The sequence below is a fragment of the Erigeron canadensis genome, chromosome 9 (genome assembly GCF_010389155.1).
Source record: "Erigeron canadensis isolate Cc75 chromosome 9, C_canadensis_v1, whole genome shotgun sequence".
Lineage (NCBI taxonomy): Eukaryota > Viridiplantae > Streptophyta > Magnoliopsida > Asterales > Asteraceae > Erigeron > Erigeron canadensis.
This window is the reverse complement of record NC_057769.1, coordinates 5,687,334-5,815,272: the sequence shown is the minus strand read 5'-3', so window position 1 is coordinate 5,815,272 and position 127,939 is coordinate 5,687,334. Positions and strand designations below refer to the sequence as shown.

General features: G+C 33.2%; 10 protein-coding genes, 1 long non-coding RNA gene and 1 pseudogene across 15 annotated transcripts in view; 9 read left to right on the top strand and 3 right to left on the bottom strand.

Annotated features, from left to right (window-relative positions):
* The first annotated feature begins 19,689 nt into the window (after positions 1 to 19,689).
* On the top strand, positions 19,690 to 22,936 carry LOC122582654 (probable serine/threonine-protein kinase PBL25). Its single transcript, XM_043755076.1, has 5 exons — positions 19,690 to 19,840; positions 20,481 to 20,722; positions 21,217 to 21,406; positions 21,630 to 22,021; positions 22,359 to 22,936. Exons 1-5 carry the CDS (start codon positions 19,717 to 19,719, stop codon positions 22,713 to 22,715), a joined length of 1,305 nt encoding a protein of 434 aa, XP_043611011.1. The 5' UTR covers positions 19,690 to 19,716; the 3' UTR covers positions 22,716 to 22,936.
* A 7,997-nt stretch (positions 22,937 to 30,933) lies between these two features.
* On the top strand, positions 30,934 to 39,607 carry LOC122581102 (transcriptional corepressor LEUNIG_HOMOLOG-like). Of its 2 annotated transcripts, none has more exons than XM_043753253.1 (20): positions 30,934 to 31,024; positions 31,275 to 31,354; positions 31,476 to 31,524; positions 31,648 to 31,714; positions 32,468 to 32,565; positions 32,764 to 32,873; positions 33,006 to 33,301; positions 33,401 to 33,476; positions 33,580 to 33,691; positions 34,131 to 34,180; positions 34,261 to 34,515; positions 35,455 to 35,535; positions 35,710 to 35,931; positions 36,551 to 36,680; positions 36,757 to 36,863; positions 37,190 to 37,339; positions 37,449 to 37,604; positions 37,813 to 37,932; positions 38,040 to 38,237; positions 39,185 to 39,607. In XM_043753253.1, the coding sequence occupies exons 4-20, from the start codon at positions 31,683 to 31,685 to the stop codon at positions 39,326 to 39,328; spliced, it is 2,337 nt and encodes a 778-aa protein (XP_043609188.1). In that variant the 5' UTR covers positions 30,934 to 31,024; positions 31,275 to 31,354; positions 31,476 to 31,524; positions 31,648 to 31,682; the 3' UTR covers positions 39,329 to 39,607. The 2 variants fall into 2 exon arrangements, with proteins under 2 accessions (XP_043609188.1, XP_043609187.1); XM_043753252.1 differs by having other exon boundaries at positions 31,639 to 31,714.
* Positions 39,608 to 40,351: 744 nt separating this feature from the next.
* Positions 40,352 to 48,188, top strand: LOC122581103 (putative receptor-like protein kinase At5g39000). The gene is made up of 12 exons (XM_043753254.1): positions 40,352 to 41,351; positions 42,576 to 42,696; positions 44,553 to 44,623; positions 44,716 to 44,777; positions 44,882 to 44,975; positions 45,197 to 45,326; positions 45,403 to 45,509; positions 45,886 to 46,035; positions 46,145 to 46,300; positions 46,517 to 46,636; positions 46,744 to 46,941; positions 47,899 to 48,188. Exons 1-11 carry the CDS (start codon positions 40,452 to 40,454, stop codon positions 46,828 to 46,830), a joined length of 1,998 nt encoding a protein of 665 aa, XP_043609189.1. The 5' UTR covers positions 40,352 to 40,451; the 3' UTR covers positions 46,831 to 46,941; positions 47,899 to 48,188.
* A 3,978-nt stretch (positions 48,189 to 52,166) lies between these two features.
* Positions 52,167 to 52,869, bottom strand: LOC122581104. The gene is made up of 3 exons (XR_006320971.1): positions 52,654 to 52,869; positions 52,407 to 52,463; positions 52,167 to 52,288 (listed from the first exon to the last, which is right to left on the bottom strand). It is a non-coding gene; the product is annotated as an uncharacterized LOC122581104 (long non-coding RNA).
* A 6,892-nt stretch (positions 52,870 to 59,761) lies between these two features.
* LOC122583089 lies at positions 59,762 to 63,888 on the top strand (annotated as a pseudogene).
* A 2,200-nt stretch (positions 63,889 to 66,088) lies between these two features.
* LOC122581101 lies at positions 66,089 to 80,293 on the top strand. Of its 2 annotated transcripts, none has more exons than XM_043753251.1 (19): positions 66,089 to 67,194; positions 67,301 to 67,327; positions 76,557 to 76,658; positions 76,752 to 76,784; positions 76,868 to 76,967; positions 77,066 to 77,175; positions 77,279 to 77,431; positions 77,514 to 77,669; positions 77,767 to 77,883; positions 78,139 to 78,285; positions 78,378 to 78,497; positions 78,581 to 78,613; positions 78,692 to 78,782; positions 78,881 to 78,990; positions 79,096 to 79,242; positions 79,329 to 79,484; positions 79,560 to 79,676; positions 79,762 to 79,968; positions 80,058 to 80,293. In XM_043753251.1, exons 1-19 carry the CDS (start codon positions 66,286 to 66,288, stop codon positions 80,199 to 80,201), a joined length of 2,979 nt encoding a protein of 992 aa, XP_043609186.1. In that variant the 5' UTR covers positions 66,089 to 66,285; the 3' UTR covers positions 80,202 to 80,293. The 2 variants fall into 2 exon arrangements, with proteins under 2 accessions (XP_043609186.1, XP_043609185.1); XM_043753250.1 differs by having other exon boundaries at positions 77,060 to 77,175.
* An 897-nt stretch (positions 80,294 to 81,190) lies between these two features.
* Positions 81,191 to 87,548, top strand: LOC122583984 (putative receptor-like protein kinase At5g39000). Of its 2 annotated transcripts, none has more exons than XM_043756353.1 (12): positions 81,191 to 82,241; positions 82,873 to 82,914; positions 83,100 to 83,286; positions 83,813 to 83,919; positions 84,192 to 84,234; positions 84,864 to 84,955; positions 85,405 to 85,453; positions 85,544 to 85,614; positions 85,783 to 85,902; positions 86,826 to 86,914; positions 87,209 to 87,254; positions 87,321 to 87,548. In XM_043756353.1, the coding sequence occupies exons 1-12, from the start codon at positions 81,342 to 81,344 to the stop codon at positions 87,411 to 87,413; spliced, it is 1,839 nt and encodes a 612-aa protein (XP_043612288.1). In that variant the 5' UTR covers positions 81,191 to 81,341; the 3' UTR covers positions 87,414 to 87,548. The 2 variants fall into 2 exon arrangements, with proteins under 2 accessions (XP_043612288.1, XP_043612287.1); XM_043756352.1 differs by having other exon boundaries at positions 81,192 to 82,241; positions 83,810 to 83,919.
* Positions 87,549 to 88,885: 1,337 nt separating this feature from the next.
* Positions 88,886 to 93,346, top strand: LOC122581886 (E3 ubiquitin-protein ligase PRT1). Of its 2 annotated transcripts, none has more exons than XM_043754202.1 (7): positions 88,886 to 89,028; positions 90,180 to 90,208; positions 90,297 to 90,476; positions 90,630 to 90,848; positions 91,303 to 91,506; positions 91,974 to 92,083; positions 92,740 to 93,346. In XM_043754202.1, exons 1-7 carry the CDS (start codon positions 88,961 to 88,963, stop codon positions 93,112 to 93,114), a joined length of 1,185 nt encoding a protein of 394 aa, XP_043610137.1. In that variant the 5' UTR covers positions 88,886 to 88,960; the 3' UTR covers positions 93,115 to 93,346. The 2 variants fall into 2 exon arrangements, with proteins under 2 accessions (XP_043610137.1, XP_043610136.1); XM_043754201.1 differs by having other exon boundaries at positions 90,597 to 90,848.
* Positions 93,347 to 96,060: 2,714 nt separating this feature from the next.
* On the top strand, positions 96,061 to 101,122 carry LOC122582953 (cyclin-dependent kinase inhibitor 3-like). The gene is made up of 3 exons (XM_043755387.1): positions 96,061 to 96,486; positions 99,659 to 99,847; positions 100,786 to 101,122. Exons 1-3 carry the CDS (start codon positions 96,140 to 96,142, stop codon positions 100,856 to 100,858), a joined length of 609 nt encoding a protein of 202 aa, XP_043611322.1. The 5' UTR covers positions 96,061 to 96,139; the 3' UTR covers positions 100,859 to 101,122.
* Positions 101,123 to 109,224: 8,102 nt separating this feature from the next.
* On the bottom strand, positions 109,225 to 116,164 carry LOC122582800. The gene is made up of 5 exons (XM_043755237.1): positions 115,975 to 116,164; positions 115,752 to 115,864; positions 113,137 to 113,234; positions 112,716 to 112,898; positions 109,225 to 109,587 (listed from the first exon to the last, which is right to left on the bottom strand). Exons 1-4 carry the CDS (start codon positions 116,147 to 116,149, stop codon positions 112,754 to 112,756), a joined length of 531 nt encoding a protein of 176 aa, XP_043611172.1. The 5' UTR covers positions 116,150 to 116,164; the 3' UTR covers positions 109,225 to 109,587; positions 112,716 to 112,753.
* A 2,079-nt stretch (positions 116,165 to 118,243) lies between these two features.
* LOC122582040 (putative GPI-anchor transamidase) lies at positions 118,244 to 125,137 on the bottom strand. The gene is made up of 11 exons (XM_043754385.1): positions 124,884 to 125,137; positions 123,530 to 123,571; positions 123,266 to 123,410; positions 122,934 to 123,163; positions 121,799 to 121,856; positions 120,800 to 120,877; positions 120,609 to 120,697; positions 120,444 to 120,525; positions 119,414 to 119,605; positions 118,834 to 118,988; positions 118,244 to 118,540 (listed from the first exon to the last, which is right to left on the bottom strand). Exons 1-10 carry the CDS (start codon positions 125,060 to 125,062, stop codon positions 118,836 to 118,838), a joined length of 1,248 nt encoding a protein of 415 aa, XP_043610320.1. The 5' UTR covers positions 125,063 to 125,137; the 3' UTR covers positions 118,244 to 118,540; positions 118,834 to 118,835.
* A 1,205-nt stretch (positions 125,138 to 126,342) lies between these two features.
* LOC122581359 (60S ribosomal protein L13a-4-like) overlaps positions 126,343 to 127,939 on the top strand; it is a 2,684-nt gene continuing 1,087 nt past the window's right edge. Inside the window, exons 1-3 of the mRNA XM_043753579.1 lie at positions 126,343 to 126,679; positions 127,640 to 127,756; positions 127,870 to 127,939. The exon at positions 127,870 to 127,939 is cut by the window's right edge and continues 18 nt beyond it. Coding sequence (XP_043609514.1) covers positions 126,408 to 126,679; positions 127,640 to 127,756; positions 127,870 to 127,939 — 459 coding nt within the window. The 5' untranslated portion in view covers positions 126,343 to 126,407. The remainder of the gene's footprint in view (positions 126,680 to 127,639; positions 127,757 to 127,869) is intronic.

Here is a 127,939-nt window from a genome sequence, read left to right as displayed (position 1 = left end):
TTGATTTTCTGGTACAATATAAACTAATGAGAATATACTCCAAAACCATATAGTGATTGAGAGAGTATCTTTTACTAGTATCTTGTAAGCTTGTTTAAAGGAGTTATCTGATCTGTGTCGTCTAGAGCTTTTGTATTGGCTGGATTTCACTCGATTACATCCATAATTTTCAAGAAAAAGTGGCGTTTAATGGTCATAATGTCTCATATATCATTAACCTGTAACTAGTTCCTGTTGCAACACATTAGCGCCACATTAGTTCCTGTTGAAACACATTAGCGCCACACCTGAATAGCCTATCAATAGTCTGAAACCACCATTAAACCTGATAAAAATATCTCAATGAAAGTCCCCAATTTTTTAACTCAGTTGACACAATAATGAATGACATCAATCCCTCATGATGAGGCGATGAGCCAACCGTACTGGTGTTGGCTCTTTATCAGAATAATAATGAGCGGACAATGAACGGGTAATATGGGCATTGGAACCCATCTTATCTTATATATGTCTGTGAAAATGTAAAAGGCCTAATTCATAGTTATGATAACAAACCCAGTACATTCATTGTTTGACATTTGGTACTCATTGGTAGAATTATTTTTTTCCATCATAATATTTCTCTTTATTATGCTGCATTTCAAATAATGATTAGAGTAGGTTAATTATTAAGTTTATGAAGTAGAAATTCCTCGTACATAATAAATTTCGAACTCTGTTTTGTTATGATACGAAGTATTATGAATTCCAAATAATCAATAAAAAGAAAAAAAAAATCATTTTTGCTTTTATATCTTTTATAGATAAATAACGCAAGAAAGCAAATGAAGCTAACTGAACTGACAGATGCATCCCTGGTTTTTCCCACATGTCTTGGGTTCGACTCTTAGGAGTGACAAGTCTGTGGGTTTTTTCCCTGGATCACCTGTAACGGCTTATGGTCTACATCTCGTAGTCTAGAGTACGTGTAGAGTTTCATCATTATATGGTGAGGTATCTCGTAGTCTAGAGTACGTGTAGGGTTTCACCATTATATGGTGAGGTGTTCCCTGATGTCGAATACTGACTAACTGTTACAAAAAATAACGCAAGAGAAAAGTCTGAAAGTGGGAATGGCCGGAACGGAATTGAAGAAAATTGGGATTGTCTACTAATGCTAAGGATTTTATGCTTTGGTACTAATTCTTTGCATTTTGATTCCTTTGAAGACTTGCTCACATCTATAAATGGGAATTTTATTCGATTAGACGTATGGAGAAGGATACATGAATTGATTATCATCATTTAATAAAAAAGCAATTTGGTTCTAAGCATATGGAATCTTGAGTTCATTTCTTAATTTCAAAATAAACAGAGCTTTTGATTATGGGGTGTTTGTGATTGAGTTTTGAGCTGATTATCTGATTATTGCGTTTATATAAAGCAAATAATCGATAAATGTGTTTGGCAAAATAAGTGATTATCTGCGTTTAATTAGAGAGAAAACGCAATTTTGAAAAAACAGGTAGGGATATGCTTCTTCAAAACGCAATTTTTAAACGCATAAACGCAAACACAAACACCCCTATAACAAAAAGGAATTGATATTAGTACCAAAATACTATCACATTTTGTGTATATAATATAGAAAATGATAAATCCTCATAAAGATTAGTCTAGCTAAAAATCTTCCTAATTCATTAAGAATATAACATGTGGTATCCACTAATTATCTTTTCTAATTTTGTCCCTTGATTTTTCTACATGTTATCATCTCATGGTTAGGAAGATTATTAGACTATTTAGTTAGGATGATTAATTATTTCTCATTTAATATTTGTACTGTAATGATACTTGTATGTGGTAAGAATATCAACAAAAATGGTACAAATATCACTCTCTTAACAAAAGAGCAAATTGCACGATGTAATTATATTTTTTTTCGCAAGCAAAAGGGTAATATCAAGTTTACGACAATGTGAAACAAAATTACAAATAATAGCAAATTTGCCTCTTTAAAAAAAACATAACTGGATGAGCATTTTAAACTTTAGTAGAAATGATGATTAATTGGCAAATTGACAGAAGTTAATAAAACATTTAGGCCCGTGTTTTTTTGTTTGTTTAATAATTAAGTGTTGAGTGAATAATTAACCATCAAAGATGGATTAATATTTGGAGCGACTTAATCGATATTATAAGATTGTAGGTTTAAAACCGGGTGTGAACAAAATAATTATCAAGCTAAAGACAAAGTTTATTAATGTTTTGATATTGTCTAAACGATAAATAACCGACTTAATAGATTAACCATTTTTTCTTTATCAAACCTATAAAATTCCAATCAAACAACTTTAATGTTAAATCCAAAATCTCCAATGATTAAATAATTATTATATAAAAAAAGTTTCGGTTTGATTACACCCTTTTTACCTACACGCAACACACATTTCTTCACTATTGACTCATAGATGTGAATCGTTCACATAAATATTAAGTATATTAGAGTTATGCCCGCACGATACGGCGGTGATGTCGGCGACATATTGTGGTGGCGTATAGCGGTAGCGGTGATGGAGGCGGCGGTGATAACGGTGGTGGCGTGTAGCGGTAGCGGTGATGGAGGCGGCGGTGATGGGTGGTGGTGGTGCGCGGCAGTAGTGGTGGTGGCGGCGACAATGATTGGTGGTGGTGGCGGCGTGTTAGAGGAGATGGTGATGAGTAGTGTAGGTTATTGGTGTAATATAGTTTTGTTTAATTGTTGTAATTTAAAATCAATACTGAAATTTAAGTTAAATGTTGAATCTGCTTTATATTATTATTATTATTATTATTTTGAACAGCATCTGCATTATAATATAGTATTGATATAATTACAGAGTATAGATGTTGGTCGGTGGATTCAAACTTTTTTGCCCTTAGAAGTAATTAACACGTAATTTATGTATAAGAGGTCAAGTTAAATGTTGTTTCGGCTCCTTGTCGTGTTTAATTGAAATTTGATGGTATATGGGACGTAATAGTGAAAATGAAATTATCAACAATTGAGATAGGATTTGTGATGATATGTTTACTTTTATATGTAGGAAAGAAATCTTTATGGTACCGGCCACGAGTCTCACAAGTCCACATCTTTAGCCTATCCTCTTCCACATGCTCATACTTACATATGCATGAAATTGATCGTTATTTATGTGTAACAAATCACACACGTATATATATATATATATATATACACACACTAGCTAATTACCCCGGGTTTAACCCGGGTTAACTTATAAACGCTTTACAAATTAACTTAATTATATTTGGGTAGTTTTAAAATATATTATCATGTTAAAATGTATAATAACAACGTTAAATAAATTGAAAGGTTATGATAAGTTATTATGTAGATAACGAAACTAAAGGGAAACAGAACATGTGCAGCTGTGGACACATGTTGAAACACATACGGATGGTAAAAACAAAAAATTAAAACCTATCCAAAAAGACACTATAGTTTTCTGCCTATTATAACGAAAAATTAAGGTGATTAAAAACTTACATGATAGTGTGAACATTTAATAAAAATTTATACTAATGAGATATATTTATAAAAAGAAGGATATTTTAAAATTAATATGATGATGTCGTAATTAATTAAAAAGATGCATGAAAGTACATAATTTTTAAAAGTCTTATGTCATCACAATTCTTTTTTTATTTATATAATATAATATAATAATTTTAAAAAGATTATTAACTAAATATGACATTATAAATAGAATAAAAACATTTTAAAAAAATTTGTAGACATGACACATCATAATTGTTTCTAAAAATAGTTTAAAAAACAATTCTTCTTTATTATATATAAAGATATATATATTGAAAAGTTATTTTAAGAACCTTTTTTTTGCGAGAACCCTTAAGGAGTTTTCAAATCAAGCCCAATCGATGATTATTTTTTACATGAAAATTGTTTTTTGATTATTTTCTGAATAACTTATGTGTAATTTTTAAGTTTATAATTGTGTAGAGACATGGATTATCATTCGTTATACAATTATATGGAGATTTGGATTCTTGATCACTTGTGCACGAATATTACTATGATTACATGTGATCGACTTGCATACATGTGATCATAGCAATATTCGTGCACATGTGATCAAGAATCCAAATCTCCACATAATTGTATAACAGATGATAATCCATGCCTCCACACAATTATAAACTTCAAAATTACACATAAGTTATTCAGAAAACAGTCAAAAAATTTTTTTATGTAAAGAACAATCATCGGTTGGGCTTGATTTGAAAAGTTCTCAAAAGTTCTCTAAAAAAAGGGTTCTCAAAATAACTTTACCCTATATATATATATATATATATATATGAGTATCCGCATCAGTTCAGGATATCCTTTTAACAAACATCCTAATTAACATACTACGTCAGCTTTTCATCCATCCTTCCCACAAACACTTTTTACCCACAACAATAATATATACATCCTTCTTACAAACAACCAAATAAATTCCAAAGTAACTTTTGTCTTTTACCTTTATCTCTCCTCATTCTTCCCCATCCTTCTCTATAAACAATAATGAATGGACATCCTCCATGTCACCACCCACATCAATAGTCTTTCTACAAACACCCTCCATGTCACCACAAAATTCCTATGGACATCCTTGTTGTGAATGGTTTAACACCTTGGAAACATGCATGTAGGGCCGGTCTTAAGGATGGACAAAGTGGGCGACGGGCCGAGACCCGTTTTTTTAGGGAGCCCGATTTTTTTTTAATGTTATATATATATAGGTTTTAGGTAGAATAAAACAAGTATTAAAGTAAAACAGATAAAACAATATATTTCTCTTCACTCAAAATCACCATAGATAATAAAAATCATCGTGCATTAATTGCTTTGTGAATCTTCATACATCAATTTAATCATGATCTAAATTGTCTTATTTGTTTTACTTTAATATTTGTTTTACAATACATAACCCCTATATATATAATATAAAATTAAAACTTTTACCATCTTATAAAGGGAGAAAAAAGTCAAAGCAGTCATAATAATCGAAGTCAAGCGGTGCTCTCATTCTGTCAATGTGATCACAAAATTGTCTTTGTCCCCACCTTTCTTTTAATTTGTAGGTGATACTTTTCTCTTTGTTTTTATTTTATGGAAATAACGATTAATTGCAAACTTTTAGTTTATGACTATGCATTTTTTTTTAGTTTCTTGAAGAATAACTTTTGCTATGTTTATTGATATACCATTTATCGTCGTTTTTAAAGATTAGTTTATATACGATAAACTCGTTGTTCAAAAAATATATATAGACATAATTTATTGCGCTTAGCCTATGGGCCCTTTTTTAACGCTCGGCCAACAACTATAAATCTTCGGGGCCAACCCTGCATGCATGTAGGACCTATAAATGTGACCCACATATAATATTCAATCTAAGACAATGTAGACTCATATAAGTCACCCCATTACCGGATATAATTAAGGTGATCAAAATTCTACGTTCTACATTAGCGTCATTTTTATTTCTGGCTCCTTCTATACAAGAAAAAAAAGCCAACAATTACTCAATACCGTCTTCATCAACATGATATATGAAAGGTGATATGTAAATATTTTTACTCCTACATAGAGGTTGAGATTGTTGCTTCCAAAAAATCTCTAGACGAGCCAGTGCAGTCTTTGTGGAATTATGGACCTCAGCAGAAGAAAAAAAGGGTCTGAAAGATAGATGCAACAATTATAAATATATAAACTAAGATATAAAAACGACGTTAAGTGTTATATCAATAAACTTAGCAAAAGTTATTGTTCAAAAAATTAAGAAAACAAGGCATAATCATACTATTGAAATAACATATCGTTTTTTTAGAACAAATTGGTAATAGTTAGCCGATGATTCGTGTAGTTCTACTAGCATTCTTCATAGCAAGTTGGTTATCAACTCTTCATAATCTATTATCATACAATTGATCGTAGATTCACAGGCTTTAGCAGATGGCATACAACAGCACATGTCCAGTTTTTTTTTTATTTTTTGAAGAAGAGTAATATCATTTTTTTATCCATAAAAAATATGTAAGTGGGCTTTTTCTTTTTTGGTTAAGTACAATGTTATAACTTATGGATAATTGTTATAAAAAAAAGAACATATATATTGTTTTATATATATACATTGAAAAAGATTAAAAAATCGCCCCCCCTAAAAATTTGGACCTCGGTCGGCCAGCCACCTTGTCCCATGTCTAAGCCGTCCTTGACTGTAACGAGCAAGGATTTAACTTTTAAACTCTGTTTCCAAAGGCTAGTTTCTTCTACAAGACATTATTTAGTTTGGAAGCGAAAGTATACATAACTCGGTTTTCATTCATGATGTAATTACAAGAATTTCCTTATTCTAACCCATAAATATTAAAATCAATATAATTTTGTATATGTTGTCTAGTGGACTATAGACTATCAAGATTATATGTCAAATTCATTTAGATACAGTTTTCCGGGCATTAAAGAAAAGAAAAGAAAAAACATTGTATTAGTCGACCAAGAAAAACAGTTTTCTTTACACCAACCATTTTGACACATTATTCCCAAAAAAATGCACCAAGAAGGCAAGAATATGGTTCCAAAAGCTTACCTCATTTTATTGACATTTAGGTTCTTGATAGATTTGTAGGCCATTTGTTCATTGATCTCTTCGACATTGCTCACCTAATTCAAAACCACTACAAAAGAAGTATAAACTACACAAACGTGGTTTTCTATGAAAAATAATCGTGTCCGAAATTTCATACAGATTATTTGGACATAACATTCATTAACAAAAAGGAGAAAATACAGTCATTTTTTATAAAGAAAAATGAATTATTTAATAGTACTTATATATGCACCAAATCAAACATTTTAAGAAATTTCAGCAACTAACTCTCAAACATTGAAAGTTTGAATGTATGGCACATGATCGACCTTCCTATATATTTTTATCAAAATCTATTTACGCAATTAGTTCTTTATCTTCTAAAATATTAATACTATCTTATTTAGGTAAATTATATATACGTCAATTACTTACATCACTCGTTGACGCCAACACCATTTATTGCCGCCACCACACATGCATTATGTGGTTATCCCTCTAATTTACGATCAATAATTAGCGTGAGAAATGTCAAACCTTTGAAGGCGAAATATCCACATTATTTTCCTTCATATGTGATGTGTCCTTGCATTTCTTCCAATCAAATAGTATCAAATCAACTATTGTTTGAGACATTTCATTTAACAAATAGTTAAATAATACTAGTAAAGAGCCGAAGAGATTTTATTTTATTATTTGGTGGATATTAGAGCGTCTTGGGAAGCATCAAGCATGGAAAAGATTTTGAAATACCGTTTAACATTTTCCTATATGATAACTATGTTTAATATTCATCTTTTCTAAATAATCTAAACAACTGAGACCTCGTCATATCCCATTTTACATATAGAGAAGATTTCTAATTAACTACATATTATTATTCGTCTTAAAAAATATATATAAATTAATTGAATACTGACTATTGATATATTTAATTGTGTCTGTGTTCTAATAATAAAAATCTCAAAGGTCCACCCTATTGACTTTTTGACACTGAAAATGTTGTAGATATCTATCATCCATGTAGGAAAGAAAAAATTGTAACATGAGGGAGGTGATTTCTTGTCTGCCCAGAAATCGGGCAAATGGGCTTTGATCAAGCTAGGATGTTCTGTTTATTTTTTCTTCATGGTCCCATTTTAATGTTTGTTGTTCTGTTTCTCCCTTTGTCCTATTTTAAAATTAATTATCATCGTGACATCATTGATGATTTAATTCATATTGACTTGAATACGCGGTAGAGATTATATATATAGAACCATGTATATCAATCCAATTTGGGATCCGATTTACGTAGAAATTTCGATACGGTCGATTCTGATTTACCAATACAATTTCGAAGTAAATTACATTTTGTAATGTATGAAAGTTAGATTGGTTGTAATGAGAAAATATGGAAAGTTGTATGTAGGTTTAATTGTCAAAAGGTTCCAATATTCATACAAGGAACGAAACTTACAGAATACACACCCTTGAATTATTGAAAACATACAAATTAAACACTATTTAAGACTTCATCATCAACATTTAGTATTGCTTCTAAAAAAAATCGGATACCATCATGGTTTACAGATGTTTTAGCTATGTCCTACAGAATTTAAGGTTATGTTAAGAAATATACAAGATTAATTCCCTTGAATTTATATGCATATATGAAGAGTTGTCAATACCCAATTTGAATACGGAAAAATTAAGTTTGGGTTAAAGATTTTCAACCTGTCAATCCACCAATAAGACTTTTTATATATAAGTCGGGTTCGAGACTTCGAGTTGGGTCTTTGGGTTATTAGATCGACTCGCAACCCAAAAACTATCATTAATACCGACTCATTTGACTCACTTCGCCCAATAAATAAATCATTTAACTTGCCAACCCGTCAACCTACTTGAGAAACAAGACAAGTTACCCACTTGAACCAAAACAACTCATTCGAACCTTTGACCCGAAAACAAGCCATTTGACGCACTTGACCCAACACCAACTCATTTGGCATGCCAAACCACTTGACCAAAAATAACCCACTATAATTAATCAGGTTGACTCAGGGTATAGTCTTCGATTGTAACTTCTTACCTCAAACTTTTCATGAATCGGGTTGGGATCATAGATTTTTAACCCGTCAACATCAAACGGGTTGACCCGAGTAACAATCTTTGATACATGTGATACAATATATTGACTAATTAAGAACTTGCTTTCATGGAGATATACCCCCTATTAGGGAATCGATCTTTTTTATTTGGTATTTGTTTATGTTTTTCGACTTTCGCAGGCAAAAGAAGACATAAAAGCTTTGTTTAGGAACCATTCATTAAAAGGAGAGTTGTGACTCATAGATGACATTTTAGTGTGAATTACAAATATGACCTTTAAGTATACTACGTACTATTTTTCCACCCTCACTAGCTAACTACATGTTTTCGTATAATAATTATAGTACTCGTAAGATTTATTCAGTCTACACGGCAAATAGATGGGGAGGTCCCATGCAACACCCATAATGGGAGACAAACGAGGCAATATATATACTATTGTTTCCTCTCGATCTAGCTAAATATTTTTAATTGTTTAAGCTTTAGGTAATATTAGTAGCTAATAGTGAGATAAAAAAAAATCATAAAATATGTGCAAACTTTCATACTCAAAGTTTTTATAGAGGATTTCGTATATGCGACACAAATTTACGGTGATTTTACACCAAGGCTTTGACATAATGTGCATATACGTATAGATATAGACATATATACCTATCAAAAAGTTGGCATGTGTCATTCTATAATTCTTTCTTATGAAGGGATTGTTTAGCACTAAATATATGAAATCATACATATATAGTACGAGTAATCTAATTGTGGGTATATCTCAAAGAAAGAACAAGATGCTTTGCTTTGTGTGTGCTTAATTAGTATGATACACATACGGTTTCATCGAAAATAGATGACCACCATATATTTAAGATCGCCCACTCTAAAGATACAAAATATATTTATAATGATTCATTTTATAGAAAAAAAACAGCAACTATATGTAGTTAATCCTAGCTAACCTTGAAAGTTATATAAAAGTACTTTAACATTTAGAAAAAAAAATAAAAATTAATTGGATGGAACCCCAGATCCATGTAGCATTTGGTATCTACTAATGTACCTTTTAATAAATAAATAAATCAAATTCAATAATTCTGAAAAACTTTTATATTGATAACAAAATGAAAAAGAATTAAAAGTCAAAAAGAGGGATTTCTTGGGCAAGCCTCCAAGCAAGAAAAAAGGCCACAAAAACCTCCTCCTTCATATACACCACCACACTTTCTCTCTCACTCCTTTTCATTCTTAATCTTTCTTTATTTATTATATGCTCTTTTTCTTTATTTCTTTTCAGACCCATTTGCCCATATGAGTGCACATTTCAGCTTTTTCTATTGGACAAATTTACCCCGCCTCTTACGTGAGAATTCCATGATAATCTAGATAACATTTTCTTTAACAAGTTAAGAGGGAGGGTAGGGTTTAACCAGTAGCGGAGCCAATTAAGTTTTATATTTTGGATGAGCCAAAATTAAAGGTATAAATGAGTCAAGCCTATTCAAAAACTATTCAAATCCAATTTGTAAAATGATTGTATAAAACCGATTCTAAATGAGTTCGAGCTGAATTCAAGCTTAGTTAGTAACTTGTTTATTAATTGAGCCCAAGCTCAAACTTTAAATATGTAACTCAATTAAGCTTGCTAACGTAAACTAGCTTTTATATATATATATATATATATATAGGGGTGAGTTATTTTGAGAATTCTTAAAAAAAAAAGAAAACTCAGGAACCAATCTGGACCACACATTCTTTCCTTCTTTCTCTCTCTTCATTTAAATAATAAAATTCACCCAAATCATTCAAAATGTTCTAACTCACAAACCGTAAATCGTTAGACGAAACAAAAAACATGGGTAGTCTTAAAATTTCGTCCTCTTTCATTAGAGATCCAATTCGGTATACTTTTGACGACTTTTTAATTTTCGTTTTTTTTGTAATTACACATAACTTACACATGGGTAGGTGGAACTTACACATGTGTAGGTTGAACAAAAATTATGATTCGGAACGGGCTTCGCCCTTAAGGATATTCATAAACCAAAGCTAGTAGGGGTGATAGGTCATAGAGAGTGATAGGTCATAGGGTGATAGGTCATAGAGGGTGATAGGTCATAGGGGGTGACCAGTGAGGGGTGATCTACCTAACGGGCTCCGCCCTTAGCCGCTATGGCTCCGCCATGGACTGACGGGCTCCGTCCTTGGCCACCATGGCTCTGCCATAAATTGATGGGCTCCGCCCTTGACCTTCATTGTTGTGTACATATGTTCATTTACTAATTTACATGTGAAAACAATGATCCTACACATGTGTAGGATGAACGTGATGGGAAAAAAAATGAAAATTAAAAAGTCGTCAAAATTATATCGAATTGGATCTCTAATGAAAGAGGATGAAATTATAAGACTACCCATGTTTTTTGTTTCATCTAACGATTTACGGTTTGTGAGATAAAACATTTTAAATTCTTTGGGTGAATTTTCTTATTTAATGGAGGAGAGAGAAAATATAAAAAAATGAGTGGTCCAGATTAGTTCCTGATTTTTTTTTTTAGGAGTTCTCAAACTAACTTTCCTCTATGTATATATATATATATATTTTTTGTTGCTCTACGAAATCAAAAATCAAAATCTGATTTTGGGTGGGCTTTGGCCCGTCGACATATGTGGCTTCGCCAACTGGGTTTAATAGTAGAAAAAAGATTATCACCAACGCAGTTTAGAAAAAACAACTAGCAACGCCTAACATGTTCTTTCAAAATCCGATTTTAAAACATATAATATGCTTTGAAATGCATAATCCCAAACACTCCTAGCTATTAGTTAAAAAAAAAAAAAAATTTCATCAACGCAATTTTGAAAAAACAAATAATAACACATAACACATTCTTTACAAACTTGTTTTAAAACACATTATATGTTTTAAAATGCATAATCTCAAACACTCCTAATAGTTGATCGCCAGAATACGTCCTAAGTTCAAGTTATAAACTAACTTACAAGATTTTTACGAATCACTTTTAAGTTCATGACACAATAGGTCCAATTTGACCCTTTTGGAATCACAGTAAAGAGTATGAAACAAGTTATGTGCTTTCACACATATAATTAACATGAGCATATAGAGCTAGATATTGATTCTTATAATTGGTTTATAAAGATTTTACACTAGCTCCTTTTCCCCATAAGCTAGAAATATACATTATATATCTAACGTATATAAACAATTGAAGCTTTTGGTTGCCATTTTGTATTCATACTCTAAAGGAGAAAGCAGTTGTTTTGGAGAAAGGGAAAGGGATAACAAGACTTTCATAGTTGCAAACATTTTCACTTTTCTTTATTTGGCTAAATCACCAAACTTTCTTAAGAAGACTGTTTTTTTATTGTCTCATAAATTTAAGCACTGGAAATCGCAAGTTCATCTCCTCAACTTCTTGTAGATTTGTTATACATATTATTTGAATTCGAATCTTTTCATAAAGAATTTCTTGGAAGAAATAAAAATAGCCTACATTTCTTGAAAGAGATCGAAAGACTACTATATATGTACGATGCATGCATGGATATACATTGATTGTGTGTTTAACTAATTAAAATTATAAATTATATATATAATATATATGTATATGCGTATAGTTAAATGTTCTTCGAAACTAAAATTTATGTGAAAAATAAAAAAACTGGTCAAACGTACTATGATGTAAAACTTAACACAATGTGTTTATAGTTGCCCACTACCACCGCTATCATCTCCGGTCACAGTCTCTCTCTCTCTCTCTCTACTCCTCCGATGATGATGTCATGGCAGTAACAACAGCTCGCCTGAACCGTATCAAACCACCAAACTATCTGTTGGATCGCCGCTCATCAAATCTTCACTATTCTCATGCATATGCGTCAGTTTTCCAACTCTTTATAAATGCCTTGAGGTCGGCGACCAAGAAGGGCGAAACTCCCCTGAACGGTGCAGCCATTCGGTTAAGGGCTTCGCCCACACTGTATCACAATTATCGACAATGGTGGTGGTGGTCAGCTATAAACACATTGTATTAAGTTTTAAATTATAGTATGTTTGGCCAGTGTTTTGGTTTTCAAACAAATATTAGTTTTCAAATGATAACAACCCTCGTTGTATATATGCATAATTTAAAACTATTATGTGTATTTATGTATGCTCATAATGTACGTATATGTTGCTATTTAATCTGTCAATTATTGATATGTAATTAATAATTAAAAACTATCAGTTGATAATGAATCACAATAGTCTTTCATTAATTAAGTTGTTCTTATTTAAAAAGCTATGTCATACATTCAACTAATGACAAAATATTATATTAGACTGATTTTATCAAAAATCCATTTTCTGTATAAAATAAAGAAAAAATAATAGAAAGAGGACAAGTATATATAAGTATAAAGTTTGCATGTTGAAATCTTCATGAAATTAAAGACTCTAGGGATAGCCAAGTAATTTACTCCAACCACCACCTAGCTTTGGCATATCTTCTTTTTCTAGTACTTCGTTTGAATGCTTTAATTAGTAGTAGTTGTTTACCTTTCCTCCTCAAATGTGTATTCAATTTCAAAATTTCTTTTCCATCCACTTTTCTTAACACACACACACACTCTCTCTTTCTCTCTCTCTCTCATATTTGGGTGGTGCTCAAGATTTAGTCATAGGGTGTATGCAATTGGTTAATGGATATTGATTTCTTGTGGTCTTTTGGGGGGTGGTGTCTTATTTTATTACCAGAAACAATCAAGTGTTGCATGGCTAAATTGAGATCCTCATCACATATCTCTCAATTTTCAAACCCTAGTTTTTGTGTTGCACTTTTAATTTTCATTTTCTTGATCACTCTCCTTCTTTCCTCGACTTCCATGGCAGATGCATCACTTCCACAAGAGCAAACCACTTCTATCTCTCATGATGAATCATCAAAATCATCCACAACTACCATGGATTTTCATCCGAAAAGAACCCATGATCATCAATCACATTCAAAGCCTAAAAGATCTTTTGAAGCAGGTGCACATGAAGTTCCAAGTGGACCAAACCCTATTTCAAATAGGTAATTAGATGGATCATTTGTCAGATTAATGATCAAATTGGTTAGTATACCTATGAAAGAATTTCAAGAAATGGTGGCGATGGTGGTAAAGACGATACAGATAAAAAGCTAGCTTTTTCCTTAATGGTGTTATGAAAGGTATATGATTATATTTAGCGGTTTGTTTTGGATTCACTCTTGTGTTTTTTTTTATCCTCATCTACTTCATCTTCACCTTTATCAATCACGGAGACTTTTGTGTTTATTTAGAGAAAAATGTATAGCAAGAGACAACTTTTTTATATTATTTTTATATATTTATGTATATGTACTCTCCTTTTCTATATGTATGTCTATGTATCAAGAAGAAGATGATTAGATGAAGATGATGATAGTATGATACTAGCTAGTGCTTCTTTTTCTACTTAAGTTTCTTAGAGAGATGGGGGTATTCATATACTAATATTTTTGAATTTTATGTGATTGGTTTTGTGTTTAAGTGGTGTTTATGTGTTCTTGCTTAATAAACTTCTTGTTTGGTGAACTAATTAAAGATTATGAATGATTAATTACATGAGGTGGAAGGTACTAGGATATCGTTGAGATGAAAATGATCGATGATCAAAAAATCGATCGAGGAGATATATAATCTTGCTATCACAATATTTTGAGGTAACAAGTAATTATGACAACAATATGCATATAGTTTTAGGGTTTTTTTTTTAATTTGTTGATGATGAGGATAATCATTTTAGACATGTTTGTGTTATTTGGATTGTAGTTGTAATGAATGAGTAAAACTCATGATTATATAAGAAGATCTAGACATGAACATTATTACTATATTTTTCATGAATGAAATGAGAAACTAGCTAGGGCGTGAGATATACTATATTAGAGGTTTCAATGATTAGAAGAGGATCTTAGGTGGTTGTAGGAAAAGGGTAATATTGTCAAGCCACGGCATAACTTGTGGAAAAGAGAGTTGTGTCATGGCTTAAAAGGGTAGTTTTCAAGTTTATTGACTAATACTTTTTGGTCTTTGCAAAACACACAAAATCCAATAAAGCTTAATTTACTACTCACAAGCATACACAATCATCATGGCTACATGATTTGCTAATCACAAATATATTTGATATCTGAATTATTGTCAGGTATAGATTTAATTATATAGTTTTTAGCCGAAGTAAGATCTTCTGCAAAGTTTTTTTATTTTATTTAATTGCGCCAATGACATTAAATTTTATAAATGAGTGGAGCCAACAAACCTTTGGCCACAAACAGTAGATACATCTTCAACATTGTTAAAAAAATCACAAATCAAGAAAAACAAGAGCCATTAAAAGCACGCTAATGTCCCCAAGACAAAGCAAACGCATTATTAATTGGACCGGTTCTTGATTCAAAGAAATGAAAATCACCCGATTTCTTCGAAAATAATGCAGTTGGCTGTTGCTCTTTTAGAATTGAACATCGTAAGCTAGGTGGTTTGGGTCAGTTCTTTATATTTTTAGATCGAGTCGCGCCGGTATGTATTGGTTTGTTGAGTTATTTTACTTTTTATGCTACTGAACATCCAATGTATTTTCAATTCAATTATTGCTTTTGTAAACACACATATATATATATATATACACGCGTTATCAATAACTATTGTTAATTTATAGCTCATTAAACATTTAAGGCTTTAAGTCCCATTTAGGGAGAGAGATAGAGATTTGAAAACCTATACATTGATCAAGTAAAAAAATAAAATAAAAATTCAAAGAATAATGCTGATATATTGCTATTAATGTTTCAAAGTGATTGTTTTTTGTTAACGAAAATGTTATATGATATACGTTAACATCATGGTGTTGTATTTACACCAATTTTTACCCATGTTAAACAGTGCCCTTTGAATTTAAGGTTTGTGAGGAGACATTGTATAGCTAGATATAAGCATCACATAAGTTATCCTCTTTGTTAAATTAATTAATTACTCCGTACTATTTTGTTTTGCATCACCTTTATTTTTTCTCTTTTTTATTCGTGGGTGTGATGTAAGTAAGACCATCTTTTTACATATGCTTAATTAGTGACAACAAGATAATGGTGTTTGGCTGTTTGCCAGCTTTTAAATATTATATGCTACTTCAACATTCACATTTTGGTATATATACTGCGTATCATGTTATAGATTTTTACATGTAGAAACTAGAAAAGTTGGTCATATATTCGCTTAGTTAGTTGTGTGATTTAATTTAAATTTTACAAGATTAACTAATTCTCACATATTTATTTTTGTATTTTAGTTCATTCATTTCCTTAATTTCATATCTCTATTGAATATTCGGAAAAGAAAACTTAGTCCATTCATATATAGGCCGGGCACTCACTAAATTAGAACAACAACTAAACTACTAAACTACTAAAGTCTAAAGATATGCTATTATCGGCCCAGTCATAAAAATCTTAAGGTATTGGGCTCTAGTTATATGCAAATGCAAGCCCAGGTCTACAATTTTTATTCCAAAAACAGAGTTTATGACCAACAATCAAACTTAGTGTTATAATGTCACAAACATGTCTTTTTCATACATCGTAAATCGAAATAAATAAACAATATCATCGTGTTTTTGAGGTGGGTTGAGATTTTGAGTTAACCCCCGTCTTATAATTTTGGATTTCGATTTTGAGAAACATATATACAAATATAAAGTATTATGCAAATTATGGCTGAGATTTTTAGGCATTACCTTTTGAAGGGGTTGTCTTGGGACCATACCCATAGATAGCATAAGTTGAAAAATAAAAATAAAAAATTCTGTGATTCACAACAAGTATAAGTTATATCCTATGATTGCACCGAAACTCCAAACATATAGGCGTATCCGTTTCGAAAACTCCATGGGAACGGAAACTCGCACGAACGTTTCCTTAAAGTTTCCATTATTGCATATATACCGAAACGTTTCTGTGAAGCTTCCATATCATATAGAATTAATATTAAGGTTTCAATGAGCTTTTTCTATTCCAAAAACGATCGCTATCTTGTGATTATGCATACCCCTAAACACAAACCAACTACATTATACATTTGAGATCACCATCAGGCTTTTTCTATTCTAAAATTGATTAACAAAAATTTAATCCGTAAATCACCGATCACCATCAAACATATTTTATAAAATTATACATATATAATTATACATAATCTCTCAAATCTCAAGTCTCTCTATATAAAATCAATATATTTGTATTTTTTTTATTGTCGTATCTTTTCCGTACCCGTATCCTAAATTTTTTGGTTTTGCCGTTCCTCGTCCCATATCGTTCTTGTGCCCATTTGCCGTCCGTTTTGGTGCTACATTTATATCTCAAAGAACATTGTAAAAATTGCAACGAGATAACTTAAGGAGAACATAAAATAAACAAATTCGTGCATGTCGGGAATCAAACCATAGTCCATTTTTGTTTAATTTTCCCACTTTCTGATGAGTGAGATCCATATGGAATCTTCAAATTCAGTCTTGAAATGTATAATTTAAAGTTGGATTTAGTATGCATTGATGATGATGATATCATTCTTCCGATAAAAAGATAAGACTCATGATAGAAGTGTCAAATATTTAATCTTTTATTTTATTTTTTATATATATAATGTTAACTCTAACTCTAACTCAATTAGGTATCTTCTTTTCCTAATTGAACAACTAAATTAGGAAAATAAATATGAAATTAAGGAAATGAATGAACTAACATACAAAAAAAAAAATATGTGAGAATTAATTAATCTTGTAAAGTTTAAATTAAATCACAGAACTAACTAAGCGAATATATGACCAACTTTTCTAGTTTCTACATGTAAAAATCTATATAACATGATACGGAGTATATATACCAAAATGTGAATAAAGTGGTCCATGAAAATGCTCCTTTCTTTCCTAATCTCATATTTGAAGAAATTAGATCCATCTTTTTTTTATGGATCTTTAACAGGTCAAAATTGGTGGCGATAGATTGGTTAAAGTGGTGTAATTTCAATAATTTGATATAATTATTAACTTTGTATTGTAATGTTCTAGCACTTGCTAGTATGTGAAATGAAAATTCCACCTTTATTGTTAAAAAAAAGAAGATATTTTCTTTTCCTGTTTTTGTTCCTACCCGTGGCCTTTGATTTTGACGATGATATAAATATAGGGTTATTTATGAGCTTCTTCATGATTTCACATATAGTTTGTGAATATTATTTTTTTAATGAAATTTAATTATTGGTAGTTTTTTGAGATACACTTTAATCCCTAATAATAATGATACAATAATAAAAGGAAATGACGGTTGATCAAGAAATTTATTACATTAGGTATGAAAGCATACACTACAACTTTATATATAGGGTGGGAAAACAATCTAATTGAAAAAGAAGTTTTGATAACAAAGCTGAAAAGATAAAAGAAAAAAAAAATGGTGAACTTGGGCTTGGGCATGGATATGCATTCAACCAGAGCCCAGTTTCTTTAAATTCATTCATGGGCTTCGGGAAAAAGTCATATCATGTGAATTTTGTAACCATCACATGTTTTTTGAGAGAATAAAATATGTCAAGAAAAACTAGAACGGAATGTGTTCTTTTTATTTTTCGAAGATTCTAAGTGATGGACGTAATAAAATTCCTTCTCTACAAAGGATTGAGATTCTATGAAATGAAAAAAAGGTTTACATTTAAATGTAATGAGATTTCTTTAATCTTTAAATATCTAAACACACTAAAAAATGAAATTTAATTCTAATTCCATCATAATTTTATCAAAATATGTGAACTAAATGAGAACTTAATTTTCTTGTGAGTCTAAATATATAGGATTGGCAGTTTGTCACTGTTTGGACATGTTGTATTAACAGTAAAAAATGGAAACTGATTTGCATTAAGATTTTGATAAATTAACCCAATTGTACAAGGTTTTAATATATTATACAAGTATCTAATATCTAATGCATAACTTTATTAGATTAAATAAATTAAATTATACCAATAGTATTTAATGCATAACTTTATTAGATTAATTATTATAAATTATACTACTATCATTTCCCGTTAAAGTTAGTAGATGTCGCTTTGACTAGATCCATATAACTTTGTCTTTGTCGATCAACTTTCATTGTTTGTCATTACTCATTAATCAATATATTAAAGCAAGAAATTAAAATACCTACTATATCTCCCAATCATTATATGCTCCAACAATTGAAATTAGATGCCAGAGTGTAGCTACATGAACGTTTGGTTTTTCATATAAACCAGAGTGTTATTAAATATTGACGTGACGTGACACGAAAAAAGAAAAAAAAAACGAAACAGATGTTACTTAAACTTTAAACTTAAAACATTTATCTCACTTTTATGCATATTGCCAATTCTGTAAATGGAATATAAATGCCCATTATATCACTTTTATATTCTAAGAGCGTAGAACTTTTATATTCTAAGTTCTAACCAAATGCCACCCAAACTAGTCTATAGTTTTTGCCTTTGACTTAATATGTATGAAAAAGCTAGCAAAAAATAATACATGCAAAATGGTTCCCACGTTTTGCTCTTCCCCTTCAAATCCTCCATTGCTAGCTTTAATTCTTTCCACATCCTATGGGATCTTCTCTCTTCCTCTATCTTTCTTCGATCATCCCAAATTTTCTTTCTAATTCAATAATTTTTGTGATTTTTGCTTTATGATATATACCAACGAATCTTTGAATCTTCTTTCAATCTATGCGCGTAATGTGATCAAAATAAATATTTGATCATTCTCCAGCATTGTGACGCAAAAGTTTTACATTTTCCTCAAAGGATTGATATATAGAAAGATTACGGAATCTTGATTATATATATACAGCGTTGTTTTAATTTTGGGTTTAGAGAATATTCAAATTGCTAACTTGACAAAAACATGAGATGTTTTCCGTGTTTTTCGTCAAAAGAAAATAGACGATCAAGGAGATATGCAAGTCGTAGAGGGAGAAGCCCGCTTGTACACAATTCTCCTCCCTGCGAACCTCCTCCTCCTCCTCCTGGTAAGATTTTGTTTTCAAGAGAAATGTGTAGATTCCATCAATGATTTTGAAAGAAAGAAAGTTTTTTAATGTGCATTTACTATTCTATTTATAACGATTAATTTTTTTTAATTTCCATCGCCCTTTTTCTATAATGATGATCATCACCTAATCCTTGTACAAGAATAAGGAAATGATAGATGAACCCGTAAACCTTTTTGGTTTATAATTTGTTAAGAAGATTAATATATGAGTTTTGTTAATCACAGTCTAAAGTAATAATCCCATAATATATGATTGCATCCATAAAATAGAAATTTTAAGAGATTGCTGATTTATTTATAAAATCACTTTTTCCATGTAGTAACATACTACTATTTGAAGTTTTCAATACCAAAATCACTTTGCTAGTGTTATAGTTTTGGAGATAATATCTAACACATTATAAGATCAATAATGTTACAAAAAGTATTGGCGGGTCAAGTTAACCCAGCCCGTTTTCGGTCAAGCTAGCCCAGCCCGTTTTCTTTTTAGCTAACTTTTTTTACTTTAATCCATTTGACCCATTGACAGTTAAATACTATAACAAATCTTGACCCATTTTCATGTAGATGATTTTAGTTTATTTATAGTACTTTTCGTTATTAAATTCTTTGCGTAGAGAATCAAAGAAGGGTTCCTTCAGAAGTCAAGACTCATAAACCTGCTACCCCTAACAGAACAGGCAATGAGGCTACCAATAATCAGGCTGCCGTAAAAACAGCAGATGGCAGCAATATTGCAGCTCAAACTTTCACTTTCCGAGAGCTAGCTACCGCTACAAGGAACTTCCGACAAGATTCACTCATTGGTGAAGGTGGATTCGGGCGAGTTTACAAGGGAAAACTCCCTAAAACGGGCCAGGTGAATATGTAAAAACATAGGCGGCAATATAGTTTAGGTAACAGGTTTGGGTGAAGTGGGTAGTTTTAGACCGGGTACCAACACTAGAAGTGGCAATTTTCAAAGCCATCATGAAATGGGTTACTTTAGAGTTCAGCTTATTTAACTTATTGGGCCAAATGGCTGTATTGAAAACTTTTAATCGAAAAATGGGTAGAACAGTTTTTGGACTTTTTTTTATAATAAATCAATTTAGGATCAAGTAAACACTTAAACATACTTTATACTTATGTTTTCCAAAAGTTTTAATCCATCTCCAACATATTTATGTTTTCACTCATTTGATCCATTAACAGTAAATATTACACGAACTGCCTGTTTTCCATAATTTTATTGAAACTGTCCTGCATATACAAAAACACATACACCAAAAAAAAAAAAAAAATTTTTACCCCTTGTTATTATTCAGTTTACTATTTGTTATAACAAAATAACATAAAATACTTGTGTTTCAGCTTGTGGCTGTGAAGCAACTGGATCGCAACGGGTTGCAAGGAAATCGTGAATTTTTAGTAGAGGTTTTGATGTTGAGCCTTCTTCATCATCAAAATTTGGTGAGTCTTATAGGATATTGTGCAGATGGTGATCAAAGACTTCTTGTGTACGAATACATGCCTGCAGGTTCACTGGAAGATCATCTACTCGGTAATTTTTGCTTCTACTCTATTAATACTCCTGTATTTCATTTCCTTAGAACGGTAGACTAGAAATTTGAGTGATATAATCTATGAAATGGGCTACATTTATATTTTCGGATAAGATTGTTACTAAGTTCATTTTACTCAATGTAAGTTAAGTAGATGCATACACTCCCACCCGCATTCTTTTATTTAACTGTATTTGATGGAGTTAACATTGAAATTTGCAGATCTTCCGCGAGGGAAAGCACCACTACCTTGGTTCACAAGGATGAAAATTGCATTAGACGCTGCAAAAGGTCTAGAATACTTGCACGATAAAGCTAGCCCGCCTGTTATTTACCGTGATTTGAAGTCTTCTAACATCTTACTTGATCAAGATTTCAATGCCAAGCTGTCAGATTTTGGGCTAGCCAAGCTTGGCCCTGTAGGGGACAATTCACATGTGTCAACAAGAGTGATGGGCACATACGGATATTGTGCACCTGAGTACCAAAGAACGGGTCAACTAACTGTGAAATCCGATGTTTACAGCTTTGGAGTCGTCTTGTTGGAGCTCATCACTGGGAGAAGAGCCATTGATCCAAATATGAGAATTAACGAGCAAAATCTTGTTTCATGGGTAATTACTAATTTACTCTTTGGTTTTGCTCTTTTATTTGTTCCTATTTATTTACATTAAGAAGCCATAGACTCATGGCTTAAACCCCATCCATTAAATTTACTCTTAAGACTTTTTAGATTGGAATTATATACGTATATATAATGGTTTGTATCAGGTTTACCGATAAAACGATGAAACAGATAAATTTTAAAAGGTTTGAGGAAAAACATGTCAGTCAGGTGACCCACTTGGCCCAACCTCAAGATTTACTGTTATAATGCGTGAAGTAGCTAGTCCAAGCCGCTATGGTAAAATCCTTTGCAGCTAATTTGATGTGAAGTTTGTTGTTTAACAGGCAGACCCAATATTCAAGAACCCCCAACGGTTCACAGAACTAGCTGACCCATTATTAAAAGGAGATCACCCTGACAAAGGTTTGAACCAAGCAATAGCAGTTGCAGCCATGTGTCTCAATGAGGATTCATCGGTTCGACCATTGATGAGTGACGTGGTTACAGCTCTTAGTTTCCTTGGAGATGGAAACGACACGATAGAACTAATAGATTCTCCCTCTGAACCATCCCTATCTCGACTTCCCTCTATCAATAAACAGGACAAGGCGTCTACTAGTGATAGAGAAAGAGCAGTGGCAGAAGCCATGGAATGGGGTGCACGTTCTAGGACCGGTGTAATGTCAAGATCAATGCGGTAGATCCATCCACTTTATAATGAACTGTTTTAAGAGCAATTGTCAAAACGGCTTGATCCAATGCTTCAATACAGTTTTGAATACACGAATTAACGAGAAAATAGATCATTCGATCATGAAAACCATTGCTACCCATGTGAGTTATAGACTGTTTTTCGAGTCAGTTTTGAGTGTAAATATGTGATTGTGTTTTGAACTGAGTTTGGTGTATGATCATCTTTCAAAGATGTTGAGAAATGCATTATATTTTTTCGGAGTATCTTTTTGTTTAAAGGCTAACAAACAATTTATTAGAGCTCTAGCAAGGAACTAGGCCATAAAAACTTACATAGCGTTTATGTTGATATTATAATACAAATAAGAGAAATAGAACAGATAAAACTAGAGTAAATGTGCTACAATTGAGAATTGACTCCATTGATCCACACATAAATACCAATACATCTGAATATATATAAGGTTTCACACTTTTGACCCGACTACCTTATTAATTGGCTTATTTAGGTCAATCAAAAGTCTAGCTGCCCTCGAGCAATTGTCACAGAAGACTATTGAAAGATATTTATTAAATTGAGAGGGAAGCATTATACGTACATGTTGTATTGATTCGTTATAGGGATAATGGCACAGGAGTGTAACCAACTATGACCAAAAGGTTATGTAATGTAACCAATTACCCGACTAGTTATGTAATGTAACCAACTTTGTTTTTTGGGTTATGCAATGTAAGCAACCGGATATAAAACAAGTTGCCGGTTACCACTTTTATTTTTATGGGATAATGACACCGAAGTGTAACCAACTATGACCAAAAGGTTATGTAATGTAATCAACTACTCGACTAGCTATGTATAACCACCTTTGTTTGTTGGGTTATGTAATGTAAGCAACCGGATGAGAAATAAGTTGTCAATTACCACTTTCATTTTTATTATTTTTTTATTAAAAAATGGGCCAGGTGCCAATATATATATATATACACACCCCTTTTCTCTATCAAATACACCACATTGATCATGGTGGCGACGGTTTTGATTTTGAAGATTCCGGCAATAAGCAACCTCTCTATACTATCAGTTTAAGTTTGAAGATTTGTGGATTTTATTGAGAAAAAAAATTTGTGTGTAAATGGCTAGATTAATAGATGGATATTTATCGAGTAGATAGTGAATGACAACAGTGAAAAATAACACCAGATTCCGGCAACAGTGAAGAACATCAGCAGATTCTCATATTTGTCTACGCCGTGGTGAAACCATTTGTCTACGACGACGAAAGAGAAATTTATGTAGATATAGATATAGATATATAGTGATAGATAGAAGAAGATATATTGATTGATGATGATATGATAAATCAGGTGGGTTACTATATTTGGGTTCAAATTCTCATTTTGGGTTGTGTTGCATAGTCCGTGTGATGAAATGAATAAATAAAAGAAGCAAAAGAAATGAATAATTCAATAAGTTTATTTTGTTAGTGAAATTACAAAGGTGATTACACTATATAGCTAGTCGAGTAGTTCACTACATTACATAACCTTTTGGTCATAGTTGGTTACACTCCGATGCCATTATCCCTAACTTTATTTTTTGCTTAACCGGATGAAAACTTAAAGTAGCCGGTAACTTACATGACATAACAAAAAAAAATAAAGGTGGTTACACTACATAACTATTCAAGTAGTTGGTTACATTACATAACCTTTTGGTCATAGTTGGTTACACTCCGGTGCCATTATCCCTTCATTCTATTGATGTATTCTATATTTCTATCCTTAGCTGGTTTTCTTAGTATGTTTTTAATAAGGCTAAGTGGCTAACAAAATTTTGTTTTGTCTAAGTAAACAATACCCGGATGAAAAATTGAAAACCGAAGAGAGCATTGCTAATAATTTTATTCCAGTTTTTTCTTAAATCTTTTGTGAAGATGATGCTATTTGATCATTGGTTACCACGTGCATGTGTTGTAGTGGGTTTCAAGAGTATACACTTCTAATGGGATGACAACACGAAATATGGATTCTTTAAATTGATATGTCTTTATCATGAAAAAGTTTTTAGTTTGACATCTCTTGGTCATGTTTATAAGAAGTCTAACTATGGAAACTTCAAATGATAAATGCATTTATGTATAGTTCGTGTCAAAATGAAGACATGATTGGTACACTCGTCGTACTTATTTTTAAATGGTAAGTTGGATTTGTGATTCAAAATACGTCTTTCTAAAAAATAAGTCTTTTCACAAAAAAACAATTTCTAAATGTTGAGAAACTGAACACAAGATTTACTTTTGGGGAAAATACATAAAAAAAAGTTACTTTTTTACTCAAAATCCCTAATAAAAGGAACCTATTTAGTTTTCGTTTATAAAAATAATTTCATTTCTGAAAATGTCTCAATAAAAGTAATACCGTTAGTTTTTAACGTCGGATCTCCGTTAATTGCCACATCAACTTGCCATGTCATTAAACAAAAACTAACGTGAACATATAACTTTCAGATATATGTATCGTCATCATCATCACTATACCCTATACCCAAATCACCAAATTTTGTTATTAAAGTTCTTCTATCTTTACTAGAAAATCCAAAACCATGAACAAATAATATCACAATACGTTATATATTGACAGACACACATATAACCTTATTTATATATATATATATATCAACATCCATCATCAAGAGCATATCTTGTTCATATAACCATCATGTACATCAATCTATACTTTTCCTCAAAAATTTACAATATATATATATATACGAGCATGGTACCCGTGCGTTGCGGCGGATATCATTGAAAGAGTTTCGATTGTTGTAATCTTAAAGTCTTTTAATATCGTTAATTACGACCTCCTCTTGATTTTTGAATCTTTGGATCTCGTTAATTACGACTTTTGCTTCATCAGGATCCATATGAATAGACGTTGTACCATCATAATTGCCGACTCTATATGAATGTGTTGCGTGTATTTTAGGGTATAGAAAAGACAAATATTAATGTTTAATGACTTAATGTGTCTGCTTTTGATAAATGTATTTTTATTTATTGGGAGAGGGAAGACTAAAGGGATGAGAAAGGGCAAAAACGTAAAATCACATGTTTCAAATCTTGTAAACATCCAACATGGGTGGGTAATTATTAATAGGGAGTATAGATATATACATGTGTGTGTGTGCGCGCAAATCCATGTAAATCTCATAACCCCACTGCAAATCAAAACTACAACCATCCCTTGACTTAGTCAACGAAGAATACCCTAATCTATATATTATCAAATCAAGCATACTAATCCTAATAGCATATCGTTTTTTATGGCCCCAAATCTCGAATACACACCATCATCATCACCACCAGTTGGTGATATCGGTGTTCCATCGAGTGGCGATACAGGTTAGTCGGAAATCTATGTGGCCGGGAGGCTCGTTTTCCCGGCAATGGTGGTTTGCAATGTGGGAAAGTGAGTGTGTTTCAAGCAAAAGTAATGAAAAGAATAGATCCGAATGAGGGTATATGTTTCAGAAGTGTATGGATCTGAAGTATATATGTTTTAGAATGGATCTCATCACATCTCAATATGAATACGGGTAAAGATTTAAAAATCGATCAAGAAGAGTGTTAATGATAAACAACTAAAAATCAAGGCTTGGGGATTGAACCATAATGTAAGGCTAAAAGGAGTGAGACATATTTAGGGGTGGGGGGATATCCGTCATGTGGTGCCACATAAGCAAGAAAATTTTGGTGGGAAAAAGGGGGGAGTGAGACATATTTAGGGTGGGGGGATAAATGCCATGTGGCGTCCATGTTTCACCTAACATTTTTTTTTATAACTTTTTACATATTATTTTTAACTTTTTTACTTCAAAACATATAATACATCCATATTAAACAAACATTCCACATAATTTAAAAATAAAGTTCATTACATAACAATTTTTAACAACTTAAACAAACTAAAATTAAACATAATAAAGTTCAATACTTAAACAACTTAAACAAACTAAAATTAAACATAACAAAGTCCAATACTTAAACAAATTAAACAAACTAACGATTATTAGAACCCATTTGTTGGATCAATTGGAACAACATCGCGTTTGATAGCATATTAGGATCGTTGACGTCTTGTTGATTTTGATTAGGACGGACATAACGATTATTATTATTATTAAAAGGGTTATTATTATTAAAGTTATTATTATTATTAGGAAACATTGTTAAAAATTTAAAGAAAAGTGAAGAAGAAAAGAAAGAAAGAAAGAAAGAGACAAGAACAATTGTGTGGTGTAGTGTGTATATATATATGGTAAATAATTTTGAAAGGTAAACAAATTTTTTTTTATAAATAAACTAGTCGTTCCAACGGCTCACTTTCTTGGAGGAAACAAAGTTTGGGGCGTGAGATTTTTTCCGCCCAAAAGGGCTTAGGGGCTTAAATGTTTAAGAGGGGTGGTGTTCATGGCAAGAAAAAGGGCAAGATTCCCCCCACTCCGTTTAATCTAAGCGGCTGTGTGGAAAAGGAATTGCTATATTTAGATTCACTATATTACGAGTATAATAAAAGCTTGGGGCTTGGGGAATGAATCAAATGTAAGCGGCTGTTTGAATTTAGATTCTCTTTATCATAAATTTTTTTGTTATGAAACATTAATTTTTATTATTATTATTTTTTTAATTTCTCACATTAATTCTTTTTTCTCAGTCAAAGGTTCATGTCAGCAACTTTTAATGACATGGCAAGTCGACATGACATTTAATGGAAATTCGGCGTTAAAAACAAACGATATTACCTCTATTGAGAAATTTTAAAAAATAAAATCCTTTTAATAGACGAAACCTAAATAGGTTTCCCTTATTAAGAATTTTGAGTAAAAAAGTAACCTTTTTATGTATTTTGCCCTTTATTTTTACGCATTTACTTGTAACTTCTTAACAATAAATACTTATACTAATCACCTTTAAAGAAACACTTACACTAATCCATACATAAGTTTTATACGTAACAACCTAACACTAATTCATACATACAATTTATAGGAATTAAAAAACTAAATTAAATCAAATAAACCCATTATAATTGTTATTATTATAACCTATTTAAAGATGTTTAGGGTGAACAGTACTTTTATGTGATTGGTGTAAGAAAAAAATTACGCCCGTTAAATATGTAAGTATGGTAATATTAGAAATAATAATCATGGTAGAAGGGTTGGTCTCAGTGCTTGCCTGTTACACAAATTTTTCGTATTGGCGGGGGTTTAAGCCTCTTTATTAACATCATTTTTTAATTTTTACCAACATTACACAAATTTTTTCCAACATGCTATAAATAGTGCTTAGATAGTTAGATATCTAGGAACCGAAAAAGAGACTGGGCCCAATGGGCTTTTTTGTTTTCATTATGAAGTAGAAAATTTTGGCGGGGTCTTAATTCCTTTGTTGAAATGGTTCGTTATTTTAGTATATATGCCGTGAATTTCTGACAGCTTAATAGAAATAATTTTGTCGTTAATATGTTTGTTTAAAAGTATGCAAGAAAATAAAACGTAACCCGTAGTAGAAACCTGAACGGGATGTGATATGGCAAAAATATTAATATATTAATTCAGATATCAGGTGGATGCGATATAGCAAAATGCAAGTAGTGGTACGGAGTGTATCACAATAAGGTTGAATGACAATTAGAAAGTTTGAAAAAAACAAAAGAAGTAACCTATAATAAAGAATCCGAAAAGGAAAAACAAAACTAAAAAAGAAAAAGACGTGACAAAATCCGAACAGGATGCAATGTGGCAAAATCCAAACTATAGGAAACGTGCGATGTGTCACTTTATAGCCAATGCGACGTGTCAAGTTTTAATAAGCATGGTGACTATTGATAACCATGCCAAAAAAAACGAAAGAAAAAACTCAAAATGGGATCCGTAATGTCAGAATCTAAATAGTGATGCGGGGTATATGATGAACCAATAAAAGAGATCATATAAGAAAAAAAAATGTATCAAAAAACCAAGAAAAACCAAAAGATAAATAACCTTAACGAAAATAGAAATAACAAAGGAAAAATTAAATATTGTGTAAAAGTTTCCTATATATTAATTCAGAACACAAAAGCCAAAAAACTATGATGAACACCAAGATAAAACCCCAAACGGGATCCAAAATGACAAAATCTAAATAGTGATGGGGGGTATACGATGAATCAATAGAAAGAAAACACAAAAGCAAAAAAACTATGTAATAAACCAACAAAAACCGAAAGAAAAAAAACCTTAACGGGATCCGATATAGCAAAATCCGAAAAAACGCGGGGTATAGGTGGACCAATAGAAAGAAAACACAAAAGCAAAAAAAACTATGTAGGAAACCAAGAAAAACCGAACAAAAAATAACCTTAACGGAATCCGATATGACGAAATCCGGAGAAAACGCGGGATACAGGCGAGACCAATAGAACAGCGCCACGTGGCACGTGGCACTGTTCATAAGCCTCGCCATTAATGATATAGTAATTCTTTATCAGGGAAAGTATATGTGAATCTAACTAACTATGCACGAATATCTATAGTGTGAAAAAAATTAAAGTTATGTTAATTGTATAAAATAACTTTTAAATCTTTTCTATTGTATATAATCGGATATACGTGACAACTATATAAGTTGTCACTTATAAGTTTTTGATTGGTTGGATACATAAAATAGACAAAATTGAAAGTTATTTCATACAATAAACACAATTTTAGTTTTTTCACATTATAGACATTCTTTCATAGTTAATTATATTCACAAATACTAATACCTTCTTTATTATTTCATACAAAAATAAATAGAGCAGAATATTACCATTTATTATTAAATTATAATATACATTAATATTTGAAATTAGAAAACATAGAATTTTAAGTACGTTTTAATGGAGTAGTTAATGGATAACATATAGAGTTTTATGTTATGCATTTTTTTTTCCTACAACCAGAATTCACAAGAATGTTATTAACCATCAAAAAAACAATAATATTCATGAATTGTAATAAGCGATCAATGAAATTATTTTCTATTGTTAATTTGAAAATATTGGTTCCACATTATATTTCCTCTCAAATATTCATTTCATTTAGAGATGACATATCGTGTCTGACACGATACGATAAGACACGAACATGATAGGTTAAACACGAATACGACACGATAGCTAATCGTGTCAGTTTTTCCAAATATGAACACGACACGGATTTTAACCGGTTACACGATAAAGGACCTTTTAAGAGACCTGTTAAGGGACTTATTAAAAGGTACACGATAAGGAATCTGATAATGTATTTTATCGTGTCTTAACATGTCTTATCGTGTTAAGACACGAAACACGAAAAAACCAAGTTGTGTCGTATCGTGCAACATGTTCGTGTCAGAAATTGCGAGCTCTAATTTCAATACATTTCTTTTCCACAAATCATTACATAAACAATAACCTCACGAGAAGGGATTCTCCAAAGTTGTTTTCAACTTGATAGATCAAGTTGGAAACATCTTGGTCGTTTGATGAAAATCAAGAATTAAAAATGAACTTTGAATCTTAACCTTTGATTTTAATCATAAATTCAAGATTTGGAATCCTCTCCCTAAACTCATACATTTAAACACACATCATATCTTCTAATGTATTGAGAATGATGTATTTAATTAAAAAGTGTTAAATACTATTAAACAATTTGCTTAGTACAAAAGGGTGGATGTTCAAAAAAAAAACAACAAAAGGGTGGAAAACAATGCCACTTAAATTCAGCACAACCCAATTTAATAACCCCCGCCTTTTTAAAATATAAAAATATTAATGATTGACAGCTATCTATCTAGCTCACTATCTCTATTTAACAACTTCTTTCGTCACACCCACCTCATTTACCCCTCCCAATACCAAACCTCATTCCATACCTAATTTCTCTTTCTCACCCAAACCTCTTAAAAACTTATCCGAACCTCATTTCCTCTTTCCAAACCTCTTCTCTAAAAAGTTTCTGTAATTCCGTCTGTCACTCATAACCATTTTATATTCTTTTTTCTTCTTCTTTAACATTAACATCAACAGTATGTTACCAATTAAATAAATAATTATTTTTATACATATAACTGTATGTATATCAATATATATATCTATATATAGTTTAAATTATAAATATATATATCATGTGGAAGTTCTGTTGTTGAATTTCAGGTGAACCTGGATCTTGATCAGTCTAATTACACTCTGATTGATCTCAAAAGTTCCTTTCAATTCTCTTCTCAAGTCAATTCAGTTGCCTATACAGGTTTCATCTATTTCTTAGTTTTTATATATTTACACTCACACATATACATATACATATATATATAATTTATATACCTCATATATTACTACTAGCTAGCAATCAGTTTTTTAGTGAATTGAACTAATACTGACTGTTAATTATGAGTCTATGTGTTGAATCCTTATATATAACTAGTTAATTATAATTATATATGATATGATATAGTATATCTATATGTATATATTATTGACTGTTGATCATGAAAATTCAGGTCTGAATCATTTTTTATATTTAATACACTAGTCCGATTGAAGTTGAATTTTGCTTCATATTGTTCGGATTATAACTAAGGTTAGTGATTAATTAATTAATATTATTTATTAGTTCTAGTGTAGAATTTTTAATTTTTTGTTTTTTAAACTTTATTTTGTAGAATTAGCTGATATATGGTTTGTTAAATGTGAATTTAAAGGTTTGTGAGTTTGATCAACAATGCTGGATTCAATTCTAATAAACTTCTGGTATAATTCTGCTGCTTTTTTCTTGAAATCTTATCTATATATAATGATAATTATTTCAATTTTAATTTAAATTCTGGTTTCTGATTTTTAAATTTTTTATAATAAATGTGGAAGTGATTTCAGAGAATTATTGTGACTGGAGATTTGTGAATTAAATCATGGCACAGAGTAGTTGGGAAGCTGATAAAATGTAAGGACATTTCTCCAATTTTTTGTATTTTTAGATAATTTTCATTTCAGGAATTAGTATTTTTATTATTATATCCTACAGTAATTTTTCAATTTTAACTGTTTTATATTTTTATATGTGAATTTATCTTTGAATTTTATTATTACATGTTGATTTGGTTGAACAGTCCATTAAAGATACATAAATTTATGGCATTATAATTATGTGTGCAGTACACACTCTTAAATATTTTTATTGCATTTGTAAAGTAGAATAGTAGTAGGTTGTACTACTATTTTAATATATAATGGTCCTTGGTTGCTTAAAATGTATTGTGTGATCTCTGATAATCTTTCCTGGATAGGATTTTGAGTGCAGTTCTGATTTTGGAAGTTCAAGACTGTTATTTCTTGAGCTATAATTGGCATAATTGTTTTATATTATTTACCTCAGCTCCAATGTCTTCTTTAATGTACTTATAGTTATACATATGTATTTAAATTTATTGCAAAGTAAATATTTAGTCTGTTTGACACTCAAAAGCCGAAAGAGATACCACTTGTATTATCGTAATTGCAACTTCTAACTGTTATTTTTGATTCTGGATAACTTTAGATAAAATGGCTTGGTGATTAGCACCAATTTAGATTGCAAGAACTTTATGTATTTACCTAGATAGAACTAAAATTTGGAATGTGTGGCTATGATTTTGTTTACTTGCGGTCGCTATTTGATGATCTAATTTTAATCATGAATTCACCTTTTCTTTGCTAGGCTGGATGTGTACATCCATGACTACTTGTTGAAACGGAAGTTGCATGCATCTGCAAAAGCTTTTATGTCTGAAGGGAAGGTTGCTACAGATCCTGTAGGTATGTTGTCATGGGTTCAATTTCTTGGCTTCATATGTTGGTTTGCACTGTGTGCAGTAATTAGTTCAGATCTCGTTCTCAAATTCATATTTTTGGAAGCGATTTGATGTTTGTTAATCTTGGAATATGAATCAAATGACGAGTAACTGGTACTGATTTATGTGCTTGATTTTAAGTGCTAATCTGATCAATGTACAGCTATTGATGCACCGGGGGGCTTTCTCTTTGAATGGTGGTCTGTCTTCTGGGACATTTTTATTGCAAGGACTAACGAGAAACATTCTGAGGCAGCTGTAGCTTACATTGAGGTGTTCCTTGGATTTTATCATGCTTCATATTATGTATTACTTTATTTAAATGGTTAATGATGTTTATGTTTCTTATTATGTTTTCCTATCATTTTTATGTTTCTCATTCTTCTCGTTTTGTAACAATTCCAGACACAACAAATGAAAGCAAAAGAACACCAACAACAGCTTCAAATGCAGCAGATGCATCTTTTACAACAAAGAAATGCTCAATTGCAAAGGAGGGATCCTAATCATCCTCCTCTAGGTGGTCCTGTTAATGCTATGAACACTGATGGAATGATGGGAAAACCATCACCCAGTACACTGGGTATGAAAATGTATGACGAACCCATGAAGTCTTCTCATTCTATGGATTCCGAAACTTCTCCTGCTCTTCTTGATGCTAGTAGGATGGCCCTTCTCAAGTCAGCCACGGATCATCAAGGGTACTATTAGTTCTCTACAACCAGTTGGCAGTTGCCTATTTTATTTTCTTCCCCTCTCATATTTTGGCCAGATGATTATGTTCTTTGTTGGTCATATAGACAACTAGTACAAGGGAATTCTCCAAATATGTCAACCAGTTTGCAGCAAATTCAGGGAAGGTCTCAGCTAAACTCGGTATGTTCTTATACAAGTTATATGTAGAATTTTGTTTAGACATTTATGTATTTATTTCTTGCCTTTTTCATGTTTAGGCTGATGAGATATTTATGAATCTTAGGAAATTAAACAGGAAGTCAATATGGGTAACACACAGAAATCCTTGCCCACAGATCCTTCATCAATTTATGGACAGGCTATTTTGCAGTCGAAGTCTGGATTGGGTAATACAGGTAATTGTTCAATAAAGTCATGACAACTTACAATTTAATGAATTTATGAGTCTGTCTTTTGAAAAGACTTTTCCTGGTTTCATTTCAACTTACCACGGCTCTTCATCATTTTGCCCTGTCCAATACCCTTTTTTCTGTGCTTAATGACTTAACTTGAACCACTTTCACTTTAGCATCTCTATTTGGTCGGTTACCAAACCTGAGGTCTTTGGGGAATAGCTAAGTACTATTTAGTTTGTTAACATACAATTATATATCTCTAATAAGAGGAAACAAATGATGAATAGTAAAGCAAGCTGGCAGGTAGCTGCGCAGCTTATAATACAGGGAAGTGTCAAATAGTTATGATAAATAATGCAATGTATAGAAATATTATTGCGATGATATGTTATTCGCTCTTGATTTTATTTTTTTTTCTGCTGCAATGGTATCTTTTCAGGATTGAATCAAGGTGTTACTGGTCTTCCCTTGAAGGGCTGGCCTCTGACCGTAAGTTTTTTTAGTCATTCTCAAATTTCTAGTGATATTTCGCTAACCTAATTGACCTTGGGTGTTTGCATAAAATGCAGGGAATTGAACAACTTCGCCCGGGCTTAGGTTTGCAAGTGCATAAACCTAATATGCAGAACCCAAATCAGTTCTATCTGGCATCACAACAACAGCAGGTATTGGCACATGCCCAGGCACAAGCCAACCTGGGAGCATCACCCAATTATGGATTTGCCGGATTACCTAGAAGTAATTTAGTCATGAAGGATGGTCAAGCCACTAGAAACGAGGGATCTGTTTCTGTTGGCTCCCCTGGACAAATGAATTCACCCAAGGTTTAGTTCTCATCTCAGGACCTATGGATTATTGACAAAACTAGGTTTTATATGTTGTGATTTTATGTTTCTATGTATGGGAAAATGACGGCGCTTGCTTTAAGTGTCTGTCTGTCACTGAAAAACAAGAGAGGAAAAAAGCATCTGAAGTATTATGTTGTTCAGAATTTTCATACAATATGAAAGTCATAATTGGATGGTGATCAGGTTTCTATGGTCTCGTCTCTCGTAACATTTATGAATAGAGTTATAGTTTTCCCAAACATGTAAAATACCTTGCAGAGCTGTCCGTTAACTACTCTGTCTGCTGTAAGCCTAGACTTTATATATTATTTGATCAAAAAGTATGATGCTTGCCTTCGTCAATGTTTATTATTTATCAGTCACTAAGTTCTTTGCAGTAATAAATGCTCTATGGTTTTCACCATGACAATATTTATGAGTTTCGACTAGTTTCCATATGCTTTTTTCATACCATGAATCTCTGTGTTGGTTAGAGGCGATAGTTTCGACATAATTATTTGTGAACAAGTCAAGTTAGATCTTGTTTATACCTAATCGGTCAAAGGGTTGCACAAAGTGAATTTGAACGTATGCAAACTACTAATGGCTGTATTAGAAAACTTAGATAATTGTTAGAGTGGATCTTTTGTAGCTTATCTATATTTAAGATATGGGCAAAAAGTTATTGGGTCAACCCAACCTGTATACTTGTGAACAAATCGCTTATGCTTATAATTTAATACAGTATGTTTTTATATAATGAAATGGGAACAAGTTTTTGGGTAAATCCAGTACATAAAATTGTACCCGTTACCCGGACTGCCTAGTTTTCCATCTCTAGTTTTGACGTGATCTTCCATGATTACAGATGTCATCTATTTATTTTGCTAGTTCAAAGCATTAAGGCTTAATTTTGACCAAATTTGTTTTGAACAGATGAAGATGCCACAAATGCAACAATCGTCTTCACAACACGACCAGTTGCAGCAACAGCAACTCCAGATGCAACAGCAACAGGTTGTGCTTCAAGTTTATCTCTTAAGAATTTAAAAAATCTATATCTCCTGGAGAGAGAAATTATATTATGATAGTGAACCACGTAAACAATATGGCTAGTTAGATTTATTATTGTAGTCTCTTACAACGTCGTGGTTCATTTAATTACTCCGTTGTCTTCAAATTTCTGAGCAGAACAATAGAAAAAGAAAACAACATTCTTCATCTGGACCAGCTAACAGTACAGGTACAGGGAATACAGCGGGACCCTCACCAAGCTCTCCAGCATCAACTCATACACCTGGTGATGGGGTAACCACAGCTAGTAGTCTACAGCACGTAAACAATGTTCAGAAAAGCATGATGATGTATGGTGCAGATGGAACAGGTGGCATCGCTTCGTCAACTAATCAGCTGGTAGGCTTGTTTCTTTTTCCACATATAGCTTTAAATCTAGATGCTAGCAATAACTATTGAATTATTGATAGAACAATCATTTGTCTACTGTGCTCAACTTGATTCCTTATTCACTTGCTGGATACCTGGTTTCCCTTGGTGTACCTGTTTGTACATCGTGTATACATAAGTACCGGAGGTTGTACTTTTGACACATCTAGTTATGAATGGGTTGCATCGGGAACTTGGGTATTGTTTTATCTCTAATGGGTCAAAGGGACAAACTCACGAAAGGTAGCTAAAAAAAGACCGAAGGGTTGAACAACTCGAAAGTTGCCTAGAATGTATATCTAAAGCATTAGACATAGTGACACGCTGAACCATTTTGTTCATAATACCGTTGAGATAATACAAGTTCTGTAACATATATCTGGCACAGTAATTAATAATTATATAATACGAAATCAAATAAATTAGATCAGTGTAAAAAGTTAACCCTTTTTACTCTTAATATTTTTGACCCATTACCAACTCCATCTCATTTTCTGACCTTAAATATACATATTTGGGTTTAGAATCTGGTTATGAACCTTTCACATGAAATCCTCCATGATCCTCAACCTTTTTCTTCGTAGTGCAGGATGACATCGAGCACTTCGGAGATGTTGGTCCCCTGGACGATAATGTCGAATCTTTTCTACAACATGATGCAGGAGATTATAGCACATTAAAGCAGACGATTACAGAGCACAAGACTGGGTCTTCTAAGGGTACTTAATAATAAAACTTTGTGTTTCAGTAAAAGGACCGTTTCTGAGCCAGTCTTAATTAAAAACTACCTCACAGGTTTTTCTTTTGGTGAGGTCGGATGTATACGGACAAGAAATAAGGTCACATGCTGCCATTTTTCTTCTGATGGGAAGCTGTTAGCTAGTGCGGGCCATGACAAAAAGGTAAGAGCTAGGAGTGGCAATTTCAGCCCTTCTATGTGAAATGTATTGATTTTAGCTTTCTTTTAATACTAAATTACTAATAGGTCAAACTGGTGAGTTTAAAAACTTGACATAAAGGAAAACAGGTCAAATGGGTTGCATAAATCTTTTCTAAAACATATATGCATGAGATTTTTTCAAATATTAGTATGATGTGGTTTCTAATTTTTGTCGATCTGCCACCCATAATGTCTTGTTTAGTTTTTAACTTCTTATTCATGGTTTCTGTGTAATCTGTCAAATTTATCAAGCATCAAGTGAATGCAATCATTAATTTCTTTGTTCAGGCTGTGTTGTGGAACATGGATACCTTACAAACTGAGAGCACCCCTGAAGAACATCAATATGTAATTACTGATATTCGGTTTCGTCCAAATTCAACTCAGCTAGCAACTGCATCCTTTGATAAGTCTGTGCGGATATGGGATGCAGCTAATGTAATCTTTCTTTTCTTTCAAGTTTTGTGTAATGTACATTCTAAATGATGGCTTTGAGGTCTGATGTGTTGGGTTCTAAACTGCATTATATTGTTATATTATGTTGCAGCCAAGCTATTGTTTGCATGCTCATACTGGGCATACGGCACATGTTATGTCACTAGATTTTCATCCCAAGAAGAATGACCTTTTCTGTTTCTGTGATAGTAACAATGAAATCCGATATTGGAATCTCAGCCCTTTCCAGTGCACTCACATCTCTAAGGTTGGTGTGCAATTCCATGTAGTTTCCCTTTCGTGTTTGTACAGAAGGTTTTGGGATCTCTGAACAAGTGGGTTAAATAAAAGATTAGCTAAAGGAGATGTGTGTCACCCAAAGTGTACTTGATGCATAAAACCTCCCATGTCATTTTATCTAGAAAGTTATAAGATTGTTATCGAAATAATTTTAATCACTGCTCTTATAAGTGTAGCAAGGAGGAAGTGCACAAGTGCGATTCCAGCCTGTAACCGGACATTTACTGGCGGCAGCATCTGACAAAGTTGTCTCAATTTTCGATGTTGAAAACGATAGGCAAACACATTCCTTTCAGGTATCTAGATGAAACCCACAGCAACTTCATTGAATAAGTGTTTATGGCCGTACTCGTCATTATTTCACGAGTTCATTTACAATTCCTAAACATAACTTGATTATCAGGCACATTCAGGAGTGGTTAACTACGTGTGTTGGGACTTAAACGGTGACTATCTGGCTTCTGTTAGCGAGGAATCTGTGAAAGTGTGGTCGTTAGCTTCAGGGGAATGCGTTCATGAGCTCGCTTCCAATGGAAACCAGTTCCACTCTTGTGTTTTCCATCCAAGCTATTCTACACTTTTGGTTATTGGTGGTACTCGTGTAAGTAAACTTTAATTTTGTAAATTTTTAGCTTTCGAGTTGACAAATGAATTAATCCTCTCATTTAGCTCGTTTAAGAAATATGACACTGTTGCTGTCAAAGTTGTAGCGGGTTGGTCGTCTCATTGAGGATGCAGTAGAGACAAATATATTTTGTTTCAAGAATAAGGATTAGTTATTTTGTATCGAATAATGTAGAATAGAGGTGGCAAAGCAGGTGGGTTGGGTAACGGCTTAAGTTGGGTGTTACTAGATGTAGCCATCTGAACCCAGTTACTTATGAATTGTCTCATTATTCATTCCGATTGTCTTTTATATCTAGGGTAGAAAATATTAGAAAGGAAATGGGTCACATGGTTAAACACTTAAACATGTTGAAAGTCTGTTAAAAAAAAACATGTTGAAAATCACGCAAAGCTTTTTGGTGCATAAATCTTCCTATATAATTGTTATAGAATTAGAATTCTATTTAAAAAACTTATTTCTTTTCTAACCATATTTAAACACTAGTTATTTCTAAAAGAATTATAACTTTGTATGAAAAGTGCTTTGCGTTTACACGAGCCATACAAAATCGCCATATTTGACCTTTTGCCTAACCTACCAAGCTGATTTGCCACCTCTTAGACCAGGTCAAAACATGCTGGATTGCCTTGAACGCCTCCCAACACACTCTTTTACGAGTATGTCATAGATATTTAGTCTATTTTTTTTTATTTAAAAGTCTTAGGTAACTTTTGAGCTGTTTCCTAAAATGAAACCATTGAGGATGATTTTATTACCTGCTTGACCATTTATAAATGAATCTGACCCAATTTCACCAAGGTTTTGTTTGACATTCGTTTTATTGAAAGGTTTTTCCTTCTAAAAGATCGGTTGTTATTACATTTCAACCCGTGATTAACTAATTAATATTATCCGTTGTTGCTTTTACTTCATCTTCTCAGTCATTGGAGTTGTGGAACATGACGGAGAACAAACGCATGACAGTTCAAGCTCATGACACCATAATAGCTGCTTTGGCACAGTCGCCTGTTACTGGAATGGTTGCCTCTGCAAGTCACGACAGTTCTGTTAAATTATGGAAATAAACACATAAGGATGTGCCCATTTGTCCACTAAAGGGCGGGCTATACTGACTATACACGCCAAATCAAGGTGCTAAAACCCTGTCATTATGCAGTTATGTTTAAGCCATATATAGCAGTCTATGTTTTATAATTTATTTTCCACAATGGATAGATTATAGTCGAGTTAGGAGTAAGGTCAAGTGTAGTATGTATAGGTTTAGTACGAGTAAGTGTTTTCTGGTTTGTAATAAATTTACCATTTGGGTTTCCAGAGTTGTTTTATTAGTTCATAGTATTTCAGTGGAGCTCTAATTTTGTGCATTTATAAACCATCGTGAATGGGTGAAAATCCCCGAATCGTTAAAAACCAAACAACACCATCAATATGTTGGCCAAATCCAGTAAATTTGACCTGAAATAGTATCTGGTAAGTTTGGATGTTGCATGTATACATATAAGTCCATCCACATGCCTATATTCCAGAATTGATACCAACATGTATCTATTTGAGTATTCTTAAGATACCAAACAATGGCTTTCAAATTGATTGTTTTCCATGGGATATGAGTATATGACAACCAGGAAAACTTAATAAGCAACCAAGTTTGAATAACTTTTTGGCAAAATTTCTGCACTATATTCATAAATAATGTGTCAGAAATCAAATAGAAATATTGGGAAAAAAAAATTCACCTTATCATGTTTATAATCACAAACTCACGATTACATAAAGAAAAAAAATTAAAAAAAAAAAAAACTGGCAACATATATTAAAAGAGTAAAAGATAGTCGATAGTTAGGGGTGACCATGGGTCGATTTGGGTCAGTTGTGGCTTAAAAATAAAACCCGATCCGTTTAGTTTTTAGAATACGTATTGTTATATTGGGAGCTTGAAGAAAAGAATCTGATGTAGCAACTAGAAACGTCCAAGGAAAAGAGTGATAAAGATTTCCCTTTTCTCTAGTGGAAGAAACGCGTTTTGATTTCATATGAATATAGAGTATATGTACTTGCTTGATTCCTCTCATTCATGAAGATCAAAATCTCTATTGAAGAAAAACAACATTTAACTAAAATAGCAGCTATTTCATTCCCTCCTCTCTGAAAGTTCTAGTATTTTTCTTTACCATAAAGTAAATAAAAATGTCCTTACTTGAAGAGTCAGAGAGGCTACGTATACCCTTTGGTGATATTAGAGAAGCCACTAAAAACTTTACTACACTTATTGGAAAGGGTGGATATGGCTTGGTTTACAAAGGACACCTCCTACTTTCCGGTAAACTTACCCCTGTAGCTGTTAAGCGACTACAAGTTAACCTTTCGGGTCAAGGGTTTAAGGAGTTCTTAACAGAAATTCAATTGCTCACTCGTTATAAACACCCAAACCTCATCTCCCTCATTGGTTTTTGCTATGAAGGTGAAGAAAAAATCTTGATTTATGAGTATGCAGAACATGGAAGCCTAGACAAGTACTTAAGTACCGTAGAAAAAAGGCGTGCACTAACATGGAAGCGACGGCTCAATATATGCGTCAATGCAGCCCGCGGTTTGAATTATCTTCATAACCAGGTTGCAGTAAATGAAAGAGTTATCCATAGGGACATCAAAAGTGCTAATGTTTTGTTAGATCAAGATTGGAAAGCAATGATATCAGATTTCGGGCTTTCAAAATTAGGTCGTGCTAATGAGAAAGACACTTATCTCATTACTAACGCTTCCGGAACATATGGCTATTGTGATCCGATATATACAAGGTCAGGGATCCTTACAAAAGAATCAGATGTCTATTCTTTTGGGGTGGTTTTGTTTGAAGTCTTATGCGGGAGGTTGTGTGTGATAGATGTACACAATGAACACCGATTTCTACCTCAATTAGCCCAAAGCTACTACAAAAAGGGTAAAATAAATGAGATTATGGATCCAGAATTGCAGAATCAGCTTGACTCGGATTCCTTAAAAACGTTTTCAGAGATTGCATTCAAATGCATAAAAAGTACTCGTAAGCAACGACCCTCAATGCGTTGGGTGTTAAAAAAACTTCAGGTATTGTTGCGTGCGTGTACTCTACATTACATTAACTAATTTTTTTAAAACTTTTCTGAATACATATAGAAAAAGTCAATATGAAGTGGAACCCTGCATATACAAATTTTTAATATATTTTGTATTGTGAAATGTTCATTTGAAACTAAAATTTGTGTGAAAACCAGAAAACTGGTCAAGCACACTGTGATTTGAGTCTTGTGTTTATAATTGTCCACCACTACCACCATCTATCTCTTCTCCTCCTCCTCCAGCGACCGCCATGGCAGTAAGGGCAATACCAGTACCGAATCAAACCATCACAGTATCTCTTCGATCACCGCCTATTAAATTCACACCATTTCCATATGTGTCCGGCTTCCAACCTCTTTATAAATGTCTCGTGGTAGGCTACCGAGAAGGGCGAAGCACCCTTAAACGCCGCTGTCGTTCGATCAAGGGCTTCGCCCGTACCGTATCACAATTTCCGACAATGGTGGTGGGCAACTATAAACACATTGGGTTAAGATTCAAATCATAGTGTGTTCGGCCAGTTTTCTGATTTTCACACAAATTTTAATTTTCAAATAATACCAACCCATTTGTATTATACATAAATGATTGGGTCCCGCATTTTTTATATATTAAAGTATTATTTTGTGACGGGTTTCACACCTATAATTGAGTTGTATTCCATTGAGTACAAGTTTTAGCTTAACTCTTTTTTTTACACAACTATCACAAGCCACCAGATAAAACCGATGGTTGGTGAATTACCGGTGAAGCTGAGGTGTTGTGACCCCCAACTTTTAACCTTTAGTCTTGTATCCTCACTAGATAATTTGAAGGACATCTAGTTGTTGCATGGTGCGGAACACAATTCTAGTGATTAATGACCATATGGAACATCAAATAATGTATTGCTAATATATGACATCACTCCTTTTTACGGGAAATGATTCCTTCAAATTCTTTAACATGACTTGTTATGTTAAAAAAAATTAAACTATTGGATTAAAATCAAATTTATCAAAAGTCTAAGATTTAAAGATAGATCTATCTTTAAATTATCTTTAAATCTTAGACTTTTGATTTTAATCCAAAGTTCAACATACTCCTCTTTTCAATAGATTATTTTGCATTTCTAAAATGAGCACCATCTCTATAGAATGATTAAGAGCCACGCACCATCTCTATAGCATTTTCTCCTAAAGATATTAGCATTCTAATTGTTATATCTTTCAGGATAATTTGGTGGAATCATCCTCAAAGCCAAGTATTTCATCAGGTCCAGCACTCAATGTGGCTCCTTTATTATCCGGTACCATGAATAACGAGGTCCAAGTTGGTGGTGTTACTTTTGAAGGTCAGTATATCACGCATATCTTTAGAGACAAATCAGGCAACCTTGTTTGTTTTTCACTTGAACTGCAAGCCAATGTTCACATGATTTTAATGTTCAATCTATTAGAATAAACATGATTTGATTCAAGGGAAAATACTCACCAGATAATCATATGAAACCTGTAAGGGCATTAAACATAGTTTCCATTGATTTCGGGTTCCAAAAACAAGGCGATTGAGTAATAATGGGATGAGTAATTCGGCTGTAGGTTGATGCACTAATTTAGAGAGGAGAGACGCACGAAGATTAGGATATTGTATGTGCTGGGATTAACCTCAACTTAGGGTTAATGACTCTCTATATATAAGGAGAGTATTTACACTTTCAACCCCTTTGGCGTTTAATGTGTGCACCATGCGTCCTAAACAAACTTTTTAAGGGAAGAAGCTCAAAGTGGACCAGAGTGGGGATAATGAGAGATATAGATATAAAAATGGGACCGGGAAATATTCCAAAAAGCTTTTCTTATAGGGATGGGGAGTCTTGAGAGAAGGCCTGGGTGATGTGTCACCGAGTTGGCAAGAAGTTCCAAGAAGCTCCCTCTTATAGTGACTCACCTAATGATACACTTTCCTAATCAATGAGGGACCACTTTTTCCTTATAAACAATGACCCTTTATTATTATTATTATTATTATTATTATTATTATTATTATTATTATTATTATTATTATTATTATCTAAACTATAGGCTTACGTCTAGAATAAATGTGATTAAGATTTATGATATATGATTCCATGGGCGCCTATCTTGGTATTTTAGTCCTTGAATTAGTAATGCAAGTTCATTTTTAAATAGCACCATGAATATATGTATATCCTGAATAATAATTACATAGAAATGCTCATATATGTTGATTGTCATCCTTCGCATCACTTATCGTTGATCAAAGCTTTGTAGGATCAATTAATAAATGGGATTAGTTTCCTCGAGTGTAAGAAACTTCGAACGAATGTCTATAGTAGGAAATAACTAAAGTTGTGTGTATTGTATGTAAACATCTTTGAAATAATGTTTATTGTATGTAAGAATTTCGTTTCAACCAATTAAAATCTGACAAATGGCACCTGTATATGGTTGCCACGTATGTTTTCTTACATACAATAAACATTTTTTCGAGTTGCTTACATACAATACACATAACTTTAGTTTTTTCCTGCTATAGACATTCGGTCAAAGATAGTTACATTTCAGGAAACTAATCCCTTAATAAATATAGTTAATAGAATAAGAATAAGAAAGCTTGTATCTAGTTACCGTGGAATGAGACTGCAATTATTGAGATCATTAGAAATAGCATCAAGCTGAGACTTATGGGGTTAAAAGTGTGTAAAACACATCAAGTGGTCGAGGAATACAAAAGGTGGGGCATAAAACCAAACTTTGTGGAAATGATTTGGAGTTTTTAAGAATTGAATGGGGATGAGGTTTGAGTATGTGGTTTCCAGTAGCCAAAGTTGAGAGGGTTCCAATAGTGGAGGCTTACTAGTATGCAAGATTGTCTGTATTTATATGATCTTGTAGAGATTAGAGAATGCTGAAATGTAATATGTAAATTCTTGACTCCTTATGTGGTATTTGGGAATGTCCTTTTACCAATTTGAAGTAATTTACATTGTAAATAGCCTGAGTTGTTAATATATACTTCACTTTTTCACCCAAAAAAAAAAAAGAACTTTCCGAAGCTGTATAGACAAAAATGGTTTAGAGCATAAAAAAAATTATCATTGTAGGTGTTAACTTGTTAAGTTTACACTAACAATATCACTATGTGAGGAGTTTATTAAAGTGATGAATTTATTGTACTTTTATGCAGCAATAAGTGGCTCAATCAGACAAAACAACCAAATTCTTGATCAGATATCAGCTAATATGTCTTCAACGAAAGTAAGTAATACTCTTCTAACGGATGTATTATGAGTCTTTCGAACATTCAAGATCGGGGCGCCAACTATCTGACACGTGCCACCATTGAGCAGCTGCAGGATAATATCAAGCTCTTCAGCCACACGAAGAATAATATAGCCGCCATTTTAAATAAGTATGGGACATTCTCGTGACTTTGTCATCGCTGCTGGTTTTGGTGCTTGTCTGTATCTATTTTATTTTATTACCCCTACTAAAGGGATTCTCTTTGTATTGCAGGATGAGGTATATGCCATTTTCCTCGCTGATGCCGCCATTGCCTGTATCACTAAACGAGGATCTTGCAACTAGTATTGAAACTGCTGTGATGCAGGTGATTTTTCAATAGGTGTACCTCATAGGATGCATTACCGCCCAAACAATTTGTGCATGTCTTCTAAAATATTAACCCTTTTTACTCTTAATATTTTTGACCCATTACCCAACCCCCACTCATTTTCTGACCTTAAATTTATAGATTTGGGTTTAGAATCTGGTGATGAACCTTTAACATGAAATCCTCCGAGATCCTCAACCTAATTCATCGTAGTGCAGGATGACATCGAGCACTTCGGAGATGTTGGTCCCCTGGACGATAATGTCGAATCTTTTCTACAACATGATGCAGGAGATTGTAGCACTTTAAAGCAAACAATTACAGAGCACAAGACCGGGTCTTCTAAGGGTACTTAATAATAAAACTCCATGTTTCAGTAAAAGGACCGTCTCTGAGCTAGTGTTAACTAAATAGTACCCCACAGGTTTTTCTTTCGGGGAGGTTGGATGTATATGGACAACAAATAAGGTCACATGCTGCCATTTTTCTTCCGATGGGAAATTGCTTGGTAGTGCAGGCCATGAAAAAAAGGTAAGAGCTAGGAGTGGCAATTTCAGCTTTTCTATGTGAAATGCGTTGATTTTACATTTCTATTAGTACTAATGGGTCAAACAAGTGAGTTAAAAACTTGACTTAATGGAAAACAGGTCAATCAGGATACATAAATCTTTTCTAAAATATTATGCAGGAGATATTTGTTTGAGCTCTAAAATGCTATATAACTAGGCGCATAACTGTTTTTTGCTGCTGTGAATTTCCAAACATTAGCGTGCTGTGTTTTCTAGTATCTGTCGATCTATCACCTATAATGTCTTTTTTAGTCTTTCATGTGTTACTCAAGGTTTCTGTGTAGTCCGTGATACTTATCAAGCATCAATTCACTGCAATAATTAGTTGCTTTGTTCAGCCTGTTTTGTGGAACATGGATACCTTACAAACTTGGAGCACCCCTGAAGAACATCAACATGTAATTACTGATATTCGGTTTCGGCCAAATTCAACTCAGCTAGCAACTGCATCCTTTGATAAGTCTGTGCGGATATGGGATGCAGCTAATGTAATCTTTATTTTCTTGCAAGTTTTGTGTAATGCACATTGGACATGGTGGCTTTACTGTCTGATGTGTCGGGTTCTAAACTGCATTATATTGTTATAATATGTTGCAGCCGAGCAATTGTTTGCATGCACATACTGGGCATACGGGACACATTATGTCACTAGATTTTCATTCCAAGAAGAATGACCTTTTCTGTTTCTGTGATAGTAACAATGAAATCCAATATTGGAATCTCAGCCTTTTCCAGTGCACTCGCATCTCTAAGGTTGGTGTTTGATTCCATTTAGTTTCCCTTTTGTGTTTGTACAGAAGGTATCGGTTCAAGTCTTGCTTAATCTGTAACAGTTAAAGTGGGTTAAATAAAGGATTAGCTTAAAGGAGATGGGTTTCACCCAAAGTGTACTTAGTGCATAAAACCTCCCGTGTTATTTAGAAAGTTAGATTATTATCGAAATAATCACAGCTCTTTGTGAAAGTGTAGCAAGGAGGAAGTGCTCAAGTGCGATTCCAGCCTGTAACTGGACATTTACTGGCGGCAGCATCTGACAAAGTTGTTTCCATTTTCGATGTTGAAAATGATAGGCAAACACATTCATTCGAGGTATATAGAAGAAACCACAGCAACTTTCATTGAACAATTGTTTATGGCCGTACTTGTCATTACTTAATGAGTTCATATACAATTTCTAAACGTTACTTGGTTATCAGGCACATTCAGACGTGGTAAACTACGTGTGCTGGGACTCAAACGGTGACTATCTGGCTTCTGTTACCGAGGAATCTGTGAAAGTGTGATCATTAGCTTCTGGGGAATGCATTCATGAGCTCGCTTCTAATGGAAACCAGTTCCACTCTTGTGTTTTCCATCCAAGCTATTCTACTCTTTTGGTTATTGGCGGCACCCGTGTAAGTAGACTTTCATTTTGTAAATTTCAAGCTTTCGAGTTGACAAATCAATCAATGCTTTCTTCTACCTCATCTAAGAACTATGGCACTGTTGTTTTCATTGTTATAACGGGTTGGTTGTCACATTGAGGATACAGTAGAGATAAATATATCTTGTCTCAGTAATAAAGGATTAGTTATTTTGTATCGAATAATGTAGAATAGAGGTGGCAAAGTGGGTGGGTTGGGTAACGGGTTAAGGTGGGTGTTACTGGATGTAGCAATCTGAACCCAGTTACTTATGAATCGTCTCATTCGGATTGTGTTTTATTTCTAGGGTAGAAAATGCTAAAAAGGAAATGGGTCACATGGTTAAACATGAAGAGAGTCACGCAAAGCCTTTTGATGCATAAATCTTCCTATGTAATTGTGTTAGAATTAGAATTCTATTTAAGAAGCATATTTCTTTCTTGTCTAACCATATTTAATGCACTAGCTATTCAGAAAAGAATTGTAAAACTTTGGACAAAAGGTGCTTTGCGTCAACACGAGCCATACAAAATCGTCATTTTTGACCTTTTGCCTAACATACCAAGCTGATTTAATACTTTTTAGTCGGGATCAAAATATGCCAGATTGCCTTGAACACCTCCCGACACACTCTTTTACGGTTGTGTCATTTTTGTAGGTATTTAGTCTATTTTTTATTATTTCAAAGCCTTGGGTAACTTTTGAGCTGTTTCCAAAAATGCAACCATTGAGAATGATTTTGTTTACCTGCTTGACTAGTTATAAATGAGTACCTAATACAGGAAAGAAAAGCTTTTACGAATCTGACCCAATTTCACCAAGGTTTTCTTTGGCATCGTTTTGTTTTAAAGGTCTTTTCTTCTAAAAGATCGGTTGTTATGACATTTCAACCCCTGATTAACTAATTAATAAATTTTCTCCGGTGTTGCTTTTACTTCATCTTCTCAGTCATTGGAGTTGTGGAACACGACGGAGAACAACCGTATGACAGTTCAAGCACATGACACCATAGTAGCTGCTTTGGCACAGTCGCCTGTTACTGGAATGGTTGCTTCTGCAAGTCACGACAGTTCTGTTAAATTATGGAAATAAACAAATAAGGATGTGCCCATTTGTCCACTAAAGGGCGAGCTATACTGACTAATGACTATTGCATCTGTTTAACTATTGTCAAGATACCAAACAATGGCTTTCAAAATTAAATGTTTTTCATGGGAAATGGCGAATTTTATGCACTATATTTGTAAATAATGTTTGAGAAATCAAATACAGATAATTGGGGGGAAAAAAATATTCGTCTTATCATGTTTATAATTACGAACTCACAATTACATACCAAAAAAAAAATATATGAGTAATAATAACAAAACCAAACAAAAAAAATACTAATAACAACACCAAACAAAAAGTTTACTGGCAACATATTAATAGAGTAAAAGATAGCGAATACATATTGTTATATTGGGAGCTTGAAAAAAAGAATTTGATGGAGCAATTTGAAACGTCCAAATTTGTCAAAAACTCAATATGTAAAATCATTATTACATATAAAGTAAAAGAATGATAAAGCTTTTCTGTTTCTTTAGTGGGAGAAACGCGTTTTTGATCCACTATGAATCTTCTTTTTCATATATAAAAAAACTGAAGTCCTACCTAAAATATAGCTAAAAATAATCCTACATGGCATAACCATAACCCTTCTATTAAGTAGTTTATTTTTAAAAAACTATTTATGATGTCATCTCATACTTACACTAGCTTCTATCTAATAATAAATAATAAAATCATATATGCCACGATTTAAATTTATATTCTCACATTCAAACAACTTAGACTTTATTGTTAATGTTTACATCAATTTCATAACCGTAAATTTTTCTTTGATCATAAATCATAAATGGTTATGACAATTAGTAAATACGTGAGGGATATAACATACTGTAATGTATTTATTGAGCCGATTCAAACTCCATTCATGAAATAAGTTGTAACGCAACCCATGTAATAAATTAGATCTCCGGTTAAAAAGGTTTGTGGTTGTGTCGGGTTTATCTCATTTGATATTGGTTTAAGAAAGGGTATGGCTGTCATGTAGCCTACAACTATGATATGGGTTGCTGTATATAATGAACTAAAGTTTTGAATGTCACAACCTAATAGAAATGACATGTAGGTGTTCGTGATCCAAGCTAAAGTTATGCCCTTTATAACAACTCAAGTGATAGTGATGCATTTTGGGGGTATGATTCAAGTCAATGGGTAGCAGTGTAGCACTAATGATATTGATTGGGTATTGAACAAACTGTTGTATCTTCAAAAACTGGTTTCAGTTGTTTATTTGCTTTGTTGTCATAAGGTGAGTCTTAGTCTAAGAGTAGCTCATGTTATGTAAATTGAGGCGGATAGTAGAAAATGTATTATCATTTATATATTTATGTTATGTTATATTTCTTATGGTAAACAAACATTTATTCACTGCTGTCACTTTTCCATTCTAATTACTTCCAGTTTGTTATTAGGCGCTATTAAGTTTATCATGTTATACAAGATGTTAAGAAAGACTACATATAAGGGACAACGTAGTAATGAGTAATGATAAATCCTCCTAATACATGAATCTAATTATCCTTCTAATCATAAGATGAAGCTATGTAAAAATCAAGGGTGTGATGAATGAAAGATAATGAGTAGATTACACATGTCAAAATGTTGTGCTATTAAGAGGATTAGTAGGCTAAAGTTTTAGGATAATCAATCATTTTCCTTTTGAGATGAGTAATGATGGCATGTTTTCTCATGTTTTCACATTAAACTTTTATATTATGATAATTGTAGTTTATATAAAAGGAATTATCATATTATTATCTGCCATACCTGGTTATCATAACCGTTTACGTTGTCAGTTGGGTCACATCTAAGCTTTACATCACAATTCCTATAACTATAATAAGTTACATTTTGCTACCCAGGTATCACCCGGGTGCTTAAGCTAGTATAGAGTATATGTACTAGCTTGATTCACAACATCTAACTAAGTAGCAGTTGCTTCATTAATTCCATTCTCTCTGAAAATTCAAGTATTTCTCTCTACCACAAAGTAAATAAAAATGTCCTTGCTTGAAGAGTCAGAGAGCCTAGGTATACCCTTTGGTGATATTAGAGAAGCCACTAAAAACTTATCTCATTACTAACGCTTCCGGAACATATGTTTATTGTGATCCGGTATATACAAAGTCAGGGATTCTTACAAAAGAATCTGATGTCTATGTTGCTCTGTTTGAAGTCTTATGTGGGAGGCTATGTGTTATAGACGTACACAACGACCCTCAATGCCTTGGGTATTTAAAAAAACTTGAGGTATTTTTGAATTTGTTGAACATTGTAGAGGTTCCCTACTTCCCTTGAATGAGTATACACTACATTAACTATATTGATATTATTAGTCTTTTTTGGTTGAACTTCCTTGAATATATATACAACAATGTGGAGCAGTTGCAGCAACAGCACTTCAGCTGCAACAACATCATCAAGTTGTGCCAATACTAGTCACTTGATGGCGGTATTTGTGTTTGCGAGCCACTACCCCACTAGAGTCAGAAGGGGACACATCACCTCCACTAGAAGATGGTACGTGTGGGGCCAAGCAGTGCAACTGCTGGTGCAGCAAGCACAAATGATCAAGCCCTGAAGTAACTTTAAACGGATCATAGAAATATGCAAAAGATCAAGGTACATTAGTGTAGAGGATAGTCTGCTATAAGCTAGTGTCAGTGCAACACTATATTAAAATGAATATTTATACATGTTTTGTTAGCATTAGATTCAGTGGTAGGAAGAGTTTTCTTGGTGGTGTAAATTTTGTAAAAGGGCTGTTTTATATATCTTATATAAAATTTAAGTCTCTTCTTTTTATTTCTTTTTCATTTATGTAAGTTTTTATTGTATAACCTTGTTATGGGGATACCAATGTTTTTTTTTTTTTTTGGTGCTGCAACAAGCATATCAAATGTAGATACATGTCTGATTCGGTACACATACATGATCATCTTGAAAATCCACTTCACGTGGCAAAAAGAAGATGGTGAATTTTAGTTATAGTCAAATTTGAAGGTACGTAAGATAACGTACGTTGAATATACATGTGACGGATAATTTTAAAATTTAAAAATCAACAATAATAATGTTGTTCAAAAAAATAAACGGATAAGAGGATCCTACTGGATATTGATATATGTGAATTTAGAACAAAATGTAAATGAACTTTGTTTACCAAAATAAATGGAAATTATTTAAATTATGGCGTTTTGAGAATTTGTTAAAGAAAGAGAGAAAAATGTTTCAAAAGACTTTTATGATTATTTGACGATAGTTATAGATGTGGGTTAATATTCTGATAACGAATTACAACTTGGAAGATATCGGTGCCCTCAGAGATAAAGTCCAACCTTTTCTACTAGAGACAGCTACAGAGCACAAGATTGGGTCTACTAAAGGTGCTTAATGATGAAACAATTGTGTTCAAAAAAAAGGACCATTATTTCTGAGATAGTCCTCTATCCTGCAGGTTTTTCTTTCGGTGAGGTTAGATGTATACAGACAAGGAATATGGACGCATGCATGCTGCCATGTTTCATCTGAAGGGAAGCTCCTAGATAGTGCGGCTTTGACACTAAGGTAAGAGCTAGGAGTGGCATTTTCAGCCTTTCTAAGTTTTAGCTTTCCTCTGATGCTAATGGGTCAAATTTGTTAGATACTAATTTATCAATCCATGGAAGTGTCGACGTATAAGTTAAGGGGTCTAAAGTGTCAAGAATAAAGCCTACAACTGAATGGAAGTTATATGTTGGTTAGGTAGTTATATCACTACTAGAAAATTGGGCTTCACCGACGGTCAAATCCGTCGCTAATCCGTCGGTAACGGCTATTTCCGACGGATTACCGACGGAAAATATCCGTAGGTAAAAACCTTGTCGGTGATATTTTCTGACAGATTTAACGACGGAACTCAAATTTTACCTACGGAAATTTCCGTCGGAAATCCGACGGTGAAACAATTTTCCATATTAAATAAAATTATTAAATTAAATATTTTAGCCATTAAAATTAACATCATATTTTGTTAGTAATCCAAAAAAATAAGAATTATTAATCAAAACTAAGATTAAGATAAAAAAAAATATTCATTAATTTATATAAATATTTTAAGAATATACATCATTACAAACAAATAACATCACAACATATATACAATCTATTGCTAAAAGGTAAATCTCATCCTAAAACTATATCTTTAATTTCTTCTTATTCCACCAATATTCCAAGCTTCATATTCCTAGATCTGAAACATATACAAGAACATGAAACCAAATATATTTATAAACCCATATTAAATATCACAAAATATTTAAAAAAAAAAAAAAATAGAACATAAAATTTATTCTAGTTTCTATTATCACCTGAAATACAATCACTTTCTATGAAATCTTATAATTCCAACTTCAAATCCTTAGGATCTGAAAAGAAAAGAAAAAAAGAATTAGGATTTTCAAGTATGAAAAAAAAAGTGAATAAAGATATACATAACTTTTGTTTGTGTAGTTCAACCAAATAAACTTATATCTTCGGTCATGTTTTTGCTATAATTTATAAATCTATACAAAACAAAAAATAACAATTAAATAATAACCAAAAAAGAACTTAAACCCGAAATATGATGGTTGGTCAACATGGATTCGATGGTAGTTTTGAAGTATAAGCAGAAAGGTAGTATAGGTTTTAATGTTTATGATGGTTTTATAAATGTATGATTTTTGGTGGTGGAATTTTTATGTTGTTGAAGATGAAAGAGGTTGTCAAAAGAAAAAGAAAATGAATGTGAAGAAAGAGGATAAGGTTCATAGAATTTTGTATGTAAAAATATATGGTGGAGAGATTGTCTTGGGATATGAAGTTAAGTGTTTGGAGGTAATGATAGAGGGAAACGAAATTTTAAAACTTTTTGTAGTTTTTCATTTTCATGTCCATCTTGCCATATCTAAAAAACAATATATTAAATCAAATAAAAATTAGTTTATGTAATTACAACATTAACATAGTCTTACAATGTATAAAATATTTTTAAAAAATATTATAACTAAAGACTAATAGCCACTTATAGTAAAAAGTTCACACTTTTTTTCTAATAAAAAACTATGTAAAATTAACTTAATGTGTAGATTAATACGAGTACTAGATTTAGACTCGTGTCAAATATACAAATTTTTTATGACATTAAAAAATAGTTAGAGCGATATAATTGTACACATAGTAGGTGGCGTTGGTTGTAACGTTTATGTTGTTAATGACGATTGTGACATCGATTGTATAGATCAGCCCGTCGAGCAGCGACAATGGAGACAACCAAGTATGTAAACAACCGTATTACTATACGTGACTGACAAATATTGTTGTGAAGATGAAAGCATGTATCCTGTACAAAGTGATAATTTTACTATTATGATATAAATTTATTCTTGTTTGTTTGATTGAGTTGCTATGTTTGCAGATGAGAAGATGTATATGTCGGTTATGTATAAACGTGCAAACCGGAGAAAGAAGTTGATAGTTGTATTCTATGTTTATAAATATGTACCAATTACATGCATCGAAGAGTTGTACAAAATATGCATTAAAGACTTATAAAAATATATAGGTTTTTAGTATATTATAAATATCTTTAGTTTTTTAACATACTTGATGGGCTAAGATGATGTATGAATTATATTAATAAAATAATTTACTACAAGTATGTTGATTTGACCATTTATTCGAAACTAATTTATTCTTTTTCTCATTATATATGAATCAACTTTACAAGAAGGTTCATTCATTCTACACAAAGGATCTCTGCTAGTACAATTATCTCTTTGCAATCTAGATTAATATCCCCTTCACTGTTTGAATCTTTTAATTTCGAGAAAATTTCATTAGATCACTCTGTGGTTTGTTGTATTATTATTTTTTTACTTTGTCGTCTTTTTTATTATTACTTCACCCTGTAATGACTTTTTGCTTCATTAGAACCCCTCACTTTAACAGCTGTTAATTTGGATTCGTTAAGCCCCTCATGTGCAATGCACATGATGGCATTTTGGTCTTCTTCATTAAAAACACCCTCTCTTTCTTCTTGATCTTCTTTTTTAGATTAAACTAACTCTTTTTTTCTAGATCCAACCAGAAAATAACAATAACAAAATCTCAAACTTAAATTAACAACGCAAACAACAACAAAATTTTCTTACAAGCCTAAATCTAATCACAAAAATTCTCTTGTCTCTATAAACCACAATCACTTATAAAATATATACAAATATATACAAACCTATACATACACATATAAATTATATATCTACACCTGTAAGCAAAAACAAAAATATATATAAAAACCTATTCTTAAAGTTGAATACATCACCCTTCAAATCTTGCCATTTTTTTTTTCATTCATTTTATTTATAGGTTTCGATCTTCTTCCCCAATTCAGAGTATGTCTTCCTCCTCCAAACCCATTTTTTACCCAAAACAATCTATATCTCTAAGTTTGTGTGTATATCTTTAACCATTCTCATTGCCGATTAAAACAAAGAATAATATCATTTAAAGTCATCATCATTTTCTAATTTTTTAGATCTCAAAATCAATCAAAAATACTCATCAAAGCGAAAATCTTCAAATGCACAAATTTAATCAAATAAAAACTTGATGATATGGAACATAAAAAATGGATACTGGTTTTGTGGAGATGATTTTTGAAAGGATCTGTTTTCGTCGGTTTCCAGCAGACCACGTACTACCACTGCCACCAACTTCTGCCGCTTCACCTTTCTCGTCTCTTTTTCCGGCGTCACCACCACCATCACCCAATTTTTATCTTGGTTACAAGAACTTGCTTCTTTATTTCTTTTCCTAGCAAAGCCCCCACATAAACAATACCAATCTTTTATTTTCCTTTGTTTGCTACTTGCGACTGAACCCAGAAAAAAGCAACCACATGTTATTATTATATATTATAGATTTTGATTTGATTTGTTTTTGTTTTAGATTTTCATTATTTTGTAGCTTACATAGAAAGTGGATTGTTTTATTTTTAGGAATAGAGACTGTGATTAACTTTGTTTTTGTTTTGATTCAGATTTTTATAGATGTTTATGTAAGAAGACTAGGTTTTGTGGTTGGATCTGGAAAAAAAAGTTGAGTTTAATCTAAAAAAGAAGATGAAGAAGAAAGGGGAAGTGTTTTTGGTGAAGAAGACCAAAATGTCCTCATGTGCATTTCACATGAGGGATTTAATGGATCCAAATTAACGGCTGTTAAAGTGTGGGGGTGGGGGGGGGGGGTGTTCTAATGAAGCAAAAACTAGTTAAAAAAAATGATAATACAGCAAACCACAGAATGTTAATGAAATTTTCTCTTTAATTCCCTAGTTCAACCTCCGTTTTCTTCATTCAGCCTCTGATCAAAATAACATAAACATAATTGGATCCCAATTGGCTCAACAAAATATGTCAAGGTAATATTACGGACAAACGGTAATTATAAGACTTGAACTTATAAATAAATATACTTCACATATCTAGAATGCCCATGTCACTGAAAATCATGCACTAACAACATGAAACACCTGGACTCTTATCATCTCTTGAACAACTCTCCCAATCAAACATTCTTTTCACTCCTCACTTTCACCAACTTATCAATTCTGTTTCCTTCTTTTCAAAAAATCAAGATGATTTTCACACCTCTCTCACTCAAGAAATCCAATCCCTAAAATCTCAATCTTCTTCTGCCACTGCTGTTGCTGATAAGAAACGATTGGATGAGTCAATTAGCAGCCAAAAGAAACTTGAAAAAGAGGTTGGCGACCTCAAAGGAATGATTACAGAAATGTAGGGCCTCCTCAAGCAAGGCAAAGTGGAAGTGGCTAGTTCATCAGCTACTTCCAAGGGGGAGAAAATCACTAATGAGAAGGTTGCAACAACTCTGAATGAAAAATGTTACAAGTGTTGACGCTCCCCAAGCTCCCAAAGAACAAAGTGATAATGTTGAGAAGGTTATTGAACCGGCAACAAGTGTTGAGGGGGAGCAAACAATAAATGAACAAGCTGATAGGGTCACTGAACCGACAGCTAAAGTTGAGGGGAAACAAGCTGAAAAGGCTATTGAACTGGCAGCTGAAGCTGAAAAAATTGTTGATTCTGGTAAGGCCGCTGAAGATGTGCCAGCGAGGCCAATCAATATTTCTATTTATAAGCCATCCGATGAGTTCCATGCTGTTCTGTGAAAAAGTATGCTGAAAAAGATAAGGGCAAAGTAGCAGTGGTCACTCAAAGCAAGCCACCCAAGGTTCCCATCTCAGCGAAGGAACAGCAAGACAAGCTCATGTCTGGAGCTTTTCCCAAGCCTTCATCATTTTCCAAGGCAACTGCTGAACTCACCCCAACAGAGATTGTTCTTCAAGAAGAGCTTAAGCAAAAGAAAATACAAGAAGAACTTTCTCAAAAATATATAAGTGAGCAGGTTGTAAATGAAGAGCTTAAGGAGGCTGATGATGAAACCAGAAGACTGGCTCAGTAGGCTGGTGGCTTGGAAGCATTGAAAAAGAAAGAAGAAGAGTTCTTTGCTGAAAGAACTAAGAGCCTTGAAGAAGCACGCCAAACTTATCTTGACTCAAGAGAAGTGAGGCAAAGGAAAGAGGAGATCTTGTGGGTCAAGCCTTCTCTCAATCAACAAGGCATGAATCTTCAAGTGCAAAGAAAGTGTGTTCCCAAGATGTTTACACTTAAAAATGTCAAATCAGATACACTTGGGCCCACTGAATGGATCGAAATCTACAAGCTCATCAAGGACAACAAAACTCCAGTTTTTGATCCATTGCTTAAAATGGCTGGTGACCAAATTAAGCTGACACGCAAAATGGAAAGAAAGTACAAGGTTGAGGATTCTCTGCTCAGTAAGGAAAGGCATCCATATCCTTCTCAGCAACCAAGAAGTGGTGTCAAGAGGACAGCTTCTGGTCAGGTTGCTTCTCACCTCCCCTCGATACTCAGAGCTGTGCCTAAATTTGACATTGGGGAGGAACCTTCACTGAACCTTCGCATGCCTTCAAGAGTTCTCTTCATGGAAGGATTGTATGATGAGAAGCTGGGATGTTTCTGCTTTTGCAATGTCCATGGTCATGAGCTCTTCTTCAGGACCAACGAAATTGGAATTGCACCATTTGGCTTCCTTGCAAAAATAAGGAAGTATTGTATTAAGACATCTAATAACCATGAGTTCATAAAGCTGATCGATCAGGAGTTGCTGAAGCCAGAAAGACAAAAGGATAAAGCTTTCATAGAGGCTAAGCAAGAATCTCAGTGGGAATAGATTGTCTTGTAATATATTGTAAATTGTTGTATTGTAAATGTTTGTCATATACAAAATCAACATTAATTTCTTATTATTACTTGTAAGTGCAAGTAACTTCTACTCAGCTAAGTCTCCTCAGCGAATAGGGGGAGATTGTTGAGTCATGGATTCGCTGAGAGACTCAACGAGTCTCTTTGTCAGCGAGTCCTCAGCAAGCGACTTCGTCAGCGATCTCTCAGCGATCACTTATTATCTTCAAGTTAAAGAATAAGTTCAATGACTCACTGTCTAGTTTTTGTAAGTCAAAAATAAGCGGGAAAATGAAGATAAGAAGGCTGGTCCCAAGGACACGTGTTGATCAAGAAAGATGAAGACATGTGATCATGTACCAAAAATGGTACCTTGGTGTTTCTCTTTCATACCCGATTTGGAAACAAACAAGATGGTGGAAGAGAGCCCTGCAGATCTAAGAGATCCACCAATAGATGGTTGACAACATTGATGTGTCAACATCTATTGGGTTGTCATGTGATTCTTTCCTTTGTCTATATAAAGAATCACTTGACCTAGCCTCAGTTGTTGGTTTGTTCACAGAAAACACTTAGTGTGTAGTTTTTCTCTTTGCATAATTGTTAAGTTTTTGGTGTGTCGAAAAACTTAACAATATTTTCTTTTTTCTTTTATTGTAAAATCATTCATGTATTCACCGTTTAATCAATAATACATATGATTAAACTGTTTCTTTACTTTATCTTATATTGTTAAGTAATTTACATTAATACTTGATTAAAAGTAATCTGTGCAAACTCGGGATCTACACAGACCAAGCCGTGCAACTGCCAGCGAGCACAAATGATCAAGCACAGAAGTAACTTTAACCGGATCATGGAAAAATGCAAAAGATCTAGGTACAGTAGTGTAGAGGATAGTCTGTTATAAGTTAGTGTCGATGCAACACTAAATCAAAATGAATATTATACATGATGCTTTATATATTTTATAATATTGGGAACCATTGAAGGCTACGTTAAGTTTCTTTTTTCTTTTTCTCTTTTTTTTTTTATTTCTTTTATATTCTGGTTACTTGTTTCCCTTTCAAGTTTCTCCAAGCTAGTGTTCATATGAACTTAGTTGAGTATATAAAAGTTTTTACCGTATAACCTTGTTATCGTGATACCCATGGTTTTTTTTTTTGGTGCTTCTATAGACATATATACCAAATGTAGATACATGTCTGATTCGGTGCACATACATGATCGTCTTGAAAATCCACTTCACATGGCAAAAAGGAGATGGTGAAGTTATGGCGAAATTTGAAGGTAAGGTAACGTACGTGGAATTTACATGTGACGGATTCTAAAAAATAGAAATCAACAACAATAATGGTTTTCAAGCTAACGGTACTTAATGATGAAACAATCGTGTTCTAGTAAAAGGACCATTTCTGAGCTTCTACCCCTGCAGGTTTTCCTTTCAGTGAGGTACGGACAAGAAATATGGTCGCATGCTGCCATGTTTTTACTGAAGGGAAGCTCCTAGCTAGTGCGGGCTTTGACACTAAGGTAAGATCCAGGAGTGGCATTTTCAGCCTTTCTATGTAAATGTGTTGATTCTAGCTTTCTTTTAATGCTAATGGGTCAAACTGATGAGTTTAAAAACTTTACTTATAAAGGAAAACAGCCAAATTTGAGTGAGCTCTATAACTCTTTCTGCTGCTATCTTTTCGAAAGTCACCTAAAGCGTACTTAGTGCATAAAACCTCCCATGTCATTTTATTTAGGAAGTTAGTTTATTTTCAAATAAGTTTAATCACTGTTCTTGTAGCCAGTGCAGCAATAGCCGTACTTGTCAGTTACGTTGTCATTACCTAATGAGCTCATTTACAATCTCTAAACGTGAGCACATTCAGCGAGGAATCTGTGTTAGTGTGGTCATTAGCTTTGGGGGAATGCATTCATGAGCGTGGAAACCAGTTCTATCCTCGTGTTATCCATCCAACTATACTATGGTTATTGGTGGGTTGGTGGCGCTCGTGTAAGTAAACTTTGATTTTGTAAATTTCAAGCTTTCAAGCTGATAAATTAATCAATCCTTTCTTAGACCTTGTTTAACAAATATGAAACTAATGCTTTCAAAGTTGTAACGGGTGGTTGTCACATCGAGGATACAGTAGAAACAAATATATTTTGTTTCAATAACATTGTAATTGTATTAAAAAAATCTCATATATTTCAACCAACGGATATTGTAAACTCCACCACCGAAAGCATATTACAATTTTAAATCTAATATTTCTATAGTGTTTGTCAATAATGTTGTATTTGCTTGATTTCTCTCACTAAAGAAGATCAAAATCTCAGTCGATAATACGGCAGATGCTCAACATATTCTAAGTTATAGTGTTTCTTTTACCGCGAGATAAATAAACATGTCCTTACTTGAAGAGTTAGAGAGCCTACGTATATCCTTTGTTGATATTAAAGAAGCCACTAAAAATTTCTCTACACTTATTGGGAAAGGCGGATATGGCTTGGTTTACAAAGGAGAACTCTTACTTTCTGGTAAACCTACCACAGTTGCTGTTAAGCGACTACAGGTTGGCGTTTCCGGTCAAGGGTTTAAAGAGTTCTTAACAGAGGTTCAGTTGCTCACTCGTTATAAACACCCAAACCTCATCTCCCTTATCGGCTTTTGCAACGAAGGTGAAGAAAAACTCTTGATATATGAGTACGCCGAACACGGGAGCCTAGACAAGTACTTAAGTACTCCAGAAAATAGGCGTACACTGACATGGGAGCGACGGCTGGATATATGCATCGGTGCAGCCCGGGGTTTGAATTATCTTCATAACGAGGCAGCTGTAAATGAAAGAGTTATCCACAGGGATATCAAAAGTGCAAATGTTTTGTTAGATCAAAATTGGAAAGCCATGATATCAGATCTTGGGCTTTCAAAATTAGGTCGTGCTAATGAGAAAGACACTTATCTAATTACTAACGCTTCCGGAACATATGGTTATTGTGATCCGGTTTATAGAAAGTCAGGGATCCTTACAAAAGAATCAGATGTCTATTCTTTTGGTGTCGTTTTGTTTGAAGTCTTATGCGGGAGGCTTTGTGTCGTGGATGTACACAATGAAAGCCGGTTTCTACCTGAATTAGCCCAAAGCTACTACAAAAAGGGTGAAATAAATGAGATTATGGATCCAGAATTGCGAAACCAGCTTGACTACTCATATTGGTCAGACAAGTTTTCAAAAATTGCATTCAAATGCATACACAATACTCGTAAGCAACGACCCTCAATGAGTTGGGTGTTGAAAAAACTTGAGGTATTTTTGAATTTGTTGCACATTCTAAAGGTTCCTTTGCGTGCTTATACACTACATTAACTGAAATGATATTATTAGTCTTTTTTGGCTGACTTCCCTGAATATATATATATATATATAAGGGTGGGTTATTTTAGGACCTCCTTTTATTTTAGGACCAATTAGGATATGTGTTTTTTGTAACTTAAACACCACCATCATCATCTACTACGACATACAAGACTTTTTTGTAAAAACACTAAGACTTTCCAGCTACGGGCCCACCGGAAAATCATGTGTAAGTTAACTTACACATGTGTAAGTTAGTGGTCCTAAAATAACTTGCACCTATATATATATTTGTTGGCGCAGGAACTTCAAAAAATATTGGATCCACAAATAAGTTCAAATATGTCAACTATTGACAAATACCTTTAAGTTTATATATGCTAAATCGACTCTTATTGGTACAGAAACTTGAAAAAACATTAGATTTACAAGTAAGTTCAAATTTATCAATTATAAAGAGAGTGTTTATATGCTAAATGGACTGCAATAACGTGTTTAGTGAACTCGAGGATACATTTATGTACATAAGTGAGTTTAAATTGATTTAAAGTTAAGAGATTCATTTGATCTCTCTTGGTCTCCCCCCTTTTATATTGTTCCCTCACCACCCCACCATCTCAATCACAAACTAGTATAGTCTAATAGATATGATTTATGTTTGATTGAATTAGCTTGAAACTTGATCTTTGATATGAATGATATGCTTATATAGATATATATATTTTTTGATTACAGTATAGAAACATTTTGATTTATACAGAAGTGTGAAATGGTTACATCCATATAGTCATCTATATCAATACAGGACTTCGTGAAAAAATAAGTGAACAGGCCGTATGTGATTAAAAAAAAAAAAGGGTACTGTAATGATAGGATTAAATCAAGGATGTAACAATTGGACATTAATAGGATGGTCTCTCACAGTACGCATATTGATTAATAATCTGCATTTAGCCCTCTACCTTTCTCTACTTATGGAATTATACCTTCATTTATACTTGTGATGATAATGACAGGGATTAAATCAGTTGCGGTCTGGTCTGATGCCGGAACACAAGTCTTTCATGCAAGACTCCCAACCGTTCCATCAGCTAACAATGCCCCTTAATAACCGCAACATAATTATGGACAAAGACAGCCTTTCTAGTATTTTGGGTGATATACCAAATGATGGATCCATGTCCCCTAATTTGGTCATTTTTTAATTTACATACGAAGTTGTTATCTTTTAGAGCAGTCATTAACACAAGTGATGCTAAGTAACTCTATTTATTTCTTATTTTAGTCATATATGGAGTTTTTAGAACAAATACATGAGCAACCACAACAACAAGAACAACAGCGGCAAGAGATGATTTTGGGTGCAAGTAGTGCCGGTGATGGGAGCATGTTAATCTCATTTAGAGGAAATGATCAGGTAGGGTCAACTTTACACTTATTCTAGTTAACTAGGTGTTCAATCTTAACACATATATATATATATATATATTCTAATCTCTTGTAAGATTTCAAAATTTCAGGCTGGAAGAAAAAGAAAGCAGTCCGTGTCATTGGTAAGTCGGTGTAATGTTTTAGTTTTTAGATTGATTAGTCTTGCAATGGGATGACAAATTGATTCGGACATTGTGCAGTTGGATGACATGGATCGTTTTGTGGAAGTTGGATCTCTTGATGATAATGTCCATTCTTTTTTATCTCATGATGATACGGATATGAGAGATACGGTCGATGTGAGCAAAGGTTTGTATTCCTTTTGCCCTGTTATGGGTGCTAATTTTGACTTTATATGATAGGTATGTCAGTTTCCTCTTAACGTTATGCTTCATCTGAAGTCAGGATTTACATTTTCGGAGGTCAATTCTATTGGTGCTAGTCAAAAAAAGGTTGTTTGTTGTCATTTCTCGGCAGATGGTAAATTGCTTGTTAGTGGTGGCCATGATATGAAGGTAAAAATCTTCTTCTACTTTTTAGAAAACTTGTAATCTAAAATTTCAGAATTGTATGTGCTATGATTTTAATGGTAATAATAATCCTTGTGGATTTGTGACGCAGGCTGTCCTGTGGTACTCGGATTCTTTAAAGCCAAAGATGACTCTTGAAGAGCATACGTCTATAATCACAGATGTGCGTTTCAGCTCAAGCATATTGCAACGTCTTGCCACATCGTCCTTTGATAAGTCAGTCAGTCTTTGGGATGTTGACAATGTTAGTTTGATCTAGACATCTAGTTATCCTTGAATTTTATGTTTTGCGTTTAAAGATAACATATTTAATTAAATTATGACTTTTGCCTGCAGCCTGGGTTTTCTCTCCGTACCTTTATGGGGCATTCTGCTGCAGTGATGTCATTGGATTTCCATCCATATAAAGATGACCTCATATGTTCATGTGACGGGGAGGGGGAGATACGATATTGGAGTGTAAATAATGGTAGTTGTGCTCATGTGTTCAAGGTATAAATACTAATGAAAGGAAAACATGAAATATTTTATTACAATCGATTATGATTTATTAAATAAAGTTTGTATTTATATTGGTTCATCAGGGAGCAACGACACAGTTGAGATTCCAGCCACGTCATGGAAGATTTCTCGCAGCAGCTGCAGAAAACATTGTATCAATACTAGATGTCGAAACTCAAGCTGTTCGATATACACTAACAGTTAGTTTCCACTTGTTCTTTTTTACTCGATTGTTCATTTATCTTAACCGATGGCGCATTGTATAATGTAACTGATAATATAGGGGCATGCAAAACCAATTCTTTTTATTTGCTGGGACCCGAGTGGTGAGTATTTGGCATCTGTTAGTGAAGACTCCGTTCAAGTGTGGTCTCTTATGTCAGGGGAGTGTGTACATGATCTTAGCTCTAATGGCCATAAGTTCCACTCGTGCGTTTTCCATCCTAATTATGCTTCGTTGTTGGTCATTGGATGTTATCAGGCAAGTTGTCACTCTTTTTCATAATGTAATATATCAAATTGATGCAAGTCTTGGGTTATATATGATTGAAGTTTGATTTGTGAATGCAGTCTTTGGAGCTATGGAACATGCCGGAGAACAAAACTATGACTTTATCGGCTCATGAAGGATTGATTGCGGGTATGGCAATGTCTACCAGCACAGGTTTGATAGCTTCGGCTAGCCACGATAAGATTGTTAAACTGTGGAAGTGAAAATATTGTAAACACAATATTAACATGTTGTATGATTACAATCTGCTTCTGGAATCCTATGTTTTCCTTCTTTTTTTCCGCTTCATTTGTGGACCGTTGAAATTTAGTACCAAAGGAGTTCATGTTGTCATACGAAGTCAATTTCTATGACATCAAAAATGCAGTATTTAAACATGAATACCTCTGCTACTGGATTCTAAACATGTTGAAAAAACACGTCTCGTGATTCTCTTTGTACACAATTACTCAACAAAGACATCAAAAATGCAGTATGTACCATATAGGTAATTGGGTTGATAGTTCTGCGTCAATTTGGGTCTACCAATGCACCAACTTGAATAAAGTAAAAGTCTTCAAAATTTGAATTGATAATGATAAATCAACCTAATTGATGTGTTTAAATATATGCCTAATAGTTTGATGACAACATGTGGAAAAATCAGAGGACAAGATTAGAAAAGAGAATTAGTGGAATTCACATGCCAATTCTTAAAGTTTTAGGTTAATTTTTAGGCATATGAGTTAAGTTGATTAATCATTTAACCAACTTACCCCTTAAAGTTCTTTATGATTGAAATATCAAATGACCATTATGTACAAATTGATAGTTTTAGATAACTGGTTTACCAAAATTGAAAGAAAGTTGTTTTTGTATTTTTACTATTTCAACATGAGTGCCACTAGCAAGCAATTAATTTCCATTCAAAGAGAAATAGCAACAAGTGAATAAACCCTGCTTGGACCGGCATGAACATGATCAAGTTTTATAATTGTAAACTCGAAAGGGCACGGTGTGAGACTAGTTTGAGCCTTTGAGGGGTGGTTTTTAGAATACGAGCATAATACCCGCACGTTGTGGCGGAATTTTGTTTTAAGAATAAGATAGATTTAGGGGTAGTTTAGTCCAACTGTAGAGATGAGTATAGAAAGATGTATTAAGGCCGGTGAGGGCCATTTTAGTCTTTTCAGGTTCTTAATGACTTAAAGCTAGTTTGCTTTATAAGGGAGTATAGATATGGGATACAAACTTAAGTTATCATAGGGGAAATGATGCGTACTACAGATTTGTGAAGAAAAAAGAATTAATTTTTTCCCTCTGAAATTTATTAAATTTGAAATGGGCAGTACCCAAACTTAGGTACTGCCGCATTACCTATCATAAAACCCAATGAAGGGTGCTCAAATTTATTGGTTAAAAGATCAAGGACCAATTTAAAGATGGGAAAATGTTATATGATGTTAACTTTAGGATGATATACTCACATCAATTTCACACATGTTAAATTGCCCTAGGGGTGTAAACGAGTCGAGCCGAGCTCGAATACTGTCAAGCTCGAGCTCGAATTCGTTTTAGAAGCTCGGGCTTGAGCTCGATCGAAACTTATTGTTTATGCTCGAACTCGGCGCGCGATGTGTTAAAAAAGCTCGAGATCAGCTTGTTTGTCAAAAAAAACTCTACAAGTTCGAGCTCGGGCTCGAGCTCGAGCTCGGTAAGTTACCTAAGCTCGATTATCAAAAGTTCGTGAAAAAAGCTTGTTAATCTATAATATACTAATTAATATGCATATATATATATTATATTATATATGAAAGCTCGTTTAGGCTCGCGAACTTATTCGAGTTATGTATTCGTAGTTAAGCTCGAATTCGACTCGAGCTCGTTTAGGCTCGGCTCGTAATGAGCTTTTTCCGAATCAAATTCGAATAATTCGCGAACAGGTTTGACTCATTTACACCCCTACTTGCTCCCAATGAATTTTATGGTTTTGTGAGGGAAAAACTATTTAACTAGATGATGTTAACATCTTATAAGTTATCCCCTTTAAGAATGGAAGCTTTGTTCTAGTTATAGCAAGTGGAAAGAAGGGTGCTGGGAGTATTCCATAATAGGCTATTAAATGCTAATGATCTTATCACCACACACACACATATCTCTTTACTTCTTCTTCTTTCTTTTTTTTTTCCATTATACAGTTTATGATCAATGATATAGTTTGCTGTAAACTTTAATTCTTTGTTATGATCTGGACTTCATATATTCTAGTTGGGTATTAATAATCTTGAGTCTGATCTATTCATGTTTGAATACTATCTCTGTTATTTGTGTTTTTGAAGAACTTTGATATTGTAGTCTTAAATTTCATAAGATCCTTTGGTTTCTAGTTATTTTTGGTGATCATTAATATAATCCCTGATTCCCTGGTTGTATATGGTTATCCTTGATTGTTCATCAGTATAAAGTTCTCGTTTGAATATTCAAATAAGTTCCTCACAACATTATATGTATATGAATTACAGAGGATATATAGTTGATTTCACAACATTTATATTACAGTAATAAAATAGCAGCTGCTTCCTTCCTTTCTCATTCTACATTTTACCACAAATTAAATAAAAATGTCATTACTTGAAGACTTGAAAAGCCTACTGATACCCTTTGGTGATATTAAAGAAGCCACTAAAAACTTCACTACAGAAATTGGGAAGGGTGGATATGGCCACGTTTACAAAGGAGAACTCTTACTTTCTGGTAAACTTACCACCGTTGCTGTCAAGCGATTACATGATTTACCGGTTGGCATTTCCGGTCAAGGGCTTAAGGAGTTCTTAACAGAGCTTCAGTTGCTCACTCGTTATAAACACCCAAACCTCATCTCCCTTATTGGTTTTTGCAACGAAGGTGAAGAAAATATTTTGATTTATGAGTACGCCAAACATGGAAGCCTAGACAAGTACTTAAGTACTGCAGAAAGTAGGCGTACGCTGACATGGAAGAGACGGTTGGATATATGTGTCGATGCAGCCCGCGGTTTGAACTTTCTTCATAATGAGGCAGCTGCAAATGAAAGAGTTATCCACAGGGATATCAAAAGTGCAAATGTTTTGTTAGATGAAAATTGGAAAGCAATGATATCAGATTTGGGACTTTCAAAATTAGGTCGTGCTAATGAGAATGTCACTTATCTCATTACCAACGCTTGTGGAACAGATGGTTATTGTGATCCAGTATATAGGAAGTCAGGGATCCTTACAAAAGAATCAGATGTCTATTCTTTTGGTGTCGTTTTGTTTGAAGTCTTATGCGGGAGGCTGAGTTTTATAGATGTACACAATGAAAGCCGGTTTCTACCTGAATTAGCCCAAAGCTGCTACAAAAAGGGTCAAATAAATGAGATTATGGATCCAGAATTGCAAAACCAGGTTGACTCGGATTCTTTAAAAAAGTTTTCACAGATTGCATTTAAATGCATACACAATACTCGTAAGCAACGACCCTCAATGCGTTGGGTGTTAAAAAAGCTCGAGGTATTTTTGAATTTGTTTTGAGTGCGTATACACTACATTAACCGAAATGATATTATTATAGTCGTTTTTGGCTGACTTCCCAGAATATGTATATTTGTTGGTGCAGGAACTTGAAAAAATATTGCATTCACAAGTAAGTTCTGATTTGTCAACTATGGGCACATACCTTTGGATTTATATATGCTAAATTGACTTTTATTGGTACAGAAACTTAAAAAAACATTGGGTTTACAAGTAAGTTCAAATTTGTCAATTATGAAGAGAGTGTTTATATGTTAAATTGACTGCAATAATGTGTTTGGTGAACTTGAGGATACATTTATTGAAGACTTAAGTGAGTTCAAATTGATTTATAGTTAGGAGATTCATTTGATCTCTCTCAGTCTCCCCCTTTTATTTTGTGCCCTCATCACCCCACCAACCCAATCACAAACTAGTATAGTCTAATATATATGATTTATGTTTGATTGAATTAGCTTGAATTGATTGAAACTTGAACTTTGATTGCAATATTGAAACATTTTGATTAATACAGAAGTTTAAAATGGTCATTTACTTTTATTCAGGCTTATCTAAATCCATATAGTCATCTATATCAATACAGGGCTTCATGAAAAAAAAAAAAAAGGTCAGGCCGTATGGGCTAAAAATAAAAAAAGGTACTGTAATGATAGGATCAGATCAAGGCAGTAACAATTCGACAATAAAAGGATGGACTCTCACAGTACGCATATTGATTAGTAATCTGCATTTAGCCCTCTACCTTTCTCTACTTATGGAATTATGCCTTCATTTATATTTGTGATGATAATAACATGTTAGAATATGAGCATATAAACATATAACAATTCATGAGTACGTAGCGAAAATAAACGTAACAAATATGTAATCAAATTAATTAACAAAGAATAGAATTGAGATGTGTACCTTATGCAAAGTTTCAATAAATAATAATTAATAATAATATTATTATGATTTAGGGTTTAAAGTAAAACCTTTCTATGATCGCACACTAGACACCCCTTATACCGTATGCTAGTACCCTGATCACGAACTTCACAACCTTTTGTGTATCTCCCTTTAATTCAAAATCCCTTTGAACCAAAACCTATTGTTGTCGTAAACAATAGTGTACCACAATTAATGCTAAGCATTAAGCATTAATTTGTATAAGGGATTTATGAGAATTGTTGGATGTAACAAAACCGGATTCCCTTAAAGGGTTCGGTCGAATGATACAAAGGAGAAAAGAGAGGAATTTTAATTATGTGAATTGATATCTAAAACTCTTAGATTAAGCCCTCTATTTATAGGGTAAATACCTAAGGTTTTTGGATTAGTGACCAGCAATCAAAGGCCTCTTTTGAGCCTTAAAAAACCGGCCCCCCATATGGATTTAGAGCCCAACTCTAATTTCCATATTTCACATTTTAATCCTCCATTTAATTAATTAAATATAATTAACCCCTTAATATATTTAAATTAATCATTTTGTGATCAAATTAATTATTATATTACATTAATATAATAACTAATAGTATAGAGTTACCGTGTCATTTCGTGTGACCCCGTAGGCTTAAACTAACCCCGGACATGCGTTTATTATTTAACATGATCACACTCCAACAGCTCCCACTTGAGCATTTTATTTATAAAAGCAATAATATTGATTAGCGTCTAGCAACACACCAATGTTCCTGGAAATTTTTAAGAATAGTTTCTTAAATTGCCATTTTGAAATGATTTAGTTTTTAATATCCCTTTATTCAGATACCCTTGTTAATTATGAATATGGATCAATGTCATTTCATAAATTAACGATTATGTTTCTCATTTCTACAATTAATCAAGATTACCAAATTAGTCAAGACCACCTCTTAAGTTCATTTGTGTATGGCCATACAAACATCTTAATTAATTAATGAGGGGCCCAAATGGTATCATACTTCAGTTGCAAATTGAAGGAACAGATCCTATATTGACTACAAGTCTCTAGCCATGTCGTTTCTTAACATTTATGAAAATAGCCCTTTATTACTACCTTGTTCAGGACAATTAGGAACTATATCAAGAAATGCAATCCACACATGCATAACTCACTTGTATCTCAAGTCAAAGGATAAATAAACTAACCATTTCACGAATTTGATTTAATGACGCCGATCCATAGAATGATAATTCGTTATGTGGGGTAAGTCCAATATTCACCTTTTGAATATCATGTGAGTTTGGTACGATCCACCATCTTCAAAATATTCTCTTAAATATTTTCACCAATCTCTCACAATTGTCTTACTTTAATTATATTCCCATATAATTAATAGACAATGGACGTTTAGAATATTCAACTAATATTCATGGATCTAAACATGCAAATATAAGACACAATTATTATAAAATGAAATTACTTATACCGCGTATAAAAATTCATCTATTAAAATAATAATTGTTTAACATCCCATTATCCAAATACCAACAACAGATTTACATGATATAACTAGCAATAACCTATGCCCACGTCATACTTATTGACCTTTCCTTTTGACAATACCTTTGTAAAAGGATCCGCTGAGTTATAATCTGTGTGAACTTTGAGTAATTTGATTTCACGCAATTCGCTTTGCTCACGAACGTAGTGATATCTTCTCAGGTAATGTCTGGCACCTTTCCGAACCCCAGGTTCATTGGCAATTATAATTGCTCCCGAATTATCACAGTACAAATCCATAGGTGTGTTATTTGAGGATTATCATGTTAAAATCCAAAAATAAACTTTCTAATCCAGACAACCTTCATGTCGTCTTCTCTGAGACGACAATATACTCATAATCTGTTACATACATAGCAACTGTAGTTTGCTTTTAGCTCAAAGCATTCCATCGTGTCTTCATTTAAAATAGAGACGTAGCCCGACTGTTATTCTCGAAACATCTTCATCAATCATGAAATCCAACATCACAAATTCTATTACCCTTTGAATTTTGATCGGGATTTCAACCATAACACCAAGAATAATTCTTTAGTAGCCCGCATTTACCTAAGAATATTTTTCACAGCAGTTCACTGATCCATTCTGGGATTTTGCTGATATCGGCTAACAATATTTTGAGCGAACACAACATCAGGACTAGTGCATCTTACCGCATACATGATAGATCCCACAACCGAAGCATAAAGAATTCTTTTCATACGCTCCACCTCTTAGGTATTGAAGCACCGTTCTTGCTAGAAAAATTAAGTCCTTCTTGCATAGGCAAATTCCTGCGCTTAGAATTTTCCATCTTGAATCTCTTCAAGATCTTATCTATATACGCACTTTGACCTAATCCAATCAACCGTTTACTTCTATCTCTATAGATTTTGATTCAAAGTATGAATGCTGCTTCACCCAAGTCTTTCATAGCGAAACACTTTCCAAGATAAGATTTAACGTCTTTCAACATTACAATGTGATTTCCTATTATCAATATGTCATCGACATACAAGACAAGGAAAGTAACATTACTCCCACTAGCTTTGCGATATACACATGGCTCATCAGGATTCTGAACAAAATCAAACTTTTTGATTTCTTCATCAAACCTTTTATTCCAACTCCTTGATGCTTGCTTTAGTCCATAAATGGACCTTTGAAGTTTGCATACTTTGTTAGGATATTTGGGATCGACAAAACCTTCTGATTGTACCATATAGACTTCCTCGTCTAGAAAACCATTCAAGAAGTCTTTAAATGCCTTTCTTGACAAAATTAAACAAGATGACTATGTCAAAGATAATTAGAGTCCAAGTTAAACTTGACTCTTTGCTATTGAATTATTATTTGTATAACAACGCATATAATTCAATTTTGAAGATACTTGAAGCACTTGCCGAACCAGCTTGCTCCTTCTTCACATTCAACTCAGCTAGATACTTTAGCCGTATGCTCCTTTTGCCAAAAGGGTCTTTTAAGGTTTTGAGACAAACACAACTTGTTTTCTCTGACCAAAAATCTTGCCCTTAGCTTACGGTTGTTTTGCTTTCCGAACCTTTCCCCCCTTGATCATAAGAACTCGGGATGTAGCGGATTTCCTTGGAAGCTCTTTCTCATACTCAATTAACATGACATGAAGTTTAGCTGTGGTTTTACTAATGCTATGCATATTACAATTGCGCACGAACTCCTAAAAAATCCGCTTTTTAGGTTCATGCCAATAGTAATATGCAGATGATAAGCATAGTTTAACCTTTCCAATTGCTCATGAGTACCTCTTCAACTAGAGTACTTGAGGACTAACCGATGTTCCATGCTCGTGTCGCAAGTCATGAAGTTGATCAACTAGGTCGAACAACTCCACCTCGGCTTGCTATTCGTACAAAACTTGAGCTCGTTAATCATATCACGAGGAAAATAATTTTCAATTGCTTTCGAAGGTCAGCATTCATGCTTCATAACATTAAACAAGCAACCTCATTGTGTCTATCATACCGAGCATTGTATGCAGCCAACTTTCAAGTTGAAGCATTCGCTCCCGGAACAACGGTGTCTGCTCATCAATGACTTGAACCCAGTCATTGAAGTTTGGCTCCAGAAAGTCTTTTCCTTTCTAGCATCGACCTGAAAGCCGATTGGCGTATGTTTTGAGAAGGATTTGTTGTTGCCATCTTCAAAACAAATAAAAGTTCAATTATCGGTATTTTTGATAATTAATCCTTAAGAAATGTAATTTTACCCTTGTTAAATTCGTCTAACAAATTACTTTCACTAAGGCTAGGATCCAACTTGACATACAATCATTTCATAAGTTGATCTGCTAGAAACGACGATATTCAAAAGGTAATCGAGAATCGATAATTGCATTCATGCAACTTCTAGAATTATGGGACTTACAACAACACTGTAAAGGGGTATTAAGTGTTTTGTAAACATGTTTTGTCCCATCTTATGCCACGGGTTAAGGTCTCATCTCTTAACTCGTTTTAAGTCGCCCAATTAAGAACATGTAGATAGTCCACCGTTGTCTCACAACGAGTGGTAATCCACCTTGAAGAGATACAATTCACCTACGTCTCACGTAGAGCAAAAAGCACTAGCAAGTGTTCTTAGCAAAGTGGGTGGCATTAACTTAACTTTAAATGGGTAATGCATTTGATGTGAATCAAAAGTTTATGTTTGAAGACTCATGCATAATCTTCGAAACATAATATTTAATAAAATCATTTGTATAGTCTTAACAACACAAGAGAGCTCGGTAGCTCCATTTGAACGCACAAAGAAGCGCAAGAGCAAAGGTTTGCGATGGACGCAATTAAAAACCCGCCCTTTTAGAAGGCTAGCGTACTCCGACTTATACCTCTCTTAGAGTTTGTTCAAATGGGTGAGCCGGTGTATCTCAAGGTTGCAAGACTCCAATTTTATTAATGAAATCTCTATTTCGATAGTTCTTAGTCAAGTTTATTTTCAAAAACCAATTTTTGCATCACATTTATACAACTTATAAACAATACAAAAATTAATAAACTTACTAATCCGAACTACTTAATCATGTAACAAGTTAAGGTAAGCCACCTAAACATGGTCACTATGGTACATGCATATGTTTAAACCCGGCTCCCCCTTCCGAAAAAGAGGACCGCATGCATCAACTTACCTTGATTGCGTAAGCCTTTAAACAAAATAACTAACAATTTAGCACATAAACACATAGAACATGCTGACTGGAAATTTTCAGTAGCTTCACGACCAGTTTAAGCCTGTTTCTGGTCCGATTCAGCTTTTGACCAGAACTACAAAGTTGTATCTCTATGAGTCGACAATCTACAGTCCGAATTTGGGCTTCTAACTCATTACCGATTAATAGATATGAATTTTTTAGTAAATTGTCGCACATCAGGAAATTTACACGAAAAATTCACATTGTCACATAATTATCAAATAATCAACCCTAATTATTGGATCATCATGCTTTGCAAATATATCTCTATATATCCAGTAAAATCACAATAAATTTTGCATGAGTTTCTTGTGATTTTACCATTATTTAACAACTTTAAATAATCAAGATACACATAATTATGCAATTCATCACATAAATCATGTCAATTCACAATTCAAAACTTGCTTGAGGGTTTCAATCTCTATTGAATGAGGTTAAAACTTTAGTTAAACAAAAAACTAATTTTTATTTAATTAAGATCCGATTTAATTAATTAAAAAATAAAAAACAACCTTTTAATTATTTAACAATTAATTAAAATCAACCAACCCTTAAACCCTCTTCAAGTTTTGATCTTTGTAATTAATAGATCACATATGTGGCTCGTGATACCACTGTCAGAATATGAGCATATAAACATATAACAATTCACGAGTATGCAGGGGAAAGAAACGTAACAAATATGTAATCAAATTAATTAACAAAGAATAGAATTGAGATGTGTATCTTATGCAAAGTTCCAATAAATAATTAATAATAATATTATTATGATTTAGGGTTTAAAGTAAAACCCCTTTACGATCGCACACTAGACACCCCTTATACCGTATGCTAGTACCCCGATCACGAACTTCACAACCCTTTGTGTATCTCCCTTTAATTTGAAATCCCTTTGAACCAAAACCTATTGTTGCCGTAAACAATATTGTACCACAATTAATGCTAAGCATTAAGCATTAATTTGTATAAGGGATTTATGAGAATTGTTGGATGTAACAAAACCGAAGGGTTCGGTCGAATGATACAAAGAAGAAAAGAGAGGAATTTTAATTATGTGAATTGATATCTAAAACCTTTAGATTAAGCCCTCTATTTATAGGGTAAATACTCATGGTTTTTGGATTAGTGACCAAGCAATCAAAGGCCTCTTTTGAGCCTTCAAAAACCGGCCCCCCATATGGATTTAGAGCCCAACTCTAATTTTCATATTTCACATTTTTATCCTCCATTTAATTAATTAAATATAATTAACCTCTTAATATATTTAAATTAATCATTTCGTGATCAAATTAATTATTATATTACATTAATATAAGAGTAAATTACACTTTTTGTCCCTGAAGTTGGCATGTTTTTCACTTTTCATCCCTAAAGTTTAAAAATTACAATTTTGACCCTAAAGTTGGCCAATTTTTTCAATAACCGTCCCTCACCAAACATCGTTAAGTTTTGAGCCGTTAAGTAGGTCACGTGCAAAACACGTGAGGGACTGAAAGTGCAAAAAATTACAAGTTCAGGGACGAAAAATGAAAATTACTTTTCTGTTGTCGGAAAACTTCATCTTCTCCGGCTGAGTGGTCGGAAAATTCGCCGGAAAACTTGAAATGTCGATATCTCACTCCTTTGGGTTTTCTGTTACGCTACTCGTTAAACTCCTATGGCTTTGATTATCTTTGTAATAACTCCAAATGAAAGCCACAATAATGTTATGAGTCATGCTAAATTAGTAAAGAAAAACACAGCCACAATAGGTTTAGAGTAAAATGAGAGATTTTGTTCATGATTTCATACTAGTTAGTTGTTATTTTTGTCTATATTAATGATCTTTACTTAATTAAGACTCGTTAACACCTTCAATTGAGTGATATTTTTATGGCCATAATGTTTAAAGAGTGATGCAAGTTTACAAAGTATGAGTGGGTAGTTATAGAATTGCCATACATATTTGATAACAAACATTAATAGAGACACTACTGTTCCTCTCAAGGATAATGAATCAGAAGTTGTGTTTGGAAGATCTTTAAGATTTGGGTGTGACACATGTTTTTCAAGCCAAGTGAGGCGTTGTAAGACCTTTGAAAGTGATTCCAAATTCACAAAACCAGTGATTGATAGAGACCGTAGGCACGGTGGAAATTCTTTTCCATCTAATTGTAGATTAACTAGTGATGATAGATAATTTTTAAACCCCCACTTTGACATAGGCTTCTTCAGACCTCTTATTGCTAGGCCGCAACCCACAAACAAAAAAAGAGTAGCCCATACTTGTTCAGATTGCAAATAACAAGTTGTGTTAATGATATTAGACTTCGGAAGTGCTGACAACCAAATGACTGTAGAGTCTTGCATCTAGTGATCTTAAGAAAACTTACGCATATATGGGCAAAAAAAAAACAGAAACTTTATTTGAAATGCCAAGAATCCTGTAACAGTTCTGTTTCGGTTGTTCAACTATATGAATTTTATGCTGTGATGTGCATATGTAACTGTCACAAGTACCCTGATGCAATATAACAGCATTGTATTTGTATGTTGCTTTACTTTTAGTACCAACAAGTATTCTCTAACAAGTAACAACTAACAAGAAGCACATGCCAGTATGCCACTATCTGAGGAGCTAAATACGGAAACCCGGAATTCTTATCCAAGGTTGATGAGCAGAAGTCCAGAATATTACGCATTTAGTCGCCTTGAAGCAAATCTTAGAGCCAGAGCGATAGGTTAAAGAAGTTCTTGCCATTAACCATGTCCATTGAATAGAAACATGGAACTACAAGCTCATACAAAATCAGCATCTATGAAGAAAAAAAACTATGCTGATAAAGTGATAATGAATAAGAAAGCTTGCGATGAATATGTTTGAGAAAATCAGCAAGACCTACTTTTCATCACATGTATCATTATTTTAAAAAAGTTGCATGTCATTTATCTTTTTAATTGTTAGGATTCGTGCGGAAATGAATTTTGAGAAGTTTGGTGGTGGTTTCGTGGTCTAATTCGAAGAAACGAGTGAGATATCGACATTCCAAGTTTTCCGGCGAATTTTCCGGCCACTCAGCCGGAGAAGATGAAGTTTTCCGACAACAGAAAAGTAATTTTCATTTTTCGTCCCTGAACTTGTAATTTTTTGCAGTTTCAGTCCCTCACGTGTTTTGCACGTGACCTACTTAACGGCTGAAACTTAACGACGTTTGGTGAGGGACGGTTATTGAAAAAATTGGCCAACTTTAGGGTCAAAATTGTAATTTTTAAACTTTAGGGATGAAAAATGAAAAACGTGCCAACTTCAGGGACGAAAAGTGTAATTTACTCTTAATATAATAACTAATAGTATAGAGTTACCGTATCATTTCATGTGACCCCGTAAGCTTAAATTATTTCCGGACATGCGTTTATTATTTAACATGATCACACTCCAACCTAACAGGGATTAAATCAGTTGCGGCCTGGTCTGATGCAACATTACAAGTCTTTCATGCAAGACTCCCAACCATTCCATCAGCCAAAAATGCCCCTTACTAACCGCAGCATGAGTTTGGATATACCAAATGATGGATCCAAATCCCCAACTTCGGTCATTTTTTAATTTTCATACGAAGTTGTTATCTTATAGAGCAGTCATTAACACAGGTGATGCTAAGTAACTCTATTTATTTCCTATTTTAGTTATATTTACAACAACAGAAGCAGCGGCAGCAAGAGAAAATTTGGGGTGCAAGTAGTGCCGGTGATGGGAGCATGTCAATCTCATTTAGAGGAAACGATCAGGTTGGGTCAACTTTACACTTCTTCTTAGTTAACTAGGTTTTCAAATCTTAACATGTATAGATTCTAATGTCTTGTACGGTTTCACAATTCCAGGCTGGAAGAAAAAGAAAGCAGCCCGTGTCATTAGTAAGTCCTGTGTGATGTTTAATTTAGTTTTTAGATTGATTAGTCTTGCAACGAAATGACAAATTAACTAAGAGATTGTGCAGTTGGATGACATTGTGGAAGATGGATCTTTTGATGATAATGTCCATGCTTTATTATCTCACGATGATACGGATATGAGAGATACGGTCGATGTGAGCAAAGGTTTGTATACCGTTTGCCGTATCATGGGGTGCTAATTTTTACTTTATATGATAGGTATGTCAGTTTCTCTTTTTAAGTTATGCTTCATGTAGTATCAGATTTTACATTTACGGAGGTCAATTCAGTTCGTGCTAGTCAAAGCAAGGTTGTTTGTTGCCATTTCTCGTCAGACGGTAAATTGCTTGTTAGTGGTGGCCATGATAAAAAGGTAAAAATCTTCTACTTTTTAGAAGACTTGTAATCTAAAATTTCAGAATTGTGTGTGCTATGATCTTGATGATATTGATAAATCTTGTGGATCTGTAACGCAGGCTGTCCTGTGGTACGCAGATTCTTTAAAGCCAAAGACGACTCTTGAAGAGCATACGTCATTAATCACAGATGTGCGTTTCAGCTCAAGCGTATTGCCACGCCTTGCCACATCGTCCTTTGATAAGTCAGTCCGTCTTTGGGATGTTGACAATGTTAGTTTGAACTAGTTACCTTGAATATATGTTTTGCGTTTAAAGATAGCATATTTATTTAAATTATGACTTTTACCTGCAGCCTGGGTATTCTCTCCGTATCTTTATGGGGCATTCTGCTTCGGTGATATCACTGGATTTCCATCCAAATAAAGATGACCTCATATGTTCATGTGACGGGGAGGGGGAGATACGATATTGGAGTGTAGATAAAGGTAGTTGTGCTCATGTGTTCAAGGTATGAATACTGATTAAAGGAAAACATGAAATATTCTATTACAACCGATTATGATTTATTAAATAAATTAAGTTTGTATGTTATATTGGTTCATCAGGGAGCAACGACACAGGTGAGATTCCAGCCACGTCATGGAAGATTTCTCGCAGCAGCTGCAGAAAACATTGTATCTATACTAGATGTTGAAACTCAAGCTATTCTATATACACTACCAGTTAGTTTCTACTTGTTTTTTCTTTACTCAGATTGTTCATCTATCTTATCCGAGGGTGCATTGTGTAATGTAACTGATAATACAGGGGCATACAAAACCAAATATAATTAATCCCTTAATATATTTAAATTAATCTTACATTAATATAATAACTAATAGTATAGAGTTACCGTGTCATTTCGTGTGACCCCGTAAGCTTAAATTATTTCCGGACATGCGTTTATTATTTAACATGATCACACTCCAACCTAACAGGGATTAAATCAGTTGCGGCCTGGTCTGATGCAACAGCACAAGTCTTTCATGCAAGACTCCCAACCATTCCATCGGCTAAAAAGGCCCCTTACTAACCGCAGCATGAGTTTGGATATACCAAATGATGGATCCAAATCCCCAATTTCGGTCATTTTTTAATTTTCATACGAAGTTGTTATCTTATAGAGCAGTCATTAACACAGGTGATGCTAAGTAACTCTATTTATTTCCTATTTTAGTTATATTTACAACTACAACAACAACTACAACAACAGAAGCAGCGGCAGCAAGAGAAAATTTGGGGTGCAAGTAGTGCCGGTGATGGGAGCATGTCAACCTCATTTAGAGGAAACGATCAGGTTGGGTCAACTTATTCTAGTCAACTAGGTTTTCAAATCTTAACATGTATATTCTAATGTCTTCTAAGATTTCAAAATTCCAGGCTGGAAGAAAAAGAAAGCAGCCCGTGTCGTTAGTAAGTTGGTGCAATGTTTTAGTTTTTAGATTGATTAGTCTTGCAGTGGGATGACAAATTGATTCGGACATTGTGCAGTTGGATGACATAGATCATTTTTTGGAAAATGTCCATCCTTTTTTATCTCATGATGATACGGATATGAGAGATACGGTCGATGAGAGCGAAGGTTTGTATACCTTTTGCTCTAATATGGGGTGCTAATTTTGACTTTATATGATAGGTATGTCAGTTTCTATTTTGATGTTATGCTTCGTTTGATTTCAGGATTTACATTTACGGAGGTCAATTCTGTTCGTGCTAGTGCAAGCAAGGTTGTTTGTTGCCATTTTTCGGCAGATGGTAAATTGCTTGCTAGTGGCGGCCATGATAAGAAGGTGATTAATTCTTCTATTTTTGGAAGACTTGTTATCTGAAATTTTAAAAACTGTGTGTGCTATGATCTTAACGGTATTAATTCTGTTCGTGGGTTTGTAATGCAGGCAGTCGTGTGGTACACAGATTCTTTAAAGCCAAAGACAATTCTCGAAGATCATACATCAATGATCTCAGATGTGCGTTTCAGTTTATCTTCACGCCTTGCCACATCGTCCTTTGATAAGTCAGTCCGTCTTTGGGATGTTGACAATGTTAGTTGATCTACTTGTCTTTGACTTTATGTTTGGCGTTTAAAGATAGCTTTTTTATTTTAGTTAATTATGACTTTTACCCGCAGCCTGGCTATTCTCTCCGTACCTTTATGGGGCATTCTGCTCCAGTGATATCACTGGATTTCCACCCAAATAAAGATGACCTCATATGTTCATGTGATGGGGAGGGGGAGATACGATATTGGAGCGTAAATAGCGGTAGTTGTGATCGTGTGTTTAAGGTATGAATACTGATGAAAGGAAACCATGCTATAATTCTACTAAAGTTGATTACTACTATTATTTTGGTTCGTCAGGGAGCAACGGCACAGGTGAGATTCCAACCACAGCATGGAAGATTTCTCGCAGCAGCTGCAGAGAACATTGTATCTATACTAGATGTTGAAACTCAAGCTATTCTATATACACTACCAGTTAGTTTCTACTTGTTTTTTCTTTACTCAGATTGTTCATCTATCTTATCCGAGGGTGCATTATGTAACGTAACTGATAATACAGGGTTATACAAAACCAATCAATTCTGTGTGCTGGGACCCGAGTGGTGAGTATTTGGCATCAGTTAGTGATGACTCTGTTCGGGTGTGGTCTCTTACGGCAGGAAATGAAGGAGAGTGTGTGCATGATCTTAGCTGTAGTGGCAATGAGTTCCACTCGTGCGTTTTCCATCCTAGTTATGCTTCGCTGTTGGTCATTGGATGTTATCAGGCAAGTTGTCATTCTTTTTCATAATGTAATATGTCAAATTAATGCAAGTCTTGGGTTATATATGCTTGAAGTTTGATTTGTAAAAACAGTCTTTGGAGCTATGGAACATGCCCGAGAACAAAACCATGACTTTATCGGCTCATGAAGGGTTGATCGCGGGTTTGGCAATGTCTACCAGGACAGGAATGTTAGCCTCGGCTAGCCACAATAAGATTGTTAAAGTGTGGAAGTGAATATATTGTAAAACAGTAAAAGACAATACAAACATGTTGTATGATCACACCCTGTTTCTGTAATCCTATGTTTTCCTTCTTTTTTTCCCCTTAGATTCACCAACTTAAATAAAGTAAAGTCTTCAAAATTAGAAGTTAAACATGCCTCACTTGGAGAAAGTGTGTCGTTAGTATCCAGGTAATTAGTTAACCCAACTTACCCCTTGAAGTTCTTTATGTTGAAATTTAAAATGACCATTATGTACAAATTGAATTTTAGATAACTGGTTAATCAAAAACCAAATTGAAAGAAAGTTGTTTTTGGTATTTTTACAATTTCAACATGACTGCCACTAGCAAGCAATTTCCATTCAAAGAGAAATAGCAACAAGTGAATAAACCCGGGGATTATTAAGTGGTTGAGATTTTGAGATTCACCTGAATACTAGCCGGATTGGGGGATTAGTGGATACCAAATGATACATGGGATCGGGAGATTTTTATCCAATTACCCTTTTTTTTTCACTTCATACTGTTTTTCTGGATTCAAAGTTGTTAATAAAGGTTCAAACCCAACGAGGGGTGCTGCAGTTTATTGGTTAAAATATTAAGGACCATTTATAAAAATTGGAACCTTTTTTCCAGTTACAGCAAGTGAGAAGAAGTTAAGGGTGCTGGGAGTATTTCATAATTGGCTGCTAAGTGCTAAATGCTAATAATGTCATTACCACACACACATATCTCTCTGCCACTGCTACTACTTCTTCTATTTGTTTTCCAGATACAGTTTACTAGTATGCTGAGTACTTTAATTCTTTGTTATGATCTGGATTTCATATATTCTAGTTGGGTATTAATAATCTTGTGTCTGATTTACTCCTGTTTGAATAATATCTCTGTTATTTGTGTACCTGAAGATCTTTGATCTTGTAGTGTTAAATTTCATAAAATCCCTTGGTTTTTGGTTATTTTTGGCGATCATTAATATAATCCCTAGTTAATTTGAAGTTCTCGTTTAAATATTCAAACAAGTTCTTCAACATTATATGTGTATGAATTACAGAGAATATATACTTGATATCTCTCATTTATGAAGATCAAAATCTTTATTGAAGTTATAGCAGAATTCACAACATTTGTATAAATAGAATAACACTAAAAATGTCCTTCCTTGAAGATTCAGAAAACCTACGTATACCCTTTGTTGATATTAAAGAAGCCACTAAAAACTTTTCTACACTTATTGGGAAAGGTGGATATGGCTTGGTTTACAAAGGGGAACTCTTACTTTCTGGTAAACTTACCCCTGTAGCTGTTAAGCGACTACAGGTCGGCGTTTCCGGTCAAGGGTTTAAGGAGTTCTTAACAGAGATTCAGTTGCTCACTCGTTATAAACACCCAAACCTCATTTCTCTTATTGGTTTTTGCAATGAAGATGAAGAAAAAATCCTGATCTATGAGTATGCCGAACATGGAAGCCTAGACAAGTACTTAAGTACTGCAGAATATAGGCGTACGCTGACATGGAAGCGACGGTTGGATATATGCGTCAATGCAGCCCGCGGTTTGAACTTTCTTCATAACGAGGCAGCGGCAAATGAAAGAGTTATCCACAGGGACATCAAAAGTTCAAATGTTTTGTTAGATCAAAACTGGAAAGCAATGATATCAGATCTTGGGCTTTCAAAAATAGGCCGTGCTAATGAGAAAGACACTTATCTCATTACTAATGCTTCTGGAACATATGGTTATTGTGATCCGGTATATAGAAAGTCAGGGATCCTTACAAAAGAATCAGATGTCTATTCTTTTGGTGTTGTTCTGTTTGAAGTCTTATGCGGGAGGCTGTGTTTCATAGATGTGCACAATGAACACCGGTTCCTACCTCAATTAGCCAAAAGTTACTACAAAATGGGTCAAATAAATAAGATTATGGATCCAGAATTGCATAATGAGCTTGACTCGGATTCATTAAAGAAGTTTTCTGAGATAGCATTCAAATGCATACATAAGACTCGTGAGCAACGACCCTCAATGCATTGGGTGTTACAAAATCTTACTGTATTTTTGAGTTTATTGATCTTTCTAAAGATTCCCTTGAGTGCGTATACACCACATTAACTAAAATGATATCATTATAGTCTTTCGTAGTTGAACTTCCCTGAATATGTAGATATATTTTTTGTTGGTACCGGAACTTGAAGAAACATTGGATCTATAAGTAAGTTCAATTTGTAAAGTACTTAAAGATACCTTTGAGTTTATGCTAGAACGATATCCGCCCGATGCGACAGTGTAATGACGGGATTGACGGCGGCGGTGGTGGCGATGACGGGTGGTGGTGGCGTGCGGCGGTGGGGGAGATAGTAGTGTAGGTTATTGATGTATTGTGGTTTTGATAAATTTTTAGAAAATTAAAAGTCTTAAAATTCAACAAAACCAGAAATTTTAGATATAGATATGGTAAATATATTGACTGCAATAACGTGTTTGGTGAACTTCAGGACATATTTTAGTAAAGCTCAAATTTATTTAACTTTTGACCTGTCTCAGTCTCCTTTTATTTTGTTCCCTCACCACCCCAAAACCTCAATTCCAAACTAGTAGAGAATTTATATATGTGATGTTCATCTGCTACTTAACAATATTCGTCTTGTCATAATTCTTTGGTCAAACCTCTACTTCCTTGCAGCACTTACATGACCAAATGCAGCAGAAGATCAGAGTATCACAAGTATGATAGATCACACCTTGTATTAATTCATAAATATAACTTTTCTTCACTACCGATTTTGTAATCTACAATTTTCAAAATGAGTTTTTGCAATAAGTTTTCTGTAGCAACGTGTGTGTGTTTTTAAAAATGAAGGCAGAACGTTCCCTTCGATTGTGCTGGTAATTATTTGTAACTTGATGCAGGGTCAACAGCAATTTTCATCTTCATCCTATAACAGTCCTACAGGTGGCAAGCATTTGGAACAAAATTATGATGTACCTGAACACGACAATGGAGAAAGGAATAGCCTGATACTGAATGGTCAAATGAGTCAGAACATAGATGATGTGTATGACAATGATGAGAGGGTTGATTCTAAGGCTTTAGAAGGTAACATAGATAAATATAAGAGTGTGAAACAGCAAATTTTACTTGATATAATAGTTACGAATCTAACTTTTGTTATTATTGCAAGGGAGAGGTGGCTTTTTTTGACCTGTTCATACCAATATTGATCAATTTTGGTTACCCGATTAAATTTTAAAACTTACCAGAAGTATATGGGTCTACTGGGTTGACAATATCAAACAGGCGAAAAGTCACGAAAATGTATGCAAGTGCTTAAAACCTTCTAAATCTTTCGTAACATTAGATTGTTTTAACAATATGGTTTTTAAATATCTGACACATTTATCATTTATATTCTAAAGGTTTGATCAGAAGAAATAGCCGGTTAGCTTAACCCCACCCGACCCAACTGTCTCAAAATGTTGCCTGTTTTGACCCAAACCCTGTTACCAAACTTGTTACCCAACCTGTCTTACCTGCCCAAGTTGCCACTTCTAATTACTAGAGAGTAGAGACATGACTTCTACTTCTTATAGATGCTAATATATATTATATCTACCAATAGAAGATGGACCAGGTGTGGAGGACTTCCAAGTAATTGGGGATGCAAAACCAGGTGGTAGACTTTTATGCTGTGCATATTCGGTTAATGGGACTTCACTAGCCATGTTTCAGGTGCAGAAGCTTCTAAATGCACTAATTATTCAACATACTTTTATTATACACTCTAAGGCAATGCACCTTCACTCTAAATTTATTTTATTTTTCTTACAAATGTTCCACTTTGTTAACACCCCAATTCAATGGATTTCGGAAGGGTAGAACACAATTTACAAGTACGTTGCCTAAATAAGGCACAAAAGTGCAGTGCACTTGGATACGTACATAATTGTCACATGCCACTATCCCTTGATTGATATACCATATATTTCTTTAATTTGTGTCAGTGGGTTCGTTACCATCGAGACTGCACTATGGAGTACATTGAGGGTAAGTTTTAAAGATCATTTTTTGCCATCGACCTGCATCATTTTGTGTATATCAGTAAACTTGCTTGACTACTAACTGGTTTCCTTTAATTAATGCCCCAATGTTTAAATTATAATTCTTGTATGCACTACTAATGTCACAGAGTTGCGACGTAGTTAGGTTGGTGGTCGATTTTGGTAATTAAATCAATAATGCCTCTGCTTGGTAGTTAGACTTGATTGGGGATGGTGAAAACGATGATGGGGAAACTACCTCATTAGAAAGTTCTCTATTTTGGATTAAAAGAATTATACTTTTTGACATGAAATGGACTTGGTGTTTATACTTTTCCGCAATCTACTAATTTGGTAATTATGGTATCATGCATTTCTGAATGGACTGATATGTTGAGTATAATTTACCAAAACAATCCACAAACTGAAAACATTGCTATTCTAACACAATAACTAATAAATGAGGGTCTTCCAACCTGACCTAGCCTGCTTTAACCTATACTACAAAGTAACATGCTTCAAGATAGTGCTTCCCATTCGATGTGGGATGTTGGATATCCAAATGGTAAGGCTGTAATTCTTTGAAGTGTCATAACTATCAATTGTTGATGAACCACAAGTTTCTGTATGATACAGGGGCTACAAATCCGGAATATGTAGTTACAGCTGATGATGTCAATAAACTTATTTCTGTTGAGTGCATACCAATGGATGACCAAGGTCGTCAGGTACATCTTAAACATTGCCTATACATTCCTTACAGTGGAAGCTTACCTTTTTGTATGACATACATAATTACACTAAATGTTATCACTACATGAGGTACCACATTCTATTTAATGTTATGAAACATATATAACAGTATGAAACATCACGTAACACTATGAAATCACATGAAATCCTACCTACACATCTACATATTGTTATGATTAAAGGAAATGGCAAGAACTGTATGATCTCAGTCACGTATAGCAAATTAACTTTTTATTAGGTTAATTGTTGATTCTCTATATGCCTAAATTAGTATTATAGACATGTTACAATTTAAATGTAACACGTATAAATATCTTCCGGGGTATCATATCTCATCCCATTGAATGCTTTGCCGTTTTTCATACTTACTAATGATTGAACATGCTTGCCATTGTTACTTATCGTGAAACTAATTTGCTGTCAGGGGCAAATAGTGCGACTGTTTGCCAATGAGCAGAACAAAGTAACATGTGGTAAGTTTCTTCAGCGTGCCGGTAAACTAATAATTTGCTGAAAGTAAAATTCCATGATCTCTCATTCCTATCTTTTGAAATGTCATGCAGATCCAAAAATGGAACAGGAAATTGACAACTATATGTTAGCTGGTGAAGCATCATTTGATGTTTCGCTTCTGGTACAGTTTATTTCACTTTAAAGATCATTAGTAGGTGCATTATGTAATATATTAATAAACTAGTTACATAAATTTGATGCTTTCCGTAGTTTCTTATGGCTAGATTATTTACGGAACAAGATGCTTACGGTTATTTACTTGTAACACCCGACACTTTTATTTTTGCAGATGGATTCATTTGAGAACTGGGAACAAATAACGTTCTTTTTGAGACGACAGAACTACCAAGTAAAGATCAACCAGACCCAAGTTATTATCATCGACGAGATGTATACCAATGATTTATCGGTACGTAAAACTGATGTTTCACGCATTTATGTAGCGGTGGCTGAAAATTATCAAGAATTTATATAGTGTTTGCAATTTCAGCCATTTACTTATGAATAGATTGATTTGGGTTAGGTATTTATATCTCATACAAATGGGTAAAATCTGAATTTTGTTGAAATGGGTAATAAATGTCTATTTTAATGTATAAAACCTCCTTATTAATTTATATTGATTAATAGTATGGTTATGCAATCACCTTCTTATTAATTTGGAAAGTTTGGACAGTGTCAATCCAATCCGACAAACAAAAAGTTAGCTGTCTACCAAGAACACAATTGCCCTTTTACCCATTAAAAAAACTTTTTAACCAAATTGCCCAACCCACCTATTTTGCCACCTATATTTTACACACAAAAAAAAAACTAGCCATCAGATCGATTAAGCTAGTTGGACTTTCAACTCCTTTACACTTACTTTAAGGATGTGTGGATTAGTTGACTTTCTAGGCATATTTGACTTTACTGCAAACATACTTCATTCATGGAATGAACATCCACATTTTGTAACTTGTGAGAACAAGGATGCTAGCATTTCTATATTTCTAGTTTGCCCAAATTTACTATAGTATTTCATTTGCATCTCTATAACTAAGATGATAAGTTTGCAATGAAAAACCAAATATAACAGGTTATAAAGTCATCCCTTCTTATCGTATGTCTTAAGTACACTTTAACTTCGAGAAAATACGAATCATGTTCTTATGTTTTTCTTTTTCAAACCAACGACTGTGCTTGAACAGGTATACTAGAACATAAAAAGTTGCCGGAAATAGATGTAATTTTCTTGGGAAATATGGAGTTATAACTTTTATAAGTACCGGTTCTAGTACGTTTTATGTTTTGATATTGATAATTATCATCTTTTGTATAAATATGTTGCAGATTAAAATCCCTTCAGGGGTTAGTACACAATTTGTGTTGACACGTCAGAATGGTTCTTCACATACTTTCAGTACAATCAATGATATTCGGTAATACATTGACTTTACATTCCTATTTCCTAGCTGTATGACTTTCTTGTGTCGATAAAATTAGGTCAACTCTGACTCCCCGGGTCATGACTACTTTTCAAATTTGAAATACAATGTACAAAGTTTTGATGCAAATTTGTAGAAACACGCATAGCTTCAAATTTGACAGCATTTACCTCATGAATTTTTTTATTATTATTTTTTTTTTTTCTTTTTGTCATTTAACCTTGAGATTTACCTTCTAATAGTTTACAAGGACCGGGGGTAACGTATTTTCTTTTCTCACTTTTGTAGAACGCGCGACACCATGGTGCTCACTATGAGAATGTTCCAAATAAAGGTATCTTTCAAATTGAACATTTTGACCTTTCTTAAACAGCTAAACTATCACGTTTTTCTGAAATAGGCATTGGACAAAAGAGGGAACGTCAGGGGAAGCAGATCGAGAAGTCCTTCGAAAGATAGGGCTTCCCAGATAAATTATATTGTTGAATTGTAACTTTTTAATAGTGAAAGGAGTATTAGTGATAATAGGTTAAATGTATAAATACTTCTTTTTAATCCATTTGTAATTGGGGATGATAAAATCTAACTTTGTAATTCTTCCGACTCTAGCCTCCATCACACACACAAACACACATTACAGTATCTAGATATAAATAATTATAACATCAATTTAGCTCAAATTCATTGTTTACAATTGGTACGAGAGCCCGTACGAGAGCCCATAGGAGTAGATCCTACATATTTAGTGATTCGATTTCATCCTATTTGAGTTTTGTTAAAAGCAATTTTCCACCGTGTTTCTTTAGATCTCTAAATCGACCGCAACACAATATACATGATTATTTTGGTAAGAGAAAGCTACATTTTTGGTATCTGAAGTTTTTAAAAATTTCACTTATAATCATGAAACTGTCAAAATTTTCAGTTTTGATACCCTAATGTGTTGGTCACGTATGGGCATTAACAGAAGAACTGACGGCGTATGTGTTTGGTATCAAAAATGAAAAATAAACAACTTCTTGATATTATTTGTAGTTTTTTCATTAGAGACTATAAGTGAAAATTTTGACAACTTCAGGTAGCAAAAATTTAATTTTCTCTTGCATCTAACCTCCAAAATGCAATAGAGTGTCTAGTAAGCTTACATGTATACACATAAGGGTTGGCTCGTTTACACCCCTAAGCATAATTTCCATCTAAATCCATATATATAGTTAGGGAAATGATTATTCAACCTAACCAAATAGCCTAATAATCCTCCTAATCATGAGTGACACATGGAAACATCAGGGGGCAGGATTATGAAAGAGGATTAGTGGATACCACATGTCACTTTCTTAATATATTAGGAAGATTATTAGGCTATTTGGTTAAGAGGATTTATCATTTTCCATGTACTTATATACTAAATTGAAACCAACATGCATGAGTCTAAATTGATGTTTTAAATATGTCATTTTTTTTACCCGTATGCATGCTCTAAAAGTGAAATATGGTAGTATACGAATATTTGATTTATTAGTCATCATGTCCGTCTCTAACGATCACTCTTTCACATTCTTATCCATCCAAACTTTTTTTTTTATAAGTATCTTTAGCACAAAAGTTTCGAGTTTAGGTTGTAGCTAAGGGCTTGAGGCTATAACTTAAAGATGAGGTTGGAGCTGCGACTTTTGTTTCAAACCTTTTTATACAAGCTTTCTCTTCGAGGCTTTTAAAGTTTTTTTGAGCCGTGGTTTTTGATCTCAAATATATATTTAAACGAGACTACCATTTTAAAAGGGGATAAATTTTAAAAGCTCGGGCAATTAAGCTTTGGGCAGGACAAAAAAAGTTTCAATCAGTGGGCCTGTTAAAAAACAAAATGGGCTGTAACAAAAGCCCATATATAGAGGCTTACCGTACCGACAATGATATTCTGTCTCTTTCTTTTTTTCCGAAGAAAAACCCGAATTAAAAATTAAAATCAAAATCGAAATATTTAAGTTTAATATTATTATTTATTGAGCTTAATTCACAAACCCAAAAAAATTAACGTTAATGGAGTTTGAAGAAGAAGCCAATGAATCGGAACATGTTTCTGATCATTTTATATGCGCTGTTTGCTTGTAATGTCTTCCTACACTTTATCTTTTATTTTATTTTATTCTATATTTTAAGCTTAAGTTCGATTATTATTTCAAATTAATTAATTGTATTAGGTTTTTTTTAGTGGGTCCATTATAATTCATAAATACTTAATTTGATTATTGTTTTATTGATTTGTATTGCTAATTTGCCAAATCCATTTTGATTTTACTATTATATTAAGGATTATTATAACTCTTATTATTATTTTAATGTTGTTATACAATTTCTAGGAAACTAAGTTGATTATTTGTAGTTAAGCTGCATTTATATTACTTTATTACTAAGTGTAGTTATGTTAGTAGCTATAGTGTGGTGCATATATGAACTTTTATTGCTAATTCTTTGATGATTGTAAGCTACCCATTTTGATTTATCATGTTTATTTTAGTAATTTCGGTGGTCTTTCTACTATGTTGGTCCATACTTGTGGGTGAGTATGTTTCCGTTTTTCGCCCCCATGTCGCCACACAACACATGGGGCATGGGGGCGTAAAAAGGTGGATCCTGTCAGCTTGTTTCGACTTGAGTATATATATAGGTAAATTGCCGGTTCACATAGGAAGCACTTTGGTTACTTTCACATTTTGACCTGGTGCACTTTGATGCACCTGACATGCATCATGGTCAAGGTCAGTCAGGTGCATTAAGGTCCAGCACCAAAAGGTGGCATTAATGTTAAGAGTCCTTCCTATTGGAACCTCACCCTACATATGGACTTCTAGAATACAGTAGAACTTTGTTTTTTTCATTTGGCCCGACTATTTGTTTGCACATTGATCCGATTCGGTAAAAGATGGTATTGTATAACATGTAAATTTTACATTTTTATGTAACATCTAACGGTATATATTAGTCTAATGTTTTTATACATAAAATTGATATCTTAAATAGAAAATGTCACTTTTGATTGCGGTTTCTTACATAAAAAGTAACCAGAACATGACAGATACCATCTTTAATGACTCAAATGTACATATAAGATTACGATGCCTACACAGAGAGACTTGAAAAAGTACGTTTGTATTTTACAAAATATAGTTATAAGCTGTTTTTATTGAGTGATGGATTTCTTGTGTCTTTCAAATTGGCAGTGTTTTTATGAACTAAAGATTTTGCCTTTATGTTGCAGGGACCTTCTCTTCAAACCTATTGTTCTAGGTAAGAAATACTCACAATTTTGCCAGTTGTGTCACTTTGGCATTATGAATATTTATTGCTAATGGCGCTGTTCTTGTTAACTTTGTAGTTTGTGGCCATGTCACATGCTTCTGGTGCTGCCACTGCTCAATGGATATGAGGGGTCAATCACATTGTCCGTTATGTAGAAACCCTTATCGTCATTTTCCAGCCATATGTCGGATGCTAGACGTATTCCTCAAGAAGTTGTATCCGATTTCTTATGATAGAAGGAAAAAACAGACACTTGGTAAACTATATATAGTCAACTAGTGGTTTTTGCATTTATAGTTCATAAGAGTTGAAACTACTTAAAATAAATTTCATCTAGCAGTTCATTGTGAAATAAATTTTTGTTTACATGGTATAGCGGATGAAGACCAAGGCTCATTTGGTTTTGCAGTGGACTTAGATGAAAAAGTAGACGATCTAAGCATGGTGGACCAAACTTCTCATTTAACTTCTGAAGATAATGTGTCGCTAAATTCTTCATCTAACGAAGAAATTAAATCACGTGGCGAGGATTCTGGTGGAAATTGTAATCAAGTAACAGTTGCTGATGTGCTATGCGCAGCTTGCAAGCAACTGCTATTTAGGCCTTGTGTTCTTAATTGTGGTCATGGTATGGTTACCTCACTTCATGTACTTTCTTATGGGCAAAATTACTAGGGAATGTGTTCAACTTTACAAGTTTTGCTATTGTTCGTATCTTAATCCAAAAATTATATCTGAATGCTTACACGTCGAGAACTTGCTATTGTATGTATCCAGGGGACCTCTTCATTAGGTCGTCAGATATAAAACGATGTGGTGGCCATTGTGCTGCGACATCAGCTGCCACACCATAGCTGCGTCATTATAACAGGTGCCACATCACTCCGGAAGCATGTTATAGGAAGTCAGATACATACAATAGTAATATTTGAAAGTTTTAATATAATACAAAGTTTTTTTGGTTCAATACATACGATGTCAAAAGGTATAAAGTTGAATACATTCATAGTTTGCCCCTTTTGTTATATGTTCCTATTAATAAAATCTCATCGTCCACAGTATTTTCTTATATTATTCTTTAGTTTACTGTGAGGCCTGCATCACCATACAAGAAGATGAGGTGATAAAATGTCAAGTATGTCAATGTCGTCATCCAAGTGGATTTCCAAAAGTCTGTAAAGAGCTTGATTACGCTCTGGAAGAGCAATTTTCTTCAGTCTATGCACTTAGAAGAAGCAGTACGCAGCTTCGCCAAGAGCCTACCCAAATTGGAAGCTCTTCCAAGGGTGAGTTTTGAACATTTGATGGTTTTATAGCTACACTTGCATCTAATTGGATCTTTATCTGAAATATGATATTAAGGACGTGTAAAAACATTACTTTTTGGAGCCTTATATGTATGGTGCCTGGGTAGGGTGCCGATTGGGTCGAAACCGAATTGGGCTGAACCAAACTGAAATCTACGAAATGGGGACTGCTCTTAACTGGTCCTAAAATGGACTATGAACCGAATACAAACTTTGGATTTTGTAGGTTGAGAAAATAATTTAAGTATAGATTCTATTTTAGGTCTGGAAAGAACATGAGACTGTTATTTTTCTAAAAAAAATACTAGACTCGAACCATATGTAACCAGCTTGCCTTTTCTAATTTTGAATGTCCAAACTAAAATTTGTACACCCCTTAGTTTCTGTATTGGTATATCATTAAATATTTGTAGCGATGCTAATATAATCTTTGGATTGATTAACAGCCAATGATCAAGGTCCCGAGTTCTCATATCCAACTGATGAAAATTTTCTTCAATGGTGGACTGTTAATGGCTCAAAATTTCATCCAGGTGTTGGTTGTGATATGTGTGGGGTAAGTTTTTTTTTTTTCTTTTTTCTTATACTAATAATCAGTGATGTCTTTTTAGGCATCTAGGAGAATACATCTCTTTCTAGGTAGTGGATGTCTATACCAAATTCCTTATAATGATGCTTCGATAATGTGATCAAGTATTAGTATAAACTAATTCTGTTGGTTTCTACTGCGACCTTTCATCACCCTATATGTGGGGAAAACATATGCGCTAGATATGACGTGAAGTTACATCTCTCGTGTTTTTGACACACTTCCTAATTATTTATCCAGGAGCCCTTAAATGCATTCTAAATTCATTAATATGAAGGACACAAAAGCTAGAAACGCACACGCTTATTTAACATAAAGGGATTACTTTGTCAATCATCATACACGAGGATTTCAAGGGTAAAATTACCAAAATTGGAAACCACATATGCAACAATAAAATCAGTCGAATTTTAACGACACATATAAGAATACATCCAAGTGATTGCCTTTTTTTAACACTGCAATGTTTTCTTCCCTATTTGCATATATTAATTGACTTCTAAACTGACTATTAAAAAAAAAAGTTGACCTCTTAATTGACCAATTGGGACACCACTAGGAATCCAATATTGTGCAACCTATGCTAGACTAATGCTTAAAATGAAGAATTTGATCCTTTGCAGGTTTGTCCAATAATTGGGGATAGATATCAATGTAAAGATTGCATAGAAAAAAGTGGTTATGATCTTTGTGGAGATTGTTACAACACGGATTCAAAGCTTCCAGGCAGATTCAATCAGAAACATACCCCACAACACCGGCTTGAGTTGGTAAAACCAGCCATAAATCGAGATGTTATATACAGATTGTTAAGTGGACAACTGGCCATTGTTTCTGCTGCTTCTCAAAGTCTGGCTAGCACTGGTAATGAGATATCGTTTTCCCTTGATGATATTGGTGCAGATGGAGACGGTGATGCTGCCGTTGCTGCTAATGATGATGATAATGGCGTTGATGTGGTGCCAACCGAGTCTGCCAGTGATCCAAGAGAAGGTTAAGATTACAACCAAACTGCTATGTGAAAGGTGGATATGCTTTTAAGCTTTCACCGGAGGTGGCAAAATGGGTGGGTGGTGCAGGTTGACTTGAAATACTTTTTGTCCAAGTTTTTTTCTACCTTGTTAAAATGATTACAAAGTACAGTATTAAATCTACCTTTTGAATAGAATGATTTACAGGCAAAGAAAAATAAATTGGGGGACTACAATTTGTATGACCCTATTTTTTTTATAGCGTTTTATTTGTTTTATCTTGTGTTTATTTGACCCGTTGGAGATAAAACATCACCCAAATCGCTTCATTTATAATTACACGAGTTTACATGGTCATATCTCTACCTTTTGGTGGTGAGTGTCGTCATTTGCCTTCTAACTTTTCTTTTTCTATTGTACGGAGTGGATTGGAACCCACACTGGTGAAAGAAGGTAAATGCTCAAGTCATTGTTCAAAGTGATGGTTCCTAAAAAACCATTGAGACACATTGCGTCTCTAATATCATATAATGAACTTGTATAATGTTTGTATACCCATCATGCGAGATGATTAAACATATTGTTAGGCGTTTAATGACATACAGTATTACTTAAAACTTTTTTGATTTTTCTTATTGCGGTGAACTATTGAACGGATCAATGATGTTCTCTATGTTCACACAAACTAAAACATATTTCTAAACAGTTTTTGCCACCATATTGACTTGATTATATCAGGGTTATCCTAGCTTTTTATTTTTTTATTATTATAGGATGTGATTTTTGAACACCTTATTTTCACTCTTTTCATAATCTTTTATAAGAACATAAACCGTAGGTGTTCAAACAAAAAGTAATTGTGGTGCATGAATTACTTCACTTTCAATATCGGATATTCTTTCCTTATAATAATTACTACTATAATACGGATGAGCCGTTGCTCGAATTGTGTTGATCTGGTAAGCTTTTAGTTACTAATCGTAATCGCAATTTGACTTATTTTAACCATGAATTACTTGATATGGCCAATGTCACTATCTCTAATAGATCGATCGAATGGGACCCAAATATACCATATTCTTAATTAGCTTCATATTATTGATTGTGATTAGCGCAATGTGAACATTATTGAAGACTTTCTCATATGATATTGGGACCCAAATGGTGGGGTAAAATTATATGTGATTACATTAATTAAACGTATGTATCATACATAATAATATAAAAATAATATATAATGAAAATGAAGGTTAAAAGGGAATCCTATTTAACTATTCACGAGCACGAGTGGCCATCCTCTTGCTCTCTCTCCAATCAATGTACCCCGCTTCATCCTAATTCTTTATTCGTTCAAATTACAGCATAATTATATTCTTTGAATTTTTAATTGCCATTTTATAATTTTTTTATTAGTTAAAATAATATAAGATTGTACCACAACAGTACAACACTTTGTTTTTTTTTTTTTATATTTAACTTTAAAATAGATAAATGATGATTAAAGCGTTTGTTGATGTGTTTATGACGTAATTTTGAAGGCATACTTCGAGATAAAACAGTTTAAGAGAAAGGTTTGAATTCAAGATTTTCAAGATATTGTACATAAATGTTATACGAGTATATAACTACTTCCTGTTGGACTACTTGTTGTGTAGCTACTTGTTATTTGTCTCTTTTATTTTACTTTTCTTTTATTTTTCTTGTCATGGTTTCAAACAAGTATTTACATTCTCATTTATTGTTTTTTTTAGACAATTACTTATATGAGTATTTCGGTTAAGATTGATACCTTAAGTTGTGTTTGGTTTGCAGATTTTGATGGAACTAGATTTGAATTTCATTCCTTAGTACGTTTGGTTGCTCAATGATGAAGAAATATCATTCCGTTGGAATGTAAATATTCCCTCATTTGATGGAATCTCCATTCCATGGGGATGGGAGAAAGAATCTCATTTCATCTGTCACTTGAATCTTCAAAAAATGAAAACATTTCATCAAATTTCATTTCATCGGATTCAATTCCTTTAACAGATTTCATTCCTTCTAAAAACATTATGTAAACAAAACACGCCCTTAGATTCAAATTCAAACATAAGCTTAGAGCATTTTCAATAAACTTTGATGAAAAGTTTTTTTTTTAATAAAAAGTCTTTCAAAAACTTGGCAGCATTGGATGTATATTTTTTTCCTTTTTTTTTTGTGTCAAAAGCTTAAAATTTATCAAGATATTGAACAAAAGGTTTTTATGAACCAAACTATTTAATTATAAAAAGCTTTTAAAAAACTATCATTGTGTTCAAGTCTTGGGGAGGACATAAGGAAGTCCTTTTATGAAAGTTTGGCTTGGGTTTACCCAGGTTCAAGTCTGAAGGGGCAGGATTTACTCCTATTAATCGTCGTGCATTCGGACGGATTAGTAGGGGGTTTTCCCCCATCGGGTATTTGAAATAGGCATTTCTACTTCGAGGGAGCTCTCTAGCGCGGATTCGGTTAAGATAACGTATGTTAGACTTCTCGCTGTCAAATCGCGACACGAAGTTTTCAACAAAATTAACCTTTCAAAAAAACTAAAGTAGTTGACTTTTTATAAAGTTGAAGTTAATGAATTTATGAGGTAACAATAAAAAATGATAAATGATTTTAAAAATAATTTAAATATTTGTTTGGTGGTTTTCCTTTTACAAGGTATTAAGTGAAAAAGCTCTTTAGCCTAACCGCGGAACATAATTTAGATTCTACGTTCTGTCAGTACCCGTTAAAAAAATAAATAAAATAAGGTTAAAAAGTAAATAAAACTGTACTTCGATAAAATATATAAAATACTAAAGAAAAATGAAGTATAATACTAGTCGTACTATTTGCAGAGAAATGGTGTACTCCGTAACACCACCTTTAACTTTATACACATTACAAATATTTCCCCCCCCATTTCCAAACCCCCTCTCCATTTTCCATTTTAGACAAATTTTTAAGTAACAAAAAACGAGCATCATCTAAAAAATACACACACACAAACACTATATATATGTATATATAATCAAAGAAAAAATCAATGGGAAAATTCATGAGAAAACCAAAGTTAACAAGAGACAAGGTGGCGATAATCGACGTTGTCGTATCATCACCATCATCTCTAGGCGTTCGAACTCGTGCCAAAACCTTAGCATTGCAAAAACTTCAAGATTCTTCAAATTCAACCATCCAAACACCACCGGAGCTCCGCCGTGAAGTGGGTTATCTTCAGTTACGTAGCCGGAGACTAGAGAAGCAAAACCCAGATCGTGGTTTTCTAAATGGGTCGGGTTTTATTGTGACCCGCGTTGAAAAAGCAGAACAAGAAACAGAGGAGTGTTGTTATTTTGGTGAAAATAATGTTGAGTTTGATGCTAGAGAAGAAAGGTAATTTTTTTATTTTTATAATTATTTCTTTATATAAGATACTAGTTTTGGACATAAATACTTTGTTTCACCACCTCTATCCATATATTAAAATTTAAAAATAATAAACAACATAGTTTATAGCGTTATGAACTTATGATTAACATATTTAGGTGTTTCTAAAATAAAAAAGGTTAGCGACACACCTGTTTGTCTTCTATTCCTTTATAAAAATGTTTTAAGTGAACTGAAATATCTATCCAAAGATAGTAATTTTGTTTAAAATTTTTTATTTTTTATTTTAAATAACCTATTTCATACTTTACATATTAAAAAACCATATGAATTATGTATTTATGTGTAACAAATTCCATTTAGATATATGCTACTCTATTATTATTTATTTATTTGCTTGATTATATGAAGAAATATGGAGCAAGTGTTTTTGTAATTGTTTACTTAACTTTTAAAAAATATAATTAAATAATAATCATATATATAGTTTTTGCAAAAAACGTGTGACTAATGTTGTTTTTATTTAGTTAAATGGTAGTTTTTAACATTTTATATACATGTATTTTTAAATGGGAAATGATATTGCAACAACAAACTTTATCCATTTATAACAATTTCTGAATGATATAGTAATACGTTGCACAATAAATTTTGTTCCTTTATTATAGATAACTAAATTATGATGTATGAATATCATTACCTTTTTTAAATACATACACAAGATTCTGAATGCAAAATGCATATTAACTCAAAAAATACACCTTATTATTGTGCATTTTACCAATTAAAGAAAATGTCTTTAATTTATTTTTATTTTTATTTTTTTTTGATTCTTCAAATGTTTGCTTGTTTTGTTTTGTAACTATTAAGGTTGTTTCTTTTCATTTGGAGGTTTTAGTATATGTTGTGTGTGGTGAAAATGAAAATTCTCTTTGGAGGTACTTTCATGTTCTCATCTTAGCAAAAAATGGTGTTGTTTTTCCTTTTATCATTATAAAATTTTATAATGTGGGGTAACACTTCAATTTAGTATTTGTGGTTTATTGGTTGAAAATCCTTCGGAAGTACTTTTCATCGAAGTCATGCAAAATAATCTGTGTAAGGGAATTCCAAAATTGCACAAATGTTTTTGGTGTTTTTATTCAATTGTATCATAAATATATATGAGATTCTGCCTCAAGTATCAAATTTACCTAAGGTTTCATGGTGTCTTCTTTTTTTCTTTTTGAAAAAAAAAATTAAGGTAGCCTAATAGTCAGATAAGAAGTCTCAAGCTTGAATCTCACTAGGTAACATCTTAGGGTGGCCTGGAAAAAAGTTCGGTAACAGACGTGTGGCCACCCTTACATGCAAGTCAAAAGACTTGTACATGCACGGAAAAAAACCTCATCTTTTTACTATTTTCCCCTTTGGAGCATTTTTTCTTTTAAGAACTCAAGAATTTGGTGCATCTTAACCAAAGTACTAGACTCTAGCCTAGTTGCCTGCCTCTGCAACTTATTATAAGCATAACTGCATCCTACTAGCTAACAAATATGACTCTACAATCTGGGTTTCTTACTAACAAGATAGGATGTGACATAGAATTATTGATTATTTTTAGACATGTTCTTTAGTCAAAGATTTCAACTTGAGCATATATATTTTAATGATTTTATATAAAATGTGACACCAATAAGGCAATAATGGTACACTCTTCTGTTTTGGCTTCATTGCTTTGTCTGGCTGCTTAATGCATAATTTATCTGATAATAGACTACTGGATTAATATATCATTTTTGATGAAATTTGGCCGAAGATTTAAAACGAATTGGTCCATGTTTGGGCATCGGTGTACTGATTGTTCAAGTAGAAAAAATATCAAGTGTCGGCAAATTTATACTCACTCCATCCATTTTTCTTTATAACTTGCAAATACTTCAAATTTGGGACGGAGTGAGTAATGGACATGTTCATGTTGTTGGCCGTGTCGGCTGACAGCGAGTAACAAAAAACCCGAAAATGATATCCTTTAAGGGGCCTTCTTCTAATTTGTTTTACATATATGTGATGAGATGTTACACTGTATAAATTTAAGACTGGTGTATTACTCAGATATTATCAGCCCCACATGGTGTCATTTAATTATGAACTGTTTCCACTTTCTATATATATCAGATCACTTCTTTAATATGTATCTATAGCACTTGTTGCCTATCAGGAAAAAGAGTCAGCCCTTTTAAAGCTAAAATGTGTAGTGAATCTGTGATCCTCATATCTGCAGGTTTGGATTTGTTGATCAAGTTTACTAATAATAACACCTAAAAACTACTATATGGGTTTTGCTAAATGCTCTCCTAAGAGTCGTAGTTAAGGTGAATTAAATAGTTGTACACTTACCGTAAAATTTAGGGGTGAGCTTTTGATATGAAGGTACAAATTTTTATGCACCTTAAGTGCAATCTTAAGGGTTGCATTTAGCATTTCCCAAACTATATATCAATTTATATGATCACTGTAAGGATTAGTCATTTATCAAAGTTTAGTGGGTTTATTGATATGTGATTTTGAGGTGATTATTGAGACTTAGATGTTTAGACGGCGTGAGTAGTTTTAAAAAAAGTGTTTAATAATGCTTATGATTATTAGGCTATTTTTTAAGGGGGATTTATCATTTCTCTTTAATATAAGCAATAAACACTTGATTAAATAAGTTTAAACTAAACATCCCCATGTTTAGGGGCACACCAGACAAAACACCCCCTGAATAGCATGCATGAATAAAGGGGCCACATCAGTTTTTTTTTAACCCATATGTAAGTAAATAGTACACAAACAGAGAAGGGCAATAATTGGATTTGTAACTTCCATTGGCATCTTTTTGACAAGTAAATTTTTTCCCTATATGTAATAGGATATTTAAGTTACCTCTGCCTCTTTTTCCTTTATTGTCATTAGAAAACTAATGTTACTAATTTGGTTACATAAAATTTGGTTATTGTTATTAAATGTAGCGGTAAGATAAACCTACTCCTAACCTAGTCCAAATAATTGAATTACACCCCTAAGAGGCATGAGTCTTGGTTAACCTCACACTGACATAGATTATTTGTGACTGTACAATAGATGTTAATTTGTTTGTTATTGCTAGACTTCTATTCTCGTCGGTTTTGACAAATAAATCATGTATCAATGACAGGAGCACTCGAGAAAGCACTCCTTGTAGCTTGATAGGCACCCCCAGTAGTTCTAGCAAAAGGTGTAGAAATTTAGAAGCTTCTAATCAAGTAACCCAGAATACTATTACACGGAGCATGCCTCTAGCACAGGAGATTGAGGAGTTTTTTGCCCGTCATGAGCAGGAACAGCAGAGACAGTTTGCTGACAAGTACACTATCTTAACTTAAGTTTTATTTTCTTTTAGGCCGCTTGTAGTAAGTGGATGACGAGCTCGTCCAAGCCCTCGGCCACCCTCTTCCAAAATGACGTTTTTTTATTAATGTTAGGGTTAGTTCTTAAATTGGAATAAGCTGACGTGGTATTTAGGAAAAGGTGAGGAAGAGATTTAGGAAAAGCCTTACTACGAGAGGCCTTAAAAGACAATTATTATTTACAAACTACACAGTTGTCCCTTAAAACTCAAACCTGTTGGTTGAGGGCCACTGCACCTTGAATACTGCTAGGCTAAAGGCCCTTTAATAAGCTTTTTTTTCCAATTAGAGGTGACGAAATTGACAGATCATAACAGGTAGTTTTTTGTATACATTGAAAGGGTTCATTTCCAAAAATTTACTTTCTTCTATTGATAACAAGATCTGGGACCGTGTTAACACAACAGGATTATATTTGATGTACATTGTATATTTGTATAGTCAGAAAGAAGAATTCCTTTAAGAGTACCCGGATGTTTGTCCGTAAGGTCTCAGGTTCGATACTCTCGAGCGTGAGATTTACAGACTTTAGGTTTCCTGGGCCTTCGTGGAGCATTTACCGGGTGGGGCGGGCAAGTGGGAGGGAAACGGGTCTTAGGTCCACGGTAACCAGTCCGGATACCCGGGGCCCGGCTCTTGCTGTTCTAAAAAAAACTTTGACACAATTTTCAAAATGACATGTTAAATATAAAACATAAAACTTGAATCAATTCATTTAGAAGTAATGAGTGAAATTTACCACATTAGATTCTTTTTTAAAGACTGATATTCACACGTGATCAAATTTTATTTTATTTTTTTTGCATTTGCCACCTTTAGTTGTGACCTTCACAATCGAGTACTGTATATGTATTGATCGACTATGCCCATTTTTTTGGTCTTTATGTTAATGTAGGTACAACTTTGACATTGTGAACGAAAACCCGCTTGAAGGATGTTATGAATGGGTAAGAGTAGAATCCTTATAATCAAGATGGATGGATATATATGGCATTCAAGAAAGCTTGAAATTAAAGGATGTTGGTGTATTTTCCCTTGGTTCTCCAGTGAAAATGTAAAGGGCAATAACGTACTAATAAAATGATTGTGTGATCTAATGATAGAAATCACACATTAACCTCTTAATTAGGGTAGAATGTGTAGAGCAAAACCATGTAACTTTGTAGGCTTAGTTGTTTCATGTTTGTCTAGATTTGCAAGTAGTTAATAATTGTCAGAGTTTCATTTTTCATATGCAAGATTTCTTTACATCTCATATATGAAATGTACCATTGAGTACCCCTGTATCTACGATAACTTATAACTATATATACGTATACACTAATGCAATATTGGAACAAGAATATATACAAAACCATAAATGGTCACAGTATGTGGTCATTTGGAAATGTGAGCTACTAGATGTGTATATATCACAGGTTCGTGTCTTACAAGCAGCAGGTTTTTTTCCAATTATTCTCCTGAAAAGTAGTATTCGGAGATGATCGCGTGGCTGACATTGATTGCAAAAGGTGAAGACATGAGTGATCCAAATTGCATTTCAAAACAAAGAACTACATGCTACAAAAAAAACTGAAATTTTAATGACATTTTTAGAAAATGATATTTCAGAAGTTATAAAAAGTAATTAAACGTCAATGTTCAATCTAGCCTTCCCTTTGTGCAAAGCTTTTCACTTTCCCTTTGACCACTAAACCAAGAGCTCGTTGAATATTTCATTGTTATTCAAATATCAAGATTTCGTTGAATATTTCATTGTTATTCAATATCAAGATTTCGTCAATCACACCTTTTGGCTATAATTAACCTAGTAAAGTGGGGTTCACCCTTACTTTGCTGCAACAAGATAAAACCCTGTAATAGATCAGAAAGATAAGTCACATGTGATGGTTTAAAATATGTTTAATTTGTGTCCTTTTAAGTAAGTAATAATGACCTGAAAACTTTGTATGTGTTTCATGTGTCATCACTTATCACCCATCATGTTGGTACTTGGTAGGGTAGACATTATTATGTCCAAACATATTTCATATTTTGGAAGTTCGGAACATTAATCGAAATTACTCGTATTGATAGTTGATAATTAGTAGGAGTATATATATCTTGGTATGTGTAAGTATGTAACTAGTTAGTTTTAACTTTCAAATGCCCGGGATCTTTGAATATACCCGGGTTGAATCGCTTAGGTTTGTTGCTCATCAACCTTTTACCTTTCTATAATCATTCCATTACTTCTCTATCACTTGTTAGCCAGCATTTTTAACATTTAGCACTTTTAACCGTTTTGAAATAAAATTTGATGGTATTTGGGTGAAGGGGAATTTAAACCCCGGTCAGCTTTTATACATCACCCAAAAACAGAATACAATCAAGAGCAAGAACTTGTCTCTCGGTGATAAGTTCTATCATTGGCATATATAAACTCTTAGACCATTCCCACTATGACTCTGGGGTTGAAATAATGAAAAGCGAATTGCACCTTAGTTAATTTTCATAAGTGTGTATGTAGCATTTACAAAAGATTGTGCAAGAGACATCATTAGATTTGTTGGCTAGTGGCATTGTTAGGAAGTATTGATTGTATGACATTGGGCATGAAAATTGGTCTGGTTGCACAGAGGTTAATTCACAAGAGGTAATCACTGACATCAAATATCATGATAGAAATCGTTATCGTGTAAAAATTTACAAACTTACAAGATTATTTCCAGAAACTTTCAAGATTATCAGGAACAATAAAACAATTATACTAAAAGCAATCAACGCTAAGAAATTATTATTACTCTAGTCATATGATCCACCATCATTAGGAAAAAATTGCACTTTACTCTTCAACTTAATTATATCAAACAACTAGCCATCTTGTACACTTTTAAATAAATTCAAAGCTAAGTGACAAACTCAATTCTCAGCATATCACTTGTGATAGTTGGATTGACATTCTCTTTTTTGCGGTGCATGGTGGAACGTATACTAGCATCAAGGTTCAACAATCTCTAATGTTATTAACAAAATGAATTTTATTTATTTAATAAAATGTGCTATTTAATTAAAAATAGTATTAGAATGTGAAATCATTAAAAGTGAAAAATTGTCAAGAGTTTTACTTTAGACATATATGAGGGTATTTCCATATTAGATGTAAGCATCATACTTGTCAAACTCTTACGAGTCACAAGTCAACTTTTACGAGTCGAGTCGCTTTATACCAAAAACGAGTCTCTATGTGAAATTGAACCGAGACATACGAGTCACAAACTTATGATTGTTGTAATTAGATACTGTATATCACATATTATACTTATAATTATATTATTGGGATAAGTGCCCAGAAATGCAGTCAACTAATGCTCAAAAGTTATTGTGTGCACGAACTCTAGGTCAGCTTTATTGTGTTCACAAAACTTGAAGTTTTGGTTATTGTGAACATAAAACGGGATTATGGCTATGTGGGACCGGTTATATTCACATTGACCCGTTGACTGCTTACGTGGCATGCACACAATAACTTTTTGGGATTATTTTATGAATACAATTAAAAAAAACAGATTTTTTTTTTCAAACTCGCCGAAAATTGCAAATACTCGCCGGAAAACTTAAAAATCCGATTAAACATTCGTTTCTTCGAATTAGACCACGAAATTCACACCAAAATACTCAAAAATCAGCCATGAACAAACCCTCAACAAAAGTTAAACAAATTGAGACTCGCCGGAAAATTCACCAACTCGCCGGAAAAATTAAAATCACCATAACTTTGTTGTTTATTCGAGTTTCGACTTGAAACCAACACCAAACTGCTCAAAATTGTTGTCCGAAACTCAAAGAAACAACAAAGTTATGGTGATTTTAAATTTTCCGGCGAGTTGATAAATTATCCGGCGAGTCTCAATTGGTTTAACTTTTGCCGAGGGTTTGTTCGCGGTTGATTTTTGAGTATTTTGGTGCCAATTTCGTGGTCTAATTTGAAGAAACGAAGGTTTAATCGGATTTTTAGGTTTTCCGGCGAGAATTTGCAGTTCCGGCGAGTTTGAAAAAAAATAATATGTTTTTTTTCATTATGTGCGTAAACTAATCCCAAAAAGTTATTGTGTGCATAAACTAATCCCAAAAAGTTATTGTGTGCATGTCACGTAAGTAGTCAACGTGAAAGTGGTGATTGGCTAACTTTTGACCCGGTCACTTTTGCATGCTATAGGACTATTGAACAAGTTTCCTGAATACAATAAAGTTGACCTAAAGTTCGTGCACACAATAACTTTTGAGCATTAGTTGACTGTATTTCTGGATACTTATCCCTATATTATTTTGTGTGTTACATATGTCTTTTTGATACTTTTAGTTCGATAAACTATTGTTTATGACCCTAAGTTATCAAATATGTAAACATTTTGTAAATGAATTAAAATAATCAATTTATATTTTCTTTCAAAAAAACATCACATGTATAAAATTATACAATTTTATGTACTATATAAAAATATCTTGACTCTTACGAGTCGAGTCACGTTTCGAGTTATGAGTCAAAAACTCATGTTTTTGAGTCGAGTCAAAAGTTAAGAGTCGAAAGTTACGAGTCGAAAACTATGGATGTAAATGAGTTTTCTCTTCCAAATTTTTAGGTGACAGAAGATTTTATCAAAGGGTATTAAACTGGGATTTATTTGGTGAGAGGTCTATCTAAAACAGTGGCGTATCTACATTAGTATTAAGGGATTCAATGGACCACCCTTAAGAATTAAATTTATTTAGAAGACTTTAAATAGATTGTATTTGAACCCCATGAAAATTGTGCTTGGAACCCTCCTAAAAATTTAGTTGCAAGTTTTTTATTAAGGAAGAAGGGTATTTAGTTATATTTTCATTTTACACCCTCATAGTTATTACTTGTACAAAGTTGATTTTTTATTTTTACTTTTAATGACTATATATAGAAATTTATTAAAATATAAAATTGTTTTTTATTAACCTTTTAAGTATACATGTTGTTTTGACTTTTGAATGGTATATTTTGTAAAATCGATTGATGTATATATCTTAACAAAGTACTACATGGCTTTATACATTATGATAACTAAAATTAGTATTTATTTTTCTTTGATAGTCTTATTTAGATATCTTAAAAACTCAATAGAGTTTCTAATCAAAACAATATATAAATATATTCAACAGCTTAATGACGTTGGATGACAAATGTATAATAACTTTAAGAATAGTTGTTTAATTAGTACATTATCAAATATTGAAAAAATCATTTTAAAAGGTATTGTTCATTTATAAAAGTTTTTTCTTAAAATCTCATCAAATAGGTTTTGCTATCTTGTGACCCGATCCGACCAGTTTCTTTTAGTTTTGTCAAATGTCAACTAAGTTATCGTTTCAGGATTTTAAGAACCTCCATGAGCTTGAAACCTAGATTCGCCACTGCTCTAAAATAACATATACTTAACTTCCCGTCATTCACTCATAATTCGTACCTATAAAAATATATCTATTGAATCACATACTCGCACGTGCAAAACTAATCAGGGAACTCATTGTTACATTTTCATACGAATTAGGTTCGTATGCGAATGAAAAATCATACAAGTAATATTAATTGCTCGTTAGCTTTTATAGAGTATATAAGACCTTTGCTTTGCCTACATTAATAAATTCACGAGTCAAGTATTTCATTAAGTTAATGTCAAATACATATAACAATATCGTTACAAAATCTTTCTATATAACTAAGTGAGGATAGTTTTTTGTCCTATATAACATTTCTCTTTTAGTGTCAACTAAGCTTTTTGCTTAGGTGTCATTTTATGGTAAATTTAATGTTTTTTTTAGATATGTTGACATTTAAATATATAATTTTTTTGTGTTTATATGGTACCTTATTTGCCACATCATCATTTGTTTACGTGGACGTTTGTTTTTTTTATATCAATTTTAAATGGCAAATAAAAAAGTCAAATACAAAATTAGAACTCATAACCTCTAAATTTTATTATTATGCACAAATCACTTGATCTAACTTGATATTTGTTTATTTTTTTGCCAACTACGGTAAAAATTTAGTAATATTAAGTTAATTAAAAGACATTGAAAATATAATTATCAATATTTGTAACTTATCACTTTCTATTTTTCTTTTGTATTTAGTTATCTTTGTACGTAAAATATAATTTACTTTAGTATAAAATAAAACTAGATCATATTGATAATTTTAATATATATTTTACTATCCAATTATATTATCAATGTTAGATATTTACTTTATCAATTTTACATACATATTTTTGATATTTATTTTTATATTTGATTTAATTTCCTATTTTCACCTTTATATTTTATTTTTTCTCTATTTTTCTTTCTTTATTCTACTTTATATATGTTTCTTTCAGATTTTAAATGCATAATAAAAATATAATATTATTAAAAATTCTTTTAGTTATTATTATTATATAATATTTAAAATACTTTTGACTATATAAGTTAATTATTGTTTTCAAGTAAAATTACTTAAATATTATATTTGTAATCAATTTAATTTAACGTGTATATTAGCATGCGATACATGGGCCATTATCTAGTTATTATATATATCTTACAGTATATTATTTTTAAAAAAATCTGTCCTCAAAAAGAGAAAAAGACTATATTTAATTTGTTTACGTGTTGTGGGTGTAGCACAGACAGAGGCCAATGTACGTGTACTGAAATCTTGAGTCCTTAAAATAATCTGACTCATTGCATCAGTGTGCCATTGAATTTAAGATTCAGTTCACATCACGTACACCTACCTTTGTTTGTAATCCAGGACTCTTGTACATTTTTATATAAAGACTAGCATGCCTGATTCTGCAAACATATATTCATTTTTGGGTATCCAATTTTTGTTCACATGTTGAGTTTATTTATTTGGATTTATTATGAATATTTTGTGTGTATATATATACATCACATGAATGACTCCTGTGTACGTAGACATTTTGCTAATGAAATAAGACCCCATTTGTAACGTGGAAGTGATCTATACATTATTAAACGTGTTTGACAACCTTATATAGTATAACATTTATATTTCAATACTTTTATATTACTCTATATAAAAATTATAGTAAAAAAAAAAAGATGCGAAATGACCGTCTGACACTAAATGAATTAATTTACATCATTTATATTTTATTTTTTCTAAAATATCCCTACTACCTCTTTATATCAATAATCTTTACGTCAATTACTATCAGCACTAACCGCCACCATCATCGTTGCCACTAGCCACCACTACCATATCACCGTCGCATTGTGCGGGTATCGTGCTTGTATCCTAAAACATGTTTGATGGTAAATAGAAAAAAAGGCGGTAATATAGATGGGCAATGATGGTTCATATTTCGTAATGTAACTTGTAACATATTTCATTTTTATTATTGTGTTTGAAAAGGCGATCTTCAGCACTGATCGGGGAAGATAACGAATCATTGAATCGAATCCATTATATAACTTATACATTCATTATTAGTATATAAACATAGATCACTTGATTTTAGTTTCGATTAGCAGAATTAATTTGACTTATACGGGATCTTAATACGATTTAATATTACTCTGACTTGTATTGGTAGATCAAAAAACAGAAACAAAATTGTCCCACTAGTTGATACAAAGCAAATTAGTAAAGTGATAAGTGATCGATATTACCTACAAATTAGTAAACTGGTAAGTGACATTATCTTTAACGCTGAAACAACACTGAACTAATTGGTACCGGAATTTTTGGAGGTTGAAAATCGGTACTAACTACCGCAATCGATTGTAGTCATTATGATATGAGTATCGGTAAACTGGGAATACTGAAACGGAACGCATAAAAAATATGAAATATAAGCATGGTACCCGCGCAATGCGGCGACAAGCCGAAGATGATGGTGGTGGCGGCATCTATTGGTGTAGTTAAAGGTATTTGATTTAAAGGGGTTAATAGAGGTTTTTTATAGTAATATAATGGACTAATGGAGTAATTTAATATTAAGGGTTGATGGTGATTTAATTCATTAAGGGTATTTTGGTCAATTCGCATGTCCCATTTTTGTAAACTTTCAACATGGTGTTATAATTTTTTATTTTATACGAGCATGGTACCCGCGCAATGCGGCGGCGAGCCGGCGATGACGGGTGTGATGGCGGCGATGGACGTTGACGATGGTGATGACATCAATTGGTGTAAGTAAAGGTATTTTATTTAAAGGGGGTTAATAGAGATATTTTATAATATAATGGACTAATGGTGTAATTTAATATTAAGAGTTGATGGTGATTTAATTTATTAAGGATAAATTGGTAATTTCGCATGTCCCAAAAATGTAAACTTTTCAACATGGGGTATATAATTTTTATATGGAAAATGATTAATCAACCTAATTGGCGTGCCTAAAGATATGTCTAAAACCTTAAGAATTTGACATGTGGATTTCACTAATTCTCTTTCCTAATCTTGCCCCCTGATTGTTTCACATGTCACCATCTTACAATTAGACACATCTTTAGGTACACCAATTAGGTTGATTTATCATTATTCTTTTTATATAGTAGTATAGATAGTAGTATAGAAGTATAGATATAGAAGTATAGATAGTAGCAATAGCTGCCGTGAAGGGATTGAAGGGATTTGGTATCGGTACAGTTGTGGTTTCAATTTTGGCACCAGGCTCGCCCCCAAGTGACTAATATATAGATTCAATGAAGTCTTCTACTTCAACATTAAATTACTCCTAATATATAAAACAACAATAACCTAACTGAATAATCTAAATATCTATTGGTTGCATTACAATATTATTATCATACTTAAACTTCAAAATTTCATAAATTATCATAGACACAACATGAAAGACACTCGAACATCTTATTAGAATCATGTAAAGCCAGGAACGGCCCGCAGTAAGATCTTACATACCATATTTAATCTTGATGCAAGTTATTGTTCTTGAGATGGTGCATTACTGCATTTACCATCGAAAGAGTGAAAACTGAAAACACGAGATAGCTCATAAAAAAATGATCAACTTAGTATCTAAAAGCTCGCACTGAAAACAAATGGTCAGCTTAAACCATCCTATAGCGTTCATGTATTGTGTACCAACAGGCCTTTAGCCCAATGATAGCGAGATGACTCGTTAACTAAGAGGTTGCATGTTCAAGTCAGTAAAGAGAAACGTATAGACGAACTCCAAAACCTGTGAGTCGATAAGTTCTTTAACTAAAATAATTTTTTTTGAATATTTTGGCCTCAATTATAGGTTATCACTACTCATCAGTTCACACGTCAAAGCTGCATGAAAGTTGATGATTTTAAACTCTAGGCTGCAAGAGTTACATACATACATACATTTCTAACAATATATGTACATTGTAATAATAAGGTACACATGTGAAAAAGGAATATAATCTGCCAAAAAAGAACTGTTTGGGAAATTTTCACAGGTAAAAGTAACACTGTCCCCTTTGATTTCACAACTTTCTTACTACAATCTTTGGCTTTAGGTGAAACTTGTCAAAACCTATATATGGGAATCAACATAGCCTCTTCAGATCAATTTGTATTTCATGCTCAATAACTTACAGATTCCTTGTGTGTCACAGTTGTCCATTTGTTAGCCACTTGCAATACAGTTTCAGTCATTTTATTGGCATCATGAAGAATCCAACTCTGAAAATGTATAGTTCAAGTAAAGGTCAATGTTTTTTGTAGAAACGAAAACAATGCTAATGATGAGTTGTACTATGTGCAGAATAAAGTTGTACATATTCCAGTAATACAGTATATTGAAAGATGGCATTTCAGTTGGCAACTTGGCATCTTGTGTTGAAGCCTCTATTTCACAAACTTCACTGGAATCAGGAAAATAGTAATGGATTTGGCTGCTTCAGCTTTATTGAAGTCACTCCTATATAATTTGCAGATTATGTTTTGTTTTACTTTGTAAATATATTTGATACAGTATATAACTATATACTATCTTAATTTAATCAACTGTATTGTTTTACTAATCTTAGTATATTTTTAAGGGAAAATAATCTGTGCTCCAGCAGCACCTAGCATAGGTGTTGCCGTTCTCACACCCTTTTTTAATAAAACTTCAAGGGGCCAATGAAATTTTTTAAAATAATAAACAGCTGCTGCAGCACCCAGTTAGGAGATTTTGCAATCATTTTCCCATTTCTTAATTATTTAAGACACACAAAATTTCTGAAGTTTGTTTCGAACATGACATACTAACTAAACAAAGGACATGTTTCTCCATTAAGAAATGCAGATTTGACTTGATATATGTTTAATGAAAATGTTTTGACTGTCGATATTATATCTGAAGTGTCCACTACTAACGTAAAATGACAAAAACAAAGGAAACTTTTGGAACAAAACAGTTCCAAATATCAATTGATGACTACTGGTTCACACACGAATAGAATATCTGGTTTAGAACAATTTGAGCATGAAAACCAACCAAAATGAACCTGAATTACCCGATAAAACAAGCCAAAAATTACTTAACCATTGCAAAAACCAACAGCCCGGTTTCTTAATATCTCATTAATCGACTAATTCAGCCCGGATATAGACATATAGTTCATTCAAAAACTGAGCCACCCCATATATTCAATTTCAAAATTTCGTATTAAATTAGTTTTTCATGTATTGATATATGAGTAATACATTTATATGCTGATAGTGTTCATAGTTCAAATTTGGATTATTGGGATTTTGTTTCGGAGCAACATTTTGGGCTGCTGGGCCAATGGCTGGGTGGAGTAGTGTTACAACAATGGTAATGTACTATTTTTAAGTAGGTTGTGGGTTTGCATTTTAGCCATTGCTTATATTTTAAGGCCAAAGGTTATGGAAACTCGACATCTCACTAAACATGTTACAGATTTAGACTTTAGTGGTTTTGTAGATAGATAGTCATTGTACACATGTTTCATAAGATACAAGCTTTGCGAAGAAAAAGAAAAAATATACTCCGTATTTCTGTTGTAATGGGCAGTAAACTGAAAAAATGTTTGTTTGAGCCCAAGCCCAAATCAGTGAATTCTTGTATTGGGCTAAAAAAGCTCATACCAGTGAAATGTTACTGGTGGCTGCACACTTCACTCAAGAAAAAATCACTATATGTTAGAGACAATTACTAGATACTATTTAGTAATTTGAATAGCATTTTGTTTGTTTTTTACTTAAGTATGCTTTTTTTTTATCCGCGCTTTTTTTGCGCCTCTCGCCTTCGCCACATTTGGGGTCTTTGCGCTTTAAGTTCGCCTTGGCTTTGGACAACTATGCCAAAAACATTATTACAAATACGATTGTTTAGAGTTCTCATTTTGTGAAAAGGGGCTACTCACTTGGGTGTATGTGTGCTGGTGGCTTGACGCTTCATATTACAATAGTACTACCATGAAGGCCTAAATTCATAAACTGTTGTTCTAATGGTGAATTGGTGATTAAAACTTGATCAAAGGATTTATGAATGTTAAATGCAAGCGTTGTTGATTTTAGGTTTAGAAGTCGAGTCGTGAACTAGATACCATATGGGTGAGGTGATGTGTTATATATGTTTGGATGCATGATACATGTCGGTTTATGTACTCATTAGTCAGAACACAAGCTGTTGAGGTATTGAAACCTATAAACTTGACATTCAAGCTTGGAAAATCATTTTAATGGGTGTTAACTGGAGAAGGAATGTCATGGGGGCAACCCCTTTGTAACATTACCCAATTTGGGGACATGCTTAATTGGGGGTTACTACAGTTCCATGTCATACATAAAGTGTAACGTTATAAACTAGAACATTATGGCTATGTGCTTTGTAAAGTCAAAATTTGATTTTGATGTTTAGTGCAATAGTGGAACTTGGTGAGACTTTAATAAAGCGCGATAAGGGTACTAAAGCATGTACGTTACTAGTACTATCAATTATTTAGAGTTCTCGGTCAATAAAACATGGTACCTATTTGTTGGTCATTGTCTAGGTATCCGTGAGCGATTGTGACACTCCAGGTCGACTTCTAGTGATTTACTAAGCATTGATGCATACCAAAATTGGTACTTGAACAAGAATTGTTATCCACACCACATAATATTAAGCTGTTGGAGAGATTATATATGTTGTTTTCCATATTGTTAAGCATAGATATTATATTTGTTTAATTTGTTGTTTTAAGATTTGCAAAATACACTTTGGGTCTCTCTAAGCGTAATAGCCTATGCATATGCTATATGTATCCTCAAGTTGAAAAGCTAGTTGGCATGTGTGATAGAGGTGAGAACCGGATCAAATCATTCAGATGATAAGCAGAACAACAGAAACACATATTTACTTAGATACTTGTGAAGACGTAAATTACTGAGGGTATAACTTTGAACGACTTGTCGACAGTAATGTCGGTTGTAAGTACAATATTATATTGGTTATACTCACTCTGGTTTGCAAGATTCAATCGTAGTGAAAATATTGATTCAATACATAGGTGTTGATAAAATGAGCTTGTTATATAAATGAACTGGTGGATTATGAGAAGTGGGTTAAACATTTTTGTATGAGAGGTAAGGGGTTTTCAGTTATCAATATCATGATATACTTGTAGTCATCATCATATACACAGAATATAATATTGTTGGAAAACTAGTGTTTTCTGTCAACCCAAAAAACCCTGACCCGTTTTGACCAGTACACAGAATATTATAATGTTCATTACTCAACCTCTTACCCACCAACTTGCCAACTCTAGAAAGTACACAAAAATCACAAGTCAGATAGTAGAATGAGCAAGAAATACCTCAACTCTCTATCCAATTTGTCTGTCAAATTCGCCAGCTACACTAGAGAATCTTCAGGTTCCAAACTTTCTGGCTTCCTTGCTTCTAACATTTCAACTTCATACGCCCCAGTATTAGAATCTTTCTTGTTCTCTATTTCAATTTGTTTAAGTGTCTCTAACCGTATGGCATGTAGCTCATATCTGATGATCAAGAAAAAAGTTTAAAAAATATATAAATAAATAAGTTATATGGTAAAGATACATATGAGCATGTAAATCTTTTGGAGAAAAGAAACATTTGGAGAAAGATCATATTAAGTGCAATATCCTAATGTTACTTGACTGCCAACCTAATGTTAGTAGTAGAATGATGTTAAATTAGAAGAATAAAAGCAACCATATAGGGAAAGCATTAAAAAGGAAGAATAAATGATCTTACTTTGCAACATAATTCTTCACAAGTGTAAAGTAAATTCTCCAAAACTGTCCTTCTTTCAGATAGCGTGGACATAATCTAAATCTAAGTTGTGATAGTTCCTGTAGATGCAAATAAATAAAAACTCAATATCTACAGTGGAATCATTAAGAAACTGATGTTTAAATTTGTATTATTAACTCATAAAGAGGATCCTGATCCACTACATAATTTCCCAAACCAAAACTTCAAATTCAGTCTGATATTTAGAAGTGGCATCGTCAGTTTGTCACCATTGACCATTTTACAGCTAAAGGGTGAAGAAAATTGTGTCTATTGGCTTCATTTTGAAATTATCACTAAGATAATCAATTTCTCCAACCTAATGCAATGTAATATGGCAGAACCTCTATCCAATATGTTCATGCTATATGAAATTGCATCAAATGTAGACTATAATATTACTGATATATTCATTTCAAACAAGGACTGTCTTAAATTTATCTTCAAAATCAACATTGAATCTTTGAGCATTCTACAGAAAACGGATACTTGATAGTCCAATATTTAGCAAATACATATACACTTTAAACTCATTACTTACGATATGCAGTGGCGGACGCATAGCTTAGGCATTTGCATACCCTTTGACTATCCAAATTAGTGTAAAAAATTCAAATTGAGTTTTCTTTTGTAAGTTTTTCACATAGAATGCATAACCAGTGAAAATGAGGTGCATACCCAATAAAGTTGATGAAATTAAGTTTAACTCATCACCACCTCATGAGTCATGCGCCACGTTCCCACTCTGTTTCATTATTGTAGTCTGAACTCTGAAGTTTCCAACTATATATATTTATCAATTTAGGAGTTCTAATAGTTAGGCTTCTAGTTTCAATTTTCAACTAAAAATAGATTTGAAGGTTTATATTTATTTACGAGTTGTTTAATTGGGATGTGTTATAACCTTTTAAAGTTAAACTGTTGTTACATTATTTTTAATACATATACTTTTTAATCAGTGTATTTTTTTTTATGATGAATCAATTTCTTTTCATTTTATTTTACAAATTTTATGTAAGTTATTTACTTCTCAGTACTAATAGTGCTATTGGTAATGACTTTTCTATAATTACATGATTATGTAGTTTTTGAAAAATTATCTACCAAAAACAAGTGTTGTAAACTCACCAAAAGATCAGCAAACTTTTGGTTAGTCATTTATATGCGTCTAACATTTAGACTTTCTTTTCTAACTATTGATACATTTTATTTAATAAAGTTTATATATATATATATATGGGGGATGGGAATATAAGGCTGTCGAGTATCTAATCTTAGGGGTGGAACACTCACATATTGTTTTTTTAATCCATAAAAATCATGGGGGCCCATGCATTTATTCATTAAAAAAGAAATAATAAAATATTAGTATGTGAGGGGTTCCACACCTAAGCTTAGGTGCCGGACAGCCTTATATTCCCTTTTCCCATTTTCGAACATTCAGTCGGTATACGACATCGGGGAACCCTTACCGTATAATGGTGAAACCTTGCACGTACCCTAGACATGAACAAAGTCTCGTTTGTATTTATACTCGAATCATATTATAAACCCAACCGCAAACATCGAGTTGAAAATATTTATATATAAGAATCAAAAAAAAAAAAATTTATCGGAAAGTGCATACCCAATAACGAATTTCTAAATCTGCCACTGACGATATGTGACATAAATGAGGGAACATTCGGATGCATGTCTAATGTAATTGAGGGTTTCACAAAACCTCATTATGAATCCAATTTTATGATTCTTTTGGGTTACGATGGTATGATTTGGAGGAACATAACTAAGTATTAAGATGGAGACACAATCCCATAAGAACACCAAGAATGCATCATATTTTGCATTTGAATAAAATAAGTCAACAAATTCACTTTTTTTTATGTGTGCACATGTGGATAGATGCGTCTATGATGTACACACAAATTCCTCGATTTTTATCAAATTGGACATTTGTACATATTTGAGATACAGAAAATTGAATTTTGTTAACTTGCTCACTTATATGATTCAAATTCAAAACTTGATCCGCTCATACCATTCTCACCAGTACTATATGAAACCTTACCCCTATAAAAAGCTTACTTTGCCTAAAAAGTGTAACAGAACAAGCTTGGTTAAACCAATCAACAAAATCAAAAGCAAGTACCCACCTTTCAAGATCTTTTGACATTTGCCATCAATTTATAAAAACATGGGTTATACGCTTTCTAACCTAAGTGCACTTTTTGTTTGATCTCGGTTTTTTTTTTCTTCGTCTCATAGATAGATCCCTATGCAGACTACCCCATGAAAGTCTGAGCCTTTAGCTCTTGTGTACATGACCTAACCAGGTAACCAGTATTCCGGTGGCCGTTTCCTAGACTATTTCCCTGGTCATCCCAACTTAACATTTACCCAGTGAGGTTTGACTGTTCGAGCACATCCGTCGGGAACTCATCAAGACAAAAATCATAAACTTATAAGTAGATGATCATAACAACCTATACTACAATTGCATAGACACAAATACACACAAAACCTTTAAGCCTAAATTAAAAAAAAACATACACACGTACAAACAGGGAGACACTAACCTTAACAGTAGAAAGAACAAGTAAAGCATGTTTTTCTTGCCAATCAGACAAATCCTTTTGGACATTAGATTCACCACCTCCATTATTTATCATCCCTTCTTCTTGTTCTTCATCTATATATATATATGTAATACAGTTCAGTATAAATCTAATTATTTGTTTTTAACTTTAATTTAAAAAAGAAAAGATTAAAGAAATAAAAAACATGAAACATGTAAGTAACCTTGAAGATTGAAGTTTTTGAAAGTTTCAAGAGTAAAAGATTGAATGTGATTAATTAGGTCATCAGTGATTCCGTACAACTTATTTTGGTTGATTTGATTGTTTGTTGATGATGATGATGATAAAGATTTGTTTTTGTTAGAAGTTGTTCGGAACCATGAGTAAACTTTCTTCATCCTTGTTCCTTTTTTTCTCACTGTTGGACTGACAGGTGTTTGCTGACGATGCTTTATTTTGGTTACAACAACGAACAACCCAATCCCTGCGCGGGGTATGGGTTGGTAAGCTGTAGACAGTCTTACCTCTACACAAATGTAGAGAGACTGCTTCCATAGGGATCTCCGGCCACACATGAGTGTAAGACGGAAAAAGAGAAATGTTTAGAAAATCTTACCTATCTGCCAAGAATCTGAAAAGAAAAAATACATGTCTGCTGGGTCCGGCTACTATGCGGGTCGAACGAGTATCAATCATGCGCCCTACCGATATCTTAGAAACATGTTTGACAATACAAATACGAAAGCAATCATGTTGGGCATATTAAACAACATAAAAGTAGCAAACTAATAAGTAACTCGAACAAGTAGTGAGAAACAACCAAGACAAACATACATATAAATAAGGAATGCTTTATTTTTGTTAGTTTCTCTCAAGTGATGATGTACATCCTAGCTCCACAATTACACATCATAAATCGCGAATTTGTTGAATTTGATGAAATTGAATCCATGGAGAAAGAGGAACGAGCGGGAGGAGGAAGAGAAAAATGGGGGGAAATCTCCAGAATTAGGGTTTTATATTCTGTTTTTTGTTTAATGGAATTCCACGTGGCAAAAGAAAATATTAACCGGATAAATTACCTTGGCTATCCGATAGCATGCTTTAGATAACTCAAAAAACGTAGTTGGTTACATTACATAGCAAGTCGAGTAGTAGGGTACATTACATAGCATTTTTGCCATAGTTGGTTACATTCTCATGCCTTTATCCTTTTCTTTCAATGTTTTAAAATTTATACACAGGTAAATAATAAGATAATAATGAGTATGGGGCTGTTATGCATCTAATTTGAGTGAAAAATCCTCACATATCAATTTTTTAATATTTTGAATCAATGTTTGACGCCCATGATTTTTGTGGTTTAAAAAAAGGTATGTGAGAGGTTTTTCACCTAACTTAGATGTCTAACAACCTCATATTTCCTTCCCCAAATAATAAATACCGGCCGATATTAATATTGGTATTAATAGAATGAGGGCATACTCTTTTGGTATTTCTATTTTTATAAACTTTTTTATAAATTATTTTTATGATACTTTAATGTTATTTTTTTTCACTTTAAACCTTATTTTTTTGTTATACAATACCTATTTGGTATATCTCTTTTGGGTGTATAGTAATTGTATTTTGACTATTTTCGTTAAATTGTAATAAGTTTTGTATGATTTTTATAAAATAAATTAAAATAGTCGTACCGGCCGGTATTTATGGTAATACCAATAATACAGGTAATGCAATATAACTACAATACAAGTTTTTAAAACAGTGCTTTTTCTTTCTTTCCAACAGCATTTAGCTATTAATTTTATTTATTTTTTTATCATATTATTATTAGACAATATATTTTTTAAAAGTCTTTTTTTTCTTTCACTTACCTTAATTGCAAAGCAATTGAAAATATATATTAAAAAATGGTTTTAATGAAAATAAACATTAATTAAAAATAGGTTAAAAAATATCATCTTTTTAACCCGAAGAAAATAAACATTTCTTCTCAATGACGGAACCTCCAATAGATTGTGGAGGAATAGTTTATTACGAAAAAACCAAAATTCTTTTGACAGGTTAATGTCATCGGATGCAACCCTTAAATTACCTAACATAAATGTTAAAAAACTTTTGGATTAAAATTAAAAGTCAATATTTAAAAATCATCTTAAAATCTTAACTGTTAATTTTAATTCAATGGTAAAGATATTTTTAACTTAACCCCTCAAGTGGGTCGCTCCCAATGAAAAAGGTATATTTGATGAAATGGTTGATGAACAATTAAGTAAAGCTTTTCTAGGCAAATGTTTCATTATACCCCCGAATAATTTTTGTTTGAGTTTACATCGACCAATATTAAATTCGTTGTTTTTTAAAAAATGCGATTTTTTTTCTGTACGATTCATATTTGTATCCTATAGGCTGCGTATCTCATCTATTTCCTTTTGGCAATGAAGTATTATAATTAGTTTCATAGTCACTTATTGCCAGCATCACAACGATTAATCAAATTGTACGTGTTAATCAGATGGCCTATGAATTAAGCCTCTTCACCGTAACGTTCATTGAGTGTAAACAAGAAAAAACAAAATCAGAAAATGTATAAGGTAAATACACAGAAGATACGGCCAACATGATATTTGCTTATATACGGTCTGGACAGATTGATAACAATGATGATGGCTGCATCACTTTTTGATATTTGAATTTGGCTGCATTTCATAAAATGGACGTTCCTGAGAGTAAGGCCTAGAAGTTAGAAGCTTGAAATTGTTTCTTTGACCAGGTTTTGGCATGACCTGGAAAACAAGCAATAAGCAACCATCAATGAGACCTGAAAATTGATCTATTTCATATTGTTAATGTCTATCCATCTATATATGTTTCTAATACAGACTCCACCCCAATAGAAAAAGGATATCTTACATTATATATGCGTGTTTGTGTTATTATTTGAACTAAGACACTTTTTCTTAGCTACTTGACTTACTTGAACAACAAACCATTTCAAACAGATCAAACGCCAATAACAGGAACAAAAAAAAGGTTATATTTGGATGAAGTATGAACAAAGGAGGATTTTATTTCTCACCTTTATGATGCTGACTGCCAAGTAGAGACTGCAACCAGCATCAACATTCCAACCAAACCGTAATTCACAACACTGTCAACATCTTTGATACTCTGAACCTTCTCAACAACGGCATTCCATAAATCTGCATGAGGACAAGTTCCACGTTCCACCGCCTGCATCTTACTTTCATTAGACCCAAATTTAACAAAAAGATAATACGTATTAGAAGTGCCGATTTCGCGCTATTTATTTATAGATGAATTGATTTGGGTTATGTTTCATCTTCAAGGGCTGCAATGGTCTGATCAAAAAACCAAGTTAAAAAAATGGGTCAGATTGTTCGACAAAAGCGTGTCTGTAATGCATACAACCTCCTAACCGTCATATGCAAAAAACTCAGATCAATATTCTGATACTATAGTTTTGTAATCATATATAACACTCATGGGTCTTTAAAGAAAACAAACAATGAATGTGTCAATCTAACCCGACCTCATACGTACCAAATGTTGGGCTGTTAACAAGCCACCTACAGGTCCATTTTTCCACCTATACATAAGCATTAAATTTTCTTTTTAAAAGATTCAAGGACCCTTACTTTTGTCTCTTGATGATCAACTTGTTTCTCAGGATCTGAACTAGTACTTGTTCTTTGAACATCCCTGTCATAAGAGTGATCTAATGACTCGTCAGATGTGGCCCTGCTGCTGTCTTTACCTGATATTCCCCTGTAAGCATAACTGGTGTGGATGGTTTTCATTACTGAACCAAAGAAATTTGATACGGGTACCTGTTGGGCAGACATGTGAAAGTCAATTATTAACTTTTGATTTCAAAATGACTTGCGGTTGGCTGTAAGTCTACAATTGGATTAGTAAAATGGTCCAGATTGGAGGTTGAAGATATTTAAATTCAGTAGTGTAGTGATCAGAGGGTTTTACTTTCAGATGTAAAAATGGCAACTAATTTGGAACATTTAAGTGATAATGTATCTGCACCTTCATGGTCACAACGAAACAACAAGAGGTAGATCGGGAAGGACTAAACTCAGAAGTGGCAATTTCTGTAAGTTCAGGTACGTGCACTAACAATTTCAATACAAGAATGGGTGGATTGAACTTTATTTCAAACAGGTCAAATGGGTATTTAAAGAAAGACAGCTCTAAAGAAAACAGGTCAAAAGTCACCCAAAGTGTACTTTTAATGCATAAAACCTCCTAAAATGATTTTATTGAAAAATTATTAATGAATTTAACTTTTGTTGAAAAGATATAACTTTTTAATAAAAACATATAAAACATAAAAAGAAAAGAAAGCAAAGGATTACACAATAAGTTGGGTTCTTGAGTTTAATTTAAGGAGAGAAATGAAATGATAAGAATTGATAGGAATCTCTAGTTGATTTTGTTTAAAAAAATTTCTGCCCATTAATGGGATGATTTGAAAAGAAAATAACATCACTTCCAATCATTTCCTTTCTTTTACAACTTAAACTCAAGAACACAAAGTTTTACGCTACTAATGATTGTAAAAAGAGGAATCAGATGACAAGGCCTAGGGAAAAGGAACTCCCTTTCCACAAAAAGTGTGAAATGAGATACTGAATGACACATCCACATCAGACTTACCTTCTCCACTTCTTCTTGGTATAGATCTGTTCGATAATATGCAGTTGACATCAGCAAATTTGGATTAAACGAACTGAAAAGACTGTAGAACAAAAAGGAGGGACAGAGAAATAAATACAGGCGGAGGAAACATCAAAGAACTTTCATAATTCAATTTTTATATACCTGCTTAAAGATGCATTGTCGTACATATTAAGCCTCTCAAAGAAAGCTAAGGTATAATATGTGAATCGATCCACAACCGAGACACCAACCTGAATCACAACAATTCCTCCAAGATTAGTTGGAGAAATCAAAGATTTAAAAGTGTATCTCTACATCAAAGTATACATCCGGAATCCAAAGATCATACTCACATCAGAATCCAAGTGATGTGAATAAGAGTTTTCTCCTTTCTTGCTACTTCCAATAGCCAAAACACCAGGTGAATGGAGCTGGAAAAAAATATATAATCCATAACAGAATTAATCCTTCAACAACGAGAATAGGACCTTGTAAATTAAAATTGTGACGCATGTTTCTGTAGTAATAACATCAATTAAGAATTCACTGCATATATGAACATATATGTACAGTTAAAACCTGGATGCATTTTTAGCTTTAATATAAATTGATATCACCCCGGTACTAAATGCAATAAAAACAATTGAATAAGTTTAGCAACCATCTACAGCTTTATTCATACATGTAAGTGGCAATTTTGTAACATCTACTTTTATCTGGTAAAATAATAAATATAAACTACATAAGAAACACGTTAGATGGGTAATTGTATCATTAATACATAATATAAAATATAACCACTTGAATCATTTTACTTAAAAAACTGGATTGAGATAATATAATCATTGAATCATATTTGACAAGCTAATTAGCTTAAAACAATATTGGACAAAATGAGCTACAAGTCAACCAAACTTAATACATACACTAAGTACATGTTTTGGCACGCTTGATCCGTTACCCACCCAGCATGTATTGCAAACTATATTCATATAGATGAATGCATGCTACAAACTGGAGCTTTGAAGTACTCCCTTCATAAGCATCATTAAGAAAATAAGAAGCAACTAGTAAGGGTTCGTATATTGGTCTCTATAGGTTATTAGTAATGTTGCATTGTTCAAAAGTCTTTCTAGATCTTTATATCTTGGAAATGGATATTGTCCCATGAACGATAATTATCAGATGATACGAATGAGAGAATTTCCTATTCAAACCAGCCAAAGCAGAATACTTTCCAAAAGTAAGAGCCACACAGCAATACCATGCATATACTGACTCTATCATACTATACGATTGGTGGATATTCAAACTTGTGTAGAAGTTATACCCTGCAAGGAAAGGACTCAGACCTGGGAAAAGAGTGTGGCAGCTTGACAAGTGTCTACCATGATCAACAGTTCCTTGAACCTGGATATGAACACACGTCAGAAAAGAAGTCATTGTTCTACAGCCAATGATATATAAGATGGCATTCCAGTGGTTCAATATTTCTTATGAGGCTGTGAATATAATCATGATTGATAAGGCCTATGCCTTCCCCTCTTCCTTGCCCTCTTCCACAATTCCAAGGTTGGCAGCAACCTCTTCGACGGCTCTTCCTTCCCCTCCCATCCATGGGTCGCCGAGTGAAAGCGACAGAAAAGGAACTCGTGTGGGGTCCGGTTTTCACTTCCATACAAAAAAAAAAAACTTTTTGGTTTAAATATTATTTTTATTTTTTTTTTGGTGAGAAAGAGATGAGGAAAAGGTGAGGAAGAGGTAAGGTTGGTAGTGAGTGAGGAAGAGGTGATTTAGGAGAGAGAAAAGTTGAAGTGGCAGTGAGGAAGAGGGGAGGATGAGGCTAGGGTTGGCAAAGACCTAATAGTTCACAGAGGTAGCAAAACAGATGGTTGGCTAACAGTTTGAAACATGTACCCTTTTGGTACGGCTCACGATGGCCGGGCGAGTCTGGTTAACCCGAAACACTTTATGTCAGAATTTTGTATGAAAACTAGTGAATTATTTAAAATTACGATAATTATATCTTGTTAGGAATCAAAGATATAGAGGTGCCTATAGAACAGATCCTGTTCAAGTAAGGTCGTATGATAATTATATCATTGCAATAACAATCGATATATTTATCAATTAACAAAACGATTAAAGGAGTTGCATCCATTAAAATACTATCTGAGCGACTATCGACCCGTATGACACAAATGACTTGTTTCTTTTTTAGCTATTTTTACTTTACATGTTTGTCCAATCAGAGATGAAGGAATTTTGGAGCGACCCAAATATAAGTAAATAAGTAATTGAAAGGGAAAAAGGCACCTTCAGTTATTTGAATTTAGCCCAATAACATGATTCCATAACAGTAACTAAAATAATACATGTATCGTTCTTTCAAGGCCAAAGTCATCATATTTGTTTCACTTCCTTTGCTAAAACTAACGGTAAAGATATACAGGAGTCTATCAAAATACAAGCCATTCTTAATCTCACCTGCGCTTTTCTTTCATTTGTTTGACTGCATCAGCCAAATCATGACTCTGAAGTTCTTCCGAGTCTTGAAACTTCAGAAACTCATCTCCTCCATGTCCTGTCATGTATAGAAGTATATGGCTACCTTCATCGCTTAAAAGACGTTTGGATCTTGGTACAGCATTTTCATGGCGTCCTGTTAAAACTCGCATAAAGTTTTCAACTGTCACTTCATAACCTCTATAGTCTACCTGACATAACAGAGTGCTAAAATCAGCATATTTTTTAATGTACACAGCATAGGCAATCCCCAACGTCTGTAAAACTAACTTAATATTCAATACAAGGTTCACCTCAACATTATCGCCATACAGATTAAGCTTATGGTTTTCATTATTGAAAACTTGTGCAGGGTACTTGTTGCGAGCATTGCAAGCCATGTCATCAGCTAACATAAGAATGATCCGCTCATCGGGTATTCCTAGCCGTTTGACAGTCCTAAATTAGAAAACCATAGAAATAATGACATAATGTATAATATCTACAGAGAGGCGAGTCACCTGGCTGCAAATTATAAACTCAACACAAAGATAAGATTGCAACAAAATGATATGTACCTATACAAGGATAAAGTGTTTGCCATATGCCGATAATTGAACCTAAAATATGACATACGAGAAATTAGCAAAACTGTCAAAATGAGTAAATGTTACAGAGTTGTAAGATATATTGGTCTTAATGACTTTTGACAATGGTCACCGGATTAGAAACCATTATAAATGAAAGTATCCCGCCTTTGATGGATATTGTTGCCGTAGAAATGGAAGTATCAAAGATCAAGATGACGTATGAGCAATTAGCAATAGAGGCCAAAAAGACAAAGGAAAATGTACATTTAACAGCCCTAAAACATTATTGTGCTACCTAGTCATTGATTGCATATAGAACTTGAAGTCGATAAGGGTTCATGATTCTAAAACTCATTTTTAGGTGAATTTCCTTTCTCAAAGTGGCAGAAGCTTTAACCAGAACATGGTATAACTATTAAAACAGAAGTCTAAATATTAGTTGGACAATTAATCCTCAATCACGAGAAAGCAGGTGAGCTGGTATAAACAATATCAGTATTCAGTAATGGTTATCAAGGGGGAAAAAGAAGCTAGTTTTTGGATGAAATTCCAAAAAGAACCTTCCAATCAAGTAGAATATTCCAAAACTGCATTCATATCTATCTATCTATACTTATCAGCTACTATTATTTAAAGCAAATAACCCAGCCCATTTTAACAATCGCCCTCTTTTCCTCACCAGATATAAAGTGACAAATCACCCTTTTTTTCACATAACTGCTGGAAACATCAAAAATTGTCAAAAACCAAACAAATACTTTACAAAACTATTCGCTACTATCGCATTGCCTTTTAAGATTCAATAATACCAATCACAATGTGACACATCAACATATCTCCCCCTCACTTACAAATTACACCACCACCGGATACCCTTATAAGAACACCATAAACCGTTAGACGCCATCACATTGCGCTGGCATAAGGGTAGTCCTAAAAACGAAAAAGCATGGTTTTCAACAAATATTCAGTGGTTCCTATTGCCATCATAAATTGCCCACCGCTTATATGCTCACATACATAATTAATAGCTACCCACATTCATTAATATCAAATTCCATATAAAATCTTTCGGCTAAATGGCAAATGTACTTCACTACAACTTCATCTCTTATTACGATACCACCACCGTAATAAACGTAGCACCTCGAAACTAAATTAATTATATATTACGATACGGCACGTGTTAATTTTCACATATATTAACACCCTTTTAGCTAAAATCTACTATTACATAAAAAATTTATAAACTTTATTAAACCCTAATACATAGAATTCATAAAATCACTCGCAATTAATTAAATTCATTATTATAATAGAAAAGAAAATGAAAAAGAATAACCAGAAGCGAGATGTGCAAACAAGGACGGCCCAATTGTTGGTGTGGACAGATGTTGAAGAAGAAGCAGCGTGTGTAAATGAAGAAGATATAGATACAGATATAGATACAGTGATAATTATTGTTATTAATTTACTGAAAATGTTGTTTTTACAATGATTAGTATGGTGATCATTCGTCATTGTTTTGATTCACCTCAGACGCGTAACAATCCGTCTAGTGATTTTTCAGTTGATGATGATCAGGAAGTTTTGGAGTATCTGATTAGCTTGGATTTGAAAAGGGTGTGGTAGTTATTGTATATGTTTGAAACTTCAAGGACTAAAAATGTTAAATTAACAAACAGGAATAAAGCTTCTGTTAGTTCATTTATGTTCATGAACTTGGGAATGTTCGTTTGTTTATATTTATGGACCGTCGTTTGTGAACAATCTATTGTTTATGTTCGTTTACATATATTAATATCTAATCAACTATATTTTTAAAAATAGTTTAAATATAAAAAAAAATTATATCATAAATAATGTCTATATATATATAGGGGTGAGATATTTTGAGACCACTTCTTATTTTAGGACTAACTAGGACCATTGATTTTTGTACACCATCATCATCTACTACGATATACAAGACTTTCTATCGACGGGCCCACAGAAAAATCATGTGTAAGTTACACATGATTTTTCTGTGGGCCCGTCGATGGAAAGTCTTAGTGTTTTTACAAAAAAGTCTTGTATATCGTAGTAGATGATGATGGTGGTGTGTAAGTTACAAAAATCAATGGTCCTTTTTTGGACTTTTTTTAGTTGGTCTCAAATTATATATATATTATTAATGAATGGTAATTGAATGGAAACCCCCTAATCTCATGTACCATTTGTTACCCACTAATCCTCCAACTAGGCTAATGTCCAGATGAATCTCAACCACTTAATAATCCCTTGATTATTTCAACTTGCATTTGACAAGACTTGAACTCATGACCTTTCCTGTAAAGTGACGGCTGGTGGCTACTGGCTATTACCCATTGGTTATGTGTATATATATTATTAATACATAGTTATCTGTAATTTAAGAAAAAAATTTAAATATAAATAAATATTTCGTTTATCTGTGTTCGTTCATTAGCGTTTATGTGTTTGTCTTCGTGAGCATTCTTTCATGAATATAAACGAATGAATATGAACAAGTTATTATGTTCATTTATCTGTCCGTAAAAACAACATTATGTTTGTTTATCAGTTCATGAACCATTCGTTAAGTTTAAAGAACAAATATAAACAAGGTTTCACCAATCTTTTGGGTTAAAGAAAGAAAAAAGATTGTCAAAAAGATTATAAAAAAAGAAGAAGCCCATGATAAATTATACATCAAGCCCAAATATACCGATATCAGTCAAAGCCCATTCTACTAACCCTAACTTCCCCACTTTTTATACATACATCAAAATATATATACCATCTTTCATAATATATCAGCCACACAGCCGCATAGGAGGAGGGAGCAAAACAAACCAGAGTAACAACAATGGTGAACGGGTCAGGAATCTGCGCAAAGGAAGTGGTGGTGGACGGGCGTCACCACATGCTTGGCCGCCTATCTTCGATTCTAGCCAAGGAACTGCTAAATGGGCAGCGAGTGAGTGTCGTCAGATGTGAAGAAATATGTCTGTCGGGTGGTCTTGTCAGACAGAAAATGAAGTATCAGCGGTTTAAAAGGAAACGCATGAATACTAAACCTTCTCATGGTCCTATTCATTTTCGTGCTCCTTCTAAGATCCTTTGGAGAACCATCAGAGGGTATATATATATATTCTTTCTTATATATTTAGATATATACCCTTGTTTATATATTTATATATGTATATATATTTTTGGATATATTGTTTTTTATATCTATAGAAGATACATTGTAATTTCTTATAGGTTTAGACATCTTATATATAAGTTTGTATTTGTTAATGTGTGTGTACATATGCATTTGTATTGTTATATGTTAATATGTGTATGTGAATCAATCAGGGAATTAGTGTTTGGGTTTTGGGTTTTGTTTGTTATGTAGATATTCGATTGATTTTTATGTGTATATATATATATGTAATTTGATTGATTTTTGGTTTTAAGAATTTTGTATATGTATTAGACTATTAGAGACATGGCACACTTAATAGGGAAGTTATTTACAAAATGATTTGGAACCGATACAAAGTTAATTTAGTGAATACACTTATGATTTGTAACGATGCATATATGTATCCATTATTGTGTGAATGGAAGATGGACAACATAAATCCAACTTTCGTTGCATTTACGTAGGTAGTACGCGGATTGTAAAGACCAGTAAATCAATGATGTTCGTGTTAGTTTTGAGCTGTTGCTAGGTTTCCTTTTCATTGAGTTTATTTGTTGTTAGTTTTATTGAGTCTAGAATATACTTGGCTAGTTGTGGAAATTCATCAAAAGTGTATTCACAGTTTCATATCGATAAGTTAGAATTGAGTTGGTCTGGTAATTTGAGATATTTTTGTTAGCATGTTGTGATTTCCAACTTGTGTTTGGTCACAATAGTTATAAAATGCGAAAAAAATGTTTGTGAGATTATACCCTGTCACAGTGTGAGATTCCAAGGAGGTAAGTTTGTTTATGCTGATGGCTTGACACGTAATAGAAGTTTCTCGATTTGTATCATACAGAACTTGCAAAAAGTTGAGATTGTGTTTGTAACATTAAATGATTTTAAGTATCTATTTGTATTGTTAGCATGATTCCACACAAGACCAAGCGTGGAGCTGCTGCACTCGCAAGGTTGAAGGTTTACGAAGGAGTCCCTACTCCTTACAACAGAAAGAAAAGGATGGTCATTCCTGATGCCCTGAAGTATGTTGTTCTTCTTAACATGAATTCCACTCATTTTTATTTACTTGTGTAAAATATTATGCTTATTTTTTGCGCGTTTTGCGTTATTAATCTCTCTATGATTACAAATGTAGGGTATTGAGGTTAACTGCTGGCCATAAGTACTGCTTGCTTGGACAGCTCTCATCTGAAGTTGGATGGAAT

What these genes read in the sequence shown, in the direction of transcription:
- LOC122582654 (XM_043755076.1), top strand. Translation starts at nt 19,717, where the DNA reads ATGAGATGTTTTCCGTGTTTTTCGTCAAAAGAAAATAGACGATCAAGG. An exon ending in ACCTCCTCCTCCTCCTCCTG is followed by an intron (nt 19,841 to 20,480) that starts GTAAGATTTTGT and finishes TTCTTTGCGTAG; the next exon opens with AGAATCAAAGAAGGGTTCCT. An exon ending in AACTCCCTAAAACGGGCCAG is followed by an intron (nt 20,723 to 21,216) that starts GTGAATATGTAA and finishes CTTGTGTTTCAG; the next exon opens with CTTGTGGCTGTGAAGCAACT.
- LOC122581102 (XM_043753253.1), top strand. Translation starts at nt 31,683, where the DNA reads ATGGCACAGAGTAGTTGGGAAGCTGATAAAAT. An exon ending in AGTTGGGAAGCTGATAAAAT is followed by an intron (nt 31,715 to 32,467) that starts GTAAGGACATTT and finishes TTTCTTTGCTAG; the next exon opens with GCTGGATGTGTACATCCATG. An exon ending in CTTCGTCAACTAATCAGCTG is followed by an intron (nt 35,932 to 36,550) that starts GTAGGCTTGTTT and finishes TTCGTAGTGCAG; the next exon opens with GATGACATCGAGCACTTCGG.
- LOC122581103 (XM_043753254.1), top strand. Translation starts at nt 40,452, where the DNA reads ATGTCCTTACTTGAAGAGTCAGAGAGGCTACGTATACCCTTTGGTGAT. An exon ending in GGGTGTTAAAAAAACTTCAG is followed by an intron (nt 41,352 to 42,575) that starts GTATTGTTGCGT and finishes TATATCTTTCAG; the next exon opens with GATAATTTGGTGGAATCATC. An exon ending in CTAATATGTCTTCAACGAAA is followed by an intron (nt 44,624 to 44,715) that starts GTAAGTAATACT and finishes ACCATTGAGCAG; the next exon opens with CTGCAGGATAATATCAAGCT.
- LOC122581101 (XM_043753250.1), top strand. Translation starts at nt 66,286, where the DNA reads ATGTCATTACTTGAAGACTTGAAAAGCCTACTGATACCCTTTGGTGAT. An exon ending in GTCTTTGGGATGTTGACAAT is followed by an intron (nt 77,432 to 77,513) that starts GTTAGTTTGAAC and finishes TTTTACCTGCAG; the next exon opens with CCTGGGTATTCTCTCCGTAT. An exon ending in CATTTAGAGGAAACGATCAG is followed by an intron (nt 78,498 to 78,580) that starts GTTGGGTCAACT and finishes TCAAAATTCCAG; the next exon opens with GCTGGAAGAAAAAGAAAGCA.
- LOC122583984 (XM_043756352.1), top strand. Translation starts at nt 81,342, where the DNA reads ATGTCCTTCCTTGAAGATTCAGAAAACCTACGTATACCCTTTGTTGAT. An exon ending in TGGATGACCAAGGTCGTCAG is followed by an intron (nt 84,956 to 85,404) that starts GTACATCTTAAA and finishes ATTTGCTGTCAG; the next exon opens with GGGCAAATAGTGCGACTGTT. An exon ending in TGTATACCAATGATTTATCG is followed by an intron (nt 85,903 to 86,825) that starts GTACGTAAAACT and finishes AATATGTTGCAG; the next exon opens with ATTAAAATCCCTTCAGGGGT.
- LOC122581886 (XM_043754201.1), top strand. Translation starts at nt 88,961, where the DNA reads ATGGAGTTTGAAGAAGAAGCCAATGAATCGGAACATGTTTCTGATCAT. An exon ending in AATTGGAAGCTCTTCCAAGG is followed by an intron (nt 91,507 to 91,973) that starts GTGAGTTTTGAA and finishes ATTGATTAACAG; the next exon opens with CCAATGATCAAGGTCCCGAG. An exon ending in TTGGTTGTGATATGTGTGGG is followed by an intron (nt 92,084 to 92,739) that starts GTAAGTTTTTTT and finishes GATCCTTTGCAG; the next exon opens with GTTTGTCCAATAATTGGGGA.
- LOC122582953 (XM_043755387.1), top strand. Translation starts at nt 96,140, where the DNA reads ATGGGAAAATTCATGAGAAAACCAAAGTTAACAAGAGACAAGGTGGCG. An exon ending in TTTGATGCTAGAGAAGAAAG is followed by an intron (nt 96,487 to 99,658) that starts GTAATTTTTTTA and finishes TATCAATGACAG; the next exon opens with GAGCACTCGAGAAAGCACTC. An exon ending in CAGAGACAGTTTGCTGACAA is followed by an intron (nt 99,848 to 100,785) that starts GTACACTATCTT and finishes ATGTTAATGTAG; the next exon opens with GTACAACTTTGACATTGTGA.
- LOC122582800 (XM_043755237.1), bottom strand. Translation starts at nt 116,149, where the DNA reads ATGAAGAAAGTTTACTCATGGTTCCGAACAACTTCTAACAAAAACAAA. An exon ending in CAAAAACTTCAATCTTCAAG is followed by an intron (nt 115,865 to 115,974) that starts GTTACTTACATG and finishes ATATATATATAG; the next exon opens with ATGAAGAACAAGAAGAAGGG. An exon ending in TTGTTCTTTCTACTGTTAAG is followed by an intron (nt 113,235 to 115,751) that starts GTTAGTGTCTCC and finishes TTGCATCTACAG; the next exon opens with GAACTATCACAACTTAGATT.
- LOC122582040 (XM_043754385.1), bottom strand. Translation starts at nt 125,062, where the DNA reads ATGACGAATGATCACCATACTAATCATTGTAAAAACAACATTTTCAGT. An exon ending in AACACTTTATCCTTGTATAG is followed by an intron (nt 123,411 to 123,529) that starts GTACATATCATT and finishes TTTCTAATTTAG; the next exon opens with GACTGTCAAACGGCTAGGAA. An exon ending in CACATCACTTGGATTCTGAT is followed by an intron (nt 120,698 to 120,799) that starts GTGAGTATGATC and finishes GTTGTGATTCAG; the next exon opens with GTTGGTGTCTCGGTTGTGGA.